Source organism: Urocitellus parryii, assembly GCF_045843805.1.
Source record: "Urocitellus parryii isolate mUroPar1 chromosome 12 unlocalized genomic scaffold, mUroPar1.hap1 SUPER_12_unloc_3, whole genome shotgun sequence".
NCBI classification, from domain to species: Eukaryota; Metazoa; Chordata; class Mammalia; order Rodentia; family Sciuridae; genus Urocitellus; species Urocitellus parryii.
This window is the reverse complement of record NW_027551760.1, coordinates 1,389,890-1,522,072: the sequence shown is the minus strand read 5'-3', so window position 1 is coordinate 1,522,072 and position 132,183 is coordinate 1,389,890. Positions and strand designations below refer to the sequence as shown.

Sequence of the window (132,183 nt, the reverse complement as noted above, 5' to 3'; positions counted from 1 at the left end):
GTTTGTGAGCCCAGACCTCAAGACGGCTCTATTAGTAGAAAAAGTGAGACTGGCAGCAGGGCCCTGGCTTCCAGCCGGGCAGCCAGGCCTCTTTGTGTCCAGCGTCACCCCACTCACCTGCAGCTCCCTGCCCATTCCCCACAGCCACCAGGACACGGACTGATCTCTTCCTTCCCTCTTTGGCTGTCATATTGAAAACATTTCTTACCTAAAAGACAAAATGCTTCATCAATAGGACAGCTGAAGAAAACTCTGAGGTAGAGGACGAGGACCTGCTGGCTCAGCCACACAAGGCTTGTGCAGGACCCAGCACCTCCAGTCTGTAGGCACAAAAGCAAACTTCCCAAACAAACCCTCCCTCTGGAGCATTTCGGGAACACAATGGAAATAAGACTTTCTCTTCCTATTTCATTGGGTTATTAGGAGAGTTAACTAAGATAATCTTTAAAGGAACTTACAACTACACAACTCAATATACCCCATCTTAATAAATGTACACAGGAAAGAAAACACTGTGGATTAAACTTTGAAATAGTTTAATACTGATTTTAAGACAAATTCCAGTATCAAAGGTACTAAAATATCTTAGAAATGATGCAACATAAGGAAAAAACTTCAAAGGACTGGATTGCTATGTTAAGGATCAGGCTTAAACAAGAATACAGAATTTGGAAACACCTATTTATTATAAACTTCAGGAAAATCTCCCATTTTTTCAGCCTATTTTAAAGGACAGGAATTATGAAACTATTAACTAAACTGCTTAAATGACAGTTGTCCCCTTCCTAGGAAGAAGTTTAAGAAAAAGGGAGGCCGAGTCCACACTTTTGAATGATCTTATAGGAAACAACCTACATATGAAAGACTCTTTCAGTGGGATTAACTTTCAAAAGCTATGAACTGGGGTGTGTGTAAGGGCACACGCCTGTAATCCATGTGACTCAGGAGACTGAAGCAGGAAGAAGGCAAGGTCAAGGCCAGCCTGGGCAACTTGGCGAGACCCTTCTCAAAATAAAAAGTAAAATGGGCTGGGGATGTGGTTTAGTGGCAGAGTGCTTGCCTAGCATTTACAAAGCCCTGGGTTCAATCTCTAGAATTGGGGTGGGGGGAATAACACACAATGGGATACCAACATAAAATACTTGTAAACATATTTTAAATTCCATAATATAACTGATATTGAAGAAATAATATACATATTCAGAGAGGCTTTGAAACATTTTGATATATAAATTATTCAACAATTTGGGGAGGTACCGGGAATTGAACTCAGGGGCACTTGACCACTGAGCCGCATCCCCATCCCTTTTTTGTATTTTATTTAGAGACGGGGTCTCACTGAGTTGCTTAGGGCCTTGCTTTTGCTGAGGCTGTTGAACTCACAATCCTACCGCCTTAGCCTCCCAAACCACTGGGATTACAGCTGTGCACCACCGCGCCCGGCTCTGTTCTCCACATTATTAAACACTGATTAAATGCACAGTGCCAGCTCAAAGGAACACTGGCCATTAGAGAACCACCCTGGAAGGGTGGTTCAAGTACACCTGATACAGGATCTGTGAGCAGTCCAGAAACCACTGCCCTAGTCAAACTGGACACTGGCCATAACCTGAGGCTTTCTGCCCCTGCCCCTACTCCTCCCAACCTGTTCTCTGATTGTGTCCTAGATACAACTGGTGTACAGCTCCACAAGAGGCCACCAGATAGCACACTCTAGCTCCAGGAAGAAGGAACTTAACATAATCTCCAAATTCTGCTCCTGAATTTTCCCCTCACAAACCTCAATTTCATAGTCCCCTAAAAACCAAGGCAGCAGTGGGGACCACCAACATGAAGGAACTGAACTTCAAATTGTGTTAAGTCCTCCCTGAACTTGAGTCTGTGTCCGAGAGATCACTGTGACCACAGCTTTGCTCAGCTCCTCCTGCCCACCCCACCCCAGCAACCTCTCCAGAGGACCCTGGGAGTTGAGCTCGGCAGGCCTACCTCGAGTATCCTGGTATCAAAGTCCTCATAGGTCTCTACAAGGAGAGAAGAAAAAGCACACAGATAAGAGCATCCAAGCTGCTCACGTGGGACAGCCTTTCCCAGGTGCCATCAGACTTTTAATGGGAAGCACCTGAGCTCTCTGGTGCCGCTCTCCAGGCTGCGCCCCAGTTCCCATCATCCACGGGGACTGCCTGGCCTGACTTCACGAGCTCAGCCACGGCTCTCTGACCGCAGCCTCCCCCTCTCCAGCTCCCTGCCGCCGGCTCCCGAGGCACAGGTTCCTGGAGCGCCGACACCTCCAGAGCCTTCATCGCTGCTTTCCCATCTGGTCTCCTGGGGTCTTCACAGCCTCTCTCACCAAAGTCCCTCACTCCTCATAGATCTCGCCAACGTCCTCAATCCCTACACTTTTGTCTCTACCGCCCTCTCCAGGCCAGAACCCAGGCAGCTGTCTGGTCACAAGTAGCCTGCTGGTGCTGCCGGGAGAGATCAGAGCCTGGCCTACGCTCACCACTCTCAACTGGCTCACCACTCCCAACTTCGGCTCCTCAGCTTTCAGTTCTCTTAATTCAGCCTCTGCTCACCACCAAAGCTGTTTCAAACACTCCCCAATTCTCTTGCTTTTACTTATTACAGAAAATCTCAATTACATAATAAAATAGGAGAGCAGAATAAAAGCTTCTGTACCCATCAGTCGGCTTTGAAAGCGGTCAGCTCAAGAGTCAATCTTCTTTCCTGGATATTGCCCGGGTCCCACCCACTGGGTGATAGTGAAGCCAGTGCCAAGTGCCACCTTCTCATCAAGAAATATTCTGGTGGCCATGTTCACCAATGCCACTATCTGGCTTGATGACTCCTGACCAAAGCTACCAGATACCAGGTGACCTCCCCGCCTTTCCACCCCCATTGCACAGGTTCACCCAAACCTGCACCCTGCCCCTGCTGGCTAACAGCAGCCTGTCTAAACTCTGGATCTGGTTACTGGGGACTTGGCTCGTGGGCAGGTCCTCTCCCTCCCAGACCTCCACCCTCCTGCACGCTCGCCCCATCCTCTCCAGCCCAACCGTTCCTCTACTTTGAGCCAAACTCCTGTTTGCTTCCTCCTCTCCCACTCGCTGGCAAGAGCAAGATTTTCAGGTGAATTTGCCTTTTGGGGGAGGGGGAGGCTTTGTTTTCTAATTCAGCCTAAGTGTCGTCAGTTTATGTTTCATGTTTGCTTTTACGAAGGCTTAGTGACAGCTCTCTGGGGTCTCTCAACTCTGCTGTTAAACAGCACTCCAAGCCTGAGGCCACGTGTTTGGGAAACACTGTGCCCTACAGATCTATAATACACACCACCATGTCTAAGGCACCTGCTAAGGCACTGGGACCCAGGGCTTTCCATCCTGTTGGAGGAACACTTCCTGGTTACAGGCCTCTAGTGTCCCACAAATGCAACTGGGATAACAATGTGGAAAGTTAGTCAAAGAGGTCAAATTCTTTTTTCAAAAAGGGTAATCTAAACAGACAAGTAAACAATAAAATTATTTTCAGAAACACTGTAGGACGACACGTCCTCTACCCAAAGGCAAGCAAACCAGGCCTCCACTACCTCCATTGGGACCAGGGTCCGGGGGACCGAGACTGAGGCCACCCCACGTGTTCCCGCTCCAGCCTCGCTCCCGCTTCACTTTCATCCTCCGCTTCCGGTCCCACTCTTCCCTCTGCTGGAGCATGTCAGCCGCCACCTGCTCCTGCTCCTCCTTGCTCCTCTGGGCAATGGTCTGCACGGCTCCATTTCTCACGAGAGGGGCATTCAGACCCGGCCACAAGAAGCCGTAGCGCCCTGAAGGGTTAAGATTATAGGTAAGTGACAACTTCTAAAAGGTGCTCACTCTTCATGTTGCTAAGATGCCAGGGAACGCGTGTACAGACACCAGCACAGTATTGTGGAGTTGGAGCTGATGCGATCACTTGGCAGGTGACCTTGCACTGTCACAGTTTTATGCATATCTACCCTACAGGCATGTGACCGCATTTTCACTTTTACCAAGAGAAACACCTGTGCACTCTTAGAAGTGCAGCACAAGGTGCTTCCTTTATTTCGGAAAGGTTGTTAGTATCAAAAGCGATGAGTCTGCACAACAGTAAAAATAAGCCAGTTCAAGTTCATCCATCCTATTTTTGCTTTCAAAAGCACAAGTATAAACAATCACATCAGCACATGAAGGACCAAGGCCAAGTGCGGCCCACCAGCTGATTTGTAAATAAAGTTTTACTGGAACACAGCTGGGCCTGTCCAACCATGCACTGTCCAGGGCAGTTTCTGTGTGACAGCAGCCCAGTTGAGTAGCTGCAACAGGCCCTGCTCTTGGTCACTGTCTTCTCTGGGCAGGGGAAGCCTGCCAGCTCTCTGCGAGCTCCACCTGCCTGCACTGGGCTGTGTGCAGCACAGGACCTATCACAGCTGTGCCCCACGGAGTACGTGACACTCTGGGGCAGCTGCTAAGCCCCCTGGTTGGACTCTAAACCATGGATTCTTATGCACTTAATGAGAATGTTTCCAGTTTGCCAAATATCCATAAAATATGGGGAAAACACTTTAAAAGCACATAGACTCTTTTTAGAACAAAGTTTGCCGTTGGGCCCCCCCAGGCCTCCCTCAGACCCAGCTTGCTGCCTATCTCTCCCCTTCCCAAGATCATCAGTTTCCCACCCCAAGTTCAGGACCAAATCTGAAAACTGTCAAAACAACCAAACAGGTTTACCTTCACCAATGACCTGACCCCTGTTCAGATCCTTCCTTCTCTTTTTTTTGCTTCTTTTGCCTCTTCCTTTTCTTGCCCCAGCACCAGTCTCTGCTAAAGCACCTTTCCAGAGCTCATCTGCTGTCACTGTAAGGAAACGGGGTTTTTAAAAACTCTGTAGTTGTAAAGCAAAGATCTACACTCTCCTAAGAATAAGAAAGGCCAGAAAGCCCAGCTTCACCCATGTCACTGAGGTAATGAAAATAAAATAAAACCATACAGTGAACATAAAACATGATTACATTTGGAAAACACAAGAGGAGACAATTCCACTTTTTTTCCACAAAAGATGGCTAACATTAAATCCCAGTTAGTCCCTGACCAGTAAGTAGACTTGCTTCCCTGATGTCTGCCAATCACCACTCAGGTCTCAGTAGTGTCGTCTCTTGAACTTCTCCAAATGAGATGTCCTAGCAAAGGCCCAGCTAAAAACAGTAAGGGCCTTCTCGGTGTGACTCTAAATCAGCAGGGTATCTGGGGCACAATTCAATACTTTTAGGCCTTGGGTGCCCCAGATGAGGGGCTCGGAGAAACTAGCGCTCTCCAAACACAGCTGTGGCCCATGAGATAATCCTAGTTGGATTTTTAGTTTAATAATCACTAAAATGTTAATTCGTTTATGACAGAAGAAAAATTAAGATAGGAAAGCACCCCTACTTTCCTGTCGCAGGAGGTGGAAGTGTGTGCCAGTCTACGTACATTTAGTGAAGAAGCTGTAGGGTCTGCACTGCTGGCCTGACCGGCTGGTGGGAGGAGAGATACAGCACTGTGTCTGTAGAGCTTGGCTCAAGCTGGTGAAGTGTCGGCTGTCTCTGGTTCCCTGCAGTGACAAAGGGCCTACAGAGAGATGAAACAAAACCAAGTTAGATGCTCCCTGGCTGTGGAGCTGCCAGCACCAAATAACTGTGACTTGATAAAAATAAGTCACTAAACATTCTAATCTTTTAAGAATCATATTTTGAGGACAATTGTTATTTAAAAAATAAAACCAAACTTTTAGGAATGAAAGCCACGTAAATGCCCATCCTAGAGAGGTCATGGTTCATTTGCACAGTAGATATCACAGTCTCAAGAAAGCTCTGTACAGCCAGGGTTTCTGCCCTGCATTACCCAGCCCAAGCTCCTGGGCTGCTCTGGGCAAATGGCGCCCTCTGCTGTATGCAGCTGGGCCGTGGGCAGATGAGGAAAGACCTTCAAGTGAAACTGTTCAGAAGAACAAGACTCAATGTGCAGAGGGTACCCTGCCCTTTATGTTCAAAACTCAGGGAAGCAGGGAAGGCATGTTGTAGACAACTCCAGAAGATCACGCAAGAAACTGAAGAGCGGCTGCCTCTGTGGAAGAAAACAGGGGCATTTAGGGCTGGATGTGAAAGACCCGCGTTTTTGTATTTTGGAGGAATTTTTTTTTTTTTTAACCACATGCATCTATTACTTGAGAAAAGGTTTTAGAACAGCCATGTCTGAGAGGAAGCCATCTGACCAGTCCCAGGGATGGCGGTGTCAGGTGAGGAAGAAGGCAGAGGTGACAGGAACAGGTGGTGATGCAGGAGTGGGACAGTGCTGGCAAGATCAGTGCATGCACAGATTCTAGAGCTCTGTGCTTCACTAGAGAAGTGACAGGGTTAAAACAGCCCTGGAGGGAAAGTGGCCTTTAGGGTATTGGCTTGATAAATAGAAAGCCAAAAAAGAAAGAAAGAAAAAAATGACAACAGCTGTTTTCAAGTCTGAGTGAAGCCATGCAGAGGACAGGAACTGCAGATTCATCAGCAGTACCAACCATGGCTCACAGGGCCAGAGAAAGAAAGCGGGTAAGGACAGGGAGAGCGACATCTAAGGGTAGTAGGAAGCCATCGAAATAGTTCCACTGAATACAGAGACCCAAACACAAAGGGATAATCTTTGATTACTGGACAGCACTTCATACGACCATTTTGTTTCAAATGTAGGCCTATGAGATAGATTTGCCAATGCCACAAGGTACTGGATGACTGGATGAGATTTCAACACTAATTTCAATTCCAGATGATTTGCTCCACTGTGGGGAGGGAGATCGCACCTAGCACACAGATGTCCTCTAGACCTGTAGCCCACCTGATGAACTACCAAATAAAATGTAGCCAGAAAACACTGGGTCTTCATTTTTTTTTAAGTTGTTGATGGATCTTTATTTATTTATATGTGGTGCTGAGGATCAAACCTAGTGCCTCACATGCTAGGCAAGCACTCTGCTACTGAGCTACAACCCCAGCCCTGGGTCTTCATTGTTTAACAAACCAGAACTTTATCATTCCAAATCTCATTCTGCTATACACAGCCTTTCTTGTAAACACCTTCATCTTCAACACATATCTAATATTAAAAAATTTCATCTTGCTCTGTTCAGCATTATAATCTTTAATGTAGTTCAAGAAGTGTAAAAATTATTAACAGATTTTTTTTGAAAGACTGAAACATCACTCATAGCTAATAATGTACCCAGCTAAAAGAAACCAAATGTCAAAAATAAAAAGAAATCAAATTTAGAATTTAGAAATAGCCACTTGTTTTTTGTTTGTTTGTTTTAATGGGAGGCAGGGAAGAACTGGGGATTGAACCCAGGGCTTTGTACACATTAGAAATAGTCACTTTTTCTGGGTGCATGGCACATGGCTGTAATCCCAGTGACTCAGGAGACTGAGGCAAAGGATTGCAAGTTCGAAGCCAGCCTTAGCAACTTAGCAAGAACCTGTTTCAAAATAAAACATAGGTCAGGGGATATAGTTCAGTTGGTAGAGTGCTTGCCTTGCATGCACAAGGCCCTGGATGCAATCCCCAGCACCACTAAACAAATAAACAAAGAAAAAATATATAAAAAGGGCTGGTTATGTGGCTTAGTGATAGGGTGCCGCTCAGTTCAATCCTCAGTACCACCAAAACAACAGTCAATTTTCATGCACACTTGTATAAATGGTTTTGCTTACATTGTGTTACGATTTTTTTTAATATTTTATTTACATTTTAGTTTTCGGCAGACACAACATCTTTGTTTGAATGTGGTGCTGAGGATTGAACCCGGGCCGCACCCATGCCAGGGGAGGGCACTACTGCTTGAGCCACATCCCCAGCCCCGTGTTATGATTTTTTAAAGAAGAAAGTTCAGTAGTTCAGGCTGAGTCACGTTCTGAAGCTCAGTTACAGATCACAATCCACCTCACTTATCAACTCTGTTCTGATCCTTTGAGTTCTTATTAAGTTTAGGTCATGAGACCCCAGACTCAGGAAGCAACAACCCTGCAGCCTAAAGTGGGATAGGCCAGAACCCGTCTGGTGGGGACGGAGAGGCCCCCAGGGTTCTACCTCAGCACACATCACGTTCCACACCAAGAACTCCTTCCTTCTCACTTGGGTCTCTTCTATGAAAACTGGTTGGTGAGAGATTTTAGAAAATTTATTACTATGTTTCTGACTGATTGGTTACAGCATTTAGAAAAATATAGTGATAAGGAAAGCAATCAACTTCTTAAAAGTCAGGCAATTATTAATTTCAGGAAAAAATGTAACAGTAGAATACTACCTAGCTCAGCTCTGAATGTGCACATAATTTAATAACAAAAACAATGCCCAGAGATTCAGTCCAAACTGTGCTTCTACCTATACTGGAAGAAAGTAAGGGTAAGGATAGACTGTTACATCTCCAATTAGCATAACAATGTTGTTTAAAGAGCGGCAGACTCAATGTATTTAGAAATATAACCAGAGGAAGGTGAAAGAATTAGTGTCCCTAGATGATGGGAAGGAGCAGAAAAGGACTAGGAATGAAAGCTCTGAGCCTTTTACGACCTTTTGGAAACTCAATTTTTTTTTTTTTTTTTTACTTCCAGTGTGGTGCTGGGGATTCAATTGCGGGCCTTGGGCACCCTAGGCAAGGCTCAACCTCTGAGCCGCACCCCCAGCCTGAAAGTTAATATTTTAAGGAATAGCACAGCAACCTGCAGTGAGGACAGCTATCCCTATCAGGCCCTACACCGGCTCAGGTCAGGGCAGTGCCTGGCACATGTTAAGGGGTAAATAAACTGTTTATAAATCAGTGAGTGAATCACCCAAGCAACAAATCAAACTGGTTGATTCACAGTGGGTGTGACAGGTCATAGGAAGTCTGCCACTAGGGAGAAAGCCCTGTCAGCTGGACTTCTCCCAGGATCTCCAAGGCATCTCACAGGCGGGTTTCCAAGAGGAAAAGGCAGGAGACCCACAGGGAAGCCCAGCACTCAGGAGTCCCAGAAGCTCAAGGTGAAAGGGCCAGGCTTCCTTGCTCAGCAAGGTTGGCCTGGACTTCCCAGAAGGCAGCTGAAGAGAGGCCCTGCACTATGTCAAGGAAGTCTGTGTCCACAGGAGGGGGCATCACAGCATCCAGAAAGCTCTGGGACCAGCCCTGCTTCACTGGCTGTGTGATTTCTTTCATTCTTTTTTGGGGAAAGGTACTGGGCATTGAATTCAGGGGTATTTAACCACTGAGCCCCATCCCTAGTCCTTTTTATTTTTATTTTAAGACAGAGCTGGCCTTGAACCTGCAACCTCCTGCCTCAGCCTCCGAAGTCACTGGGATTACAGGTGTGCACTACTGTGCCTGGCCTGGCTGTATGATCTTGAACAAGTCACTTGGCTTCTCAGAGATTCACCTTATCATCTCTAAAATGCGAATAAGCTCATGAAAGCCAGTGTGAGGGCTGAACAAGGTGACATGTTTCAAGCCTAGTGCACAATACCTACTCAAAAATGGCAACCATTATTTTTTAAAGCCTTGAACTACAACAACTGCAGTCATAAAAAATTTGAAAAATACTCAAGACTGTACAATACCATCATCAAGGACATGCCTTGTCCATTCACATTTTAAAATCTACAGAAACTCTTATTAAATCTTATGAGAACAGATACTTCCCAAATGAATCTCACCATTGCTGAGAGTGGTCTTCAGCGCCAAAACAGAAGCTGTTGGAAAGGTGTTCAGGGAAAGCTGCCTGCACCAGAAATGACCTGTCAATTAAAAATAAGTAAATAAACATTTTTTGGTTCCAGTGCTGGGGTTGAACCCAGGGCCTGGAGCCTGCAGGCACATGCTTCACCACTGAGCCACATCCCCTCTTCTTTTTTTGAGACAGGGTCTCTCTAAGTTGCCCAGACTGGTTTCCAACTTGCAATTCTCCTGTCTCAGGCTCCCAAGTTGCTGGGATTACAGATGAATGCCTCTGCACTCAGCAAAAAGTGGAGTTGTTTTGTGGTGTGGGCAATAGAACCCAGAGCCTCACATATGCTGGGCAAGTGCTTTACCACTGAGCTATGTCCACAGGCCTGCAACAAGAATAAATAAATAAATAAATTTTAAAGATACATTCCTACATGAAGAGGGACATTTAAAATAATAAGGAGAGCCAGCTACTGTGGCACAAACCCGCAACCCCAGATACCAAGGAGGCTAAGGCAGGGGAAGTATAAATTCAGGTCTCGAGATATAAAGGGCTGAGGATGTGGCTCTGTAAAGCACAATACGGTGCAACGTCTAGTACCCCAAAAATAAATAAAACAGTAACATTCACAGAATAATACCATCCACAGAATTAAAGAACTAAGAGAAGTGGACGAGTGATTTCCAGGCTTAGTGACCACTGGCCAAGTAGCTGCCATCATGCTGCACCTTCTCTTCACCCTCCCATCAACCAGGCATCATGCTTGGCAGTCACCTTAAAAATCCCTCTGCCGTGGGCCACACCTCTGCTGTGGTCCTGCTGCCACTTCTTTGTTCAGGCCTTAGCATCACTCAGACACAGGTTAAAGGTTTCTTAATGGGTCTCCCACCTCTCCCCTTGTATTTACCACCTTTCTACAGTAAGAGGCTTCATCAATTAACAGCCCTGACATGTCCTTCCCTGGCTTCCTGCTGCCAAGTTACAAATTCTGGGCACAGCCTGCAGGACTGCCACATGGCCCCAGGCTTCCACACCAGCCTCCTGCAGCCCCTGCCCCACCCTCCCCATAGCCATCCAAACACACAGTTAGTCTTGAATTCACTCTCATACACTTTTGTATATGAGATCCTGGATCCACCAGATCCTGGAGGCTCAGCAGCTCTTGTGAAACCTCCACCCTCTGGAGCCCCCACAGCACCAGGCTGACTGTACCTCCCTGTGCAACCCTTCATACAGTGTGGTTCTCCAGAACAGACTTAGATAGCATTTATGGGCAACTGGTTTTTGGCAGAGGGACCATGATCATTCAATAGGGAAAAAGGAATGTGTTCAATAAATGGTGTTGGAATAACAGGGTGTCAACCCATAGAAGAATGAAGTTGGAGCCCTATCTTACACCTTATGTACAACTTAATTCAAAATGGACTAAAGACCTGAAGGTAAGAGCTAAAACTATAAAACTCCTAGAAGAAAAACAGAGGTAAATTATCATGACCTCGGGTCTAGCAATGTTTCTTAAACATAACTCCAAAAGTACAAGTGATAAAAAGAAAAAAAAGAAAAAACCCATAAACCAGACTTCACCAAAATTTAAAACCTGTGTTTCGGGGATGGGGATAAAGCTCAGCTCAGCGGTAGAAGAACCAGCATGCCTGGGTTCAGTCTCTAGCACTACAAAAACAAATAAACAAAAACCTTGTATGCCTCAAAAAAACACTATCAAGCCAGGCTTGGTGGTGCACGCCTATATTCCCAGCAGCTCTAGGGGCTGAGGCAGGAGGATTGTTGAGTTCAAAGCCAGCCTAAGCAACTCAGTGAGACCTTGTCTCTAAAAATATATATAAAAAAGGGTTGGGGATGTGTCTCAGTGATTAGGCACCCCTGGGTTCAATCCCCAGTACAAAAAAAAAAAAAAAACCCACAAACTATCAAGAAAGTTAAAAAACAAAATATGGAATAAAATTCTGCAAATCATACATCTGATTAGACACCTATAGACTCCTTACAATTCAATAATAAAATGAAAACCCAATTTTAAAAGAGCCAAAACACTTGAACAGACATTTCTCAAAAAAACATGTAAAAATGGCTAATAAGCACATGAAAATACATTCATTATCCATCAGGGAAATGCAAATCAAAATTTCAAATTAATACCATTTCATACTCACGAGGATGGCTATAATCAAAAGAACAGATAATCAGAAATGTTGCTAAAGAAAAATCAAAACCCTCACTGTACCCTCAGGTACTTCGAAAACATTCTGGCCATCCATCAAGTGTGGAATTACCATTTTATCCAGCAACTCCATTCCCAGGCACATACTCAAGAGAAAAGAAAATAGACACACGTGTAAAAACATGGCATGCTAATGTTTACAGCAACATTAGGCATAATAGCCAAAAGATGGAAAACAACCCAAGTGTCCCTCAACTGATGAGCAGATAAAGTGTGGTGATGGACACATTACAATTTAACCCTAAGAAATTCAGGATGATACATGTTACTATGTGGATGAATCTTGATGACCTTGCACTAAATAAGCCAGCCATGTATGTGGTTCTACTTATATGAAATGTCTAGAACAGGAGAGCTAAGAAGAGTGGAAAATAGATCAGTGGTGGCTACAGCTAAAAAGCTTCCTTCTTGGAGTGATAAAAATGTTCTAATTAGATTATAATGATAAATGCACAGGTTTGTGCAAATATTGTGCACTTCAAATAGATGAACTGGATGGTATGTGAATCATAGTTCAATAAAGCTGAAAAAAAAAACAAAAAAAATAGTTATACACAAGAAGACAAAAAGGGGGGGCGGGGAAACACACTTTGGTGTCAGGAATTTTGGGTGCAAAAACCTTTGTCCCTTGCTCAATCTGTGTGGCTCCCTCCACCACCTGTATAAAGAGTGTAATAACAGAATCTACTCCATAAAGGGATTAGGAAGACAGTGAGGGAAAACGCATGAACAGAGGAAGACAGTGGCTGGCACACAGTTTAGACTCATGAAGGAAGACAGCCTTGAAATAGTAGGAGATGGGGGAAGAAAAATAAAAGGGAAGAGACAATCATAAAGACAAAAGAAAAGAATATTAAGGTCAGATTTTCTGCCAAGATTGCTGGTAAAATTTTTTGCTGCTAAATGAGTTACCAAAAAAAAAAAAAAAAATGAACTTTGAGGGTTTTAGGGGGCTTTGAGTTCCAGAATTAGAAATGCTGAACTGTGGACTCAACAACAAAATAGGGCAGAGAAGGCAGGCGGCGGCCACGCAGCGGCCCTGGAGCCAACCGTACGCAACACAGCAGCAGGGCGCCTTCCTAGGGTGCACACAACCCACCAGGGCCCGGGGGCACAGGAAAGGCGACACTGCGGGCTGACGTCCGAGTCATCCGTCTCTGCACTGAGGCCACCGGCCAGCTGGAATTAAGCTGACGGAGGCCAGTGCTCTCCGACTCCACCTGGAGAACCACCATCACCTACAGAGCCCCGCGGGCGCCTCTCAGCCCCGAACCCGGTGGGCATCACCGTGTGACCCCGGGGGTCGCGCCTGCCCGCCGGGAAAGCAAGGCTCGCCAGTTCCCTCCTCTTCACCGAAATGAACCGCGAAGAACCGACTACGCTTCACGGTCATTTTACAGCCAAGCGCCCCGACGCCCACAGAGGCAAGGAACGCTCGCAAGGTCACCCAGCGGTCCCGGGCTGGATGGGAGAGCCGCGGGACGCTGCTCACTTTCCTCCGCCCGGACTCCCGCAGGCCCTGGAGACCCCCGGCTCCCGCGACCCCTCCCCGCGCTCACCGGTCGACACACCGCACAGCGCAGGCAGACGGCCCGCAGCGCGCACCGCCGCCGCCATGCTGAAGCGCGAGCCGCGCCTCCTCACTCCGGGGCAGCCGGTCCTTCGCCTGCTGCGAGGCTCCTCGTCAAACGGCGGGCCCCAGCCCTCGGCTGGAGGTGCGAGACCCGAGGACCACGCCGTAGCCGATATCGGGTTGGAAGGATTATCCGGATGGGCCACAGGGTAGGTTGGGTCAGGCGTAGCCGCGGACAGCTCCGCGGGGTCCTCGCGCTAGGGCCCGGGGGCGGGGCTGGGGCGGGGCCAGCCCGGGGCGCGGGTCGGCGAGTTGGAGGTGGCTGCTTGTGAGCGCCCGGGAGGTCGGGCTGGCCCAGCGAGCTCTCCAAGGTACCCAGGGCCGGGACGCACGAAGTGTAGGGAGGATCCACAGGGTGGATAAGACAGTGTGGAGAAATTGAAACCCGCTCCAGGAAAGCCCTGGGGTTTTGGAGATGAAGTACTTTGCTCGAGTTTCACAGGCATTTCTGCATTTATTCTGATTCCAACGTGTGGTCGTCACACATGCATATCCCAGGGTTTTCCCGTTCATCTCAGGCTCCGCTTTATGCAGTCTGTTCTTGCACAAATGATGCACAAACCTGCCACAAAGGACGGCAGGAATGTGTTGTAAGAAACGGACTCCTGCTCAGATAGTCTTTAAGGATCGATCGGATCAGGGTTAGAATGTTCAGATATACAGAGAAGTAAAAATCGTGGCAGAGCCTACCAAGACTGACATAGTTGGGTTGGGGTTGCGGCTCAGCGGTAGAGCACATGCAAGGCCCTGGGTTCAATCTTCAGCACCACGTAAAAATGAATAAATAAAACAAAGGTATTGTGCCCAACCACAACTAAAAAATAAATATTTAAAAAAAAAAAAAGTGACACAGTTGTTGTGCACTGCTGACCTTTGTGGCTAAGTGAGACAAAAGCCAGTTCAGTATGGACAGCCCAGGTCAGATCGGTGGCAACTTTCTGGTCTGTGTTGTGGTCAAGCCTTCAAATGCTGTAAGGTCAATAGCAAGTTTGTTTTTTATTTTGGTTGGCATGTTGTTTATACCTAAATAATTATACATTTGAAATAATTATACATTCACAGGAAGTTGCAAAATTAGTACAAAAAGATACCCATGCACCATTCACCCAGTTTCCTGAAATGGTAATATTTTACAGAACTATAATGTGAAAACCAGGAAGTTGGCATTGATGTAACCCACTGAGTTTGTTGAGATTAATCAGTTTTGCATGGACTCATCTGTGAAAGTGTGTGTGTGTGGAGTTCTATGCAATTGTAGCATAAGTAGACTTATGTAACCACCGCCACCATCAATGTACAAAACTTCTATCTCCACAAAGATCCCTCCTTTCACCTGTAGAGACACTCATCCACCCTCCCACCATCTGGAAGATGGCAACCACCAATCTATTCTTCATATCTATAATTTTGTAAACTTGAGAACATTTAGTTATTACCATCCTACTCACAAAAGAAGAAATTCATGTGTTGATATAAGATGAATAAAATTTATTTATAGATACCATTCAAATGTAGAGAGAAGAAATTGAAATAAAATATGTATTTCATTAAAGATTAAACTGAAACAAATACAAAAATAAAAAATAAAAAAAAATAAATGGAGTCACGTAGTGTGTGATGTTTTGAGTTGGCTTTTAGACTGTTCATGTCTATTCAAGTTGGTTTATAGTTTCTTACTTTTATTACTAAGTACTTATTATTACTGCCATTTGTTTAACCATTTGTCCTTTCTAGCATATTTGGCTTGTTCCCCGTTTGGGGCTATTCCAACCAAAGCTATCATAAACACTCATGTACATATTTTAGACATTTAAACTTTTTTAAAAATTGTAGCAAATACATGTAAACTTTACCATCTTAACCATTTTAAGTGTGCAGAACATTGGCATTAAATAAATTCATATTGTTGTGCTATCATAATCACCTTCTGTTCATAGTATTCATTTCCTCTGTGCTGGGTGTGGTGGTGCACACCTGTGATCCCAGCTGCTTAGGAAGCTAAGGCAGGAGCATCACAAATTCAAGGCCAGCCTTAGCAACTTAATGAGACCCCATCTTGAAATAAAAACAATAAAAAGAGCTAGTGATACGGCTCAGTGGTAGATCACCCCTGGATTCAATCCCTAGCACTGGGGGAAAAATTCTTTACTGAAAAAAAAAAACTGAAACTGTACTTACCAAATGTTAACTTCCCCTCCCTGTCTCTCAGCCCTACCTTTCCCCTTTATGTCTCAAGAAGTATGCCTACTCTGAGTACCTCATACAAGTAGAGTCACACAGTATTTCTCCTTTTTCTCGTTGATTTCACTTTAGTAGCATTTGGCAGAATCGTCCTATAGAGATCAATCACATTTGCATGCACATGCGTGTGCACACACATATAACTCCATATATATGTCATGTATACAGCTGTTGCATATATATAACTCCATCCCTGTGGTGTTTATATAGTCACTTGTCAAGGGACAATTGGGTTATTTCCACCTTTTGTCTATTGTGAATAATGCTGCCATGAACATGGGTGTATGAGCATGTCTTTGAGTCCCTGCTTTCAATTCTCTGAAGTGTATACCAACCCCATACCTATTTCTGCATGGGCATAAGATTTCATTTCTCTGGAATATGCCAATCTCTAAGATTCCTAGATGTATGGTTGGTATATGCTCTGTTTTTAAAGAAACTGCCAGCTGGGTGCCGTGACACATGCCTGTTATCCCAGTGGCTTGGGAGGCTGAGGCAGGACGATTATGAGTTCAAAGCCAGCTCAGCAACTTAGCAAGGCCCTAAGCAACTCGGTGAGATCCTATCTCTAAATAAAATGTAAAAAAGGGCTGGGGATATGACTCAGTGGTTAAATACCCATGGGTTCAATCCCTGGTACCAAACAACAAACAAAAAAACTGCCAAACTGTTTTTTCAAAGTGGTCTTAGCATTTTATATTCCCATCAGCAACGTGTAAGAGATAGATGCTCTCTGCATGCTCACTAGCACGTAGTATTATCACCATTTTAAAAGCTGTTCTAACGGGTATAGAGTGACATCTCCTTATGGCTTTAATTTATATTTCCCTAATAGTTAATAACACTGACCTCCTTCCATGTGTGTGTGTGTTTTTCTTAACCATCTATCTGCATATCCTTTTTGGTGAAATGTCTGTTTGTATGTTTTGCTCATTTTCTAGTTGGATTATTTGTTTGTTTTTTTTCTTTCTTTTCCCCCCAGTACTGGGGATTGAACTCAGTACCAAACACATGCTAGGCAAGAGCTTAACCACTAAGCTACAGCTCCAACCCTGATGATTTCTTTTACTGTTCAGTTACTGTTCATTTTTTAATTTATTCTAGGCAATTCCATTTTCAAATAGATAATTTGCGAATATTTTCTCACAATCCACAGTTTGTCCTTTCTTTCTTTTAGCAAGGCCACTTGGCCATTCACCAAGCAACAGGTTTTTATTTTGATAGTCCAGTTTATTAATTTCCCTTCATGCATTGTGCTTCTGGTGTCGTGTCTAAGAACCATATCCCTAATTCATGGTCTAAAGCTTGTCTCCTGTTAATTTATAAAAGTTTTGTAGTTTGGGGCTTTACACTTAAGTCTTTCATCCATTTTATTTTGTTTTGTTTTATTTTTGTAAGATGTGTGAGGTTGAAGTCGGCTTGCAGAAGTGTTCAGACAAGCTAGTCACTTCCTCCCCCAGGAGCCAGGGGTCGCCTTATCCTCATTCTCCAAACTGCCTCCCACAGCCACTGCTAGTCCACTCTGCACCCACGTGCATCCCCATGTTGCCCAGTGGGACATTCTGTGTCTTCCTTTTATAAACTGCTGTTGAGCTCATCTGTCATTGTGTGGTCAGCCATCCACATGGCCCTGGAGCCATTTTTAGTGTATTCCCAGAGCTGTGCAACATCATCACTGTCAATTTTAGATCACATTCATCACTCCAAAGAGAAACCCCCATACCCTCTGCCACTCCCATGATCCCCATCTGCTACCCCAGCCTGAAGCAATAGCTAGTCTACTTTCTATCTCTATAGATTTGCCTCTTCTAGAAAATTCCTATCAATGCAGTCACACATGGTCCATTGTGGCTGGCTTCTTTCACTTAGTATAACATTGTTGCGGTTTACCCATGTTGTCGCAGGTATCTGTACTTCCTTACATTTTATGGCTGAGTAACATTCTGTTTGCCTGGATATACTACATCTTATCCATTCGTCAGTTGATGTACATTTGGGTTACTTTTGCATTTTGTCCATTATAAATAATGCTGCCATAAACATGCATGTACAACTTTTGTGTAAACATGCTTTTGTTCTTTTAGATATGTACCTAAGAGCAGAATTGCTAGGACACATGGTAACTCTGCCAGACTGTTTTTCAAAGTGGCTGCAATATTTTACAGTCCTACCAGCAGTGCTTAGGATTCTGATTTCTTGCCAATAGTTTTGGAGTTCAAGCATTGCTGTTTTAATCTAGTTGTCTTTTATTATCCAGTTTTATTGGTTCTTTGAATATTTTGGATATAAGCCCCTTATTGGTACATGATTTGTAATTATTTTCTTCCATTCTGTAGGTTTTATTTCCATTTCTTAATAAGTATCCTTTGAAGCACAAAGACTTGAGTTTCAATTGTGTTTTTCTATTTTATTGCCATTGCTTATGCATTTGGTGTCATGTCTAAGAATTTACTGTCAAATCTGAGGTCATGAAGATTTGATCCATGTTTTCTTCTAAGAGTTCTTACACTTAGGTCTTTAATCTATTTTGTGTTCATATTGGTGAGATGTGGTCCAACTTTATTCTTGTGCATAGGCCCATCTAATGATGTTACATCATCATTGGTTAAGGGAAGGGAAAAAAGAAAGAAAAAGATAAGGAGAAGAAAGGAAAGACTATTTTTTCCCTATTGAATGGTCTTGTCACACTTGTTGAAAATTAGCCATCCATAGACATGTAGGTTTACTTCTGAGCTCTCGATTCTATTCCATTGATCTACAACATCTGTACCACACTATCTTAACTGCTGTTGCTTTGTAGTACGTTTCAAAGTTGTGAAGTATGGGGTTTTCTACTGTGTTCTTCTTTTTAAAAGTTATTTTGGCTATTCTTGATATCTAGCAATTCCATGTAAATATTAGAATCAACATGTCAATTTCCGCAAATAATACACCTGGGATTCTGATAAGAGTGCTTTTACTGTATAGATCAGTCATCTTGACAATAGCATGTCTTCTGACCATGAACATGGGATGTTTTTCCACTTCTTTTTTATAACTTCTTTAATTTCTTTCAACCAGTGTGTTTAGCTTTCAGAATATAAATGTTGCACTTCCTTTTTTATTTTATTCCTAAGTATTTTGTTCTTTTTGGTGACATTATACATGGAATTGTTTTCTCAATTTCATTTTTGGATTGCCTGTTGTGCATGTACAGAAGTAGTAGTGATTTTTGTATATTGATCTTGATTCTAGCAGTGTTGTGGGACTCTTGTATTCTAATAGGTTTTAGTGGATGCTTAGGATTTTCTGAGTACAAAATCATGTCATCTGTGAACAAAGAGGTTTTCACTTTCAGCTAGCTAATTAGCCTCTTAGGGCATGTGTTGTTCTCTCCCTCTCACATTTCTTTTTACCACTCTAGTGCTCTGGATCCTGACATTCTCTAGCTTTTAACAGAAGGGGACACTCACAGTTGTCTTTCCTTAATCACAGAATCTCTGTAGCTCACTTGGATTTCTTAGAAGTTCCAATTAAGAAACCTGTCTTATTATTTGTTGATGAATCCTCTCAGAACTGAAACTGGAGGTTATCAAGCAGAATACGTGATCACTAATTTGAATTCTCTTTAGAATATAGTCGACCTGAGGGGATGTCAGACCAGATGGCAAAATGTACTGCATTTACTACACAGAGTTTGTCAACTCATGTGCACTGAGAGTAGGTTTGCGTGGCAGCATCATGTGACTTTAGGATGCTTTGAAAACAAGGAGGGTTTCCTAACCTCTGCTAGAACCCCCATAAAAATGAACAAATTAAGGAACATGTAGATGCAGCCTCCTTCCTTCTTAGAGGAGTGGCTATCATATGGGCTGTGGCCCATGCAAAGTCAGAATGAGAAATGGCACCATGGATGTGAAAGGAAATGCTCTAGCAAGCAGTTATGCCAAAGTAGCAGCCTCAGCCAAAGTTATGCTCCTAAATGGACCCCAAAGAGTAAATCTAGAGTCATTCAAAGAGAGTATCACACATTATCAACGTGAAGACCCTGGTTCTGAAAAAAGGATAATATTAAAAATTATAACCTTCACTTCGATAATCTCTAGTGCTCCCAAAATGGCTGCTTTCTGGTATCAGATTATTTCAGATGGATATTATCTAAATTTCTCCATGTAGTTGCCCATCATAATACACACAACTTGGTCACTATCTTAAATTAGTATTGGAGAAGGAACTTTTAAAAGGGAGATTTTTAACAGGTTATTTTCAGATTATGGATCACCTGTCAGCATAATTCTGGAAATCCTGTAAAGGTGGGGCATGGCCAGGAGCCAAAGCCTCCGGGGCCACCCTGCACACCTTCAGGTGGGTCTTACCCAGCTTCCATTCTTAAAGAGTTGGAATATGTATGCATCAATGTATATCTGTTTTCAGGATGAGCTGAAGCATTTCCTTGCTAAACATGCACAGTCCTTACAACCACTAGCAGCTGCTTGGTTTTTTTCCCCCAACCTGAGGCTCCTAACTTTCATATCAAGTGATCAAGGCACATATTTTACAGGAATCATTAGAACTCCATAAGGCATTACCCCATGTTTAAAAATGACACTGTTTTTACCATACATAATCTCCCAGAAAGCTTGAAAGAACCAACATTCTTCTTAAATTAAAATGAGCAAATTTTTCAGAAACCCTTGAACTCCTAGCTAAAGGTTTTACTCACAGAATTCCTTATGGCCATAAGATTCACTCACTTGGGACACATCAATTCTTCCCCTGAGAACTGGTACAGTAAGGCCCACTTACTTAGGGGTTTTGCCTCCAATGATAAATCTACACTGCTATTCTCAGGCATGGAAAAGTACTGCAAAGGACTTGGGTCTAGATCCTTCCCACAGCATCTTCCTAAAGACCCTCTTTGTTACATTAAACCACAAGATTTTGTCTATTAAGAGTCACAGGGGAAAGGTTGAACCTCCTTGCAAAGGACCTTTCAAGGAACCACTAACAAAACTATCACTAACTCTGGAATAAGTTATTGACAGCAGCTCTCCCTGGGATACAGATCTGTGTCTGTGCGTTGGCACAGGAAGTGATGGGCTGCTGCATTGCTCTGGATTTCTCATTGGCTTGACATGGTGGCATCTGCGCTTCTTTCTGAACTTGGATCAATGAACAGGCTAGACGTCACATTAAAGAGAACAATTTGCTCCATTCTTCTGCATGGCTACCATTTCTTATCAGATATTATGAAGATGATATAACAAGATCATGTGCTACGGTGTACATGAACAATGGAACATTCCCCACGTGGTGAAGATAGCATCTCTAGTGGTCCCTGAATTGGCCAGCCTCTCTCCAGCAAGAGAATGAGCAGAAGGGGGATCCATAAGCACACAAGCGGAAGATGGCCACACCACTGAGCCACAGGTCTGGCTCACACTTCTTCAGCAACCATCCTGGAAGCCAGAAGGTGACCTGTGCAGCAGTCATCTCAGACATGGCCTGAACTTGGTCAATCACTGCAGCTCCTCTGTTTTTTGCCCCCACTACCAACTCAGGACCAACCATGGAAAGTCACATATCTCCCTGAAGCAGCCACATGAGATGTCCTGCTCCCAGCTAGGTCAGCCCAGTTTTCCACGCCAACAGCTCTCAACCTGGGTCACACCTGAGCTTCCTTTTATTATTTTTTTCCATTGTAAAGGTGTCTCACTCCCTGCATGCATTTGGATGTCTGCTGCAGGTGGAGGTGGCTGATGACTTGGTTATAGAAACCTCTGAATCATCTCTGACTGCTCTTATTTGAAAGGCCTTTATTTCCACATGGGCAAAGCCCTTCCTCTTCTAGAGAAGAAAACCAAGTCCCAGAGAAGGTCATTGAGGTGACCTCCAAATGTCTTGGAGTATTTGGCACAGATTCCTGTCCCCCTCTTCTTCCTTAGTAATTGTAGCTGAGCTCACTCCTGCTGTGTTAGACAAAGACTTTGGTTTCCAGTCTCCTCAACAGGGAGTCTATAAGCAGGAGTGACACACTGCAGTTGTTTATTGAGGAATGTCTGTAATCTTCATGTTTGTTACATGTTTGTTGGGGACCGCAAATCAAGATGGCGCCTGGCAGTTTGCCAGGAGGAGTGGTTTGTAAGACAACGCCACCAAGTCATTAAGTTGGTGGGGATTCCTTATTGGCTGACTGTTGTATCTAGATAATGCTAATTGAGTCGAGCTGTGTGTAATCAGTTAGGTATATATACCTCTGCTGTTCTGCAATAAAGTGGCTCTTACTACCTTGGGTGCCCACTACCTTGAGTTCCCCATCAGTTCCCGCTTCAACCTTCAAGTTGCTTGTCACCTCCCAGTTATTTGGCCCAGACAGACTGCGGTACATGTTTAATTGAATAATAAGTGAAGAAGGATTTTTTACTGATTTGTTTTAAGGTGGGTGCTATGTAATAAAGTATTTGGCCGATCCTTGTTGCTGCTTCCTTGGAACTTCCTGAGCAACAAGAGAGCCCTTGGACCACGCATGATATGCAGAGTGGCAGCCTGGCCTTGCCAGAATTACCAACCAAATGATTAGAGGGTTGGGGCTTTGAGCCATGTGGTATCAGTCCATCCTCTAGGGAAAGGAAGGGGGCTGGTGACTGGGTTCAACTGAGGGGTCAAGGACAGAATCCACTATATCTGTGTAATGAAAGTCCAATTAAAACCCTGGACACTGATGCCCAGGTGAGCCTCCCTGGTTGGCAGTACTCTGTGTATTGTCACACATGAGTGTGCAGGTAGCCTAATGTGCTCCTGGGAAATGACAGGAGCTTTGCATTTGGAAGTTCCTAGACCTTGCCCAATCTACATCTCTTCCTTAGGCTGGTTCTACTGGGTCTCTTTTAGCTATCATTACATTTATGATGACAATGTAATATTGTATGGTGGTGCATATCCGTGATCCAGTGACTCCAGAGGCTGAGGAAGGAGGTTCTCAAGTTCAAAGGCAGACTCAGCATCTTAGAAAGGCCCTAAGCAGCTTAGAGAGATCCTGTCTCTGATAAAAAATAAAAAAGGGTTGGGTTGGGGATGTGACTCAGTGGTTAAGCACACCTGGGTTCAATCCCTGGTACCAAAAACAAGCAACAAAAACATAGCCCTTTGTCCTGAGTTCTGAGAGTCATTCTAGTGAGTTATCTAACATACAGGGGTAGTGGGGACCCCTGAATTTGTAGCCAGCTTTCAGAAGTGAAGGTGGTCTGGGGACTCCTCAATCTGTGAGGGCAGCCTTGTAAACTACCATGTTTTTAACCCATGAAGTTTATCCCAATTCTGAGCAGTTGGCATCAGAAACTATTACAGTGCAAAATCTAAAAGCACTCAATTTCTATTACACACACACACACAAAAAAACACACCACACTATCCTAAAGATGAGACTATGCTAATCTATTTCTGAATTTGAAAAACAGGAGGCACCATTACATTTTTCTAAGGAAATGTTTAATTGGCAGTTTTCTAGAAGGAAAGCTTTTCAACTAGTACAAAAATATGAAATCAGCCAGGTGCACTGAGAAAACGTGGGAAAGTCAAATTCTTTTTCAAAGTAACTCCCAACTGGTGAGAACCCACTGGAAGCTCCCTTCTCAGAGGAAGCATGAGCCATGACCTTCAGCAACTGATAAGAGTGGTGAGATGATGAACAGAAAATTACTTAAATGGTTATCACAAGACCAGAGACCCTCTGGAAGGTGTGGTCATTCATTGTGGCTCTCCACACTTTAGAGATTTAGTAATTTACCAAAACATTGAATCATCTCCGTAATTCAGTTTTAGAACCGCCCCCCCCCCCCGTCCCCATAACATTGTGGTCACTCTCATTTGCCATTCTCAGGACACCACTAAATCTCATTTGTCTCTGAAAAATGTCCTTTTCTGGACCTTTCCTAAGGATAAAACCATATAATATGGACTCTGATATCTGCTGTCTTTCATTTAGAATAATGTTTTTGAGGTTTTTATTTTTTATGACAGCCATATTTTAGTGGTTTTAATCTTAAAAGAAGATTTCATTCCAAAAATTCCAAATCTAGTAGCATGCAGTTGCAATGGGAATTGCTTCTTGCTCCGATACAGACTACTTGTGGCCTCACAGAGAAGGTAATGTGCTACAGAGAAACAAGGACACAGGGTGTCCTATAGCAAGGGCCTTCAGTCTCATCCCCAAACTACAGCTGAACCCACGGGAGGAGGCCAGCCCAGGAAGGTCTGCAGGGCAATGCTCTCTAAAGATCCATCTCCTTAGCCTAATCATGGCTGGGCTAGGTCACTGATGGCTGTCCACCTGCTCAGCCTTGTCACTCTGGCCCCTGTGAGACCCCTCCCCATGATCCACAGGATGTGGTGACCAAGGACAGGCACAGTTAAACACTGGCCTCCGCAGGTAGAAGGCACCAGGCAGGCCATTTTCAGCTTCCTTTCAGCTCATGTGGTGGATTTCAAATCTGAAAGGAATTTTCCTCACATTCCTTCAGCTCCCAGGGTTTTTCTCTGGGGTGAAGAATTGATGTGTGCCGAGTTCTGAGTTATACTAGTGGGTTTTCTCAGTTTTACCAAATTCAAAGAGTTGCTCTAGAGGTAGGCACAATGGCATGCACCTGTAGTCCCACACACTGAGGCAGGAGGATTGCTGGAATTCAAGACCAGCATGGGCAAAACAGCAGGATCCCATCTCAAAACAAAAATCTTAATAATACTAACTTCTAGCATGGTAGACTAGGAGCTTGATAGACCCACTTGCCTAAAAGGTGACTGTTCTACAAATTATCCAGTATAACAAAGAGCAGAAGAGCCAGCAGAGGCTCCCCACATGGTCCACATTCCAGAGCTGTAACCAGCAGGGGGAGCTCTCCGGCTTCTGAAGGGATGGCTCCACCCCCGACACACACACCCCAAGGTTCTCTCCAGTATGAATTCTCTGATGTGTAATAAGGGGTGAGCCCTGATGACGGCTTGCCACATCCACACCTCCATCTTTCAAGGGTATATGGCTTTGGGATTTTTAATTTATTTGTTTTCATACTGGGGATGGAACCTAGGGCCTCACACATGCTTCATAAACTTTAGGATATTTTAAATATAAGATTTAAAGGGACTTTTTTAGATGGGAATTTTAGATTAGAAATAAAGTACAAGTGTACTTTAGGTTAATGGTTGGTTAGGAGACTTAGAGTCTGGTTACGTAGCTTGGCATTAGTTAATAAGAATATAACATATCTCGGGAAAAATAGTAAATCTTGGGAAAATCTGAAAAATGTAAATTAGTGACGTATTTTATTAATGATTCTGTACTTTTAATAGTTACATAACTGAAGGTCATATCCTGGAAAAATGTAAATTAATGTTACATTTTTTGTACCCCTAATCATGGTTAAGGAAATGTCATGTCTCGGCAAAGTTTTAAATTATATAATCAATGACGTATTCTGAATCTATAATGATGAGAAAAATTGTAATAAAAGATGACCCAGAGAAAGCTGCATCTCTCTCTGGAGATTGCTCCAATGGAACGACTCCTGTCTCATCTTTTCGCCGAAGCCACTCATCCTTCAGGATTCCCTGGACCCCGCTAGGGCAGGACCCCGGCAAGAATGCATTTGGATTCACTGTACACTATTGCAACACAACTTTTCATTTACCTAATTGGACACGATGTAGCATTGCACCCTATGTTACTCATCCATGTACCTGGGGGAATAATGTCCATCTCATTCCACCATCTATCCTACCCCATACGTCCTTCCTTCTCCTCCCTCCCATTTGATCAAAATTTCTCCATTTCTCACATTCCCCCCACTTTGGATCAGCATCTAGTTCTTAAGAGAGAACATTCAGCCTCTGGGTTTATGGGATTGGCTTACTTCACTTAGCATGATAGTCTCCAACTCCATTCATTTACCTGCAAATGGTATCATTATATTTTCTTTTAATGCTGAGCATTAGCCATTGTGTTTATATAGGATAATGTTTTTGTATCCACAGGAGAACATCTAGGTTGCTTCCACAGTTTAGCTATAGTGAACTGAGTTGCTATAAACATTGGTGTGGCTGACTTACTACAGTATGCTGGTATTAAGTCCTTTGGGTATAGACCGAGGAGTTGGGTAGCTGGGCCAAATGGTGGTTCCATTCCAAGTTTTCTAAGGAACAATAGAGTTTTGAACTGGCTGCTGGTCACCTGGTGGTACTCCACGGGGTCCTCCAAGCCTGGCTTGCAGCTGCCTCCCCCCATCCTCTGGGATGAGCCAGATGCTCAGTCGTGTCATCTGCAGTAAATGGCTTTCCTATGTCCTGTCCCTCATCAGCTTGCAGTGCCGGGTCTGCCCCCAAGATGGAGCTGAGCAGTGGATGCACAGCATTGCTCCAATGCCCTGCTACCTCCTGACATGGAAGGAACATCTCTGAGGCTTATTATATCCACCCTCACCCCTGCTTTTCTTTTTAATAACTTGATTTATTTATTTATGTGGTGCTGAGGATTGAACCCAGGGCCTTGCACATGTGAGGCGAGTGCTCTACCTCTGAGCCATAACCCCACCCCCTACCCCTGCTTTTACTCTCTCTCATTGAAGTCTTAAGTGACCTCATTCCACTCATTCTAACAAGACTTTAGACATTTCCCATCTCCAAAACAAGAACTTTTCTCCTCTGATGGATACCCCTCATTCAACACCCACATTTGCAAGTTCCTGCAAAGATAAAAAAATTAGGTGCTATACTAAAATTCTCAGAACAGATGCTCCAGCATTGAAAATGCTGCAGAGACAACTTGGCTACACCACGAACAAGCTCTGCCATTGACTTCAGGTCTTTCCCTGCTAGGAAAGGAGGCCAAGTGTTATCCAGATGCAGCTAATAGAATTATCTCTGTTCTCTGGCTTTGATTCTTCAGAATCAAACACACACACATTCTCTCTCTCTCTCTCTCTCTCTCTCTCTCTCTCTCTCTCTCTCTCTGAAATACAATTTGGACCACGGCACACATATCAATATGGTAAATACTAATTATTTACAGAAGAAGGTTCTAGACCATGTGTTTGCTTGGTGTTATTGTTTTTATTATTTTCTCAAGAGGCTAGGAGCAAAGAGGATCCTGTGGCTGTCCTCCTTAAAGTCTTCCATGGCTCTTCCTTTCTGGCAAGTCTCATGGGTTGTACAGCCAGGAAGAGGAATGAATTTGGAGGCCAGAGCTAAGGATAGCCCAGCCTGTGAAATCAGATTTGATGTTTTCTGGCACAGTTTGGAACACTGACCACCTGAGCCCAAAGATCTGTCCAGAGAGTCAATTTTGAAAACACTTGTCTTTACACATGAAAGGCACATCTTCATGGAAAGATTAAAGGAAGGAAATGTGACTTATAATTACTGCTAAGCATCTGTTAGCTGTTGTGTATACTAATATGGCCCATGAAGAAGGCCAAATTTATGCCCTGTTTCCAAACGTCATACACACACACACACACACACACACACACACACACACAAATTCTAACAATTAAAACATTCATGACACCTATCAAATAATTGTGAAAATGGGTAAAATTATATGTATACAAAAAAATTTCAGAATACACTGCTGTTCAGAGCTTGTCAGAAACGCTGCCACTCAGAGGTGCTGGAGTTTTGCACTGACAGAAGCCACATTTGAAACAAGCCCCGAGGCCATACCTTCACACACCCAAGCTCATGTGCTTGTACTCCACACTGGGTTCCTCACCTTGGCGCCCTTGACCCATCAGGCCACATCCTTCTTAGACTGTAGAGGTCTTCCCCGTGCAGTGTAGACATTCAGCAGCACCCATGGCCTCTACCTGAGTTTTGCACCAGCACCCCTGACTTGTGATAACTCAAAAGGTCTCTAGGCATTGTCAAATGACCCGAGGGGAGGGGGAAAGTCACCTGTGTTGAGGGAGCCCTGCCTGGCCTGGACCAGGCTCTCGATGAACATTAGTGGAGAAAGGCATTGCAGTGCCCATGAGGACATGAGGACAACAGCAGAAGCCTTCTGTCACAGGGGCTTGAATTTGCTGTGGATCCTGTATGTTCTGCAAAGGGACCCCAGCTTCCTAGATCCGATTCTATTAGAAGGTGTCCTTGCAAATGTGGCAACTGAGCAAAAGTGAGCTTCTCCATCCGTGTGGATTAGACAGGACCTCAGGTAGATCTGCGGGCATGCTGTAACCAACAGCCAATCAACATACGCTTAGAAAATCATGGAAAGACTAATGACGGGGGTGGGGTGCTTCACAGATGCCAAACCCACACCTGCCTTCTTAGTCTGTAGAGGTCTTCCCTGTGCAGTGGTAGACATTTAGCAGCACCCATGGCCTCTACTTGAGTTTTGCACCAACACCCCGACTTGCTCTGAGTGGTCTGTCTAGCAGCTGACAGCGCAGGGCCAAGGGGAAGATTGGGAGCAGTTCTGGCTCCACCCTGCCCATCCAGGAGTGCATCCACGCATTCACTGAGTATGGGCCCCATGGTCCACAGCACCCAGCCCACCCAGCACCCCCTGGAACACTGGGGGCACCTCAGCCAGGCCTCCAGGGTCCCAAAGAGAGTCTTACTGGGTGGAGACATGCAGCTCCCCTTTCAAGGGTGGAGAGTTGTGAATTCCCACTCTGTCCCAGGACTTACAGACACTCATCCAGGCTTCTAAAACCAGGGTAAAGATGCAGGCTTGGGTGACTGGATTGCAACTGGGAACTCTTGTCATGGGTGCCTTTTCCAGATGTTTCAGAGCCTTGCTTTGTCAGAGCCATGGCCCGGTGCCCCGCCACACCCTCCAGGGCTGTCACCTTTATGCCATTTCAGTCTGGCCCAAGTGACAAGAAGGCTCATGAGTAAGGGGGTATGTGATTGTGTTTCAGGGATCTGTGACGTTCGAGGACATGGCTGTGATTTTCACAGACGAAGAGTGGAGGCATCTGGTCCCTGTTCAGAGAGCCCTCTATAAGGCGGTGATGCTGGAGAACTATGAGAGCATCGTCTCGCTGGGTAAGGGGAGCTGCCCACGCTGGTGTGGGGCCGAGGAATCAGGGCCTCCCACACCTGCGTTCTGAGTCACTTGAAGAAGATGGAAGAGCTGGAAGAAGATGGATAGGTCTGCTGACAGGAATTGATCCTAGGGAAATAATAGGCTTATGGGTTCGATTATCATCCTGCCCATTCGCACTCTGATATTCCTGTTGGTCCCTGTCCTCTCCACTCGGCTACTCTCCTAGTTATCCTGGCAGTGCTCTCAGTGGACATTGAGAATACCTGCTTCCCCACATTCTGCTTTGCTCCCAGGTGGCTTAGGTGTATGGCAGTAGTGGGCTTCACACTGAGCCCAGCACTGGACAGATGTGCTAGTCAACCACAGGGCCCTTGCTCAGCAACCTGCCCCCACAAAACAGGGAGGGCCAGGGGACAGAGTAGAGTGGGGCAGGGAGCTGGGGACAGGGAGCTGGGGGCAGGGAGCTGGCTCTCCAGAGGGCTGCGTGTAGAAGAGTTACATGTGCCTGAGTCTTCTCCCAGCTTGCCAGCCAGGGGACACCTTCAACTCTGTTTTGAGGACTAAGCGGTAGGGAAAGGACCATCTTGCTAATTGGAGATTTCCCCCCTCACAAAAACCAATGGGAGGAAAAGAAGTGTCTCCCTTCAAAAAGAGGGGATGTAGAGTGAGAACACAGTGGTTGTGTGTCTGTAGGTCACCAGAGATGTGTTTGATTTTGAGCATTTGCCTTGAGCATTGTCTTAGAGATATGCCCATGGGAGGCACTCTGGAATTATAAAGACTTGTGTGACAGGGGCAATTAAAAGCTATTGCTGATGTCAGGTGTTAATGAGAAGTAAAGTGGGGATCCTGTAGATAACGAGAACCTCTTAGCAGTTTCACAAATGTACCGTGTATACTGTGCACAGTGGCACACGTCTGTCATCCTAGCTACTCAAGAGGCTGAGGCAGGAGGATCACTTGAGCCAGAAGTTCAAGACCAGCCTGGACAACATAGCAAGACTCCATCCAAATAAAAAAATAAATAAATAAGATACTGAAAAAGCACACAGCTTTAGAAGCTGACTGAAAATAAGTGCAAGAGGACAGTAAAGGCCTTGCAGATTTCACATAAAGCCGGTCAAAAAGGCAAGCATACACATCCCTCAATTAGCTTCAGCAGGCCATACAGTGTCCCAACAGAATAAGATGTCCAGGAGGTACCAAGGGAGACTGTTGAGTCTCTGCCACAGGCTGTGGCAGGGTGAAGTGTGGAGAGCATAGAATTCCTTAGGTCAGAATCAAGGAGCCACAGAGGTGGGGCATGGCCATGTTGTCAGCAGAGAATCAGCACCTCGCCAGGTAAAGGGTGCCTGGGACCAGTAAGAAAGCACTCTCTTTCCTGTGGTGGGGCCTTCCTGTGCAAGGGAATCTGGAGCTCAAGCCTATTTTCACGAGGGGATCTGTTTGTTTGTTTTAATATAACTAAAAATGGATAGGTCTGCTGGCAGGAATTGATCCTAGGGAAATAATAGGCTTATGGATTCGGTTATCTGCATGCAGGTGTTCATTGTGCCATTGTGTGTTAGTAACAAAACATTAAAACAGTCTGAAATGTCTGTTAGCAGGTGATTCATCAGATAAGTTAGATTAAGCCATACAGTGCAGTATTATAACCATTAAAAGGGCTAATTAAAACCATTTAACCATCAAAATGCTAATTGAAATAATTTCATTATTAAGTGAAAAAAATCCAGTTTACAAATCAGTATTATTTCATTGTCCAATTTTATCTATGGGTATTTTATTTCTCTATGGGTACCTTTCCGAATCAAAATGAATAGGAAGAAAATATGAATACAAAGTATAAAAGGTGATTTTTCTTTTTACTTGTACTTACCTCTGATTTTCCTACAATTAACAATTGTTTTTAAAAAGCATAATAATAAACATAAATAAACAAAACGAGCATCTTCCTTATGCTTTTCTACCCAAGATGATCCTTTTTTATTCTCACCTCCCCAAGCCAAGCACCTTCACCCTACAGTGCCCATGCAGGAAGCTTCCCACCCACTCCACATGAACTCAAGTTGATTGCCAATCCCTCCTTTCTAGAGACTCAGGCCTGACCTCCCCTTAGAGATTCCTCTGCATTGTGCTCTGCCTTCTGGCCTTTTGCATTGTCTCTGTGAAACATCTGGAGGCCAGGAACCAGCTTGGGAGCAGCTGCATGTTCTCATCACATACAACCACCTGGCTTGTTTCTTTCTCCTTGAGCAGGACTTCCAGTTCCTCAACCCGATGTGATTTTTCAGTTGAAGAGAGGGATTGAGCCATGGACAGAGGGTCTTCGTGGATCTGAGGACAGAAAGTGTCCAGAGAATGTCTCTCTAGGTAACTGAGTAGGAACGGGTCAGGGCAGTTTTGTTTTCTGTGTTTGTTATTCAGGTGGGTGGGAGGAACATTGGGTATCATCTTTGCTCCAAGGTCAGGTCTTCTGCTGCAGTGCTTATTTTGTACCACCTGTCTGCTCTCCCTAGTCTCTTCTACACCTTGGTATTATTCATCTGTATTCACCAGTCACTAGTTTTCTCAGCTCTATCACCTTGCCCATTCACACTCTGATATTCCTGTTGGTCCCCGTCCTCTCCACTTGGCCTACTCTCCTAGTTATCCTAGCAGTGCTCTCAGTGGACATTCTCCTATATTCTCAATGCCTCCTTCCCCACATTATGCTTCATTCCCAAGTCTCAGGCCTGAAGCATGAGACTCTTTGTGGGAGCAAGCAATGGTTGCCTATGTGTTACTTTCAGAATCATCAGAGTTCCTCTTCTTTCCCCTGGAGCATTTCCTACCCCAGGGAAGAAACCACATCTGTGTCTTCTCTTTGTTCCAGGCTGGGGGACCAAGCCCAAGATTCAAGATGCTTCAGAAGAAGAGAAACCAGAAGGAACACAGAGGGGAAGCATTGACAGGCAAAGTCCTCTGTGTCCTAAACTTGAAGTTCAAGCACTGGTTGGTAGGTTGGAAGTGGAGAAGGAAAGACCCACAGTAGAACCTTGCAAGAAACTGCTGTCCCGCGATCCAAGCTTGCAGCAAGGGTCAGCCCCACCCAAGAAAGCCCTCACTAGAGAGAGAGACCATGAGTGCAGAGACTGTGGGAAGACCTTCTTCGACCACTCCTCACTTGTGCGCCACCAGAGGATTCACACTGGAGAGAAGCCCTACGACTGTCAGGAGTGTGGGAAAGCCTTCAGTCACAGAAGCAGCCTCAGCAGACACCTGATGTCTCACACCGGGGAGAGCCCCTTCGAGTGCAGTGCATGTGGCAAGGCCTTCTTTGACCGGTCGTCCCTCACCGTGCACCAGCGGATTCACATGGGAGAGAAGCCCTTCAAATGCAGCGAGTGTGGGAAAGCCTTCTTTGACCGCTCGTCCCTCACTCGACACCAGAGAATTCATACTGGAGAAAGTCCTTATGAGTGTCGTCAGTGTGGGAAGGCCTTTAGCCAGAAAAGCATTCTTACTCGCCATCAGCTCATCCACACAGGCAGGAAGCCCTATGAATGTAATGAGTGTGGAAAAGCCTTCTACGGCGTCTCATCCCTGAACAGACATCAAAAAGCTCACGCAGGGGAGCCGCGCTATCAGTGCAGTGAATGTGGGAAAGCCTTCTTTGACCGTTCCTCCCTTACACAACATCAGAAGATCCACACTGGAGACAAGCCATACGAATGCGGTGAGTGTGGGAAAGCCTTCAGCCAGAGGTGCCGGCTCACGCGGCATCAGAGAGTTCACACTGGGGAGAAGCCCTTTGAGTGCAGCGTGTGTGGGAAAGTCTTCAGCTCAAAATCTTCAGTTATTCAGCATCAGCGGCGTTACGCAAAACAGGGATAGATTGAGTTGGGTGGAAGTTTGAGTCTGGCGAAGGAGCACCATAGAAATACAAGATAGGCTTCCCCTGTCACACGCAAACCCACATTCGCTCACTCTGCCCACTCCAGATACTGTTCTTCTGCCCTGCCTCTGCCCCCCCAGTGTTTGAGTAGCACTCTGTGTCTACTGTGGGATAGGACTGATGTGGGATGCAGACATCAGGAAATGATGCTGCAGATTCAAATGATGCTGTAGCTCATTGGTAGAGCACTTGCCTAGCAGGCAGAAGACCAGCCATGGATTTGGATTTGATCTCAGCACTACAAACAAAAAGACTTTAAATACATAGAGGCTGCAACAGGGGTGGAAGGCACAGTTATACCAGAGCAGCACTGTTCTTTCAGAGCAGTTTTTATAGCTGTTAGTCCCTCTCTTAGAGCTTTTTTGGGCCCTGACCTTGTTCTCTTCTGCCCCAGATTTTAGATCTCTCAATACTACTACTTGTAGGTAGCACTTATTGAGCACCTATTATGGGGCAAACACTCAGCTAAGAGTTTTACAAGGATTGGATTGATGGATCCTCTCACAGCTCTGTGAAACAGGTGCTGTTGCTGTGTGCATTTTACAGATGAGCACACTGAAGTTCAGGGAGATTAAATCACATGCCCAAAGTGACACGGCTCCAAAAGGTGAGGCCAGGTCTGCTTTCAGAGTCTGTTTTCTTTACCATTATGCTCTAAGGTTTGTTTTATTATTTATGTACATGTGTTATATCCCCAATTATTTTGTAAGCACTTGGAAATGTGACTTACATGTATTTCATACAGTGCCTTGCAAATAATAGGAGCTCTGTAAGTATTTATCTGAACAAATATCAAATTCTCTCCATTCAAAACTCCTCTTGGATTCATATCCTTTTTCTCAGTTTTCACAGTCCAGCCCATACCTTTATCATCCCAGGCTCCCATGACAACAATAGGCACTTCCTAATTCTAGTTTTTCCCTCTACATGACTGAAGAGGGATATGCTAACCTGTGCTGCAGTAACAAACAACTCCTAAATGAACAAAGATCTGTGTCACATCCAATCTGAAGTGGGTCAGTCGGTCTCATCCCATCCTCATCAATTTAGAATATTCAACCTCCAAAGTCACCATGAAGAGAAGCTAGAAGAACTTAGGAGGTATTTTTAAGCACTAGCATCCAGCACCTGGCAGCTCAGAATGTAAATGGGAATCTTAGTATTTGACTAACTCTAGGGACCACTATCATAATTGCCCATAATTGCCTATTCATGACCTAAAATAGCTCCCTATTTAATGGAAACTTCTTTGAACATTTAAGATCTGCCTTAATTCAGTCCCCATCACCAAACTTCATATACTTACTCCAAAACTCTTCTACTCCCTGGGCCCAGCCCTTTATTTCTGTTTTACTGAAGATCAGGTACTAGGCACACTGGATTTGGGGTATCTGTATTCCCTGTTAGGGAGAAGTCTGGGAAAGGATGTGTTTCTGAAAAGCTGTGGACTCAGATCCTATGAATCCCAGGGAGCAAGGTGGTTTTCCCCAGAAGTGAAAGATTCAGGAAATTGAATTGCCAAACATATCGCTCCCAACCTACTAACACACTAGTTAATGTTGATCCTCCTTAGAGCAGGTAGGTGGCAAGGAAGACTTCATGTGTGGACTTCTGAAACAACTTGAAGAAAAATGTGTCACAGAATCTGTAGATGTGGATAATAGCTGATACAATTTAACAGTGTCAATCAGAAAATAAAAGGAACAATTAACAAACTTGGCATCTGACTGTCTCAGTGTTCTGAGTCTTTCTTTTACTGTCTTATTCAAAACACATTGGAAATCATGGACTTCCCAAGATGTTCTGCCACTATCAACAAGAAGAGATTGGAACAAATTCAGAATTTGTTCTGTACTATGTTTCCCCATTCATAGTACAGACCAGGAACAGAGCCTGGGCTGAGGTGTATGTGGTGTAGACTTACTCCACCTCCTCTTTCTATATAGCCCATGTAAGAATTCAGCCTGTGGAGAGCATCAGGAGGCCTCTCATGACTTTAGAGTGCAGTAATAACTAAAACAGTGGGGCTATAAATTCAGTAGTTTGCCCTGTGTTCCATTTTTATCCACTTTTTTTAATGTGTATCTGGTGTTGGGGATTAGAACCTAGGGCCTTGTGCATGTAGTCTACCAGCTAAGCTATATCCCCAGCTCCCTGTGTTCCATTTTAAATGAGGTGAGGTGCACAGTGTTTTCTAAAATGTGGACTAGTATTCCATCTGTTGCTAAAAATTGAGGAAAGAGCCATTTTGCCTTTCCATTTATATTCCCCAGTATGACTTACAGTGTTGGAGGCCTTACATTTTAGCTTCACCTACTGGCTATTAGTAGAATCAAATCTTGGAATCAGAAATTGATCAATTGGAAGTAGGTCAGCATTCTTAGGTTTTAAAATGAAAAGATTGGGTAATGTTTGTAGGGTTTAAACCTAAGACTTTAAAATGGTTTCAAAAAAAAAATAATTATCTCTGGTACCAAACAGGCCTTTCCTAAATTTTAAGAGGGAACTGAGTACTTTACCAAGTGAAACAGAGGCATTGTATGCATCAGCTCCTCAAATTGAAGGGTTGGCAAAGCTAGAGAAGTTGGAGATGAGATGTGTCACTCAGCTTTCTGTCACTTTAACAAATGCCTGAGCTCACACCTTAGAAAAGGTTTATTTTGTCTCATGGTTTTAGAGGCTTTAGTCTATGATCAATTGGCCCCATCACTTTGGGCCTGTGGCAGGTCAGCACACCAGGGCAGAAGGGCATGGTGGAGCAAAACCACTCACTTCCTGTCTGGGATAAGAGAGAGGGAGGATGGGATCCCACAGTGCCCCTTGAAGGAATGCCCCAATGACCTGAAGACCTTCCACTGGGCCCCACCTCTTGCAATTTCCAGCACCTTCCAACAGGACCAAGCATTTAATACATGAGCTTTTGGGACAACCCAGATTCAAACGGTAGCAGAATATGGTAGATGGAGAAAACCTGGGACCTGCAGCCTGGGACAGGCAATTGGCAGGACCACCAACTGCAGAAATTGATCTGGGGTTCAGGATGACAGGATGATCGGCAAGAGGGTTGGCAGCCCAGACACACCCACCCTCTCATTCTACCTAGGCCTAGGCATCTAAGAATAAGTTAACCCCCTCTGCAAATCTTACATAATAAATAGCACAGAGCTAAAGAAGGCTGCCAGGTACCAGCCATCAGACAATGTCAGTATGTTCATTTTCAATAAGAAGTCAGAACAAAGACTCCCAAGGAAGCCTACGAGATTGACTGCAATGAATGTCAAGGTCCTAAGTGGTTTGTGTTAGTGAGACGAGATTCCTGTGTAAGCAGGTAGAAGTCAAAGTGGAGTGTAATAGGGTAAAAGGGAGCCTCAGGAGAGTTCTAGCATGAAATGTGTTTATAAGAGAGGGAATGTTCTGGGGAGATAGATATCTAGCTCATACAGATGGCAGGAGAATGAAGATCACATGGCACCATGTGGGCAGTTAAGGGCACAGCCCTGGAAAATTAGGCACCCTCACCCTCCAGAACTCAATCCCAGCTCAGTGTGCAGAGACTCAGAGCTCTATTCCCCAGGTTTTAGGTCACTGCTGTCCAATGGTAATAAAGTACTGTCACATTTTACAAAGTGAAGTTGATGATAATCTTATTTATATTTTATTTCATTTGATATTTGAATTCCAGTGAAATTTCAAAAATTTTGATTGCAATTTCAACACGAAATCAATATAAAAATATCTTAGCCTTTTAAAGCCCTTATTTTTAAAAAGAAAATGTAAACCATCTTACCTTTCTTTCCTTCCTTTAAACTGTTCTTGAAATCTGGTGAATATTTTACACTTATAGCCTGTCTCAGATTTGGATTAGCCACATTCCAAATGCTCATTAGCCACACATGGGAAGTGTGGGTTCCATGCAACTTAACATGGGAAGTGGCTACTCTATTGGACAGTACCATTTTGGATAATCTCAGGGAATTTTAGAAGTAAAAGGCAAAGGGGTTATTTTGGCCACTGGAGATGTTAACATGGCAAGCGCTGTGCACCTGCCTGAGGCAGTCTTCTGCTTCCAGGAGGACAAGTGACAGTGGAGTTTAGGCCTGGGAAGCCTGTTGTCACCATCCATCCCTCCTTGTCATCCAGCCACATGCCTGATTCCTTTGTTGTCTCTGAGCTGGATCAGGACTCAAGGGGGAAAGAGATTATACTTAATGAACTTCTGACACCCTAACAGGGATGTGGAGGAGGAAGTCCATACAGTTGCCAGTTGGTGAAAACCAGAAAGATGTCATGTGATCGTTTCACCTTCTTCCAAGCAGGATATTAGGGTCCATTTATGATGATTCCAGGGAGAAGGGAAGACGCTCTATCAGAATGGGCAAATTGTGAAGAGTGAAGAATGCTGGCTAAATGTGCCCAAGGGAAGCCCACAGCTCTCCCAATCCCAGAACTGTAAATATAAATCAGTGAGGATGACTACGGCCATGATGATGGAATTGGAGGGCAGGAGGATGATTTTTCCATGATTTATGATTGCTTGGGTTAGCTAGTCAAAAATCCATATCCTGGAAGTAAAACTACCATAAATATTACATAAAACAAAGGGGTCCATGTAGCTGCTTCTGAGCTTCCCCTTGTTTCTGCCTTGGAAGATCCTCATAAGTGGTTCTTGATGGATGGGCCGTCACTTTTCTAGCCAATACATTCTCTATGCCCCTGCAGTCCATCCACTAGAAGTAGTGTTAATTTAACTTCCCTTATTGTTTTTACTCTTCTGAAACTCAGATTTTTGTATTATATTATAATCTGATAAAGCAAGATTTAAATAATTAAAATACTGATATTGTTCATTACATTAATAAGTTAGTGTCAGTCAAAAAGAGAAGGGAGAAAAAAACAAGCTCACATAGAAGGTTGCCAGGTTGGCCACGGCTGTGGAAAACCAAACCTCTGTCCCACTGGGACCTGGGGAGTCAGGCTAATGAGCCTCAGAATTGTCTGCTTTGATATGGAAGAGGGGGGCATTTGTCTGCCAGCTCCATTCCCCACTTGTCATAAACACCAAGGATTCTGTCACCACTCTTTGCTGAAGAGTTGGAGAAACTCCAGAGCAGAAAGGACTCTAGGGTGCAGCTGAGATGAGGTGTCATCTGACCACACCTGTGCCAGTTGCTTACTTCAGCACATATGGGGTAAAGTTTGGATCAAGAGGATTTGTGCATGCACCATGGTGTCCTATGTGAGGATATAAAGGAAATCTATCTGGATATACTGAGCTCCAGATGCTTGTGAAATGTCAAAGGATATGTGGAGATGCAGAGTGAGCAGACTAAAGATGAGAAGATGACCTGTCTACCTAGATGATGTCTGAAGCCATGTGAGTGTGGGGGAATAGCTTGGGGAAGAGGGGTAATAAGGAAGAGACAAAGGTCTAGGCAGGTCCATGAGCATCACCAAGAGTTAAGAACCACGAAATAAGGAAGAGTCATCAAAGGAGAATGAGTAGGAGACAGGGAGGCAAGAGAAGCACCAAGGGACAGCTCTGTCACAGAAGTCAAAAGAAAAGACTTTTAATAAAAAAAGAGGAACTAGTCAAAAAGCCCTTGATGATGCCAAGAGACTAAAGAGGACGAAGCCCAAGAAGTGTCCACTGGGGTTTATCAGTGACTTGGATGGTGGTGCCAAAGTCGAGTTGGAATGGATTTGGTTCAGAACTGAGTGGGGAGGGACTGGGGCTGTGGCTCTGCAGTAGAGCACTCTCCTAGCATGTGGCGAGGTGAAAGGTTGGATCCTCAGCACCACATAAAAATAAATAAATAAAACAAAGATATTGTGTCCAACTACAACTAAAAAACAAAAAATAATAACTGAGTGGGGAGTGGAAGGTATAAATGGCACATGTCTATGGTACACTGTCTTCTAGTTTTGATGGGAAGGAGAGGTATTTGGAGGGTATGAGACTGAAGGAAGGTTTCCCTAAAAAGTGGAAGAGCTGTGTAGTCCAGTGGAACGTGATAGAGAGCCCAGAAATAAAGCCTCCACACACGGTCAAATATTTTTGACAAAGGCTCCAAAACCATTTAATGGGGGAAAAGACAGTCTTTTCAATACACTATGTTGGGAAAACTGGATATCCACATGTGAAAGAATGACATTGGACCCTTTCTTTATAATTGTATGCAAAAAATAACTCAAAATGGTTGAAAGATCTAAATATAAGAGATAAAACTGTAAATCTCTTAGCAGAAAACAGGAAAAGCTTCATGATGTAGGATTTGGCTATGATTTCTTCAATACGGCACTGAAAGCCCGGGGAACAACAAAAAAGTAAATTGTATTACATCAAAATTATAACTTCCATTCATCAAAGGACACCATCTATACAGTGAAAACCAAACCTCAGAGAAAGTAAAAATAATTGCAAAGTATCTCATAAGGAGTTAATGCACAAAATATGGAAATCTTACAACTCAACAACAAAATAACCCTGGTGGGGGGGGGTTCAAGATGGTGGAATAGAAAGGGTCACCTTCTTGGCTCCTCAGTGGTATGAAACCAAGAAAGCAGACTGGCCGATTCTCAGGAAGGTGGGTCAACAACAACAACAATTTTAAAAAGTCAGAGGACTTTACTGGAATTTAATACTGAACATTCAAAGCAGATTGGGGACCGAGGAGGTCGGATATAATAATATAAGGAAGAGATCTTCATTGCCAGAGCAGTCTCTCCACAGGCAAAGTGCAGGGATAAGGAAATTAAAGGAACCCTCATTTTTAGGAGGCCTAAAACTGTCCGGGTAAGGGGAGTTTAGAGAACAAAAACACTACCTGACTAAACTGAAAGGTGTGCTGCACAACATCCTTGTTTAGGAAGGAAGTCCCCTCTCAGCTGCAGCATGGGAACTGGCAGCTGGGGAGCCAATTCCCAGCTAACTTGAGTTTGGCCTGAAATCCAGGCCTGACAAACCCACACTGCACAACATGCAGTATGCCTAAGTGACCAGGAGGATATCAAATGTGGAGCAAGATTTGCACAGGGGACTACTGGTCATGGAAACCCACCTGGTTTTTCCCCTCCTCCTACAATCTGGCTACTTGCATGACCAGCTGGGACAGATGTGACTGGCTGGGAATTCAAAAGGGTAGGGAAAGGAGAGGTTGAGTTTGGAGACTGACCCCGAGACCAGGAAACATGGAGTTCACAGATGATGTAGTGGGCTAAGAACTGGCTCCTCTACCACAGGAGTGGAACCCAGGGGAGATCTTCCAGTGTGGACCAGCAATTGCTGGGCCTGGAGGTGTGCTGATTTAAAATCTCCAGACCAATTGGCGTTCAGTAAAGAATGTGAAATATACCTAAGCCTAAACCCCACTGCCAGGAGTTCCACCTGCAGGATTACCTCTCTCCCTCCAGCAGCCCCACCCTGACAGTGGAGCAAGCACCACACTCCAGATGACCCCACCTAACACGGGATCAGAAGGGAAGTTGAGAATCTTTTGAATTCTGACGGAAATAATTAACTTCTTTACCTTTTCACCAAGATCTTTTTTTCTCTCTGTTTATTTGTGACCTTAATAGTTCATGGACATTTATACATATTCATATTTTTTCTCATTTTTAGCATTTTGAAGTCATCTATTTTTTATGGCTCAGTATTTTGAGGACTATGATGTTTGATTAGTATATTTCAGTTTTGTATTTTTTTTTTAATTTTTACTTTATTCTCTCACTTATCTGTTTTCCTTGATTCTCTCTCTTTTCTTCTGCTAACAGCAAATCTCTACTGTTCTTTCACTCTTCCTTTAATTTTTTACTTCTATCTTCTCTCCTCCTCTCTCATAATCATCACATCCTATATCACTTCTATTTTCTCTCTGTCCACCATTTGAAATCGTAAACCCTTTTGCACACTTACTTGTAGACAATAATTGATCATATCATTTATGTTTATTGTCACAATTAACATTGTACATGCCATAGTATAAACTATTTGGTTCAATGCTCTATATTGTTTGCATTGGTTGTTGTTATTATTTGTCTCTCCCTAAACAGTGAGGTACTGTAAACCTTCAGGAACACTATTTAAAGTTCACAGAGTAGAACTCTACTGCCTCAGATCCATACAGTTAAATAGGCAGACACACACACAAAAAAAAAAAACATGATAAAGCAAGGGAAAAAATCACCCCAAACAAACCAAGACACTTCAATAACAGAATCCATCAACACCACAGTGGAACCAATATCAGAGAAGGAGTTTAGAATGTACATAAACTGATCTGCAAGGTAAAGGATGATGTAAGGAATGAAATCAGAGAGAAAATACAGGAAGTGAAATACCACCTCAATAAAGAGATAGAGATTCTGAAAAAAAAATCACACAGAAATCCTTAAAATGAAGGAATCAGTAAACCAAATTAAAAAATCAATGGAAAGCATCACCATCAGACTAGACCACTTGGAATACAATTTCAGGCAATGAAGACAAAATATATAATCTTTTTAAAAAAAACTTTTGTAGTTGTAGATGGACAGAATGCCTTTATTTTATTTGTTTATTTTTATGCAGTGTTGAGGATCAAACCCAGAACCTCATGCATGCTAGTCAAGCACTCTGCTGCTGAGCTGCAGCCCCAGCCCCAAAATATATAATCTTGAAAATAAAGTTGACATGGAGAAAGGATGTTAAGAGACCACGAATATAACTTCCAAGCAGTATGAGATAACCTGAAAAGACCAAATTTCAGATTTATCAGGACAGATGAAGGCTCAGAGATACAAATGAAAGGAATGCACAATCTTTTCAATAAGATAATATCAGAAAATTTCCCAAAGAATGAAGTGGAAAATCAAATACAGGAGGCATTATGGACCCCAAATGTACAAAATTACAATAGATCCACACCAAGGCACATTATTATGAAAATGCCTAACATACAGGATAGGGATAGAATTTTAAAGGCTGCCAGAGAAAAACAACTGGTCACATTTAGAGGGTAAGCAATCCAGACCTCAGTTGACTTCTCAACCCAGGCCCTCCAAGCTAGAAGGTCTTGGAATAATATATACCAAGCTCTGAGAGAAAATGGATGCCAACCAAGAATACTATACCCAGCAAAACTAAGCTTCAGAATTAACGATGAAATAAAAACCTTTTATGATAAACAAAAGTTAAAAGAAATCACAATTAGAAAGCCTGCACTAGAAAAACATACTCAATACAATATTTTATGAAGAATAAATGAAAAATAACTAAAAACTAGCAAAGGGAGGAACTATATTAAAAGAATAGTCATCAAAGGAGAAACTAATTCAAGTTAAAAACCAGAAATCAAAATAATGGGGGAGTGGCAAAGGAGGAGGAGGAAGAAGAGGGGAGGTATTATTTTGTTCATCAAAAGACATTAAGAGTGAAAAGGCAAGTGACTTAATTGAGTGTAGTAACTACATAAAGAATGCCTCTAAATCACTAAGAAGGGTGAAAACTCTCACAGAAAAAAGGATCCCCCTCTAAAACCTTGAATATTTATGCACTTCACAAAAGGTAATCCAAATAGTCAACAGATCTGCCCAACCTATTAGTAATCAAGGAAATACAACTTAATGTATTTTCACATTATACAAAAAACAGAACAACTGCTATGTCCGTGAACTATAGAGTGGATAAATAAGGTGAAGTCACACAAGACAATACTATTCAAACAGTAAAAATAAGTGGACACAGTAATATGAATGAATCTCAAAATCATAATGTTGAGTAAAAAAAAAAAAGAAGAAAAGAAAAAGAAACTGGTTCGAATTAGTACTTACTGTATGGTTCCATTTACAGAAAGTTCAAAATCAGACAAGAGAAAATTACATGTTTAGGGATTCATACCAAGTTAATAAACCCATAAAAATCAAAGCAAAAAAAGGTTTGCAAAGAGTCAAGAGAGGCCTTACCTGGTTGGTGAGGAGCCAGGTGTTGGGAGAGATATAGGATTAGTAGATAAAATGTGTTTTCTGGAGCTGCTGCTAATCAATATGTTTACCTGTGGTAATCACACAGCAGTTACACTTTTTTTATAAATGTGTTATAATTCATAATAAAACATTTTAAATTATAAAAAACACCTCAATTTAAAAATTAGTTAAAGCTTGAATAGACATTTCTCCAAAGAACATACACAAATAGCCAATAAGCACATGAACACATGCTCCACATCACTGATCATTAGGGAATGCAGCTCCCCACGATGAGAATCCCCCAAACATATCTTACGATGGCTATCATAAAAAGCAAAACCAAACTAGCTGGTGTTGGTGAGGATGTGGAGAAACTGGAACCCTTGCACAGTGTTGTGGGAATGTGAAATGGAGCAGTGCAAATGGAAAATAGCCCATCAGTTTCTTGATATTAAAGAGACTTACCATAGGATCTAGCAATTCTACTTCTTGGTATTTATCAAAAATCATTGAAAGCAGGGAATTGAACAGACATGTGTACATCCACTTTCAAAGCAGCATTATTCACAATAATCAAAAGGTGAGAGCAACCCAAGAAGCCATTGATAGATGGATGAGTAAACTAAATGTGGCACACACCTACAATCACATAATATCCTGCCTTCAAAAGGATGGAAACTGGGGGGCAAGAGGCTTTACCTCTTGTCCCACTCCACAAAAACCTAGGGAAACAGGTTGGTAAGGAAATGGGTTTATTCTTTTTTAAATATTTTTTAGTTGTATATGGACTCAATGCCTTTATTTGTTTTTATGTGGTGCTAGGATCAAACCCAGTGCCTCACACTTGGGAGGAAAGTGCTCTACCACTGAGCCACAACTCCAGCTTGAAAGTGGGTTTATTCAAAGCCAGTTTTCAGGAAGACAGAAGAGTCCCTTCTGTCTCAAAGTCCATCTTCAGGGACTCAAGGGTGTGGACAGCTTTTTATAAGAGAAGTAGAGCCACTGTGGGACACGAGGTAGGAAATACAGATTTAGCTAGGCTGTGTTTAGTCAGAGAATATGTCAGTCTTCATTTCCTTGATGTCCATCCTCAGAATGAGGAAGTATCAACAGTTATCAGGAAGTTGCATTTGATTTCAAAGGGTGTCTGCCTCAGAAGGAAATTCTGACACCGTTTACAACATAGATGAGCCTTAAAGACGTTATGCCATGTGAAATAAACCAGTCCCAAAAGGAAATTACAGATATATAAGTATACATACTATTATACATGGAAACTTCTGGGGTTAAATTCATGAGAGAAAGGGAGAGTTTGCAGCAACAGGAGAGAAAGGAATAGGAAATTAATGTTTAATGGGCAGAGTTTGAGTTTGGCAAAAGGACAAGCATTCTGGAGATGAGTGGTGGTGATGTTTATACAACAAAGTGAATACACATAATTCACTGGATTGTGAAGTTATCATGGTTAAAATAATGAGTGTTATGTTATCTATACTTCACCAAAATAATTTATAAAAACAGCTATTGGCATTTGTATTCAGACACTTTCACATGCAGGAGACATAAAATGCCACCTCAACTTGCTTAAGCCTAATGGGACTTTCTGACTCATATCATTGCAAATCCCAGTCGAGGGGGAAGGTGAATGAAGTAGCAGGTGCAAGTGACTACAGGGTCTTAAAATATCCTTCAGGAGAACTGGGTCCAAAGCTACCTGGGAAACAGGCATCAGTGGTAGGGTGGTAGGTCCATCTGGGACAGGAGAAGGTGGTTGAGTTGGCATCCACTCCTTGCTCGTGCACTTAAGACTGCAATGCCTTTGCTATAGTTGTGCCATTAGCTCTTAATCCACTCTCCTGGAGCTCTGGTTTTGGTTACACTATGTGCTCTCATTCTTCACTTACACTTTCACTTGGATTCCCTGAATAGTTCTTCTGGTATCCATACCAGATCTCTGGTAGACTAACCCATTGCCCAGTTTTTCTGATTTCTAGGGTAGTGCTTCTTGCTTTTACCTTTGTTCAATCTCACTGATGACCAGGATTTCTTAGTCTGGCTCTGCATTCCATGAACACCCTGATATACCTTCTTTGTTTTCTCATCATCTACTCACCTGTAGCTGTTGAAGGGGGAAAATATCCATACCAGGACTGGGGGCTGTAGCTCAATGGCAGAGCGATTGCCTAATATGTGTGAGGCTCTGGGTATGATCCTCAGCACCACATAAAAATAAATAAATAAAATAAAGGTATTGTTTCCGTCTACAACTCAAAAATTATTTTGAAAATATACATACCAGAGAGTTCAAAGTCCAACTATAACATCCAACTGCAGTTCTAGACTGAAGACATTGGTCATAGTCAGAAATGGGGCACTGTCTAATCTCAGAGAATACGACCATACTGAAGGTAGCTCTCGACATAGTTCACTCATGAGTAGTCATACTTTTTTGTTTTGTTTTGTTTTCTGTAGTGCTGGTGATGAACCCAGGGCCTTGAGTATGCTGTGCAAGTGCTTTACCACTGAGCCACACTGGAACCCTTCAAGTACCAAAGCAAAAGACATGAGGATGACTATAAGCCAGGCCATAAAGTTCTGTTAGACATGGTGTCCTCCTTCTTGCCCTCAAGTCAGTATCTATGAAACCAAGATTCAGACTGTCCTGTAGACACTGTCACCATAGAGGCAAAGATTGGCTTCTTTGCAGCTGTACCTTTGAGAATTCCTGCTGAGCAATGAAGCAATAATTCCAGAGAGTAGCTCAGAGGGCATGAGCACCAGACTGAGGAGGAGGATGGGGTCTTAATGTTTAGGTGTTTTTAAAAATTACAATCATTTTAATTTGGGGGACCAGGTTGGCATTCCTATGGATGAAGGTTAGAGAATTAGCATGGACCTCTTCTTTCATCCTGTTGATGAGCAAGAACCTGGAATGTTAGGCAGGACAAATGGAATAATGGTGAATCTCAGTAGCAGAGACCACAAAAAAGTTCCATGACTATCATGGGTCTGACCCCATGTAAGCGCATGGACTCCTTTCCATCCTGCATATGTAGGAAATCTATGCAAAGTTTGCAAAAGAGGTGAAGCCAAATACCCCAGTGTCAGCAGTCTAGCTCACTGAGCCACTCTGTAGGCCCTCATAAGCAACATGCAGTAGCCAGAATGTTCACATTGAGCATTGAGTAACATTTACTGTGACTGAGGCTGTTATTTGTCTAAACAGAATAATTCCTCACCTCTTCTTTAACAATAGGGACTCTGATTCTGTTCTGCATTTAGTTTAGTAGAGTGCCCAACTATATTTCTTGGCACCTCTTACAGTCAGGTCTAGCTAATCAGGCCAAAGAAATGATATATCAAACATAGGACCAATGTTATCCTGATATAACTGGAATTTGTTGGATGGGGCTTTCGGACAGGAACTTTAAAACAGTGAGAGCTAGGAAACTACTTTTTGGACTGGCTCTTCTCTTTCTACTTTGTATGTGGAGTTAATGGCTGGAATACCAGCAGCTTTTCTTGTGATGCTGAGGATATAAGCCATGCCTCTGGACTGTCAGAGGAAAAATAAATAAATAAATAAAAGAACCCGATTTCCTGGTAATTTTATGGAGTTTTTACACAAGCCCTGACTTCCTGCTTCTGGACTTGGATGTGAGAGAATAAAATCTTATGTAACTAACCTCTGTATTCACAGCCAAAGAAGATTTCCTTGGGACTTTCAAAAGCAGTACCTAGATCCAGCAGAAAAGGGGCCTCAGAGAAAAGGTGAGCAGTACCTCATGGTAAGGCTGCCCTGACCTCAGAAGCTCTAGGTTTTAGCTAATTAACAGGTTGATGGTGACAGAAGAGAAGGAGGTGTGGATCGTCCCCGTACCCATAGGGTAGCATAATTCTTTGCAAATCCTTCAACAGCTACCCTGAGAGGACCCAGCAGTTTTCTATAACTCCCTTGAAAAGCCTTATCAGTACGTCTATTTGACAGAAGCCTAAGTTGAAGTTAAGATGCCCCTCAGTTGAATAAGTAATTTTATGAATTTTATAAAATCATAAGATTCTTTTAGCTCTTGTGAGTGAAAATACCACGTGTAAACTGGCAAGCCAGGGTCAGGCTGAATGGACCCTGAATGTCCCATGTCTGAGCAAAGTTGCTATAGACCACTATGTCACCTGGCTGGATAGAAATGGCTGAGGTAGACCTCCACATCTCAGATACCTTTGCCTTCTTCAGTCTTCACGGTTGCTGTTTCCAAATACTAGATAACGTTTCAGATGGGCATCTATGAGATTCCAGAAATCCACCATGGCTGTTCTTGTGAGGTTGGCAGCCACCTCAACAGCTCTCTGGGCTCTTTTCTGGACTCTATTTGCAATGGCTTCTCTGCCATTAGCATTCTGATGAATGGTAGGAAACTTTACAATTAAATTCCTGCTGCTCTGTATTAGATTTTTTTTAAGGATTTGGCCACAGACTCTTAGGTCCCTTGGGCAATTGCTTCCTTGAAACTCCAGGTGCAAGGTCCAGAGAACCTCTGTCTCTCCCAGTGGCTTGTCTTCAGAGTCTTCTTACCTGATCCAGGCCTGTCCCCTCCTTCATCCCCTGGTCCTAACCACTGCTCCAGGCTTCACTGTGAATCCCTGCTCATGACCATAGTTCTTCCTTGAAACACTGCTGCAACTAGAGGGACCAAGGGTCATAGATGGCCAGGATCCCAGTCTTTGCCTAGATTCCCTAGGAAACAAAGCCTGAGGCAAGAACTGTACCTCCTTCATGAGGGACATACCCAAGGCAGCAAGAGTGAGAAAAAGGAAGTGGAGCAGGAAGAAAGGGAAGAAAAGCAAGTGATCTGTTCCCATTGGCCTCTACTTCACAAGCTGAGGAGCGAGATGAGTCAGAAAGTGCATCCACTTGGTTCCGCAAGAATTCTCCAAATACTGCAGAAACCACATGTGGAGGAATTGGTGGGTGAAGGTGAACAGAAGGAATTTATCTGATCAGCTCCCTCTGTCTTCAGGTTGCATCATTCAGCCACTCCTAAGGAAGCCAGGGCCCGTAGCCCACTGGGTGGCACTTTGACAAGCCTGGAATTGATGTGAGGAGGAGCCAGAAACCTGAGGTCTGCAGCTGTGGCCTGTGGCAAGAGGGAGGGCCCCGCACCCCTGTGCTGGTAGCTGTGCAGCCACAGTTGGTGCAGTCAATGGCTGAGAAAGCTCTGGCCGCTGAGGTAGAGCAGGTGCTTGGCAGCCTAGGGTAATGGGACTAGGCCCAGGATACAGGCCTTGTTAACTCCCTGTGTGATTTGTTCCAAGCCCAACTTTCTGCCGCAAGTCTGACTTTCTCCTCACGGCCTGGGACGTTTAGCACCTCTCTCCTAAACCTTCACCTCCTTGCCACAGAAATCCATCCTTTGTGTTTTTGGTTTTGCCTTCTTCCATGTTAACAGATTCCTCATTCCTTTCTCTTAATATCAACTTTCATATAAAGGTAAATGACCAATCAGATGAACATCGTTACCCTAAGTACATGTATGAAGACACAAATGATGTGACTCTACTTTGTGTACAAGCCGAGACATGAAGAATTGTGCTCTATATGTGTAATGTGAGTTGAATCGCATTCTGTTGTCATATTTAACAAATTGGAATAAATAAAATAAAATTTAAAAAACGTAAGTGACCACTTATAACTTTTTATAGCTTCTTGAGGAAGGAAAGAATTCTTTTCTGATAGGATGTTGTGGCAAATTCAAAGAGACACTAGACCAAAAAAGGAGGCCTTCAATAAATTTAGAAGAACTCAAGGACAATCCACCTGCAACAGGCAAGGGGAACTCACTGGATACCAGTGGCTCTTTATTCCAAAGTGTCCTTCCAACTGTACTCTACTGCCAGGTGACACCAGTTTTTGTGCTTGGGGGACTTCTATTGCTCAGGATCACATTATTCTAAAGTAGAGCCTATATAAACAAAAATAGGGTTATGAGGGAAGTCCAAATTTTTCCAGAAGAACATAAATGAAAGCCAAGAAAACCAACATGGACCATATTAGCTTCAGGCACTTTTGCCTTCTCTACACACTACATAGAAGGGTATGCTCTCAGTTATTGATCATCTACATACCAGTGAATATTCTGAAGATACTCCTTGATCGATGGAGCTTAATCTCTAATGTTTGTATGTTAGGGCTGAAGCCAAGCCCTTGTCCCAGAACTGTGGAATGGTGACCCAGGCAGACTGGAGCACAGGTGGCAAGCTTGGGGCCACAGTCCTGCAGAGCCCACCATGTGGAGGCAAGCCAGGTGCCCTGACCTGTCCTGCCCCAGTAGCCTGACCCAGGGCTGGGTGTGGTCTTCTGCTGCAGAAGCCTGTCCCACACAGTGCTACTGCAGAAACTCACACAGTGCTGCAGCCCAAATCTTGAGATCCAGGATCTCAGGATCTCACTTCCCTCCTGGAATGGCAGAAAAATTGGATTAGGGCAGTCCCAAATGGGATTGCAGGGCTTACTGGGGGCATTAATACTTTTCCAAACTCTGATTAGCATAAGTGTGGACCAATAGCATTCACTCAAGTGCTAATATAAACCCTAGATCAGCACACTCAGACAGCAACCCCTGTCAGGTTCCCATTGCCCACTTGAATAAATCCTACGTTTACACTCACCCTTGTGGATTTCATTCTTTGAATTCATGAGACAAGAACGCCAAAAGAGGAAACTGGTGGTGAGCTGCTGGGGTCTGCTGCAACACTGGAGGGTGTAGCCTGCCATTCAGAGCGGCAACATGTTTCTCAGCTGCAGAGACCTGCAGCGTAAACAGACCCCATGTGCCAGGAGAAGTAGAGAACTCCAGTTTCAGGATCACCTAATAAACAAAATAAACAAGTATATATTAGAAAAAGCAAAATACTGTGGGAAAAAGAAGTGTTGTCAGGGCAGGCTTCAGAGGTAAACAAAGGCTTGGAGGTGAAACAGCAAGGCGTGTAGCCACGAGAGGGAAGGAGACCCAGATGAAACTAACACAGAGGCTGTCCAGTGAAAGCATTCTTCACTTGAATGAAAGGTGAAAAAGAGGACAGTTTATCTGCAGCAGAACAAGTGAGGGCGAATCATAGAAGATGAGTTCAAAGAACTAGTGGGGGTAAATGGTTCAGATTATGAAGGGATGTGGGCCATTGTAAGGACTTTGGCTTTTACCCTGAGATGGAGGAGCCACGGTGCTGAGAATAGAATGTTTAGGGCAAGAGTACAAGTGGGAGTAGTTAGCAGCTGTTTGCAATGATTCTGGCAAAAGATGATGTAGACTTGGATCAGGGTGGTAGTAATGCACTCTGAAACGTGATCAGGTTCTGCATATATTTTAAGAATATAGCCAGAAGGGTCTGCTGAGGAACTGAAAGTAGAGTGTGAGATAAAGAGAAAGACAATGGCTCAGTTCGAACTGAGCAACTGTAAGGATGGAGTTGCCATTTACTGAGGTGGGTAAACTGCAGTGGAAGAGGTATGGTATGGGAGAGACAGAGAAGTTCAGTTTTGAATATGCCACTTTAGACATTTATTAAACATCAACTAAAGAAAGCTGAAGAGATAGCTCAAGTTCAAGGAAGAAACCCAGGCTAGAGATATAAATTGAGAGTTGACCACAACTGAATGGCATTTAGAGCATCTAGGCTGAAAAAGATCACCTAAATGTTGACAGAAAAAGAAAAGACCCAAAGTTTGAGCTCTGGGGCATTTGGACATTTAGTTGATTCCCAGATGTGCAGCTTCAGCTTTACCTAGAAACTTGATGAATATGCAAATTCTCAGGCCGCACACCAGACCAGCTGAATGAAGGTGGTACCCAGCACTGCTTTAAGACTCCAAGTAATTCTGATTATGGCAGTTTGAAAACCACAGGTTCAGAGACTGGGCAGAAGAGGAGGACATAACTAAAAAGACTGAGGAGTGACTAGTCAGGGAGGAAGAAAACCAGACAGTGTTTCCAGGAGCAAGATAGTAGTCAACTTTTCTCATTGTTGTTCATAAGTAAAATGAGATAAGGACTGAGGACTGGTGTAGCAACAACAACAACAACAAAATGAATTTATGTGAAGATATTTAACAAGAAAAAAGGCATTCCCTGGTGTTTTAGACAGGTCAGCTGGGGTGCCCTTCAAATACATTTTCTGAAGGAAACAGCCCATCCCTTATCTCCTGCTGATGGAAAGGGAGAGACCCTCTCCCACTGCTGTTTGAGCTGACAGAGGTCACGCAGGCTCCTTCTTCCTCTGCCTTTAGTTGACTAGACTACACTAAATCCACAGATCAATTAGGAGATAAGTGTGTCCCTGTAGGAGAAATCCTAAATAGCAGTGGCTTATACAAAATATTTTATATCTCTTTCAAGTTATATATATGTATATATATATATATATATATATATATATATATATATACACACACACACACACACACACACACACACATTTTTTTTTCTTTTTGTTGGTGGGGATTGAATCCAGGGGTGCTTAACCACTGAGCCAAACCCGGAGCCCTTTGTTTTTCTCTTACTTTGAAACAAGATCTCACTGAGTTGCTTAGGGCCCCACTAAATTAATTGCTGAGGCTGACTTTGAACTTGTGATCCTCCTGCCTCAGCCTCCTATCAAGGAACTACAAGTGTGTGCAATGATTCCAGGCAAGATCTTTTTTTTATGTATATATATATAAGTTTTAATTAATTTATTTGTTTATTTATTTTTTGTTTTTTTCTCTTTTTTTATTGTTGGTTGTTCAAAACATTACATAGTTCTTGATATATCATATTTCACACTTTGATTCAAGTGGGTTATGAACTCCCATTTTTACCCCTTATACAGATTGCAGAATCACATCAGTTACACTTCCATTGATTCACATATTGCTATACTAGTGTCTGTTGTATTCTGCTGCCTTTCCTATCCTCTACTATCCCCCCTCCCCTCCCCTCCCCTCCCCTCTTCTCTCTCTACCCCCTCTACTATAATTCATTTCTCCCCCTTGTTTTTTTTTTCCCTTTCCCCTCACTTCCTCTTTCAAGTTCTATTTGAACAAGCTGTCTGGGGCTCATTCCTTCTATCTCGTTGGTGTGCCTTTCCTAGGGTGTTAACCTTGTCCACACTGTCCACGAGGACATCTTCAGCCAGCATGGAGAAAAACTCATCTCCTTAAGAAACAATTTTCCTCTCTGTCCCCAGCAAAAGGCAGGAATATTTACCCTGAGGAGGCTTAGTCTAGCTAAAAGTTATGGCACTCTATTAGAGAAAGGACCATTGAACACAGTGCTTGTACACAGAGATCAGCTAAGCAAACTGGATTTTCCTCCTTAGGAAGGAAAATCTGGATAGCAGGCCGGCTACTTAATTACGGGATGATAAAAGAGAGCATGCAGTCGCTGAAGATCCGCTGACTCCGGGAGCTCGAGGGGGTCTAGAAGCTCGTATTTTCGGGCTGGTCTCCCTGAGGTCAGCGGTCCCAGTTACTGGTGGTTCTTGGGAACTCTTTCCGGGTTTTTCCAGGACTGATATTCCATTTCTCCTCATAAAGCAGGGCAGCGTGGACCAGCATCGCCGGTTATTTGAAGTAAACTGAAGCAATCTCTGCTGCAACACAACGGTCCCAATTAACGCAGCCTCCGGGCATTTCCCCTCGGAGGGCTCACAGCCAGGAGACGGGAAGTCTGCGGGGATGAGAAGCACCGCGCTTGCAAGCCACAGCTGCTCGCTGTCAACGTCCCACGCGAGATGGGGCCTGTCGCGCGCAGCATCCCACCCACAGCCCCTGGGGAGCGCTCCTACGCTGCGAGGGGCGAGGCGCCGGGCGCGACGGCAGGCGCGGGGCCCTCTGGGAAGCGCGACGCCACGGCGCCCGCGGAGCATGCTGGGAGTTGTAGTTCCGCCTCGCGGTTGGCCGGCGCCACTTGGCCCAGCTGCTCTTACCTGCCGGATTCCGGCTTCGTCCGTGTCGGGCTAGAGGCCCGACCCAGGCTGGAGGAGGGCTGAGAGCGGGTCCTTCTGAGTCCGCGTGCCCGGAAGGAGGGCAGAGGGAGGCCTGGAGCGGGGGCGGCGGACCCCCGACCCTGCCCCCGACGTGGGCCGCGGGAGGCAGTCGCCATGGAGCCGGAGGGCAGAGGTGAGAATCGAGCGATGCGGGCGCGGTGCCCGCTGGGGACAAGGGACCGGAGAAGGACTGCCCCCCGGCTGGGGCAGGCGGGAGCACGGGGAAGCATCACGTCCTCCCCGGAGCGCCGCTGCCCACCCGCTGGCCTCGTGACGCGGAGCAGGGAGACGGGTTCCCTGGGTTGCCTGCGGGTGTGTAGGGTGTCTCCTGTCCCCAGGTCTGCAGATCCGACTGCACTGTGTGTCTTGACTTTCTTTTGTTCTCGCAGCAGCCCTACAAGGCAGTAGAAAGGAGACGGACTCTTGACAGACGGGGAAAGCGAGGCTGTCGGATAGTCTAGAATCCTGTTCTGTCGTTGTTTTTCCTCGAGTTCCATTGCTTTTCCAAGACAGCCAGGAGTGTATCCGAAAAGCTAGTGTTCAAAAAGAATTAGTTTAGTCTTCATCCATTGAGCCTGGAACACAACAGAGACTTGTCACTGATTGAGGCAGGGATTAACAGTACAAGGACCGAGAGTGTTATTTTAACAACCCAACAGATGAGAGAGAGAAATATGTATTTAGTGTCCACTTCCTCACAGGTGCGTTTACTGGAGCTTAAGATTAGAGAAGGCAGTAGGATCTTGAGGCAGCAGTGGCCCTGTTGTTTGTGTCCAGGGTGTTGTGGGATCTCCTTTGGTTCCCTGTGTTGACTCTTATTGAATTAGCTGCTGCATGGCAGTTTCTGCTACTTCACTGCAAGGCCAGAATAATTGTCATGACTTCTCTCTCCACTTTTAGGGTCATTTTCTGAGAACTCAAACCTTCCCAGTAATGCAAAGCCAAAAGAAAATGGAGTAACTGATATACTGCTGACTCCTGGGTCGCAGGTAAGTTTAGGTTTCTTCTTTTTCCCTTTGTTCTTAACATGGTTATGTTTTCCATTGTTAAGAAGTTGCTCCACTTTGAATCCTAGACCTCTGAATTCCTCCTGGAACGGACGAGTGATGAACTTCACGGGGAATGCTCCTGACCTGCACAAAATTTTCCTTCCCAGTACTGCTTCTTCTCCTCTAAGGGCTTGTTGGCATCTGCTAGCCACTCAGTAGTGTAATTGGCCTTGCAGTGAGATATAAGGTAATAACACACACTTGCCCTACCTTGTGGAGTTTCCTGAGGAGTAAGACATAAATAAGTAAAATAAACAGTGTGAAGGGAAAAAATACACACACACACACACACACATGCACACACGTGGGCTCTCTCTTGTCCAAGGAGGAGGTCCACAGAACAGGGTACAGGAGAGTGTGGCTGCAGAGTCACTAATCAAGACCTCTGGAGACCAAGCAGGAAGCAGGTCTGATTTTATTGTGCAGTTACCATGTGTATATACTCAGGCAGCAGCTAAACAGATGACAGGCAGCCACCAATGAAGTTGCTGGCCAACTGTCCCTGCAGCTACCAATCTAGGGGTGGACCATGGAGCAAGCACAGGGACTACAACACAAGGTCTCACACCCAGGGCTGTACCTATGGCATAAGCGGTTTGCCACTTACATGCCTAGTGCTGGGGAGTGGTTTGCCCCTTAAATGCCCTTAACGTTTGTCATGTATGCAGTACTCCATGCAGTTGACACTCTCTCTCTCTCTCTCTCTCTCTCTCTTACACACACACACACACACACACACACACACACACACACACACATTAAATGTAGAAATGACTGCTGCAAGTCAAACTTGGCCCTGGAACTTTCCCATTATCTACAGTATTTGGAGAAGGTTTGGAATAAAAGCTACACTTTAGAAAGCAAGAGAGTGTGCATAGTTGAAGAGCAGAATAATACAGGAATATTCTAAGAAAAAAAATGTCTTTGGCAAAACAAACCCACACATCAAGTGATGAGAGAGTTGGAGGTCATCAAGAGTTGTCACTGTGGGGGTAAAGGAAATGTGGATGCATTATAGCCAGATCACAAGAAAATCTCTGCTGAGTTTGATTCCAAAGGCAGATAAGCCCGTGGAGGTTTTTAGAGACAAAGCAAAATGAGCCCAGCTCAGCCAGGCGCAGTGGTGCACGCCTGCAATCCCAGGTACTTGGGAGACTGAAGCAGGATAATCCCAAGTTCCAGGCCAGCCTGGGCAATTTAGTGAGATGGTGTCTCAAAATAAAAAATAAAAAAGACTTTGGGGAGAGTTCAATGGTAGAGCACTCCTGAGTTCAATCCCTAGTAAATCCACCGCCCCCACCCAACATACACAGAAAGATGAAACGTAATAACTGAAGAGAGACAATGAGTGAAGGTGCCTCTGTAGAATCTGGCTAGGATACTGGGAGATCTGCAGCCCCTTCAGTACAGAACCTGGGACAACCTGTCTCTATCAAGTCTGGCCTCAGGGCATCCAGGTGGTCGTGATCCATGCACAATGGTGGGAGAAAATGCCAGTACGGATTTTGATCTCTGAGTTTGTAGATCACTTTCAGAAGGAATGGGGTGAGGAGGTCAGCAGTATCTGCTAGGCAGTGTCTGGTTGGGCTGCCTATGAGCCCTAGCACATGCTCTTAAAGGAGTTTGCTTGAGGATGTTTTCTTGGGGAGCTAGGTTAGCATTGGCATTGTTTGTGAAGGAAGAAAACTACAAATTATATTGTTCGTATTGATCACTTCTGAGTAATATTCCCTTAAAAAGTGTAGTGCTTCATACTTCAAGTGTCACAACAAGAGTTTATTTTAGCCAAGTGGTTTTCAAAGTAGGTAATTCTTTTAACTTTATTTCATTTTGTTCATTGCTTTATCAGTTGTTTTTGGAGAGAGAGCTATGTCATACACATTAGAATGCTGAATATAAACAGATATAACTGTTCAGGTGCAGTCATACGCCACATAGGATGTTTCAGTCAGCAACGGGCCACATATTGAGGCCTGCTCTGTAGGATTGTGTCCCCCAGTGTTGGCACAGTTGTCTTAGTGTTCTTTAATTATCCTCTATGATGTTTGTGCCAGTGTGGGATTGCCTCACCACGCATTTCTCAGGCTGTATATCCATTGTGAAAGGTGTGAATGGCAGTTTATGTTCTGGGGCCTGTGGCAAAAGTGGTAGTTCAAAGCGGGGAAAGACTTATTTTGCTAGCAACCCGGGGGCTGGTCTGTCTTATAGTGTATCTCAGGTTAGTGTGTGTAGTTGTATAGAAGTTCCCTTTCTAGATTACAAAAATGATTAGGCATTTGTCTTATTAGCAATAAACAGATTCAAAGGAGCATATTACCTATTTGCTCCCTCGTCCCACACTTTAGTAGACACACTAAACTTGGTGCCTGTCATCTAGATAAAGATTAGGGTAAACATTTCTGCAGCGTTTTCAGTGTTAGATATACTTCTGTTCCCTTCCCTCCTTTGTTCCTATGCACATTTTTATAGAGTACCCTTTTTAAACTTGTTTCTGCTAATTCTTATTCATTTGTTTCTCCCTTCATTCAACTCTTCAACAAATGTTTTTGGAGTTCCTGTTCTGTGACAGGTCCTAGGGCTGTTTTGATAAGCAAAACCAGACCTAGCCTCTGCTCTGTGGAGCTTACGTCTAGTGGGCCAGACAGACGTTAATCACAAAGTCCCTTCAGCACGTGTACCCAAAAGAAAGGAAGGAGCATGGTGCTATAGCCAGAGAGGAGAAGGCTTCCTTGATGAGGTGACCCTGAGCTGAGATCTGAAATGTTGGGATTCAAGTAGCTGAAAAGATGGTGGAGAGGAGAGAACATTCAGAACAGGAAGCATCAGGGAGGGTTAATAGGGACTGGCACACATTTTAGAAAGCTGAAAGGTGGCGTTCAGCTGGAGCACAGAGAGCGTTAGAAGAGCATGAGGAGATAGAGAGCAAGGGGCCTGGCCATCAGGCCCTGTGGGCAATGACAAGACCACCATGGGGACTTCCATAATAATTTGAGCTTGAGTACATCCATATTTGTGGCACATGAAGCAAACATCTTCAATTGGACTGAGTTTATTCTAAAAACTAGAGAGAAAATAGTTTGTGAACTTCTTGTATTTAAAAAGCCATACTATAAATAAAATATTTAATTCATAATTACGTTTTCTTCCCTTACCCTAATAGTAAGGAATTCTCCAGTTCTTAATTTAACTCAATGATAGGGAACTAAGAACTCTGTCCCTCAGGTTTCACACTGAAGGTGCTCTCCTTCCTGCCTGTAGGTGACACGAGGTCTGGTATATGATGGAGACAGTGATTCTGTGGACTGCATGCGTGCCTGAGGACCTTGGTGTTGGAAGGTGTGGCAGAATCGTTTTTCTCGCCTTCCTAGCTTTCCTGTCTCCTCCTCCTGTGCTGTCAGTTTGGGTCCTTCCCAGAAGCTTCTGGAAGGAGGCCCACTGGTAAGCACCAATGTGTTTGTTTTTTTAGGGATCGTTGATGATCAGGGATGTGGCTGAGGCTCTCCACCAGTGGGGACAGCTGAACACTCCTTCAGGAGATAGGCCTGAAAAGCATCGCAATCTGGTCCTGCTGGGTAAGGAGGGCCTCCCAGCCCCTTTTGCATTTAACTCTAGTGCTTGGGCTTCCTTGGTTCCTAGGAGCTTCTTCTTTCTATAAGGCCTGTCTTTTTGGTTTTTTGTTTTCATTTTGTTTCAGGATATAGTTCTAACTCTCCCAGAGTTAGAAATGGGCACCTTCATCATCTGGACCTGTAGCATCCTCCTCTGCTCCTTGACCAAGGATGTCAGGACAGAGTTCTAGTGAAAACTACTCTTAAGATAAAAAACAAGTGACTGGATTGTTCCAAACTTGACCCCCTTCTCAGTCTCTCGACCTTCTGAGCACTGCAGGGAGGAAGTGAGAGCTGACCTCCCGCTCTTGTGCTGTCTTCCCTGAAGACCAAGGAGCTAAGCTGGCCTCCTCACCAGACTCCCCTTCCTTTCCCGTGAACAGGACTTCCAATTTCCAAGCCTGATGTGATCTCTCAGTCGGAGTGTAGGGAGGAGCTGGAGAGAGAAGTCTCAAAAGCAGACAGTCCAGGTGAGTGAGCGTTGGGAACAGTGGAAATAAAACACAGATGGTTGTGGAAAGGCCTGTGGAAGAGCCATCGAGTTTCCCTCCACCCACGGAGGTGCTCAAGTGGAGTCCTGGCCTCTCCTGGGCCACATCCCAGCTCTGAGGGTGGTGGTCAGTTGATAAAGTCTGAATTTGAATAAATTTGAGTAAATCTTTTTCACCCTTTCAGACTAATTATTTTCCCCAAATATGGTGATTGTAATGTTTGCTAATAACTTCCTTGAATTTGCTTGGAGAGGCTCTAAGTCAGGATTCTTCGTACTTGTTTTTTCTCTGCAGGATGCTGCTGCTTTTTTTCAGTCTAGGCCAATGTCTAAATTGATCTCTGGCTTTTCCTTTGCCTTTCCCTTGTCCAGGCAGAGGCAGCCTAACATGGTGGGCAGGAGTGCAGACTTCAGAACCAGTCTTCTGGGTTCAAAGCCCATCGTAGCTACTCAGTGCTCTGTGATCTTTGACAAGTGATTTATCCTCTCTGTAAAATGGAGGTTGTCATGGCACTTAACTAGGATTGTGGCAAGGGGAAAATGAAGTCATCCAAGAAAAATGTTTAGAACAAACCGGGCACAGTGATGCCTGCTTATAATCCCAGCAGCTCCGGAGGCTGAGGCAGGTGGATTGCAAGTTCAAAGCAACTTAGTGAGACCCTGTCTCTATTTTTTTCCCATATTTTTTTAAATTATTTGTTCTTTTTAGTTATTTTGTCTTTAAATAAAATATTAAATTAAAAAGGGCTGGGGATGTGACTGCATGGTTAAAAACTCCTAGTTCAATCCCCAGTACTAAAAATAAAAATGTTTAGGAGTTGGCTGTATGCTAAGCAAGTGAACACTCTTGCTCCCTGTCCTGCCTTCTGGTGCTGAGGATTGAACCCAGGGCCTTGCACCTGCTAGGCAAGCACTCTGCAACTGAACTGAACCCCCAATCCCAAGTGAATGTCACTGATTATATACTGGTGACTTTTTTTTAAGATGTCATGGATTTAACCCTATTATCGCTCTCAAACTAGATCATTGCAATAGCCTATCAGCTAATTGTAGTTTCTTTAATCTTATCCTATGTACTTGAGGAAGCATATCATTGCTAGATTTCCCAAGCGGATTACTTACCGTGCCAGTGCTGTATTCCTCTACCCATTTTCAAGGCCTTTGTTAGTCCACCTGCCTAAATTATTTGCCTTCTCTATTCTCCAGCTTGAATCTTTAATACCACTAAGAAAGTTCCTCAGCATCCTCCACTCCACATATGTTCTCCACAGATATTTGGGGTTTAAATTTTTCCACTTTGCTTAGCTTAAAGTCCATTTGTCTAAACTTTTTCTTCCATTTATTCTTTAAAATACCAAGCATTTCCCTGAGTATAATATGAAGTTAATAATATTGTGTTGCATTGATTGATTTCATTTAGAAACATGGATGGATAGTAAAAACCATCCATATTAGTTCATTTTGTGTTACCACAACAAAGTACCTGAGGCTGGGTACTTTATAAAGAAATGTGGTTCTTTTAGTTCATAGTTCTAGAGATTTGAGAGCATGGCATTAATGTATGCTCCACCCTGGCAAGGGCCCCCTTGGCTGCATTATAACATGGTAGAGAGATGGAAAGGATCAAAGCTTGTGCTTCACTTTATAACAACCAGCACCGGCAGTTATACGTGAATTCCTGATACCAGCATTAATCCCCTTTTGAGGGAGGTGCCTGTGATCTGTTTACCTTCCATCAGGCCCCACCTCTTAGGCGTTCCACCACCTCAACACTGCTGTGTTGGGAACCAGGCTTCCAGCATGTGAACCCTTGGGGACCCTCACAGCATATCTAAAGAGTAGCACCACCTAAGCCTGGAAGGCTTTAAACATTTTCAACAGTGAAGATTTTACTCTTACTTGGAAGCCCAGGACCTTGGGGCACGTAACCCGACAGGTCAGGGGCCAATCTGAGCACAGGGGCTTTGACCTCCTCTCCACACCCTGCTCTTTTGTGGCTCCCTCTCTCCCTCCCATCCCCTACCTCTCCTCCCATCCCCTACCTCTCCTCTTCTTTCCCAGCCACCTGTTCCTCCTGTCCTCGAGATCGGAAGGCTTCTTTTAGAGCTTTGAAGTTCATTTGTTTCCTGAAAGCATTGTTTGTTGGTTTTATTATTTTTTGACCATAGCAGGTATTTTTCTCAGAATAGGAAATGATGCCTATATAATTTTACTTCTTTCAGACTGGGAGACGATACCAGAAAGCAAGGAACTAACTCCAGAGAAGGACTTTGCTGCAGAGGAATCAGTCCCTGGAGTGTTAATAGAAAGATTTCCAAAGGAAGGTTCTAGTGAATGTGAAGACTCTTTAGAGAGTCAGCAGGAGAATCACGAGAAACATTCAATTCAAGAAGTCGCCACCCAGAAGATACTTTCTGGGGAGAGAAGTTACCAGTGTGATGAATTTAGAAGAAATCTGAGCCGGCGGTCATTACTGGTCCAACAACAAGGAGAGAGACTTCATAACTTTGATTCGTTTAAAAAGAACTTGAAACAAAATTCAAATATAATCAAGCATGAGAGGATGTGTGCAGGGAAGAAACCGTGGAAGTGCGACGAGTGTGACAAAGCCTTCAGTTACTACTCGGCTTTTGTCCTGCATCAGAGAATTCACACGGGAGAAAAGCCTTACGAGTGTAAGGACTGTGGCAAAGCCTTCAGCCAGAGCATTCACCTCACTCTGCACCAGAGAGTCCACACTGGAGAGAAGCCCTACGCCTCCCATGAGTGTGGGAAGGCCTTCAGCCACCGCTCCGCCCTCATCCGCCATCACATCATCCACACCGGGGAGAGGCCCTATGAGTGCAGTGAGTGCGGCAAGGCCTTCAACCAGAGCTCCTATCTCACCCAGCACCAGCGCATCCACACTGGGGAGAGGCCCTACGAGTGCAGCCAGTGTGGCAAGGCCTTTAGTCAGAGCACCTTCCTCACCCAGCACCAGGTCATCCACACAGGGGAAAAGCCCTACAAGTGCAACGAGTGCGGCAAGGCCTTCAGTGACCGTTCAGGCCTGATCCAGCACCAGAGGACTCACACCGGGGAGAGGCCCTATGAGTGCAGCCAGTGCGGCAAGGCCTTTGGCTACTGTTCTGCCCTGACCCAGCACCAGAGGACTCACACTGGGGAGAAGCCCTACAAATGCACCGACTGCGCCAAAGCCTTCAGTGACCGCTCAGCGCTCATTCGTCATCAGAGGACACACACTGGAGAGAAACCCTACAAGTGTAAGGACTGCGGGAAGGCCTTCAGCCAGAGCTCATCTCTCACAAAACATCAGAAAACACACACTGGAGAACGACCCTACAAGTGCCAGGCCTGTGGGAAGGCCTTCAGCCAGAGTTCCTCCCTTTCTCAGCACCAAAAAACACACGGGGGAGGGAAAACCAAGGAACACGCAGTGGCCCTTAATGAGCATCCAGCCTTTGGCCAACAGAGAGGATCCATACTGGGTGAATGCACATAAGGGTGTATTTACTGGGTTTACCAGACATGCTGTGAGGACCATAAAGAATAAAAAAGTCGTCGTTGATGTGGCTGTAGCTTACCTAGACTGCTAAAGAGAGGTTTTACATGTTTTAAGGTGTCCTAATGGAGGGCACTGTGACTTCCCCTGGGGAAAGAGGAAATTTATTATATTTCTCGTGTATGTAAACTACCAGATCCTTGAGGGAGAAATAGGGTATGCCACGGGGAAAGGGGGCATCTGGCTGGGTTGTCTCATAAGGCTAAAGAGATCAGTGGTGAGCTGCAGGGGTAGAAATTAGAGATGGGAATTCACAGTTTGTCCAGGGTCAGGATGGTGGAGGAACAGAAGTTGTCCTTCAGCCTGAAGTTCAAGGATACAAAGAAGGGAGATGGAAAAAAAGAGAGAAAGACCTGGGGTAGAGCCCAAGCAGTACTGATGGAGACAACGGCTCAACTAAGTGTTCACAGCCAGGAACACCATTGCCCCTGCTTGTTGGTGGGTCCCAGAGTTTCTGTGAGGGCACCTTTACCCTGAAACTAAGGAATTCTGGCCTGGGGGCCCTGCAGCTCCATCTGTCCTTTAGACCTTACTTATTGAGATGTCCCCTACTGAGAATCAAGTTCACTCCAAGAATCATGGCCTATAGCTCGAAAGGGAGAGAACAGAAGAGACCTTTGATGTGTTCAGTCTGTTTTAACATATCTGAGTTACCTGAGAATGTTTGTTTATGAAGATTTACCTCAGTTGTTGGTAGTGTGTACCTTAGATTTTTTTTTATACCGTAGTAAAGCTTAATTGTAAACTTGCACTGACATTGCATATTAGATTGTGAAAACTTGAGAAGACTATGAAATACTTGTCCTTTACTGTTTTTCTCTTGATTAGAGCCAAATGACATCTTTGTGTAAAACATTTAATTGAAATTTTGAAGGTTATTATTGAAAACATTTTGAGACCAGTGTCTTTAATTTCTAGAAGCTTCATCGTGTTGTGGTTTTGGTGTGGTTTTTTTGAGTGGACCTTTGGAGTTTGTTGTGCTGCTTTAATGTGTATGTTTATGTTTTTTGCAAAATTTAGGGAATTTTCAGCCATCATTTCTTCAGAATACATTTTCAGACCACTGCCCCGCCTCTTCTCTTTTCTGGTCTCTTGATAACAGAACTATTAGATCTTTGGTTGCAATCCCACAGTTTCAGAGTTCTGAGCTCAGTTCTTTTTCTTTTTCCTTTTTAAATATATTTTTGCCTCAGTCTGCCATAACAAAACTCCGCCAACTGGGCGGCTCAAGAAGTTTATTTCCTGCAGTTTTGCATGTTGGGGAGTCTCCATCAGGGTGCCATGTGACTCTGCTGCTAGCTGGGGTTCTCTTTCTAGCTTAAAGGTGGATGCCTCTGTGTTCTGTCTTTACATGAACTTTCTTCAGTGCGTGGACTGGGAGAGAGAGTCTCTTCCTCTTCTTATAAGGCTTCCAGTTCCCTTAGGTTAGGACCCCATATTTAGGTCCTCACCTAGTCATAATTACCTCCCAAAGCCCTCTCCAATTACAGTCACGCTGGGAGTAAGGACTTTAACAAATGGATTCTAGGGAAGACACAGCTTAGTCTATAGCACCCCCACACACACACACACACAGAGTTCTTGTCCATGAATGAAAAATACACCCCAAATTTTAACTCATTCTGTCAACCTTAAAATCTAAAATTCAAACTTTAATCTAAATATCACCTAAGTCAGGTATGAGTGAGATTTGAGATTCATCCTCAGGCAAAATTCCTCCCCAGCTGTGAACCTATGAAACCAAATAAGCTACTGCTTCCAAAATACAACTGTGGGCTGGGCATAGAGGCACCATTTCTGTACCAAAGGGAAGAAACGGAAGAGGGAATGGGTAATGGACTCCAAGCAAGTCCTAAACCTAGCAAGGCAAACCCCATTAGATCCTTAGACTTGAAGATAGTCCTCTGTTGGCTTAATGCACTGTCTCTGGACCCACTGAAGTGTCAGTCCTGCCCCTGCAGCTCTGCCAGATGGCCGCACCCCCAAGGCTCTGCAGGGCAGTCTTGCCTCAGGCTTCAGCTAAAGATGTCTGCCTGTTGAAACCAAGAGGAATTCTGTCAAGTGGTTGTTCAGCCACATCCTTGGTACTTCTTCCTAACAAACTTTCTCGTTCTTTGCTGTATGAATACAATTTTGCAAACTTTCAAGTTCAGATTCCTTTTTGCTTAGCATTTCATTCTTCAATTCATCTTTCCTGTTACTTCTTCCTAGAAGCAGCAAGGACTTAAGCTGTACCTTCAATACTTTGCTTAGGAATCTGCTAAATATCTAATTTCATCACTCCCAAATTTTGCCTCCCACAAAACACTAACATACAGTTCAAATAAGTTATTTGCAACTTTATAACAAGGATCATCTTTCCTCTAGTTCTGTTAACACGTTCCATCACCGTCTAACCATTGAGCCACACCAGCACAGCCTTTAAATCCCATGCATCTAGGATGTACCTCAAAATTCTTCCAGTCTCTACCCAGCTCCCAGTTCTAAAGCCACCTCCACATTTTTAGGTATTTGTTAGTAGCATCCCACTTTGGGGTACCAAAATCAGTCTGCTCAAGTGGCCATAGACTGGTTGGCCCAAATGAGAGATGTATTGTGGTTCTGGAGGCTGGAAGTTCAAAAGCAAGGCCCAGCAGGGTTTGGTTCCCTGTGAGGGCTCTCTTCCTTGTTTGAAGATGGGGCCTTTTCACTGTGTGCTCATGTAGCCTTACCTCAGTACATGTGTGTGGAGAGAGAAAGCCGTCCCTTCCTCTCATAAGGCCGCCAAAACTATTGGACCAGGACCCCACATATGGCCTCTTTTAACCTTGGTTACCTCCTGAGAGCCTCTGTCCATATACAGTCACCTTGGAGATGGGGTCTCAGTGTAATGAACTGTGGCGGCGGGGAGTGCACAGTTCAGTCCCAGTAATTCTGTCTATTGTTAACATTGGACGTTTTTCTGTTCTTCAAGTCCACAGAGGGTTCTTCCATTGTGCTTTAGAGCCTATCACTGAATTTTATTTCAGTGTATTTTTTCAGTTTCATTTTATTATTGACTTTCTTTCTTGAAACTTTTTTTTTTTTTTTAATTTGAGCCCTAAAATCTGGGCCAGGCAATTCTAACACCTGTGTCATCTCTTTGTGTTGGCATCTGTGGACAATTTTTCCACTCAAATCGGGATTTGGGGAGGCCATGGATGCTTAGGTCTGTCCCCTGTGGGGCGGGGTGGGGTGAGCTCCTCACTGCTGGGCGCTGGCCTAAGTCCTGACTTCACTAGGCCCACTGACACCAGCAAGGACAAGGAGAGGCATCTTGTCCTGGGGTAGAGATGGAAGCCTTGTCTCTCCATGTGGTCTCCACTGAGACTGCAAGTGTGAGGATGGACAGAAAACATGTCCCCTTGACCTTTCCCATCACCACCCCAGAGTGGGACGGAGGGTTGGGGAGCTTGTTAAAGCGTGGAGAGGCTGGAGGGCATGCTCCCACTCAGTCTGTTGGTGGGGATAGGGCTTCAGATGTCTCCCGTGTACTTTAAGAATAGGGCCTCAAAGTCTTCTGTCTTGCTGGGCTGCTCCTTTTGCTAGAAAGGGTAGACTTTTCTTGGTCTTTATCAAAGCCATACCTGTTGGCATTCCTGGTTTGCCAGCTTCTCCACAATGCAATTTGGCAAAGAAGAGATGTGAAGAGTCCCAAGAGCTCACTGCTGTGGTGTCCTTGGGCTCCTGGTCCCTAGCCAGTCCATTCTTGTTCCCTTTTTAGAAACTTCTTGTGTTTGTTTTGTATGGAATATCCAGGATATTTGGCTGTGTTCAGGGAGAGGGCGAGGGAGAAGAACCACTCCATCTTTCCCTCGCAGCCTTGCAGGGGACACTGAAATGGCATGTCAGGTTGTGTCGAGTGCAACCCAAAAGTCCAGGGCACACAGAGGCCATGCACAGAGAATTAGAGATGAACCTCGAGAGCAGTGCTCCCCAATTCTCCACGACCAGCCGCCCACTGGGAAGATGGAAACAGGCTGCGTCATCTGCCCTGGGGGCAGACATGCTTTTGAGTTGGGGAAACCAGTGTTTAATTGTAGATGACAAGTTTGAGAAGGAAAAATAGATATGGCTAAGAATATTCACCACTGTGGTGTTCAAATTTTTCATTTGTATCTTTGTCCTAAGAGCATGTGAGAATCACTGGAAAACTGAGTTAACAATTTTGGACTTTTCCCCATTATGTATTACCTATATGTGGCTATCTTTATTTTAATTTGATACATGGTGTCATAGAGAACCAACAAAAGAATGAAAGTAACTGAGATTTGAGTCAAGTCACTTCACCCTTTGAGATCTGACTCATATATGTGTGTGTGTTAATGTAGCCACCTGAGAGTGGTTAGAATTAGGTAGGAAATGGATACAAAAGGATTTGTAAGCTATCAAGTGCTGCATAACTTATTATTGATGTCATTATTTATATCATGTGTGCTTTTTGATGGTGTAGCGCAATAAAAATGACTACAGATACAATGGAATGGGTCTTCTTATATCTTAGTAAAATAAGTTTTCTTAAACAGTAGTAAAATCTGCATCTTTGTCTTTCTCTACTACCATGATAAGTTACCTTGACATCTTTTTTCAGTGTTGAAGAATCATGCATTCCTCAGACTCCCTCACATAGTCTTCCCCACCCCTGGAGGAGTTTGTATTCCTTGAATGTTTGGTGGCATTCCCCTGCTAAAATGGAATCTTTGTGTTTACAGGGTGTTTCAGCTGTCTTTAGGAGCTCGTCAGATTTTCTATTCTTCTTGAATGTTTCATTAGCTGTTCCTAAAAGCATATCCTTTGTCACTAAGTCCGTTGTGCCTTGACTTTCGATTTTGTTGTTCTGTCTGCTGTGTTCCTTTGTTTGTTCCTGGTGTGGTGGTTCACATCCTTTTAAACTTGACTCTGCTTGCAGATGTTTGTCAGTTTTACTAGTCTTTTTTTAAAAAATTATTTATTTATTTATTTTTTATTATTTCTTACATACATGACAATAGTGGAGTGCATTACATTCATAATTTTTTTACATTACAATTCTTTTTTTAATTGGTTATTCAAAACATTACAAAGATTGCAGAATCACATCGGTTACACATCCACATTTTTACATAATGCCAAAACATAATAGTTGTTTTGGCTTTTGCAGACTCATCTTTAACGACGTATACTTACAGCACGTGCACGGGCCCTCACCCAAAGTTTCTGAGCCTAATTCTGAGAATGGTGGACGAAGCGGAGTCACAGCACCTGGTGGCCGCTGAACAGCAGGAAGGGCAGCTCACTGCACAGGTGCTTCACTTCATGGAGCTGGGTTGGGATAAATGTGTGCAAAAGCCCTGGGATCGCCTAACTCTCCATTTGAAAACTGTCTCTCCAGCTGTGGGGACCACTTCATTGACACTTCATTGTCACCATTTGGTTTGCCCAGACTGTACAGAAAGGAGGGCAATAGGCCACCCCCTGAGCAAATGACAAAAGCAGTGAAGGACTTGTTGTTAAGCAGACTGAAGCGCAGGTCGGGGAAGAATTGTCAACCCATTGTCAGTCAGCATCAGGCTATTACCAAGTTTGCTGGTGTTAAGAAGTAACAGATCAAATGTTCCAAAAGTGAAATTTTATTTATTTTGGAATTCACAAATTCCAGGTTGTATCACAGCAGTTATCCCATAAACATGAATTCTCAAACAAGCAAAGTAGACATACAATAAACTCCCGCTTCGTGTTCAGCGAGCGCACAAAGCGGATGCCTGTGCACCCACCCCTGCGGTCTGGCCTGATAGCTGCTGCTTCTCTCCTCTTCCTCCTCTTCCTCCTCTTCCTCCTTTCTCTTCTCTCTACATCTCTGTAGTTTTTCTGTGTCACTGTGAACAAAATACCTAACAAGAACAACTTAGAGGAGAAAAGATTTATTTTGGCTCCTGGTTTCAGAAGTTTCAGTCCATGGGTGGCTGATCTGGTGCTTTGGACCTTTCTTTATCCACTCACCTGTCAATGGCCATTTGCGTTCTTCTATCTCTTGGCTACTTAAACAATGAATACGGATGGGCTAATGTCTCTTTGAGATCCTGTTTTCCATTCTTTTAGATACATAATTGTGTCAGCTTTCTCTTACTATAACAAAGTGCCAGGGATAATCAACTTAAGAAGAAGAAAGGCTTACTTTGGCTCATAGATTTGGAGATTTCAGTCCATGGTTGATTGTCCTCATTGCTTTTGGGCCTGTGGCCAGGCAGTATATTTGGTGTGAGCACCTAGTAGAGGAAGCACATTCATCTCGTGGCCAGGAATGAAAGAGGAAGGGGCTAGGGTCCCAGGCACACCCCTAAGGAGCAGGAGACCTCCCACTTGGTACCACCTCCCAGTAAGGCCACAGGCTTGGAACCAAGCCTTTGGGGGACACTTACCCAAGCCATAGCAATCCCCAAAGAGGATCTGCAGATTATGTGATAATTCTATTTTTAATTTTTTGAGGAATCTCTATGATGTTTTATTGTTCCTTTGCACATGGCCTTATCAGCAGGTGTCTTTTAGGAGAGTGAATACTGTCTTCCACATTACCTGCTATACCTGACCTGAGAAAGCTAATGCTGATACAAGAATACTACCTGACCTACTCAGTTTTAATCATCCACAGTGATCCCCAGATGCCATTGCAGTTCCCTGTCCAGTTGCCAATCAATGGTGACATGCTGCACTTAGTAGTCCTGCCTCTTCAGTCCCCTTCAGTGAAGAATGATCTGTCTGCCAGGTGCAGAGGAGCCCATCAGTGGCTTGGGAGGCTGAGGTGGAAGGATCACAAGTTCAAGGCCAGCCTCAGCAACTTAGTGAGGCCCTGAGCAACTTAGCGAGACCCTGACTCTAAATAAAATATAAAAAAGGGCTGGGGGGCTGGGAATGTGGCTCAGTCGGTAGCGCGCTCGCCTGGCATGCGTGCGGCGGCCGGGGTTCGATCCTCAGCACCACATACCAACAAAGATGTTGTGTCCGCCGAGAACTAAAAAATAAATGTTAAAAATTCTCTCTCTCTCTCTCTCTCTCTCTCTCTCACTCTCTCTTAAAAAAAAAAAGGGCTGGGGATGGGGCTCAGTGGGTAAGGGCCCCTAGGCTCATCCCCAATACTAAAAATATAAATAATAATAATAATAATAATAATAATAAATAATAATCTTTCCACCTTGTTTTGTCTTTCATGACACAAATATTTTGGGGAGTCCAGGGCAGTTATTTTGTAGAAAAAAAAAGATAATCAACATTAACATAAATAATATTATCAACAGTGTTATTACACTGTGTTTTTTTGTCCTTTCTTGTGATTAGGTCCAGATTAAGCATTTTTGGCAAAAAAAAAAAAAAATCTACACAGCTGTTATATGACCCTCATTAAATCTCACCAAGAGGGCTGGGGCTGTGGCTCAGAGGGCTGAGCCCCCCTCTAGCACGTGCGAGGGTTCAATCCTCAGCACCACATAAAATAAGTAAATCAAATAAGGGTATTGTGTCCAACTACCACTAAAAATATAATTTTTTTTTTTTAAATCTCACCAAAGGCTCCAGATACCAGCTGGTCCTGTTCCTAAGGCTGAATGTGACCACTGCACTGACAGCTGCCCAAGTTCCCCCCCTTCATACTTAATAAGCAGCCTAAGGAAATCTTGGTGGCAGCCTCGGTTCACCTGGTGTCTGTGGTCACCGCTGATCACCCTTGCCTGAGCTGGCCATTGCCTCAGTGCTTGTCAGTGGGGTTCCCAGTTCCCTTATTCCTTCCACACGCAGTAGCTGCTATTCTTAGGAAAGAGCTTTCCATCTGCACCTCCTGCCCTTGCTTCAGTATCACTAAGCGTTCATGGATTCTTTTAAAAATATGCTTTAATTGAGGCTGAACATTCCTAACAGGACAGAGCTTCAGCATCCAGCCTGGTAAATCCTTTTGTATGCAGAAGCCTGGGAGCCATCCCCAGCTTTAGGTCAAGACAGGCCATTGCTTCTCATCTCCCAAATGATAATCATTTTTAAAATGCTTATTGGGTGTTTGGATAGCTTCAGTTTCAAAGTGGCTCTCTAAATCTTTGGGTTGGGTGAGTCTGCTTCAGATTGAACCCAGGGCCTTATACATGCCAAGCCCACACTGTACTCTCAGCCTCTGCTGGAGTCTTTCATCCATTTCTTTAAATTATATTTTTATTACTTTGTGAAAGTTCTGTATGTATATTCTTGACACAAGTCCTTTGTTCCAACACAATAGTCCTTATTTATCCAAAACTCCCAGTAGATGCTTGAAACCCAAAGTAGTGCCGAAGTCTCTCTCTATTATTTTTTTAAAGCTTTTGTTTGGCATATCTGAATTCCTGGCATCACTGCTTTTGCACTGTAGAGTCACTGTTAAATAAAATAAGGGTTATTTGAGCACAAGTACTGTGATACCTCAACAGTCACTCTGATAACCATGACAGCTACTAACTGACAGGTGACTACAGTGTGGATGAACTGGACAAAGGGAAGATGCATATTCTCCAGTAGATAAAGAACGATGCTACTCAGATAGGAGCAAAATTTTAAAAGTATGAATTGTTTATTTCCAGAATTTTCCATCTAACAATTCCAGATTGTAGTTGTCTATGTAATATAAACTGCCACAGAAAGTAGAACTGTGGATAGGGGGGTTACTGTATCTGTCCTGGAACTATTACCTCCGCCATTCAACTGTAACAAAGTGTGCAAGGTGGGAGCCCTTCCTGCTGGCTCTGGGCTTTTCTTTGGACATCTCCTTATTTCCTGATACAATGGAAAGTCTCTTTGTCCATTCCTTGTACCAAATCTGGGATCCCCATCCTCCAAGAATCCCCCGGGCCTTTTAGTGAGGAATGACCTTGTTTTGTTTTGACCTCTGGGGGTAACTCTTATGACTTCTTGAGCTGGTTTATTACGTTTCCACCCACCCAGCATGCCCACTTCAAAGTGTGAAGAGTTTTACAGAATACTTCACCCAACACTGTTGATAACATTGTTTATGTTAATGTTTTTTTTTTTTTTGCTCATGTAGAATTAGATTCTTCCCAACGTTCAAAATGAAAGGAATCTCTGCTGGTGGGAAGGTAAAAAAGTTCCTGCCACTTTAGAAAACAGCTTGGCAGTGTCTTATAAAGTTACCCATTGACCAGGAGTCTGAGTCCTGGAAGTTTGTTCAAAAGAAATGAAAACATGTCCACATAAAGACTTGGGCAAGCGTGTTCCTAGCTGTGCCATTCATAGTCGCCCAAACCGGAAATATCCTGACACACATGTCCCCCAGCAGTATAATAGAAAAACAAATTGCAGTATGTTTGCACAATGACCTGCCACTCAACAAGAGAAAGAAGGTGCTACCCGTACATGGGAGGTCACAAAACATGATGTTGGGTGCGAGAAGTCAGAAAGCTATGGTACGACATCATGTGATTCCTTTTATGTGAAGCTCTAAAAAAATCAAGAGTAAGACAGAGTGACATAAAGTCAGAGGGTCATCACCTCACAGGGGAGGGCTGCCTGGGAAGGGCATAGGGGTCTTTCTAGGGTGATGACAGTGTTTTTTGTTTTGTTTTGTTTTGTTTTTGTCTTGCTTGGGATTACACAAGTGTGAATGTTCATCAAAAATGTACAGTGAAGACTTGTGCATGCAATGTATATGAAAATGTCCTAACGTCTGCATAAATATATGTGAAAGTGCATGTCACATCTCTGAGTTTTAAAAGAAATTAAAAAGGATGAAATTACTGATTCCTAGCAAAAGATTAGAGTTAGCTGAGTAGATCGAATGAATTTAATTTCAAAAGGTACCCTTGAAAAGGTTCAGGGGAACCCTTTGGCCAAGAGGAGAACTAGGAGCTCTTTGCCCTTTACAGATTCCAGGGCTGCTGTCCTGAGACTTGGCTTTGATTTTTGCTTTTTTTTTTTTTAGGGGTTCATTTACCTATCACGAGCTGCTCTGTAATTTCCACCATCGTCACCAGGGGGCAGTGTTCACACGTCAGTCTGGAGCCCGCGGGAGGGGGCGGGGGGTCAGATGCTTCCCAAGAAGAGGTCAGTCACCTTTGAGTGGAGAGTGTCACCACGATTTCCTACTTCATGTACCAGGGGGTGGAAACAACTCTTACCTGTTTCCAAAAATGGTATCTAGGGAGCAGATATGTGCCACTGTCGCAGATGTCCATGGCCTGTAGTCCCAATAGCTGCTGAATGTCACTTCTCCCCGAGGCGCGTGAACTGGGAGCTGCAGCAGGCTCGGGGCCGCCCAGCGGAGGCGTTTGGAAAGGTCGGCGGCTCCTCCCCAGAAGCTGCCTTCTCGCCTTCTGCCCCGGCTTCACGGAGAACGCCTCCCCTGCGATGCCCACCCGCGCACCGTTTCCATTTCTGCGCTAAGAAAATGTTTCTTTTTCAGGAAAACAAAAAGACAGCAAGGGGCTCCGAGAGGAGGCAGCTGGCCTTGACCTGGCAGTGGACTTCAGGCAGAAGTCCAGGGGCTCTCCTCGCCCAGGACCGAGCAAAACGATGGCTGTTGCTTTCCCTCCGCCCCACGTTCATCTCCCTTAGACGTTCGGTGTCCTTGCTCCCGTGTGAGCCTGGACTTCCAGCCTACCTGCTGCTGCTGGCCTCGTCTAGGAGGGAAACGTGGGGAGGTGGTCCCAACCCCTGCTTGTCAAAGGGAGGAGAGACCAGCGCCCAGGAGATAGGAAGACCAGAGACCCCTGGATCAGAGGCTTTGTGTGAGGGTGAGACCTTACACCTCTTGCCTGGAAATGAACTGAGAGAGTTCAGATCTTGAATGTCATCCAGAGGTCCACGTGCTGGCAGCTTGGTCCCCAGCCCTTGGAGCCAGTAGGAGGTGGGGGAACCTTCAGGAGCCGAGTACTAGTGAGAGGACGTTGGCAACGGGGCCCTTGGAGGGGATATTGGATCCTGGCACCTCCTCTGCCCCCTCCCTTTGCTTTCCGGCCACCATGAGGTGAGCAGCTTCCTCTGCCACATGTTCCTGCCGGGATATGCTCCTTCACCACAGCCCCGAAGCAACAGGCCCAACCGGTCCTGCACTGAAACCCACAAAATTGAGCCCAAATGAACCTTTTCTCTTATAAGTTGGCTTAGCTCTGGGATTTGTTATAGTAGCAGAAAGCTGACTAACACCTACATGTTCCCTCCAGGTGGTCCTGCTCCAAGTGAGGCCTTCATAGGGGAAAACTGTCCAGAGCCACATCCGGTCCAGCCTGCTCCAAGTGCTTCCAGTGACGCAGGCTCATTGTTCAGAAACACATGGTCAAGTGGATGGCACTACCAGAGGAGGGGTGCAGCCAAGGAGATAGGTATTCAGGCCCTCTGGGCCCCCCATCTGATGTGTGGCACTGGGTAGTCCTGAGGCATTTTAGTGGGGAGGGAGTATGAGCATATGGCTTTCAGTGGGCCATTCTTCACGATGGCACAGGAAGAACATGAATGTTTGTGTTACAGAAGAGGCAGGTCACTGCCTTTGGCTGCCTTGGAAGTGCTCTTCCACCCAGGGTCTTCCTGGAGAGAGAGAGAGAGAGAGAGAGAGAGAGAGAGAGAGAGAGAGAAACCAAGACACTGGCTTCAAGGTCAGGGCTTGGTGGGGGCACCTGTGAGTCTTCAGTGGGTGAGACTCCCTGTGAGCTGGTGGAATAGATCGCCCCAGGTACCAGGAACCCACTTGCTGAGGGAAGGCTGGACCTTGATAAGCAGGTCAGCAAGGCGGGTACTGTGGGGAGTGTGCTGAGTCCGGGGACTCAGAGAGAGTCATAAGAGGGGGTTCCAGCCATGTCCCTCCCCTATGTGAAACCAAGGCATCTGCCAGGAGCCCCTGGGGAGCCCAACAGGCACCCAGCAGCAGCAGCAGCATTGGACCCCGGTTTGATGGCCTGATCCATACTTTGGTAGATCTAGAATCCTCCAGCTGATTCTGGAAGCTTCTGCCTCCCTGGTAATGCCCAGCTCCGGGGTCCCAGCATCACACAGAGCTGCGCCTCCCACCGGCTGCCCTGGCTCTGCCTGGCTGCCCTGCCTCTGGGCCTGCCGAGGTGTTCCAGGGGGCCTGCTTGTCTAGATCCTTCTCTGGTCAGCCGGCTGCTGACTTTGAAATGACGTGTGTCTCTGTGTGTTTTTCCTCACTGTGACGGGAAGACCCAACAGACAAACAACTTAGAGGAGGGAAATCTTATTTTGGCTCCTGGTTTCCGAGGTTCAGCCCGTGGCTCAGCTTCTGTGGCTCTGAGTCTGAGATGAGGCAGAACGGCAGGGTGGATGGGTGTGGCGGAGGAGAGCAGCTCAGTCCAGGAACCAGGAAGCAGAACCAGCGCCACTCACCAGGGACAAAATACGAACCCTGAGGGCAGAGACCTGCTTCCTCCAGCCACACCCACCTGCCTACAGCCACCACCCAGCTAATCGGTATCAGGGATCAATCTGCTGATTAGAATGTCACTCTCTAATCCGTTCACCTCTGGACCTTCTTGGTGGCCTCACACCTGAGCTTTGGAGGACACCACAAGAGCCTGAGTGCTGAGTGCCCAGCCACTCCCTGGCAGACCCTCAGCCACCCCTCCAGGCCCTGCTGACACCCACAAGCCCCACTTACCGAGTGTCAGCTGACCAAGGCCCGCACCTCCCCAGCCAAGGGCCTTCCTGGCCAACCTGGGACAATCTGCTTCCCCACACCAGGCCACATCCAGTCACACCCACTGAGGACTCACAGGTCCCCCACTGAGCACGGGCCTCTACCCTGAAGTCAGTGTCTCATCTCTCCTCTCCCCTCTGTCTCTCCCTCTGTGGGAGCAAAGGGCCCACCTCATCTCCTCCATCCCTGGCAACCCAGGGCCCGTCTCACGCCTCTCCAGTGCAGGAAACTGCCTTTCTTCTTTATTTTTATTGATTTTTAAAAAACACATGACAGTGGAATGCATTACAATTCCTTTTCCACATATAGAGCACCATTTTTCATATCTCTGGTTGTATATAAAACAGATTCACACCAATTCGTGTCTTCATACTTGTACTTTGGATAATGATGTCCATCACATTCCACCATCCTTGCTACCCCCCTCCCACCCCTCTGCCCTATCTAGAGTTCATCTAATCCTCCCATGCTCCCTCTCCCTACCCCACTATGAGTCAACCTGCTTATATCAGAGAAAACATTTGGCATTTGTTTTTTGGGGATTGGCTAATTTGACTTAGCATTACCTTCTCCAACGCCATCCATTTACCTACAAATGACTTTATTCTTTTAATGCTGAGTAATATTCCATTGTGTATGTATACCACACTTTTTTTTATTAGCCATTCATCCACTGAAGGGCATCTAGGTTGGCTCCACAGTTCAGCTATTGTGAATTGTGCTGCTATAAACATCCATGTGGATGCGTCCCTGTAGTATGCTGATTTTTTTTAAGAGAGAGAGAGAGAGAGAGAGGAGAGGGAATTTTTTTAATATTTATTTTTCAGTTTTCGGTGGACACAACATCTTTATTTTATTTTTACATGGTGCTGAGGATCGAATTCAGCACCCCACGCATGCCAGGCGAGTGCGCTACCGCTTGAGCCACGTCCCCAGCCCTAGTATGCTGTTTTTAAGTCCTTTGGGTATAGACCGAGGAGAGGAATTACGGAGTCAAATGGTGGATCCATTCCCAGATTTCCAAGGAATCTCCGTACTGCTTTCCAGATTGGCTGCACCAATTTACAGTCCCACCAGCAACGTACGAGTGTACCTTTTCCCCCCACATCCTCACCAACACTTACTGTTGTTTGTCTTCATAAGTGCTGCCATTCTGACTGGAGTGAGATGAAATCTTAGAGTGGTTTTGATTTGCATTTCTCTAACGGCTAGAGATGACGGACATATTTTTCATGTATCTGTTGGTAGATTGTCTATCCGGAATCTGGCCTTTCTGCTCAGTCAAGGACACTGGCTTGTGTGGGGTCAGCAGGAAAAGAGGGCTCACAGATGGACAGAGCCTGGGGACACTCCCCTCTGCAGAGCACTGTGACGGGGTTTGAAGAACAAGGTGATGGGCATTTGATTTGAAGCCCCTTCCTCCCTCTGTGGCAACGACCTTCCCTTGCCCCTGACCATGCGTCAGAGACCCTTCCAGGTTCCTCCAGTGGAGACTGGAGCATGAAGGATCAGGATGGCCCCAGCCACAGGCCAGGAGGTGGGGGTGGTGACAGAGGTGGCATTGAGCTGTTGACAGGGACACAGAAGCAAAGGAGCTGGGGGCCTCCAGGCAGAAATGCCTGGAATTGCTGCTGTGGGTTGGCTGACCGGTCCTGCTCCAGGGACACCCAGGGAATGGCAGGTGGCAGTGGCCCATTGCAGTTACAGGGAGGTGACACGCCTGCTCCACCACACGCCACACCAATGCTCCGTGATTTGCTGTTAGGACCCTTTCAGTCACTGGGGATGAGGAGAGCAAGACACAGACCTGCGGGCGGCCAGAATGTGACACACACGCAACCCGCGGCCCGCTGTCCTGCCTGGGAAGGGACAGATGACTTTGTCCCTGTGCTCAGAGGGACAAGCACCTCCTCTGGGAACAAAGGCAGCTGCAGTCAGATACGCTTGGGACTCCCAGGGTGGCCTCCCGGGCTCGGCCACACCATGTCCGTGCTGCCCTCCTCCGGGGGCCTGGAACAGTGCCTGTATTGCAGGCAGCAGACTACCCAGCTCAGAGGCAGTGCTTCCCAGACCACATGAAACCCTGTTAACACCAAGTTCTGGCCAAGGAGACAAAAGCTCAAGGTCTGGGCTGACTGCTGGGAAGGCTGTTTCAAGAAAGATACCTCGGCCTGGAGGTATAGCAGCCCAGCATGGAATGTAGATGTGACAGCTGGACTCTCAGCAGCCATTTTCCTCCTTGAATCCATCTCAAGTTAGAAACTGCTTTAGGATGATAGACTAGAAAGAGAAGGTCACAGGTAGGTCATGATGCTTTCTGGTATTGTCAAGTCAGTCTTAGAGGACCAACCTCCAGTCTCGTTCTGTGTGAGAGTGAATGAATACGTTTCTGTTTTGTTTTACCCAGTGTTGAATTTTGAGTTTTCTGGCATGTTCAACTGAACCTAATTCTAAGAGACACCTGACAAGGGGAAATCACCTCTCGGGGAGTCAGAGTTCACATTAGCAAAGGACCGGCGAGACCGGCGAGAAGCTTCACAATAGAGACACACTTCATAGGCAGAACTCTGAGGATGTCCCTTAAAGATTCCTATCCCTTGGTTATTCAAACTTTATTCCATCTACTTACTATGCTGGAGCTTTGAGGATATAATGAAATTTCCTCACTGTCAGACTTTCAGATAGTACCACGGTTTGGATATGGTTTAATGGTGACCCCCACCAAAGGTTGGACGTGTTGGGTGCTTGGGCCCCAGGATGGTGGTATTGAGACGTGGAGCCTTTAAGAGGTGGGGCCTAATGGGAGGTCCCTAGGTCCATGGGGGTGTGCCCTCAGAAGGGATATGGGACCCCCCCTTTTCTCGGGCTTCCTGTTTTGAGATGCACTCTCTCACACACAGGCACACCCACCATGATGTGACAAGGCCAAGAAGGCCCTCGCTAGAGTTGTAATGTCAGTGTCATGCCTTCCCCTTAACTGGTACTGGGGTCGAACCCAGCGATGCTTTACCCCGAGCTGTATCACTGGACTTTTTTATTTTGAGATAGGGTCTCTCTAAGATGTTGAGGCTGTCCTCAAAGTCGTGATCATCCTGCCTCAGCCTCCTGAGTCTGGGATGACAGACGTGCACCACCATGCCCATCTACATCATGCCCTGAATCACTGAACTGTAACCTAAGTAAACCTTTTTTCTTTATAAGGCCAGTCTGCCTTGAGTATTTCATTATAGTAATGAAAAAAGGGCCAATACAGACAGGGATCCCATCCTGGAATACCGAAATGGGTCCATGGTTCCTCCTTAAATACAGACTAGGAATCAGAGATGAGGGTGGAAGAGGAAAAAAAAATACTAAACATCTAAGAGATTCCAAGGGCAAGAAGGACCTGGCGCTCCACTGCTGGTTATGAGAGGCAGGGGCCTCCTTGCAGGGACCAGAGGACTGCAGGAACTGAGGGCAGCTCAGGATTGACAGACCACAGGGAAACAGGGACAGCCAAGGAGCAGGACACTCCCGACAGCCTGGAGGAGCCTGAAGGCGGTTCTGCCTGACCCACAGGGTGGTGTCCTAAGAAATTGTTTTGTGTGAGGACATAAAGCTTGTGGTCATTTGTTTCAGCAACAATAAAAAATTGTTACTGAGACCTGATTCTTTTCACTCAAAATATTAAATGATTGGCAAAATATCCCGTGCATATGGTTAAAGATAAAACAGCAGGAAAGTAATGATCCTGACAGTGAGCAAACCCCGCCCCACCCTCCCTGCCCACAACCAACTTCCTTCTCTTGATTATTTGCTCATATTTTCTATGCATTTCTTTTTCTTTTTTCTTTCTTTTTGGTACCAAGCATTGAACCCAGGGGCACTTAACCACTGAGCCACATTCCCAGCCCTTTTTGTATTTTATTTAGAGACAGGATCTCACTGAGTTCCCTAAGGCCTCACTGAGTTGCCTCGGGCCTCACTAAGTTGCTGAGGCTGGCTTTGAAGCTCTATCCTCCTGCCTCAGCCTCCTGAGGCACTCTGTATTTCAAAGTACTACGCTTACGTTGCTGGACCACATGCTGAACGTGGATGTTGCTTATTCACTTTCTGAGAGATTAAAATGCAGGTCTTTTCTCATCAAACCAAAAGAGCTCACAGTGAGTGACTTCCACCCTCAGGAATGATGTCCCTGGGAGCGGAAGCTTGCATCACATTTCCCCATTCCCGTGTGTCCTGGGGACTGAACCCAGAGGGGCTTCACCTCTGAGCCACACCCCCAGTCGTTTTTATTTCCTATTTTGAGACAGGGTCTTGCTAAGTTGCTGAGGCTGGCTTCAAACTTGTATGTCACCACTCCACTGTCCCATGACTGAAGTCCTTCCACCACTGTCCTCTGCGCTGGGCATAACCATTGGCCGAAGCAGGAGGCCCTCACTGCAGTGAACCACTTGGGTCAGTGACCTGGCCTGTTCCCTGCTGGCACGTGAGCCCCTCCCTAGGAGCTCCATGGTGTGTCACTGGCCCTCAGCGGTCCCCCAGAGCACCACAGGCCACCCAGAAGCAGGCAGGGAGTTTTCTGCATCTACACCCCTGCAGGGGACAACGGGTGTCCCCAGGGCCCAGCTGGCCCAAAGCTCACCGAAGGCTTCCCGAGAAGAGCTGGGGCCACCACAGCCAGCCTGCTCCTGGCCACCCAGCTGCCCCGGCCCCTCGCTGCCTGCTGTGGGGGCTGGGAAGGTGGGGTACAGATGGCCACAGGCCTGAGGGAGGTGAGTGGGCCTAGCTCTCCGGGGCTGTTCCTGTGACAGGGACCTGGGGTGCCCGGCCCTCGGTCCTCCTGGCCCACCTGAACCCCCACAGAGCTCACAACCCACAAATGCCCGGGCCCCACCCTGAAGGTTTCCTGCGGGGACTCTGGGATGCCACCTGCATCTTGAGGTGGTTCAAGGGCAGCAGGCTGGGAGCCCTGGGCCCCTTCCCCGGCCTCTGCTCTGCTCTTGCCCTGTCCTACCCTGCTGGCCTGTGGCAATGTCCTGCTCTGGGGACCTTTCCCTTGCGTCTCTGCAACCCCAAAAGATCATCCCCAAAGTGAAGCCACAGGGGACTTGCATGTCACCAGGAAGAGGAGTCCCCAGGGGCACAAGTAGCTGTGCCCTCACCCCGTCCTTGACAGCTGGCCTGCCTTTGGAGGAGGCCATGAGATCCAGCAGCCCCTCACCATTTTATGTCACTCCCTTGGGTTTGGGGGACACCGCACACTCACACACCGTTGCTTGTAGGGGACATGTCCACAGTTTACATTTTGTGATGTTTGTACTTAAATGAGCAGGAATGCCTGGCCCCTGGCTCCGGTGTCACTTTCCTACCGTCCCGGTGACCCAGGCACTTGCAGCCCCACCCTCAGCCTGCAGGGGGCACCAGAGGCATGGGAGAGGGGAGGCCGTGGGGAGAGGACCCTGAGAGGGCTGGGTGTGTCCTGTCCTGCTCTGGCCATGAGCCAGGCTCAGGAGGCCAGTTCTGTACAGGGACAGAGAACAGAAGGAGGAGACAGGGGGGGACAAGTCTCCCGGCTCCCTCTAGTGTGGGAGACCAGATCACGTCGGCTGTTTCCCCCACCTACCTGTTCCCCTGCTGGCCCTGGGTGGCCCCTCAAGGCCGGGCACCCTTGGTCCTGCCTGGAGGCCCCCTGCCCTGCCCCAGCTGGCCGAGGCTTCTCTGGAGAGAGCCCACTGTGGTCAGCAGGGCAGGGTCTGCCACCAGACCTCCGACCTCTCGGCCGCCTGGCATTACCAAGCGCCTTAGGGGTCTGCACTAGTGACTGGCGTCACCTGTGGTCGGCTCACCCGTGACAGTCTCTTTGCTTCCACGAGCGGTTATGAACCCGCAGTCCCTGAACTGGCTGCCACCTTCTGGGGCCACCTGCCCCAGTTGTGGTCTGGGCCCAGCCTTCTGGTCGGTCAGGATTTTTTCTGCCACAGGACCTCGCGCCCTTCCACCCGGTTCCATGTAGTTGGCCGTTCTGATGAGATGATTCCTGGGTGCTGAGCAGAAACGGGCTCCAACCCAGAGCAGGTGGCGCCACCAGAAGCTTCCGCCAGACTCCAGATCTCGCCTGGCCAGCCCGCTGCCCTGCTCGCCCAGTCTCCTAAGGCTGGATGGGCCGCCTTCAGGCCTAGCCCCCCCCCCAGCCACTGTTGCCACGTCCTGTGTCCTCCAGGACACGCCAAGACTCGGGAGTGGACTACTTCCTCCTGGCCGCCTGGTAAGAGCTGTCTTTCTGACACTTGGTGGGGAGCTCCTGGGCACCAGGGTGTCAGGGTCACACAGAGCTCGAGGGCCTGGGAGGTGCCTGCTGCCATGAGCCCCACCTCAAAAGGGGGCCACCAACCACTTTCCTGGCCCTAACAGCAGGGGAAGAGACTGGGTCAGAGACGCGGCTCTGGTTTGGAAGGCTTGAGTGAACCCTAGGGGTTCATGGGCGCTTGGTGCCCAGCATGGTGATGTCATAGGGGAAGAAGGGTTAAGAGGTGACTAGTGGAAAGTGACTAGGTCGTTGGGGACATGGCCCTCGGAAGCATTTAATGCTGGTCTGGTGGAGGAAGTTAGTTGAGGGCATGTTGTTATAAAGGAGCAAGACCAGCCCCCTCCCGCTCTCTGGCTTCTTGTCTCGACATACAATCCCTTACGCACACACGCCCACCATTGTGGCTTCATCCACCGTGAGAAGCCGGTACCATGCTCTTGGACCTAAATAAACTTCTTTTCTTTATAAATTATCCAGCCTCAGGTAATTCATTACACCAACTGAAATGGAACTGAGACGATATTAGAAGAGCACCGAGGACATGACTCATCTTCAACAGGTGTCCATTATCTGTCTAAGTCAGATTCCCGGAGGGAGTCCCCACAATGCTTCTGGGAAGTTTGAGGTTCTGCAAACCAGGTTACCTGGCTCTGGCCAGAAAATGCTGTCCTCCCGTTCGACACAGAGACAAGCAAGTCTTGTGGACATGGAGACTATCTGGTCCCTAGGGACTCGCCAGGCTACACAGAGGGTGCAGGGCCCACCCAGTAGGCTGGGCTGTGAGACCTGAAGCTTCCTACAGCAAGTCTTTCTGGAGGATCTCTCTAGTTGGTGCTAGGCTGCTGCTTCGAGAAGCTCAGGCTGCCCCAGGGAACCAGAGCACAGTCATCTCTGTCTGCCTAGGTCCTGCCTCCCAACTCCGACCACTTCTCTGCTGCCTGAGGTCCCTGGACCACACCCTGAACCACACCCAGCAGCCCGGCGGAGCCTCTTGGGGCCTGCAGTGGTTGGCACAGGAACTCTCAGCACTTTGCTGGAAACCTCACGGGCTGGATGTGGCCTCTCTTTGGGCCTCGCCCCATCCTTACTGCTTGGTGAGCTCAGGAGGACATTCCCAGGGACAGGCCACTCACTGAAGAGTCTTTTCCCTTTCCATCCCACCCGAGGCCACCCGTTCCTCACCCAGCTCACCCAGCATGCACAGAACTTTCGTTTGGGGACTTTCCTATCTATTCTTGACCTACATGCACTTCTCCATTCTCCAACCAGGATAAAATATCTCTGTGCAGATGGTCTCGTACTTACAGTGGCCAGACTTAATGGACTTAATGGTTTTCCAATTTCACGGCGATGTGCAAGTATACCTAGGACACCGTGGTATAGATTCCAAGAAATTGCTGGAAACTTCCAACACTGTTATAAGATAGGCTTTTGTTGGATGGTCTTTGTTCAACTTCAGGCTAATGTAACATTCAATTATAGCAGCCTCACCATCGTTGGGCCTGAGCCCACCTGCTCTCCCAGGCTGGGGATGGAGGAGGCGGGGCTGACCAGTGAATCTGATGATGGGTTGTTCCATCAGGATCCAGCTCAAGAAGGAGACCTAGGGCGTTGACTCCTGGCCTGGCCCCTGACTCAGGAAAACCTCTTTATCCAGGCCTCAATTTCTCCACCTGTCAAACAGGTGAATTTGGTGTCTTCATCAACCTTAGTGCCCCCAGGCCGGGGAAGAGGCTTGGCGTGATTGTGATTCTTCTTTGGGCAATCTTACCTTCCAAGTACAATTAGAGACATTCTATGAAAAACAGTAGCAACAGCCGGTGACAGGGTTAATTATAATAATAAGGGGAGACGGTAAATAGTGAGGATCTGCTTATTTCCCAGGTCCTTGAGGATTTTGGTCCTCCCCCCGATTTTGGTCCTCTGGGCCACGAGTGTGCAGAAAGTACAGAGAGCCTCAATGGCAGTTACTAATTTCCCCATAGGTGGATTATATCCAGCCGGGCAGGAGCTATTTCCATCCTGCTGGTGACGGGGCTAAAGTTAGAAAGTGATCGCCAGGGAGACATTCTTTCTAACTGATTGAACTGGAGCGGGAGGGAGTCAGGAGGAGCAGACCGGCCCTGGAGAGGCCGGGCAGCCTCCGCGAGGCAGGAGCCCCAGCACAGATGCTGTGAGTCTTGGGAGAAGGCTGCGGGGCAGGGGCAAGGTGGCTAGGGCCTCCCTCTACCCACCAGGGTGAGGTCTGCAGGGGAAGAGTCGGGACAGGAACCTCCCCAGCCCACAGCCTGCTCCCACTCCACCAGGTGCCAGGGCACCCCAGTGTGTGACCCCAGAGCTGATCCTCATCTCTGAATCACCCTTTGATGAGGTCCCATTTCCCATCTGCACCCCGTTATTAAGTGGACTCCATGCCTGGTCACCCTTGTTCCCCAGCTCTGAGAAAACTGCGATGGGAAGCAACAGCAAGGCTCCAGAACTCAAAGCCGGCCCAGCCCTACACCAAACTTAAGTCCCCTCTTCGTCACTAGCTCCATCAAGGGCGGTCCCCAGTCCCCATGCCTCTTACCCACCTCATTGAACAGTACTGAGCTACTGCCCTGGACTGAACTTGGGGGTGGGGGGTCCCAAGTTCACCCAAACCACCAAGCCATCCCCTCCCCCCAGGGCTCCTGACAGGGGGGGACTTGCATGGAACCTCACAAACCCCTATTACTTCTCTAAACACAAGTCACATGCATTCAGTGCACAGAAATGAGGACACACGGATGAGCAAGACTCGCTCGTGATTCTCCCAGAGACGATCATGTTCTGTGGCCCTGTGCCCTGTCCTGTTCCGGAACCTGCTATTTGTTATGTATTAACGCTTCGAGTTTCGTGTCAACAGGGACATCTGCACGTGATTGACTCTGAAGAGTGCCCAGTGTGTCGTGGGAGATGCTCCTCTTGTCAGCTCCTCAGGGTGGCCTTTGGGACTGATTCTGGTGTGAACATTGCCACCAGGACATCCTCCATCCATTCAGCAAGATTTCCCCAGGACCTGATCAGCCACCGGCAACTTTGTGGGCACCAGGCATAAGCCGTGTACAAAACCGAGACCTGTGGAGACACATCCCTGGGCATCTCCCGGATCAGTTCTTTCTGTGACTGGGTGGGGCAAGGCTGGGCAGAGGGCACACCCTTACTAGGTTTGCCCCCCCCCACACACACACACACTCAGGGACTACCCTGCCTGTCAGGTGCCCCTCTGTTCCAGGTTGGCCTGGCAGTGATGTCTGGGCATGACCCCTGCGGACAGAACAGGCCCCAGGGGAATCAGGGAAAGTGAGCCGGTTCCCTGGCCTGTGCGCCTGGTCTTGTGACCCCCTGGGGCAGGCTGCACTGGGTGGCTGTGTTTTACCAGATTGAAATTGGGCCACCCCAGAGAGTCCAGAGGCACCCACCTGCCGCCTGAACCTGCTCCCACGGAACCCTGGCCTAGCATCTGAGGAGGGAGGGGAACCCAGGTTTCCCTCCCACCGCCCAAGGCGTCAGGCTCAGGCCCTGCCCCCTACCCCCGGCCTCCGCCCCTGCCGTCCTACGCTCCAGCTCCGGGTGCCCAGGTTGCTCCGGAGCCCAAACCTGTCGGGCCGGTTTGAGAGCTGCAGGGACAGAGGGAGCAAGGCTGCCGAAGGATGCACAGCCTGCCCCGGGGTCGCCTGCACACTCCGCCGCTTGAGACGGACCTGCCTACCCCGCTGCCCGCCTGCCCGACCCCACGATGCGCGCGCTAGGCCTCCTGGCGCCCCTGCTGGGGCTGGGCCTGGGGCTGGCGCTGAGTCTGCCGCCCCCGGCGGCCACGGACTGCACCTCGCTCGGCCCCTCGGAGCGCCTGGCATTCTCCCCAGCGGCCAGGACCCGTTGGCTGGCCCCCCGAGTCAGGGCGCCGGGGCCCCTGGACCCCCTTTACGGCATGGTGCGCCGCTTCCTGTCCGTGGTGCAGCTCAACCCGTTCCCTTCGGGTGAGTGCGCTCCTCCCCTCCCCTCCCCTGGCGCACCTCTGGCCGCTGGTCCCCCGCAGCCTCCCTGTCCATGGGCACATGGAGGGGAGGGCAGGGTCCCCAGCATCCCGTCAGCTTTCTTCCTCCCAGAAGTCCTGGGGGGGGTGCGGGGTACCCTAGGAAAAAGTTCCAGAACCTTCTGGTGTGACCTTGGGCCAGCCCCTTTCCCTCTCCAAGCCTGTTTCTCCTCTAACTGGAGGACCTTGAGTTAGAAGCACATGACATTAGCCTGGCACATTCTCTGAGTCTGGGGGCACCTGGGGTTGAGAGGGCCAGGGGTGGGGTGGGACCTGGAGGGGAGGGCTGCTAGGCCAGGCCCCTCCAGGTCCAGAACCTGCCTGGAGGGACTCCCCTGGGGCAGCGCTGAGGCCCAGCAGGATGGCCTCAAAGATCCCACTGGGCCTGGCAGTGGGGAGGGGTGACGCAGGGCCAGGGCAGTGGCTGTCCCCGAACTTTCAGCTTGGCTCTTTCCCCACAGAGTTGGTAAAGGCCCTGCTCAACGAGCCGTCCTCCTTGAAGGTGGATGAGGTGAGAACCGAGGCGGACCTGCTGGAGTGGGGCCTGGGGCTGAGCAGGAGGGGTCGTGTGGCAGCTCAGTCCCCTCTGCCCGGTGCTGGCCAAGGTGGGGTCTCGGTCATCCCTCCCCCTCTCCAGGGCTCCTGCAGTGGCAGGCCTGGGTTCCAGCCGCAGCTCTGCAGTGAGACAGAACCTCCCTGAACTTCAGTTTTCTCCTCTGTAAGATGGTAGCCGGGAAGGACACCGTGTCCTCCTTGCATTGACCACCAAGAAGAGAGGCACGCCCTCCACCCTCGCTTCCCTCTGCATCGGGGGAAGCCAGGCTGGGAGAGGGGTCGGGACCGCCTGACGCGTTGCCGCCCTGCCAGGTGGTGCGGTACGAGGCGGGCTACGTGGTGTGCGCAGTGACCGCGGGCCTCTACCTCGTGGCAGTGCCCACGACCGGCCTCTGCTTCTGCTGTTGCCGCTGTCGCCGGCGCTGTGGTGGCCGCGTGAAAACTGAGCACAAGGCCATGGCCTGTGAGCGTGGCACACTCATGGCCTTCCTGCTGCTGACCACCATCATACTGCTGTGAGGAGCGGCCCTGGCTGGGCGGGAGGGAGGGCCGGCCGTGGCCCAGACCCCCGGACGCCCCGCCAACCTTTCCTCCTCGCCTTCCTCCCACAGGGCTGGTGTGGTCTGTGCTTTTGTCACCAACCAACGCACACATGAGCAGATGGGACCCAGTGTTGAAGCTGTGCCCGAGACACTGCGCAGCCTCCGGGGCCTGGTCTCCGATGTTCCCGGGGTGAGCACCAAGTCATGCCCCTGTCCCCAGGTGCCTCCTGAGCACCAGGCCCAGGCAGGACAGAGCAGAGGGGGGGGCCCTGTGTTCATAGCCTGCAAAGGGGAAAAGGTGCCCTTCCTTGGCACACGTGGCCACCCCCTGCTGGGGAGTCGCTGACATGAGTAACTGCCCCGGTGCTGTCCCCAGGAGAGAAGGGGCTGCCAAGGGACAGGAAAGGTGGCTTACAGCCTTGTGTTTGTCTAGGAGCTCGAGACCGTGGCTAAGCAGTTCTCTGTGCCCCAGGAGCAAGTCTTGAAGGAGCTGGACGGTGAGAGTGGCGTCAGCTGGCCCCAGGGCCCTAATCTTGGCCTTCTCCTGGTACACCCTGTCACAGCGGGATGGCCCAGCTGGCTTCCCAGCACAGCAGGCCCCCTGCTGTGGGGTGGAGAAGCCAGCAGCACCCTGCAGAGCCAGGGCTGGGACCTGGGGAGCAGGATTGGGGTGGGGGTAGGGTCACCCTCAGCTCCTGGGGGCCAGCTCTGAGAATGCCCCATGCCCTGTGTTCCCCAGGGATTGGTGAGAGCATCGGCCCCACCATTCACAGCCAGCTCAGGAGCACCATGTACTCGGTACTGGCCTCAGTACACAGCCTGGGTCAAGGTGAGCTGGGCCAGTGTCTTGCATGGGGTGGGGCCCAGCAGATGACCACCTGGGCTGGACCACCCTCACCCGGCCCTGGATTTCCAGCTGCCTACCCCACCCGTGATGTCCCCATCCCATCATCCCAGATCCCCGTGTCCTCGGGCATCTCTGCCCACTTCCTGGTTTAACGGGCCCTGGGGCAGTTTCCACTGTGACCTGACAGGTCAATGACCACAGGTCCCTTTGGCCAGAGGGGAGGACTGTCCTTCCTCTTGCAGAGCTGCTGTGGAGGCCAGGAGCTGTGGCGTCAGCTCAGGCCAGGTACGGGTCTCAGCCCTGCAGGTCTCCATGGACCGGCTCCGGGCCCTGAACAGCACCTTGGTGGAGCTGCAGGAGGGACAGCAGCAGCTGGTGCTGGCTCTTGAGAAGCACCGAGACCGCCTGCTCACCCTGCTGCAGCAGCCTGGGTGCAGGAAGGACTGCACAGACACCCAGGACCGGGCCCGAGCCCTGGAGCTGGCCGCTGACTTCACCCAGGTGCAGGCCAGGGGCAGAGGCTTGGCTCTCTGAAGGGACCCTCCAGCATCCTCATGGCCTGGGGTTTCCTGAGGCCCACTGCCCTGGTCCCCTCCCAGGCTGCTCCTTCCCCTCCTGAGCACTAGAGCCCAAGGCCAATGACCTTCACCTTGGCAGCGAGTCAGAGCTCTCCCCAGGACACACGTGGTGCCTTGGACTTCACGCACACTGGCTCTGGCAGCTGGGCTGAAGCAGTCCCCACTTGACACCTGAGGGCTCAGAAAGGCACCCACCCCTTCCTCCTGCTGTTCCCTAGACATCTCGCCCCTTTGCAGGTGCCCCCTGTGGACAATGTCTTGCATCGCCTGAAGGGTGTCCCCGAGGCCAACTTCTCCAACATGGTCCAGGAGGTGAGCGCCCACTTGGGCCCCCTGACTCCTCTTCCTGCCTGGGCACTCACAAACGGGGACCTCAGTTTACCTGTTTTGAAGTGGGAATCCAGTGGAACCTAAGACTTGAGGCCACACCCGTCACCTTGGGCTGGGGGCTCATGACGCCGGTCCTTGGCGGAGGCAGGCCTGGGGTGGGGTGGGCTGGGGGTCAGTGAGCGAGCCCCTGGCTGAGCTCTGCCAGGCAGGCGGGCTCTCCTGGGTGGAGACCGCCCTGGGGGAGGGTGCCGGTGAGTCAGCACCTGTGACCTAGAACCTGGAGTTGGGGAAACAGTGAGTCAGCCATACAGGTGGCTGGAGCGGGAGGTTCTGGGAAGAAGGAAGTGGGAGCTGAGGTGGAATGGCAGATGGGAGCTGAACTTCTGGAGACAGGGCTGGCAGTCCTGTGCAGGATGGACGGGACAGGAGGGGATAGCTGAGGTGACCTGTTGTCTGGGAAGGGACTGGGAGTGGAAGGACAGGGTCTCAGACTGGGCTTTGCAAGACGAAAGCAGAGACCAAGAGAACCAAGGGACTGTGACCCGAGCAGAGAGCAGCCAGGAGGGATGCCCGCCCTCTGAGGCCTGGTGGCTTGGGACCCCCAAGCTGGGACACCAGCTGGAGGGTCGGAGGCACAACCCCCCTGGTTCCTGCAGGAGAACACTACCTTCAACAGCCTCCCGTTCCTGGTGGCCATGCAGATGGAGCTGGTGATCAAAGGTGAGCCCCTGGGAGCCAGGCTCTTCCAGGGGAGAGGAGTGGGGCAGTGGTGACCAGGGCTGTCCTCCCTGGCGGGCCCTCGGTAGGTCCCAGGGGTTCTTCCCTGGCCCCTGGGTGCCCTCTGCATCCCCTGAGACCTGTGGCTTCGGGCAGATCTGAAGGAGGCGGTGGCCCAGAAGCCAGAAGGCATGGGGACACTGGCTGAAGCGTTCCCCGAATTGGAAGCAGCTCCCCGCTGGAGCCGGGCCCTGGAGGAGTTGGAAGAAAACAGCCGTCCCTACCTGCAGGAGGCGCAGAGATACGAGACCTACAGGTACCCAGGGCCCTGGGGCCGGGCAGGGTGGGTGTCCGGCCTCTCTGTGGCTGGAGCCCCACCTCTAGCCCCCGCCACCCCTGACTGCCCTGCACCTCTGCCTGTTTTAAGTCAGGACCCCTGATTCGTCTCTACCCCGCTGTGTGCCGGGACCTGAGTAGCAGGGCTTCGGGAAGCGTCCACACCCGCTCCTCTACACTCTAGCCTTGGGTCCCGCACCAGCCCCTCCAGAGCTCCAACCCCTCTGTGACAGGTGGGCAGTGGGCTGCGTGCTGTGCTCTGCGGTCCTGCTCGTGGTGGCCTGTAACCTGCTGGGCCTCAGCCTGGGCATCTGGGGACTGTCTGCCAGAGAGGACCCCAGCCAATCGGAAGCCAAGGGCGAGGCCGGAGCCCGCTTCCTCATGGTGTAAGAAGCCCCTACTTCCTGGGAGACCCTGGGCAAAGGCCAGCCATGGGCCTCGGTGTCCTCATCTGCATCAGGGGGTTGGACCAGAGCAGGAAGGATGGACAGAAAACTTCCCCGCGCACACACACCAGGGACAACTGTGGTCCTCAGGGGGCGTGCTTCCCACTGGGTTCAGACCAGCGCCTCGGGATCCAGGCAGCAGCACCGGCACCAGAAGGCAGAGTCCTATTTCTCCACCTTCCCTACACTAGCTGTTGTCTAATAGGGTGCTGCTGCATGCAGTCGGGCAGGCTGTTCACTGCACAAGGGTGACAGCCCTTGGGAGCATGTTTCATTCTCTGAGCCTTAGAGCCTGGATGGGGCTGTGGCAGTCTCACAAAAGAGCCTACAAGTCAGTGGCACCTGGCCTCAGGTCCTTACTGCCCATTGGGGTGCTGCTCCTGCTGGCCAGCCATGCCTGGTGACCCCTTTGGAAGGCTGGGTTCTGGATCGGGCCACCTCCACAGGCACTAGGTGCCAGGCAGACCTGGCTCTCTGCACACAACAGCTGCCCCTTCTCTAGGCTGCCAGGGCCAGCAGGACCCCAACAACAAGGTGGGGTGAAGTGGGACCAGGAGGGACCTCCCAGGAGGCCCAGTCCCCCATCCCACTCCCCACCAGGCTCTGCCCTGCAGTCCACTCAGACCATGCTGGCCCTGGGGTGTGGCTGGGGACGGAGGGCTGGCCTGGGCAGCCGCCCTGCCCCCCTCAGCCTGCCTCTCGCCCTCCCCAGGGGGGTGGGCTTCAGCTTCGTCTTCGCCGCGCCCCTCATCCTCCTGGTCTTCCTCACCTTCCTGGTGGGCGGCAACGTGCAGACCCTGGTGTGCCGCAGCTGGGAGAGCGGGGAGCTCTACCAGGTGGGCCTGCCACCGCTCCGGGGACCCAGAGCCGGCGGAGGGAGGCGTGGGCAGAGAAGAAGGGGCGAGAGGGAGAGAGGGGGGCAGAGTGGGCACAGAGACAGGAAGGCCCAGGGGACAGGACAGGGGAGAACCCGTGCGCCTCCAGACAAGGACCTCGTGGTTCCACTCACACCTGGCCCCTCCCTCCTCCCACTCTGAGCCCGGGGCCTGGGGCCCTGGGTGCGTTCTGGTGGTGAGCTGGGAGCTGGCCTGGGCTCTCTCCGAGGGTCAGGCTGACCCACCACCCTCCCAGAGAGTCATGGGAATCGCCCCAGCCAGGAGGGGCCCGGGGCTCATTCAGGTTACAGGCAAGCTCTGGGTCTGGAGATGCTTCCCCCGGCCTGCTCTGCCAGGGTGGGCTCAGGGGAGCGGGCAGCCTGGCCATCACGCTCACCCCCGTCTCTCCCTGTCCATGCCCAGTTTGCAGACACCCCGGGGAACCTGCCCCCGTCCCTGAACCTGTCCCACCTTCTCGGCATGAGGAAGAATGTCAGCGTCCTCCTGACCTATCAGTGAGTGGGAGCCTGGGCTGGGGGCAGGGGGGCCTGCGGGGAGGGCAGAGTGGCTGTCCCCTTAGGGTGATGCGGGCCACCAGCCCCCTTCCTCTGTGTTCACCCTCCCCCCAGGCAGTGCAGGGAAGGGGCTGCCCTCTGGAAGGTCCTGCAGCTGGATGACTCCTACAACCTCGAGAAGCACCTGGATCTCAGCCAGGTAGGAGAACATTCCAGAAGGCTGTGAGGACCTCTCCTGCAGATACTCCTCCTCAGGTCCTGCTTCTGTGGAGGCGCCGATTCTGGGAACCCAGGGAGTCTGGTTGAGGTGCTCGGGGCCTGGCCCAGGACTAGAGCCGGGCCCCTGCCCAGCACCCAAGGCCAGCCTGACCCCCAGGACTCTCCCTGTGCCTCCTGGAACTTGGGGCATTCGCCTGCCAGAGGTCACACAGGAAGTTGGTGGAGATGCTGGCCCATGCTGGCCAGGGGCAGCTCTAGAACAAACCAAGATGCCACCTCACGAGAGAGGGGCGGACTTTGAGAACATGGCTCTAAATGTGTGGAGGCTGTGAACCTCCCCTCCTGCCTCCCTGGTGCCTAGTTGAGGTGGGAGGTGGAGCCATTTCTGAGCGTGTCCTGGGAAACCCACACCCCTCCCTGGCCTGCCCCCGCTGCCCTGGGAAGCAGCAGGCTGACTTCTGATTCTGCTTCCTCCCGAGTTCGCCCCCAACTCCTCTCAGGTCCACCCCGGTTCTTGGTCCACGGGGCCCAGTCCCAACTCCAAGCCTTAAGCTGTGTGACCTGGGACAGCTGGCGTCAGACCTCAGCTCACTCCTGTCCGCTTCTTGACCCAGAAAGGAGGTCCACTGAGCTGGCGTACCCTAGGGAGAGGCCAGGGACACTGCCCCAGGGTGAAGGCTGCTGGCTGGGGGTCCCGGCTCCAGGGAGAGAGGTCTCAGGCCTGGTCCTGGGAAGGGAAAGGGTCCAGCTCAGGGAAGAGTCTGGACAGATAGAACTTAAGGTCCTCAGAGTCCATCCGGCAACTGACCCGGGGGACCTTAGAAATTTCATCCTCAAGTCAGAAAGCCACAGCTGATTATGCAGGGATCAGTGAGGCAGGCGAGCCTTCTGGGGCCCGCTGCGTTGACCCCCCCATACTGAGACCCCCTCCTAGGAGGCGAGGGCTTTTCCGTCACAGTGGTGGAGCGGGGAAGCAGCCTGGGGGAATAGTGAGCGGAGATGGGCTGCATTTTCTAATTTGCTGTGCATCGTCCAGGAGATGAACCCCCTGTCTGGTTTCAGTTTCTCTCTGGTAAACTCTGAGACTGAACTTTCATGAGCCCTAAATCTCTTGCCGTGATGGTAGGACAATGCCAAGGATCTTTCCTGGAAATGCAATTGTGTCCCTCCCTCCCTCCCTCCCTCCCTCCCTCCCTCCCTCCCTCCCTCCCTTCCTTCCTTCCTTCCTTCCTTCCTTCCTTCCTTCCTTCCTTCCTTCCTGTAGTCCACAAACTTGGGCCTCAGCCACTACGTGGGAGTCTTTGCTCTAATGCCCGGGGCTGGTGTCTAGAGTAGGTAGACGAGGTCCCACGGTCACGGGGGCTGATGGCAGTTGACAAGTAGACAAATGAAAAAAAGATGATCTCAGAACCTGGGGCCCTGGAAAGACCTCAACTCTGCGGATGTGAAAAAGAGGGGCCAGAGGACAGGGAGGCCCGTGCTGGCAGCCTGGTGGCCAGTAGATGCAGCGCAGAGGCCGGGTCCTGGAGGGTGTGCAAGGAGGCTGGCAGGGGGTGGGGTGCGTCTGGGTGGTCCTGCCTACCCAGCACGGAGGTCCTGAGGGCTGGTGACCGCTGACCGCCGGCCTGGGGAGCGTCTGGGACCCTGGCTTGCCACCTGGGCGTGCTCCCCATCCTCCCCCTCCTCCCCCAGTACACCCACAACCTGCAGCAGAACTTGCAGAACTTCAAACCGAATGTGCAGAATCTGGAGCTGTTGAGCCCCGAGGCCCACCGGGACCTGGAGGCGCTGCAGAGCAGTGGGCTGGAGAAAGTCAACTACCAGGCCTTCCGCGTGCAGGTGGACATGGCCCCTCAGGTCCCCGCAGGGTGGAGGGGCCTCAGAGAGGCTCTCACCTCCCAACCCTCCCAGCCGCTCCGAGGTCCTCCCTGCTGGGAGCCGCCACGCCCTCGGCCCACCCCCAGCGCTGTTCCTGGTGCTGAGCCCCCTGCAGCCCGCGCTGGGCAGCTCCGCCTGGGCTCCACCAGAGGGCACCTCCTTTTGTGGTTGTCTTGGGAAATGTCTGAAACGTGGCCAGGGGCCTCAGCACTCACCCCTGGTGGCCTCTCCCGTCTGCCCTCAGATCCAGAGCCCTGTGGTGAAGACTGACCTGGAGCAGCTGGCCCAGGAGCTGCAGGGGCTGGCCCAGGCCCAGGTGAGAAGCCGGCAGAGGAGGCCCGGGGGTGCGGGAGGCCAGGATGCTTGCATGGGAGAGGGGATGAGGGCAGAGGCAGGGGACCGAGGGTCCCCTCACCAGTGACAGCTGAGGCTCTTCGTCCCCAAACTGGGCTGCAGGCTTTGCACCATCTGTTCCAACTCAAGCTCCGCCACCAATGGGCTGTGTGGCCTGGGATGAGTCGTTCAGCCTCTCTGAGCCTCAGTCTCTTTATCCATAAAAAGGACTGACAGTCACCTCAGATCAGATGAGGTAACTGGCCTGATATCGTGTGTCTCCTATGCACATGCCCGTCATGGACATGCAGGGACAGGGGTCGCGGGGACCCCAGGACAGCCCTCCAGGGGAAGGAATGGCATTTTGTAATCACAGATATTTAGAGTTTGGGACGTTCTCTCTGACATCTCTGAGACCCTGCAGCCACCTAGCTTGGTGGGCAGGCAAGGAGCATCCCTTGGTGTCTGCAGATGCTACCGTAGCTGATAAGGGTCCCGTGGCTGACTAGGGGCAGACCTAAAACTCGGGCACAGGTCTCCCTGGAGCTGAGAAGTCTCCTCTGCTGCCTCTGATCCTAGCCTCCCACCTCCCCTCCGTGGAGAGTCTGGGTCAAGGATTCTTAGGCAGAGCCTGTCTCGCGGGGCGTGGGGGACATTCTGGTCTCTGTCCACTCTCAGGGCAATTCTTCGTTGGGGCAGCAGCTGAGAATGGAGGCCCATGGGCTTAGAGATCTCTATCAGGAGAAGGTTGTCCCCCGGCAGAACCTGGTGGTGAGTCCTGAGGCCCAGGCGCCTGCGGCCTGCCGGGGAGAGGGCAGCGAGGAGCAGGAGGCCCGGGGGCCACATGCACCCCTCGCACCCTCCCCCACCAGCATGGTCTCTCCCCACAGGCACAGCTCAACCTCAGTGTCAGGGCCCTGGAATCCGCTGCCCCTCGTCTTCAGGTGGCCGCAGGGGGTGGGCATGGGCTGCAGACGGAGGGAGGGCCACGGTGAGGTGGGAAGGAGGAGGGGTGGGGGGCCTTGGTGACCACCACTCAGTCTCAGGGCCCTCGGCGCTGACCCTACCCTGCTCAGGTGAGCGGTGACTGTGGGGAGTGGCTGGCTGCTGTCCTGCTCCCTGAGGGGGACAGAGCCGAGGCTCCTCTCCCTCCAGCTGCAGACCGCGGGCGTCCTGAGCCACGTCGCTGACCTCGAGAGGGAGCTGCCTGCCAGGGCCGCCCGCATCCTGATGAACGTGAGTGGGGCTGGGGACTGGGCTCCACCCCAGCCTCTCCTTGAACCCTGACCCTCAAGGTGGCTCCCAGGGAGGCCCATCCTGCCCTGAGGGTGTCAGGCCTGGGGTAGGGGCCTCCTGGCCTCCTGGCCTCCTGGCCTCCTGCCAGCCTGGGCCTCCTCTTTCTTGCAGGAGAGTGCCTGCTTCCTGAGCCGGGAGTTGAGCTACTTCTCGCAGTACTTGGCCTGGGTGAGAGAGGAGGTGCGTGGGGGCTTGGACCTTGTCTGGCCTCAGAGCAGCTGAGGGTCACCCACGCCCAGGGGAGCAGCTGGTCACCCTGTCCTTTGGAGGTGCCTCAGGCTTTCAGGGTTGAACCCAAACTCCCGAACCTGGCATCGGCACCCCTGGTTTTGCTGGCTGATCTCTGCCCGCCCACCTCTGCCCAGCGCCAGTGTGAGCTGGGAGGGCCCTGGCCGTCTAGAACGTGCCGTCCACGCCGTGCCCCTGCCCTTCCGTGGTCACAGCCCACCTCCTCTTCCAGGCGCCCGCTGGCCAAACCTCTGAGAGCTGTCCTGGCTCTGCACTGGCCACAGGGGGCTGGCCTGGCCTGAGTGTGTCTGTGCACATGCGTGTGTGTACAAGCACATAAGGCCACGTGGGCAAGCACGTGCACATGTATGTGTTGCTGTCCAGTGAGGGCCACTCAGAGCTCAGTGCTGGGCACAGGGTGGGTCTAGCTCGGGCCGAGCCACCAAGGGCAGGAGCTGAGCAGGAGCAGGAGCGTCTCCATCTCTGGGCCTGCACCCTGTGCCTGCCCAGGGCCGCTGCCCGCATCTGTGTAAGGTGTGCAGGGCTCCAGCCATGTCCCTGGACCTCTGTGTGTCCCTGTCCACCTCTTGCTGAATGTGAGGTGCACACCTGAGGGGCAGGGGTCTCCCCATGTGCCCACCTCCTTTCCATCACAGGTGACTCAGCGCATCGCCACCTGCCAGCCCCTCTCCGCAGCCCTGGACAATGGCCGTGTGATCCTGTGTGACATGGTGGCCGACCCCTGGGTGAGTGCCCCGGCTCATCAGGGCCCGTGGACATGGAGGCCCATGGATGGGCAGTGTGAGCAGGCCATGCGGCGCCCCCAGCCCGGGGCCTGCTCCCAGCCCTCCCAGCGCTGGTCACAGCTGTCCCCGTCCCTCGCTGGGCCAGTGCGGAGGCTGCAGAGCAGCAGGGAAGGCCGCCCGGCCAGCTGACTGACCTCACACCCCTTCCAGAACGCCTTCTGGTTCTGCCTGGCCTGGTGCACCTTCTTCCTCATCCCCAGTGTCGTCTTTGCTGTGAAGACCTCCAAATACTTCCGTCCTATCCGGAAACGCCTCAGGTGAGGGGCTGCCAGGATCTCAGGGGACAGGGGGGCCACTGGAGGCCCAGGAAGGAGTCTTTATAGACACTGGACCTCATCCCCTGCCCTACCTACTCCTGAAACCTGGCAGAGAAGAATCATAGTCTAGGCCTGAAGAGACACATGCACTAAGGAGTTCCATGGCCTGGAAGTCCTCCCCTATGTCTGCCCCACATCCTTCTTACTGTAACACATCCACCGAAGCATAGCATCTTAAAACTCTTCCTCTCTCCTGGAGGGCCTCAGAGGCAGGAACATCAGGACTTGGGTTTGTCCCTGTGTGGGAGCTGGGGTTCTGTTCTGGGGACACTTTTCTTTTGCTGTGCTGCAGCTCTACCAGCTCTGAGGAGACTCAGCTCTTCCACATCCCCCGGGTCACCTCCCTGAAGCTGTAGGATGCAGCAGGTAAGAGCTGCTCCACCCCTCAGTTCCTCCATGCTGGGGGCTCAGGGTGGGGAGCAGAGGGGCTGGGACCAGGGGTCTCCAAGAGGGCAGGGAGGCTTGGGGACCTGGTGGCGTCTGGGCCCGGCTGTGGCCATTCGGCAGCGGATCTGACAGGCGGGAGCCCTGGTCCCCGCCCCCCAGCACTCTCTCCTTCCTAACAGGGCAAGGTGCCCCCTGGGACTGCCTGTCCCCACTTTGATTCAGCCTGGACTAGAGGACTTCTGTAGCTCTTGCCCTAGAGCCCAACCTGGCCCCAGATCTGGGCTGTCTCCCAATTCCACCTTCCCTGGCCCCATCCTACCTGTTCCCCTTCCACCCTTCTCTGCTCATAACCCCCTTCATTCACCTCCCAAATCATACAGCGCCTGCAGGTTCCTCCAGGTGTCTCGCCCTTATCCTCCTTGCTGCAATACATCAGCACCAAGAAGCACCTGTTCTTCACCTACTGGAACCCCGTCCCCAGCCCCTTGGGTGGGACAGAAGCCCTGCCCAGCCCTGCCCTGTCCCCACCTGGGGCCCCCTCTGTTCCTCTCCAAGCTCCTGCCTCTTGCCCTCACCTCCCATCAGCCCAGATTCCCTCCTGCTCCCTCCCCAGCCCTCTCCTTCCTCCTCCAGGGAAGTCCTTCTCTCCCTTTGTCCCCTCTTTATCTTGTCCCCACTATTATCTTGCTGGCCCCAGGGACTCCTCTACTCAACCAAACTAATCAGGCCACCACGACCCAGGTCTGGGCTTGGGCTCTGCCTGGTGGCCCCTGAGCCCTCCACTGCCCTGGGCCCCAGCCTGGACTTAAGGGACCTCAGTGGGGTGAGTGGCCTCTACGGCCCGAGCCTCTGCCTGCACCGGGTTAGGAGTCCTTGTGTCAGCCCTACCCCTCCCTGCGTCCCCTCCCTGCGTCCCCTCCCTGCGTCCCCTCCCTGCTTCTCAGGAGGCAGTGTCTTCCCCAGCAGCTTTCCCAGGAGGGCCCCTGTGTACATGGCTGAGGCCATCCCAGCCCGTGCCCGTCATCACCGCCAAGCTGAACCGAGTTCCACAAGGGAGAGAAGAGATGGCAGCTCTCCGTTCCCTGGAAGCCTCGGCTTGGGGTCCCAGAAGCCAGGTCTCTCAGGCTGGGTCCCTGAACACAGCTGGGGTTTAATGAGGGTTGTGGAGACAAGAGTGCCGAGGCCTCTTCTGGCTTCAGGCATCCAGGGGTGATTCCAGCCACCAGCAGGGGAGCAGCACCCATCTGGGGGCCTGCCCAGGAGCAGCCAGACCTGGCCCCCAGCCTGGCTCTGGTGCTGGCTGGCTGGGCACCAGGAACATGCACTGCAGGTCCCTCACCTCGGTGTCTCCTTTCATAGCATGGAGGCACCCTAGCCCCATGGAGGGTCGTGACAATTAAACGTGATCTGTGGAATGCCCTTGGCCGAGGGCTGCTGTTTTCCATCACGACTTAGCTGGACCAAAGGCAGAGCCAGGGTCTGGGTGGGCACAAGGGAAAGGGGAGATGGGTCCGTGTTCGAAGGCCAAAGCCCATGACAGCGGTGGTCTCCTGAATTTCAGGATGTGTCTGTGTTTAATTGCGTCTTACAAACCAGCAACAGATTTTCCACTGGGAGTCAGGGTGGTGCCTATGTGACATCTCCAACAAGCATCCTCACATTCAGCACAGTCGCTCTTCTTGGCTTTCCCCAGAGGGTTTTATTTGTTTGTTTTGATGTTTGCTCGCAGGCCGGCTTGTGCAGAGGAAGTGGCACCCTGCCTATTAAACATGCCATGGGTGCCATGGCACACACCTGTACTCCCAGCAACTCAAGAGGCTGAGGAAGGAGGGTCACAGGTTCAAGGCCAGCCTCAACAACTTAGTGAGACCCTAAGCAATTTAGCAAGACTCTGTCTCCAAATAAAAATAGAAAAGGTCTGGGGATGTAGCTCAGTGGTAGAGCTCTCCAGTACCATAAAAAAAAAAAAATGAAGTAGAAATAATGTAAAAGTCATGTCTAGTTCTCTATTATAATTGCCTCTTGTCATCAATATATTTAAGCATAGTTTTGCCTTTTTGTTTTGTTTGTGGTGAGAGGGATTGAGCACAGGGCCTCGTGCGTGCTAGGCAAGCTCTCTACCGCTGAGCTCCATCCCAGCAGCAGAGTTATTTAAAGTTGAGCAATTCCTTTGTAGGGAGACCCATGGGTCTGTTTCTAGTGGCTGTTTTTCCCCTGGGTTTTGTTTGATTTCTCGTATCCCTCTTTGGGGACTTGGTGGATTTTGACTGACTTGGGTACTCACTGTATCTGAAACCAGTAGGAGGCCTAGGATGAAGTTCTCTTCCTCCAAGAAACCTATGTTTACATCTGCAGGTGTCTGGGGACCTGGCAAACCAGGTTGCTTGAGTCCACTTGCGGGAAAGAGATGATTTTTCCGTCCCTAGGCGGAATTCTTCATTTCCACTTGACTCATTCCTAGCCTGAGGGTCTCTGGGGTCCCAGCCCAGAGTACAACAGACGTGCCGGGCACACTCTTCTCGTGGGCCTGGTCTGTCGCCCCAGAAGTTGTTCAAAACTCTGCACCTTTGCGGTATCTTCTGGAATCAGCAGACCCTCTAGGGAGAAAGCAGCCGCGGTGCTGGGCGCCGGTCTCTGGATGTCCTCCTTTCCCAGGTCTTGGCACTGTGATCCGTGGCTGTCTGGTTAGCTTCCTGGTGCCCTCAATCACCCTTAAATAGACCTACATAAGTATACATTGTAAATATTAAATGTATACATTATGTATATTAAATAAATCAGTAGGTTAAAAAGCTGCTGGCTGCTGTGCAGGTGCTTCTGTGTGTGTGCACGGGGGTGTGTACATGTATACGTGCAGCCACATGTCTACATGCAGTCATCTGAGCAACTTTTAAAGTTGTCCTCAGCTGGGAATTTGGAACAAATCACCTTTCCACCATGATCAGAAGTCATGGTCCTAAAAGTCGATTTTGATATTCCTCCTGAGAACTGGCCAGTGGCCGCCTCACTTCAAATCTAGTATCCAGAAGTCCAGCCCAGCCCCGCCGAATGCTGGTTTTGCACCGGAGCTTGTTCAGAGAGCACCAGTCGTTCAGGGCTGGGGATGGCACTCAGCAGTTGACAAAGAGGTGGAAATGATGTGGGAAGGCCGCCTCATGACCTGGTTTTAGAATGTTGGGATTCTGCCAGGCAAATTCTGCTTCACAGGTGAAACAAAGTCCCCATGATCACAGTCTGGTCTGTCATTCCAACAGGAGCAGATGTCAGGGGTCCTGAAGGGGGCGGTTGACATGTGTGCTTGAGCAGACGAAGCTCCATGATGTTTCTATCTGGTTCAAGTTCACAGAAGTTGGACTCAGGTTCTCTGGAGCTGAGCCTGGGGGTTTCCTGTTGGATGAGCCGCTGCTTCCATTCCCTGCGGGAGCACGGGAAGGAGGCTGTGTCTCCAGGGAGATCTGATTCAGATGTCCTTGATGTCCCTGTGGCACAAGAGATGACAGATTGGGGGCCCTGGGAGTTCTGCCAGGTGCTCCACCTGGCTGCCCAGCACAAAGCCCTGTGGCAGATTTTGCCCAAGAAACGCCACATGGGCCAGGACATCTGAGGTCCCTAGCAGTGGCTGGGTGTGCAGAAGGAGGGCCACGTGATGGGGCTGGGACAATGTGACTTCACCTGTATTCACTGAGCTGAGTATCCGTCAGGGAGTGTGCTGCACACTTACCTGAACTAATGACCAGGTGGCCAGCGCTACTCAGCTACTTGGTTGGGAAAACCAGAGCATGGACACTGAACAGGGGCTGAGTACCAAGGGCGCCACCTATCCAAGGGGACCCACGGTGATGGCGGCCTTCGGAATCCTCCGCGCCCAGCCTGACAGTCTGTGGCCCTGCTCAGAATGACAGTGTCCCCGTTCCCACCTGCTAGAGCCAGGGCCCTCTGCTTAGCGCCTTGGGCCTGCCTCTCCCTGGGCCCTGCCTCTCCAGGCTGGAATGCCAGGGACTGATCCAGGAGGCGGTGGCCAGCCTGCTCCCCACACCATGTGCTGCTGGAACCAAGCCCCTTCGGAGGTCCCCAGTCCTCCCTTGGCTGTCCTGGAGTGCCATCCTGGAGCACCTCACAGTCCTCTATCCTACACGTGGTGACTGAGCTTCAGAGCGCTGGGTGGGGAGGGAGGTGGGGTATGCCCGGGGCGGAGACCCCCACCCAGCCTTGACCTGCGCCTGAGTGACACAGGTGGGAGGGGGTATGGGGGGGTCATGGGGTCCTGCCCACACGGAGGGGGCTGGCAACCAGGGGCTGGGGTTAGAGGAGGGGTACTAGAGGGTGTGAACTGGGCCCTGGGGGACGGTGAGGAGTGCCCTTCAAGCCACAAGGAAGGTGGGCCTGAGAGCAGTTTAACCAATCCAGTGGCTGATGTGTCAAGGCCCTTCCCCTGCACAGTCCAGCAGGTGGGAGATGAGCTGGTGGCTGGTGGCTGGTGGCAGAGCTACAGAAAGGACGGGTGGCCTCCATGAAGGCCCTTATGACAGTCGGCACGGGGTCTTTTAGCTCAGTCCCAGGAAGCCACGGGGAGAAGGGACAGAACTTCGCCAAGAGAAGGCAAGTCTGCCACTGGGCACTGCGGGCTCCTTGGTCCCTGAGAATCCAGGCGGGGGCCGGGCTCTGGAGACCCTTGGATGCGCCCCCAAAGAGACAGAGGTGGAGTCTGCGACCTCGCCAAGCTGAGGTCAGCTGGAGGCTGAGCACAGCCCTGGGCAGTGCACCTCCCACCACTCCCACCCTGGACAGGAGAGTGGACGGGAGGGGCCGAGCTGTGTGATGTGACGCGAGAGACGGCCATTTGTATCTCCCTACCAAGAAGTGCCCTCGGCCCCAACTGTCCCTAGGGCTCTGGGAGGGCAGTGGGCAGAGGAGGTTTCAAGGAGATACCGCTAAGGTGCTTCTGGTAGGTTCCAAAGCCGCAGCTGCACCAGCTCAAGTCATGTGACACTCCTGGGCCTTTGGGGGCCTCAGGCATTCTCAGTGCTCCCGTAAAGAGGGGCTCCATGTGCACGGTGAGCCCCCTCCAGCCCCTGGGCCTTGCTGACAGGCAGGGTCTTCCGGGGAGGAGCCGCCCCCTGTGACCCAGCACTTCTCTCTTTCCTCCTCCTCGGCCAGGAGAAGCAAGGGCTGAGGAAAGGACAGGGGCAGGGGGCTCCACAGGTCAGGGGTCCTGGGGACGAGGGGCTTGAACTTGGGCCTAAGGCAGAGGGGTTATGGACAGACATTGAGGAAGGGCCAGAAGACCCCAAGACTTGTGGGCAGGGGTAGGGAAGTCCCTCACCTGGACAGGGCTGATGCGGCCACTCTGAGAGTCTGGGGGGGAGTCTGTGGGGCCCAGGTGGGGAGCCCCACTTTGGTCTTTTCTCGTTCTTATTCTCCAGAGGCCCAGCAGAGAGACCCCGGGGGCAGTGCCTGGAGACCATGGGGGCCAGAGGAGGAAGAGAGTGTGGTGACACCAGGACCCTGGCAAGGGCACATGCACCCACTTCTGTGTCCCATGGGGGACGCCCACCTCAGGGGGCTGCAGGGCAAGTTCCCAGAGCACTGCCACCTGCACCACCCCCATCCCCCTGCCCCTGCCCCATGGCCCAGCGGAGAGAGGGGAGTCCCCGCCTGTTCTGTGCAGGTCGCCAATCCCCAGGAAGGGCCTCTGAGCAGGGGAAGTTCAGTGACTTGGGGACTGCAGAGGGCCGGGGACGGCGGCTGTGGCCCTGGTTCTGCAGCCTGTGTGTAGGTGAGGAAGTGTCCAGGCGGATGGTGGGACTTGGCTCCTGGCGGGCCAGGCAGGTCTTGCCCACCGCGCTCCGTGGGGAAAGGAGTAGCCTTTACTCACTGGCCCCGCCACTGACCAGCCCGGGACTGGCCGACCTTTTAACTCTTCCGGGTCTTCCTGTCATTATCATAGAGTGGGACCAAGACACTTTTCTCCCAAGGCCCCCACAAAGACAACATGCTCATCAGCCCCAGCTTCCGGAAGTTGGCTAGGAGGAGTGGCAGGGCTGTCCCTGTCCCTGAGGCAGGGAGCTTGGTCCCCACCCCAGCTGCCGAGGGGCTCCCCTTTGTCAGGCAGTGCTGCTCTGGGACTAGAAGCTTCTGGCAGACACCTGGACTGTCATCCCCCCTCTGGGGACAGTCCTCCTGGCCTCAGTGGGTCAACAGCTCCAGGCTGTTTTCTCCCCTGGAGCATCTGAACACTGAAGCTAATTGGCTGGCTCAAAAAGGGGGGTGGGGAGGGCTGCGAGCTCCTGAGCACACTGCAGAGGAGGGGGCGGCCAGGGCTCTGTTGCCATGGGAACCACAGGCACCGCACAGGCGGGCTCCTCCGGGCACCCAGAGGGGAAAGTTGGCAGAGCTTTCAGGCACCCGGCTCCTGGGTGCTTTCCCAGGGCTGAGAAGAAGCTAGGGAGCCCGCCCCCCCAAACGGCAGTAAGACCCCCTCTCCCAGGGATCCCCGGGGCCCTCACCTCTCCTCTGCCGCTGCCCTCCTCCCAGAGCATCTGGTGAGGTCCCGCTGCTGCCCTGAATGCTCTCCGACCCTCAGAGCCAGGCAGCCAGGACAATGGTATTTGGGAAATAGGAAAAGTCCACGCTCCGGGGAGACTCCCACTCTGCAAGGATTACCAGGGTGACAGGGAGGTGATTCAGGGTCCTGAGGGACAGAGGAAAGAGATGGAAGGACCCCTGAGTGTCACCCTGATGATTTTGCCCCGGGCTGTTAATCTGTCCTGGTGGCCAGCCCCCCTACAGAGCCACAGCAGCCAGGGCCAGCTTCTCCACATTTGTGTCCCAGGGGAGGGGCGCAGGACAGGAAGGGGCCGGCCTGGAAAATGCCACCAAGAGGCTCCTAGAGCTCCCCTGGCAGGACAGGACCCCTGCCCCGGGAACAGCTCCCACCAGTTGCTGCTCCCTGACCCAGGGCACCCCCTGCACCCTCTGCACCCCCAGTTGCAACCTCCCCTGGTAACAAAGAAGAGGGGTGATGAGAGAGAGAGAGAGAGAGAGAGTGAGTCAGGGACAGACACCTGAGGGGACATGACCTGGAGGACAGGACAAGGGGCCAGGATTTGAAGCCATGTACAGAGAGAGCCTGGGAGGGGACCAGAAAGATGCAAGACAGACTCGTGCATATGTGCATGAGAGGGAGAGCGAGGGAGGGGGAGAGGGAGAGGGAGGGGGAGCAGGAGGGCGGAGCGCTGGGAGGCAGGGAGGGAGGGTGGGGTAGGGGTGTGGGCAGGGGGCGGGGGCAGGGGGGGAGAAGCCACCGATGACAATTACGTCTGGGTCCAAGCAAACATGAGGCAGCTGCCAGCCGCGCCGCTGGGCAGTCCTGGTTGCCTGGGCTGGGGAGCGGGGCAGCCAGCAGCAGTGCCCGCCAGCACCCGGGATGCAGCGGGACAAGGTAGGCGCTGGCCGGCGAGGGCTCGCCTGGGATGTGGAGGGGACGTGGGGCTTCTGGGGACTGCTCGGGACCAGGGATCCTCTTAGAGGTTCCTTCTATGACCCCATCCTCTGCTGTCCCCTTTAAGGTGACGTTGAGACCAGGACTGGAGGGCAGCCCTATGGCTGGTCCTGCCCAGTTAGGTCCCAGGGACAGGGGTCAGGCGGCCGGGAGCTGGCTTCCACTGTCCTGAGGGTCAGGGGAGGCAGGACACAGGAGGGGTGTCTGGTGCTTGGAGGAGGGCCAAGGAGTGCGAGTTCCGGTTCACTGCTCAGTAGCTAGCGAGTGCCCTCTTCTACCAAGGACCCAGAGCAGCTGTCCGCTCTGGTGGGGCTGCTGGTAGGTTGGAGAGGAGGTGAGGGAAACACCTGACACAGGGGTCGAGAAATAAAGGTAGAGGGGGGCAAGGAGGAAGAACTAACTGTAGGCAAGGAAAGTGAGCCAGCCCCCAGCCCAGAGTTCACCCTCAGAAAATGCCGTCCAGTGCCCTGCAGCTGCTGAAAGGTGCGGGACAGTTTTGCTCTGCAGGAAAGAAGAAGCACCAGAATTAGGTCTGGCTGCTCAGATCACCCCCAAATAACAGTGGTTGGAAAAAGGTCGATGGCGATTTTTCTCATGCAGATGTCGAGAGGGAGGTGATACAGGGCTGACACAGACCGACCCCCCACCCATCAGCAGGGACCCAGGCTCCATCTGTCTCCCTGCCCAACATGGCTGCTGGCGCTCCAGCCAGCACATGCAGGTAGAAGTAAGGATAAAGAAGGCAGGACCAAAGGACCCAAATAAAATCAAGGTCTTGTGAGTAAGAAAGAATGAATACTGGGCTGGCATCTCTTAATCTCGCCTCCCGAGAGAGGGCTTCCTGCCTTTCCCACCCATGAGGACAAGCAGCCCAGAGAGGGCTCGAGGCTGGCTTCAGATCACACTGTCCCAAAGCCCAGGCTGCCCCGGCCCTGTCCAGGCTGTTTCTCAGGGACACCAGGAGGATCAGCAGAGGTGATGACACGAAGCTTTTGAGCATGGTGACAATGAACGTTGAAAAGTTGCTTTCTCTCCTGTCACCTCAAGTGTCCCCAGTATCTGCCAGGAGGGCAGAGCAGACGCGGAGAAACCTCATGCTCTACTGAGGCTCCCTGTCCACCAGTGCTGTGGGTAGCCCAGGCCGTGTGACCCGCGGTTGGCGTGAAGGCTGGCCTGGTGCGTACTACAGCCTCACCAGCACACGCTCCCGCAGCCCCAGGACAGTCCCCGGGAGATCATGCAACGCAGCGTCCACAGGCAGGGACTCCTACCATCCAGCGGCACCCAGATGTGCGTTCCAGCTCTGTCCACCCAGAGGATGGTCCCCCTCCCCTTGCCTCTACTGCTGGAGATCACCCCTGGAGCGTGGCCACCACTGTCCCCGCTACATGGGCAGAGTGAGTGCCCCGAGTCCTGCAGGTGCATCTGGCCCTTCTCCTGGCCATTGTGGCCCCCTCTCCGGCCCTACACCCGCCCCACAACCAGCTCCTGTGGGTCTCACTGTCCTTCTGCCCACCAGAGGCCTTCCTGTGGAGGCCTGGCCAGGGACAGGAGTGGAGCCCACACCCCTGGGTGCTGGGCCAGGCAGGGGCAGTGGTTCCCGGGGAAGCCACCGCTGGAGATGGGGAGCCACACCTTCCTCTCCAGGGGCGGCGGGGTCTGCCGTCAGCACCCGCAGGGGATTGGCTCCTCTGGTCACTCTCGCCAGCCCCTGCCCCCAGCCCTGCCCTGCCCTGCTCCCTGCTCTCCCCAGCTGCCCGTTCACGAACCCTGGCTCAGCCTTGGGGTGGGCACTGCCGCTCCCAGCCCACAGACACTGAGGCCCAGAAGGGGGTCCTATGTCGCAGCACCAGGTCCCCAGGAGCATCAACTCCACCAGCTCTTAGGAGAAGGCAGGGAGCCTGGGCTGGGCTCACCGCGATGGGCGCGGGCGCCGTCCTGGGGCTCTGGGGGGCTGTGTCCTGGAGGCCCAGCTCAGCCCGGGAACCTCTCCTGCCCGGCTGCAGCCGTCTTGCACGAACTTGTGCAAAATGGGTCCTAAACTGCTCCCTGGTTTCCAAAGCCCCTGAGAGCGCAGGTCAGGAAGTGGCCCTGCTGTCCAGGTGGCGTGGAGGAGAAGGCCAGGGTCGAGGGTCAGGAGCCCTGAAGTTCCCCCTCCCTTCTCCTCCCGTTTCACAGATGAGGAAGCAGGAAGCTGGCTGGCAAGCGCCGTGGTCGCTGGGATTTGAGCCCCGCTCTGCCTCATTCTCAGGCTTGGGCCCCAGGGCTCCGGCTCCAGGGGAAGACTCCAGGGGGCCAGGGCATGCCCCTACCCAGGTGACCGGGAAGCTGCCCGCTCCCAGTCCTGAGGCCTGGCTCCTGCCTCCCCTTTCCGGGCTGAGGGTGCAGGAGTGTGGCGGAGAGGACCCCAGGGTTTTACACCCCACCGCCCCTTGCTCTCCAAAGCCTTCCACCAGAGTGGAGGGCTGCCTTTCTGACTCCAAGGCCGAGGCTGGAGCCCCCTGCTCCCGCGGACCACCACCAGGCTTCCCTGGGGGTTCCAGAAATGGCCTCTTGGGGGGGGAAGGACACCCCTGCCTTCCAAAGCAGAGAAAGAAGGGACCAGAGAGGCTGGGCACAGCCCCTTTCCTGGTGGCCCAGCCCCCGGGCAGGAGGGAGGCACCTGACTCACTGTGGTGCCCACCCCCGCCCCAGCAAGCTGATGTTCCCGAGAACAGGTGCGTCTGTCAGCTGTGCTCAGCCCACGTCCTAGAGCCCACAGAGCCACGTGACAGGGAGGAACCCAGGGGACCCGCAGGTGCCAGCTTGGTGGGGGGGACAGAGCTCAGCTGAGACAGGAGGACATCAGAAGGGGCCCTGTCCCTCCCCTCGGTTGGCTCGGTCTCCCCTCTTGGATCTGCGGCCTCAGCTCTCTGCCCAGCTGTCCCCTCTGCCAGAGGGGACGAAGCACTGCTGGCCTGGTCTCCAGCTCTGCCTGTCACCCTTGCCTCCAGCAATGGGCAGTGGGTGGCCACCAGAGTAGATCCAAGTCCCTCTGCCACGGATGGCACACCCCACGCTCAGCGCTGTTGGACGGGCACTCAGGGCAGCCAGATGCTAGCCAAGACTCTGCCCCTGTTTCTCTGGACTCAGCCCTGCTCCCTACGCTCTTTAGCTGTGTGTCCACAGACAAGTTGCTCAGCTTCTCTGTGCCAAGCGCTTTTGATTTTCCTGAGGAGATATCACCCACCTGGATGAAGGAGATCATCTGCCAGCTGGCTCCGCTGAGGGCTGCGTAGAGGGGGGGTGTTGACGCCATGGCTTTCTGGTGGCTGGGTACCGCCTGGGAAGGCCAGCCAGCCCCGCTGGTCAACTCTGGGTCAATGCGATGCCCCCTTCTCAGGGTGAGGGAGCCTGCGCCTTGGGGAAGTTGGCCGCCGTCAGTCTCAGGCCAGGACGGCAGGTCTGGCCTCTCCTGCTCCAGCGCTCTGAGAGGCCGAGGCCAGGGGCGTGCGGCACGTGGGTGGGTGTGCAAATGTGCCTGTGGCTGTGGGGACCCGGCCGTCTCAGCCCCCTGCTGGCCCACACCTGTCTGTGCCCAGGGTGGGTGACGAGCTGGGCTCCCAAAGCCTCCCCATCCCAAACCTGGGAGCCCGCACGACACAACGCCCACCACTGCTTCCCGCCATCTGTCCCGCAAGATGGAAGTAGAGCCAACCGCAGCGGGCGCCGGGCGAGACGGCCGCGCAGCTGCCGCCCCTGAGGACAGGGGACGGGTGGGCAGGCCCAGGTCCCGGCCTCGGGCAGCAGCCCGGGAGGAAGTGGGTTGAGACCTTGGACCTCCTTCCCCCATGGGCAGGAGCAGGATTCTCTGTGTGTAGGAGAAGCCCTGGAAACCTCAGCTGCACTTCCAAATAGGATGAAGAGCTTCACAGAGTGGCCCAGGCTCCCCTGAATCTGACCACGGAGCCCCCGAAGGGGTGGAAATCTCCCAGCAGATCCCAGCAAGCACCTGCCGAGGGCGGCAAGTCTGTTACTGGCCATGCACTTGACCTCTCCCCCTTGTCCTGGGCAGCGGCCTGACGCAGGACCAGAGGGTGGAGACCCGTGGTGGTCTCCCTCTGGGGCTCTGTGTTCACGCCTCACCTAACCACTCAGAAACCAGCCAGGGTGTACTAGGGAGGCCCTGAGCAGTCGGACTCTTTGTCCAGGCAACCGAGCTGGGTCGTGAGGGTCCCAGGTTCCAGGCCCCCTGAGGTCAGCCCTCCAGTCTGACTGACCACAGACCTCTTCCCTCTGCGCTCAGTGGTCTGACACTATGCCAACTGGCCTGAAGCCCACCCCCAGCCAGGTTAATTAACTGGAAACCAGTGTAAACACTGTCTTTTCAAAAGGTAATCTCTATAAATATTATTAATGAGCTATTTTTGCTTCCGGTACACAAATATTTGAAACCCAGAGTGTGTTTACACAGAATATCACTTCTCAGTTTGGACTAGGTCCACACCACCTGTTCAATAATCCTATGTGGCTGTGGCCACTGTGTGGGGTAGCTCAGACCTTCAGGCGTCACTGCTGGGCCAGGTTCGGCTGGGATGAGAAACACAAGCTTCTTAGCCTGTTTGTCCTCCCCTGTGATAGTCCATTTTCACTTACTATTACAAAATACCTCAGGCAGGCTGCCTTTTTAAGACAAGAGGTTCACTTAGCTCACAGTTTTGGAGCTGGAAGTCAGAGAAGCAGGGTGCAGGCTCTGACGAGGGTTCCTTAGGCTGCATCACACCATGGAGGAAGTGCATGTGTTTTTCTGAGTCTGGGGTCTCTCCCTGTCCTTATAAAGCCACAACAATTCAATCATATGCCCACACCACTGACCTCATCTAACCTAACCATTTGTCAAAGGCCCCACCTCTAAACACACGCAGTCCTGTTAAGTGCCCACCCTTCACTAACGTCAGGCTCTGGGGACTCAACTGCTCCATGGGTTTGGGGATGAATCATAGTCAAGCCACAACATCTGCCTTTGCTGTTTGTGCCTTGCATGCTTCACCAGGTGCGAGTTATTTTTTCTTAATTAACTGGCATTTCAAATTCTGATACACTCCCGGGAAGGGGCATTTTCTTTTTTCATACCAGGGATGGAACCCAGTGGTACTTGACCACTGAGCCACGGTCCCCAGCCTTTTTTTAGTTTTATTTTGAGACAGAACTTTGCTCAATTGCTGAAGCTGGCCTGGAACTTGCAATCCCCGTGCCCCAGCCTCCCCAGCTGGGTGGGTACCTCTGTGCCCAGCTGAAGGGGCATCTTTCAGTCAGTACTGTCAAGGGAAAGCTGACAGCCGTCATGGAAGTAGGGGACCCAGCAATGCCACAAAAACACATCCACTGCGTCCCATTTCCACCTGCGCGGCCTGATGGGGCCAGGCCCCCTCTTTGTACAGAGGTGGTGAGGGGAGCTGGAGGGGTACTAAGTCACCTCTCATGCCATGCAGGGGCATCTCCCGGGAGCCTGTGACCTCGGGGCAACCCCAGTCTGGACATTAAACAGGTGGGGGGTGCTCCTGTCAAGCCAGGGAGAGCGCACACCTGGGGTCCTGGTGGCCTGGTAAGAGGGTGTGCAGAGGAGCCTTTGCAGGATTTGGGCTTCGGGCGGGGACTGGGGTAATTCTGAGGAACCTCTCTGTGTTGGTGTGAGCTTTCAGTGAGTGACCTCTCCTGACACGTAACCCCGTACCAGCACACAGCAGTGTGTCACCCTGCTCTGGGGAGCCCAGGTCCCTCCCCCACCCCCACAGGCCAGGGGGACTTGGAAGGAAGCCTAGACTTGCCCCTGGCCTACCTGTGAGTCTTGGCTCTGGGGCGACCGGCAGAGAGTTGCCCAGCTACCTGCAGCCTCTACCTTTGACGAAAGTTATTTATTTATCTATTTGTATCAGGGATTGAACCCAGGGGCACTTAACCACTGAGCCATATCCTTAGCTCTTTTTGGTATTGTATTTAGAGACAGGGTCTCACTGAGGTGCTTAGGGCCTGGCTAAGTTGCTGAGGCTGGCTTTGAACTTGCAATCCTCCTGCCTCAGCCTCCTGAGCCCTTGGGATGACAGGTGTGTGCCACCTTGAGGGAATCTTGTAAGCCTTGCTGGGCACTGTCTCTGGGACATGGTCTTGAACACTTATGTCACCAGGGACTCTGTGGATCCCCTGGACCCAGGTCTTCTGGCTTCATCAATCTCTGCCACCCTGCCCTGGCCATCCTGGGGCCTGTGGACAATGACAACTCTGTTACCAGTTAAAATGAGGCAGAATCAGGCAGGAGCCAATGGAGTGAAGGTCACTCCAGTGGATTCAGGAGAACATCAGGGTCATCACCTTGCCGTTCATGGGTATTTATCAAAGGCCTTATTTCTGTTTGTATTTTTAGTACTCTTTTTTTATGAGAGTATTTGCAATTTGAATTTTTTATTGATCTGATTGTGGTAAGAAATAAACAGAGTCCTGCAACCTCTTTACCTGATTTCCATCTTACAAAGCTAGTACAATATGGCAGCTGGAGTATCCACGGGGATGCAGTCCCAGATCTTATTCAGATTCCCCCGGTTTTGCATGTACTCATTTGTGTGTGTGTGTGTGTGTGTGTGTGTGTGTGTGTGTGTGTGCGCGCGCGCGCACGCACTGCACAGGTTCCCAAGTCTGAGACACAGTCAAGGAACACAGTGTTGCCCCCCAGGACCCCTCCTCTTGCCCTCTGACAGCCACCCTTTCTCCCGCCTGCCTCTCCCTGTCCCCAACCCCTGGCCTTCTAATCGGTTCCCCATTTCTAAAATGTCATTTCAAAATGTCACATAACTAGGATCACACAGCACGTGACCTTCAGGATTGGCCTCCTTCATCCAGCCTGGCAACCTAGAGATTCACCCAGGCTGTTTGCTCTCATGCGGAGCCAGTGACATGGACGCACCACTGTGTATTTAACCTTCCCCCACGGAAGGACACCCGGGAGGGTTCCAGTTCAGGGCTCTTACAGATAAAACTGCTGCAAACTCTCGTGTGTAAGTGCTGGAGCACGTATTTCCAGCTGTCTTGGACCAGTGCCCTGGAGTGTGATGGGCGGGTTGGGCGGTCGATGGGTCTTCAGTTTTCTAAGAATCTGCAGAGCCGTTGTTCAGAGGAGCCACAGGGTCCTGCCTGCCACCAGCGAGGAAGGAGTGGTCCAGGGTCCCTGCATCCGCCTTGACCTTCGATGCTGTCACTATTTTTTATCTTGGCCATTGAGAGGAGATGGTTCTCTGGGTGGCTCTGCTCACAGATCCCAGAGTCTAATGGAGCTGCCCATGTGGTCAGGGGCTCATCGCCATGTCCGTGTCCCCTTCCACTGGAGGGCTGCCTGCATGCCTTTTACCCACGTTCTTGCTGGATGGATAGGTTTTTTCCTGTGGAGTTTGGGGGGTGAGGGTCTCATGGGTGCCAGGGTCTGTGACACGAGGAGCTGTGGACACATAGCAGGACCCACCTCTTTTGGAAGAAGAAAATAAATGCACCTGAAAACAGAAAAAAAAAAAATAGGATAAGTTCCAAGAGGACAAGGTTCCCAAGTCCAAGACACAGCAGTGCTGGGACGGGGACCCAGGGGTTCTCCTAGGCTGAGGGGGTGCTCCCAGAACCAGACTCCTGAGCCAGCCCCTGAGCATCCACAGGACAAGTGTCCAGTGCAGGGGCATCAGTGCCCCCTCAGTGGAGGGACAAGCCCAGCGCAGGAGGAGCAGAGGAGGCAGGTGGGGCAGGCCGGGTGGCCTTTGTTGAAACTCCGCAGGAAGCCAAGGGGGGAGGGGATGTGACTTATGGGCTCCTCCTGCCCCAGCTCTCCTCTGGTCACCTCTCAGCACTGGGCAAGGAGCAACGGGGTGGCCTCCCAGGGCTCCCGCTCTTCAGAGCCCGCAGCCTCCGCGGCCAAGAGGAGGGGTGCCAGGGCGGCTGTTGAACACTCCTGACAGCTCCACCAGACCCTCTCCCAGACAGACAAGTGTCAAATATTCATGAGAGTGACCTGGTGGTCACTCCCCGGCCTCCTCCCCTTCTCCCACAGCCTGACGGGCCTAGTCCCAGGCCTTGGCTCCTCTCTGAGGCTAAGTGGATAGCTGGGCCTCCCCCTCCAGCCTCCTAGGAACCTACTCCTACCTCACAAGGAGGCGGTCACAGGCCCTGCCTTGGGGCTCACAGGTGGGGCCCCGGCCCCTCAGGCAGGCAGCCCAACCTCCCAGCCCCGCCCAGGCCTCCCAATACCACCCCTCCTGGGCTCCCCACCAGGGCCCCTTACCCCGGGACATGAAAGACTGTTGACTTGGTTGCGGGGGGCTGGGGAACCCCAAAACTTCTGTGAGCTCTCCAGGGTCCTGGCCCTATGACCAGTCACTCTGGCCAAGCCTGTGGCCAAGGCCACCTGAACTTTGGCATCAGAAGGCCTTGGCATTGCCAGTGTAGTCCCGGGACGTCCCAAATTGTCCCGGGGTGTCATTTCCTGGTCTGTATAATTGGGTGGTGTTCCCGCCCTGTAGGTGGCAAGGAGACGACTTGAGGCTCAGAACAGACATGCACCAGGGGGCTCGGCCTGCCCGTGGGCCTCCCAACCTTCCCAGGTGGATAGAACCACCATGGGGTGGAAGCCAGGGACACCACAGGCCTCTCCCAGCCTGGCCCCCGCGAGACAGAATCCCTGTGACCGAGCTGCGCCTGGCCAGGGTGGCCCTCGCCTGCCCTCACCAGCGCTGTCCTGGGGTGTGAACTCACAGAGGTGACCTGAGGACCACCTTGGCCTCTCCTTCCCACGCGCCCACCAACCCGGGCGCAGATCCTTCAGCAAGGAACCTGGGAGCTGAGAGGCAGCAGCTGCCCGCCTCCCTGCCCGCTCCTTGGCTGAAGCGAAGCCTTTATTCATGGAGGCCATTTCTCTCCTGAATAAGATCTTTAATCATGGAGAAGGTGCCTCTCCCACCAGCCAGGGTAGGGTCCCTGTGTGTGTGCCTCCCTGGGCACCCCTGGGCCCTCTACCCGCCTCTCGCCCCCTTTCTGCCCATCAGCACCGTCGGCCCTACCCAGGCTGCAGCTCTGGGCACCACTGATGCCCCTCACAGTGGGGCCAGGCATGGAGAAAGGGGGCCTGTGGGGTATTGCTGAGGAGGTGTGTTGGGGAGGTGGGGACAGCTGTGGACAGGGGAACTGACAGCTGGGACCTGGCTGAGGGGGCCTGAGAGCCAGCATCAGGGGTTTGCACACTGGCCGGCCAAGGGGTCACTTCATCCAAATCTGACCCGGAGTCACTGTGGGGCCATGAGCCATGAAGCCACTGGAGGGTTGTCCTCTACCTGGAGCCTCCAGAACGCAGCAAGCCCCTCAGCAATTCAGGGGTCATGGCTGGGCCTCTTCCCGTGTTCAGACGGTTCCTACAGAATGCGAACAAGACAGAATGGAGGCCAGGGGCTTGCTTCCTGTGTCCGGCAGCCAGGGAGTGGGTCTCCAGCCAGGGCTTTGGCTTTGACCCCGGAGCCAGTGTCTGCACTGAGCTGGCCCGGCATAGCCTCTGGTTCCAGGGGCAGCAAGGCCAGGAGGTCACTGAGGGTCCCAGGCCTGGTGCCCTTGGGACAGGGGCCAGCATCACCCAGCCTCACAGAGAGGCCTCACTGGCCTCTGGCTGTCCTGATCCGACTCCTAAGCCTGGCTTCCTGTCCCTCCGTGGAGACGGTGACAGGACTGGCTCCCTGCCTCCCTCCCCCACCCGACTGCACATCTGCCTGTCACTCACGCTAAGCCACAAAAGGCTTTTCAGAACTGTGTGAAGGTAACACCCGTAAAGCCTCCGCAGACACCTCAACGGCCCTGGCTCTGAATGGCTGACAACCTGGCCATTCAGAACAGTCCCGTGAGCCCCAAGACTAGCACATGGATACCATGAGCCCAGGGCTGCTTGGGGGCCGTGACCCAATCACAGGGGCCGAACCTGTCCCATGGCCACAGGTACCAAACACAAAGGCACAGCAATGCCCAGAGGGACCACTGCGGCTGACTGCAGCTGGCCAGAAGGGGCCACGCGGCTGCCCCTGGGGAACTGAAGACCCGGGTGGTCTGGAAACCAGGATGATGGAGGGGCCTCAAATATTGTTACAGGAAATCAAGTCCCACTGCTCTGGGGCTGCCCTTTCTCAGTTCACACCGACTCCGATTCAGGCCCCTCCGTCTCTTAACCACCCACTCTCTCCTCCGGGATCCCTCCCGTTAGCCATCTGAGTTGCTTCTTCAGGTCACTGCACAGCTGGGCGGTGGGATCCATCCGTGTGCCCCTCCTGTGGTGACCATCAGCCACTCACCCATCCTCAGCTTGCCATAGGTAAAAAAAAAAGGCAGGCAGAGCAAAGGCTCCGGGGCACAGGGACGCCCACTGCTGTCCGCGGGCTTTAGTGAGAGAGAGGGGCTTGGACTGGGACCTCTGAGTGACCACCAGCTCTGGCAATCTGGTCTTTTCTCAGGCGGGGGCTTCAGTCAGCGGGTCTAGGCTCACCCTCATTCCCCTCCCACCCCGGAATCCTCACCACCTTCTTTTGGGGGGCCCCATCGTACGCTAGAGCAGGGTGCAGAGAGGAAGAAACCTTAGAGATGGGGCAGAGAAGACATGGAAGGGGCCACGGAGGCCCGTGGGGCAGCAGAGCTTGGGGCCTCTCCAAGCCCTGGGTGAGGTGAAGACGGACCTCACCCGATGTCAGGTGGCCCAGCAATGTCCCCGAGGCCCCTCTGGGATCAGCGGCTCAGGATGCTCTGCCTGTTCTGCTGCAGGAGGCCATGAAGGCGTCGGACGGCAGTCTCCTGGGGGACCCTGGGCGCACACCGCTGAGCAAGAAGGAGAGTGTCAAGTGGCAGCGGCCGCGGCTCACCCGCCAGGCCCTGATGCGGTGCTGCTTGGTCAAGTGGATTCTGTCCAGCGCAGCCCCGCAGGGCTCAGGTAGGGCCGGGGCTGAGGGCAGGGGATCTGCTTGGAGCTCTGTCCTTTCTGAGGCCTCAGCCTCGCCCCCGGGTCTCATCAGAGCAGTGAGCTCCGGGCAGGACTCAGGGAGCGTGGGGACACAGGGCTGAGGCCATGCTGGGAGTGGGTGGCTGCGAGGACGGAGCCGCGGTCTCAGAAGCCAGGTTCCTCCCGACCCAGCACTCACCTGCCAGGTCTCCTTGGGCATCTCTCTGTCCTTTCCAAGTCCTCTGTAAAAAGAGGGTCTGGTACCCCTGACACAAGGCGCATATGTGGATGGGCATGAGGGCCTGGAGAGGGGAGGCTTGCCCTCAGCCCTCCAGTGTGCCCCAGTGTGCCCCAGTGTGCAGAGCTGGCATCCTAGGGGTTCACAGAGGAACTAGCAGAAATGGCCGTCCTGTGCTTGCTGGCGGCCATATTTGGTGTTTGGTGAGTGTGACAGAGAGGGAGAGGCAGAGGCAGCCCCCACCATCTCACACACATGCACACACCTCACTTAACCTGTGCACGCATGCCCGTGTTCCCCACACACAGGTGGGCACAACCACCTTGCACACATGGGCACACAGCCCTCACGCCTGCAGGCCATGCACAGTTGCCCTTCCCACGCACACACTCCGCACACTCGTGATGTCACACACGGGTGAGAGTCTGCCTCTGAGGTACACACTTGTCCTTCAGACCTGCGCCTTGCTCACTGTCTTGGATGTCCTCTAGCTGTGTGATTTCCAGGGAGTTGAGGGAGCCCCCTGAGGGGCCTAGGCTAGGCAGCAAACATAGCGACAAGCAGCCACTCCCAGTGTCCTGAGTGTGCATGAGGGGACAGGGCTGCTACCCCTCCAAGTCCCCATCCTGCCTGCACCATTCCAGCCCACAGGAGCCCTTGCCCATCTGTGCTGCTGTCACCCTTAGCTGGCATTTGTCCCCCAGCCTCTCCCGTGGAAGTGCTGGCGCACTTGAATGCAAATGCACTCTTAGGTCCCTTGTGCACCCCATATTTATTGTGGGGGAGGATAGGTTTTGCAGGTGGTAGAAACGGGCTGATCACATCTTCACCGAGCTGCGTGTCCTGCAGCAAGATAAAAACACTCTATTTTCCGTCTGCTAGGGAAGGGAGAGCAGGGGGGCAGGTGCAGCCTCTGTATATCCAGGGGACTCTGGGTCTCTTTAACAGGCACGGCTCTGTACCCCTGAAACCCAGAGTCCCTCCTGGCCTCTGAATCTCCGAGTCTTCCTGGTGGATCCAAGGCGGGTGACGGAGCTGAGGCTTTCTTCTCCTCCTGCCTCTGCGTCTCCCGCTGGCAGGCAGTGGTGGCTCAGGATGGGGCTGAGGCTGGTGTGTCCTTGGCCAAGCAGCAGCCCCGCAGAGTGCGGAAGATGGGAGAGAAGGTGGGAAATGGAAGAGATGGGAAAGCCACGGCCACGCCCAACTCAGGGCGCTTCCTAATGGGCGGGGCCTCTTGCCTGTGGCTCTTGACAAGGCCCAAGTGGCTCCCCTCCTTTGGTGCACTTCCCTAGGAGGACACATTTACTGGACCCCACACCAGGCAGTGAGAAGAGATACGAAAGCAAAAAATGAGATTCTATGTAATTATGGAAGCAGGCATTTCAAATCTGTCACCCTCCTTTACATAAAAGTCCATGGGTGCTTGGAGTGGTCACATGGCTCAGCAGGTCACCGGCATTGGGGCCCTGGGAAGTGTGGAACCTGGAGCACCTTGGCGTGCTCTGAGCAGGGTGCCCACCCTGACATGGGTCTCCTGGGGACCCCACAGACTGAGGAACCCAGACCTTGATAAGCCCGCATTCCCCAGTCCAAACAGATCTTGTGCATCCTTGTGTCCTCAAGGACGACTCCACGATGTGGCCACATCAGGGGCTTTGTGCACATGTGTGCAGGTGAAGTGCCTCTGCTCCCTGTGGGCTCTGGGTACGGAGGACAATAGGTGCCTTTCAGTGCTGTCTGTCCATGTGCTCAGAGAGGCCGGGCACGCAGTCCTGAGCACTCCAGGGTCTGTGGAAGTCGGGCGGCCCAGACACTTGGCCCTCCTGGCCGGGTTTTTCCACTCTGCAGGCGCAGGGCCAGAGAGATGGGGCCTGGAGTGGCTGAGAGCAGAAGCCCAGGTCCAGTGCGGTGTCCTAGGGCTCCGGTTGGTTGGGACCTTGCCAAAGAGTGAGAGGGACTGAGGGACCTGGAGAAGAAAGGACAAGGGTTGGACCAGCTTCAGCTGTGCCCTGGGCAGTCACTCTTGGGCTGAAGACCCCAGAGTTGCAGCTGGGAGGTGGGCAAAGGTGGTGGCCTCTGTGGCAGCGGGGTGGGGCCTCAGCCAGCAGAAGCACCCCAGCCTCAGCCCAGAAGCTCCAGGGAGCCCTTCTTGATAACCCAGAAGCTGGGACCGACCTGCTGTGTGTCCTCCCCAGCAAGGTCCTTCCTAAGGTTCTTCCTGGCAGGACACCTCTCAGAGCGTGGCTGAGGCAGCCAACCCGACAAACCTGCTTCTCAAGTCTGACTCCTCGCCAGGGCTGTGGGCCTTCGGTTTCTTGTATTGTTTAGCCAGAATAATACCCGCTTAACCTGGGTCTTGACTGTGGACAGCCGGATCCAGGCTGTTAAGCAGGGCAGTGCGGGCTCCAGGCCTGGACAGGTTTGTAGAAATTCTGGAGGGTCAACGAACAAGGATGTGACTAAGCGCTGCCACTGTGGGAAGCGTCTCCCCCCACCCCTTGGGCTATTCCTGAAGCAGCCCTGGAGCACCAGCCACGTGCTTCTGTGTGACAGTGCGACTGCTGACCAAAGGACATAGCCCCACCCCTCCCAGAGTGGAGCCCTGCAGTCTCCTCAGCCCCTGAGCCCCTCTGTGTCTGGGACCTACTCCTCCCAGGCTCCCATCATAGCTGCAGGCAAAACCAGGAGACCACCACCAGCATCCTCCTGGAAAGGGGACGGCAGAGAGATCTGGAAACAGAAAGTCAAATTAACTTGCCTCTAAACTGTGAGAATATATCGATATACACTGCCAGCATTTTACTGTGTCTGAAGCACCAAGATTCAACTGATATTATATTTCCAAATGAAATATCAGATTGGATGCAGATTTTTCTGGAAACTGGTTCCGTGATTTGGGAAGCTGCCATCTTCACCAAAAGTAGAGGCAGGAGGTCAGGTGGAGCCAGGGGAGAGGTGATTTGTGAGGAGGATCTCTACACAGAGGGGAGTTGTTTGAGCCCACCACCCTCGAAGTTGAGGGGCAAGTTTGGGTTTCTTCTTGTTACTTAACAACATACTCTATAGTGTCTTAAAGGAACAACTATTTTGTTTCTCTCTCTCCTGTGGGTCAGGAATTTGGGCAGGGCTCCTCCTAGATGGTTCTTCTACTTGGCATGTTACCAGTTGTGATAATTTGCCTTTTGCTGGTGGCTGGGATGGGCGTGAAGCTCCTGGGAATTGCCTTGTGGTGCCTCAGTGTGGGTCTTTGTCCACGTGGCTGCTTGGGCTTCCTCACAGCATGGCAGCCTCAGGGTAAGCCAGCTTCTTACTTGGTAGACACTTCCATCAGGGAAGTTAAGGGAAAAAATCAATCAAGATAAGTGCAGGGGTAGCCCAGATTCAAGGGGAGAACAAACAGGTTCTGCCTCTGTGTAGAGCTGTGGTACGAAACTTTGGCCATCTTTAACCCACCACAGGGGCCTCAGCTAAGAGTCCCCCGTGGAGAGATCCAAATCCCTCCCCCCTTAGAGATCTGAGCCCTCTGTGGTCCACCTCTGAGGGATTGCTATGAGCCCCACTGTTTTATTTATTTTATTTTCTTGAGACAGGGACTTATTTGGTTGTCTGGGCTACCATCAAACTTGCAATCCTTTTGCCTCAGCCTCCCGCATAGTGGGCAGCATAACAGGTGTGTGCCACTGTGCCCACCTGACACTAACCTTAATCACTGTGTCTGGCACTGTCCCAGGGTTCCCTGGAGAACTTGCTAGATGTCGTCTGGGTCCTATGGATCCCTCGCTGTGTAGCTGCAGCGTCTTCATCCCTTGACCATCAGGCCCGTCCACCTAGCCAACGCTCTGTTACATCCATTAGTCTAAGTGGTACAAGGAGCCCATGATGGCCAGGTGGCTTCTCAGCCTGTGCTTCCGCAGAGCTATGGCATCTCACCTTCAGAGATGGCTTCTTCCTTTGGAATCTGATATCTCTGATCCAGAGCCCAGAGCCCTGGAGACACGGGCCAAATGCTGGGCATGGGGTGGGGACAGCCTCACCTCATCCCTTGGTTCCTGGACCGTCCTTTGGGCAGGAAAAGCTGCATGTCCAGCATCTAACAGGACGGTCTCAACCTCGCAGCAGTAGACCTCTCCACCTCTGGGCAAGGCCATCCAGGGGTGGGACATGTAAGGACAGTGGGGTTTGAAAGCACTTTGTTGCAGTGAGCCCCTTGGTCAGTAACAATGACATGTGGGACCCCAGCAGCAGGACAGCCATACAGGCAGGTCCATGTCTAGATATGTGTGAGGGGAGGCCGGGAGGGGAATGGTGGCCCTTTCTGTGATGCGTGGCATACACTTGGCTGACCTGCCACCTGGTGGCTGGCTGGGCACTCAGCAGCCAGGCCAGACAGCGGGAGGGATTCTTGTGCTGAACCAGTGGAACCTTAGGCAACTACGAGAAGGGCACCTTGTTTCTGAGCAGGCACTCAAGTGGGCAGGGGAGGCCCCACTGCACAGAGCAGGTCCTCGGGTCTCCCTGGGTCCCAGGCCCCTGCCCATCCCTGGGCACCTTTCCAAGAGTTCACCCAGGACTCTGATAGCCTCACTCTGGCTTCTTCCCCAGACTTCCTTGTCACCACTGCCCCAATCCTGTCCCCTCCGCCTCCCTGAGCCCTGAACAAATGGTTAGCACCTTTCCATGGTCAAGGTAAATCTGTGCCTCGGCCATCTCTCCTTCCAGACAACAGGGGTAAGTAGATGTCCACAAAGTTCTGCCCCCCGGGAACACGTCCCCTTTTTCCTATCCCCAAGTGGGCCCTAATATCTGCTTGGACTTGGTGCTAACAGTTCCTCCAGTTCTGTCTGCAAATCAGATGTGAATTTTGTCCTCCTTGAGAAGTCTTAGGGACTTACCAGGTGTGGGTTCAGGGGACGGTGGCCATGTAGCAGACACACCACAAGAGTACAAGCCACCTGCTTGCACAACCGGCCTGTGCCCTCAGTCCCCACGCTGCCTGGGCTCTGAACTCGTGTTGCAGCACCTTTACATCATTGTGGAGCGTTACACACCAGATCCTGCAAGCTGGGGGAGAGGGCGAGGTGGAGGGCAGCTCAGGACTCAGGCAACCTGGTGTCCCATCAGCCCTTTCACCTCTGGCACAGCCCAGCAGCAAGCAATGGCTGCTTGCTTAGAAGGAGAGGAGATTTTTGGGGTGACTGAGTTACACTCCCCAGCTGGGTGCTGAGGCACTTAGTCACAGAAATGGGTGTGTCTTGCTACAGCCCCATGGGTGAAGCTATGCTCACCTGTTCCTTTGTAATATAACCCCTTGCCCTGTTTAGGATAGAATCTTCCATGGAAGTGCCTAGTGTGTGTCCCCTCCTCTTACTGTGCCCTTGGGTATGGCCTACCCAGGTGTCAGTCAACCTGCTGACAGTGGACATCATGAAGATACTCATCTCCCTGAAACCTGACCCCTTGCCTCACTTGAATAGCTTCTCCTCAATAAAAGGCGTCAGCACGGGCTCTCTGTCTCTCTCTCTTTCTGCAGACCCTTAAGGTCAGAGGAGCCATCACAGCAACCCCAAAGAAATAGATATTTGTGTCTCTTGTGTGGTTATTTCATGCAGCCCAGTAAGCCCAGTTTAACTAGAGTGACCCCTGAGCCTTTTAGTCATGAGAACCAAGTGGCTATGCTGAGGGACACGAGGTGTTTGTCCTAATGCCTGTTTGCAGTCACTCACTCACTCACCCTTCTTGCCAGAGTGGCCGGTGCCCTCCACCTGTGGCTGCTGTCTGTATGGGATGCGCACTGTACGGGCACTGCCCCAGCTTCTCTGGGTGGTCTTTCCATGTGGAAATGTGGGATCGATCGTCCTCCTGGAGACACTGCAGTGTGAGATGGAGTCCAAGGAAGGACAGTGGGAGGGTAGCGCCTAAGCATGAGTTCAGGCGTGGAGGTGGGGCCCGTGGAGGGCAGTGGACAAGGAATCCCATCTGTTTTTTCCAGAGAAAGTTGTTCCTGGAGGGAAAGCCAGGGAGAGAAAGCTGGAGAGAGGGGATTGTGGGGCCCCTAAAGGCCAAGCCAAGGATTTCCCACTTGGTTATCTGGGCAAAGGAGAGTAGCTCTAAGGGAAGAGAAGTCACTGGCAGCTTTCGCACAGGGGGCCCTGGGAAATGGGGGCCTGCTCTGTTTATCCACGTGCAGGATGAGTTTATGGCAGGAGTGGAGTCAGGCAAGACGGGGCAAGACTGTTTGTAGTGACAGACCGAGTGTTGGCAATGGGAGGAAAAACCCGAGTGGAAGAATGTAAGTTAAGACGTGTGGGGACTTCTCTTGACCTTGAGATAGGGCTAGTTTTGCTGATTTTCTTATCTATATCATCAAGACATGTTAGTGTGTTTTCAAAGCACTTCCATCAGCAGCTTCCGATTCCCGGCTCCTGTCGCCTGCCTGCCTGAGGGAATCTGGGGCTCGCGGTGGTCACTCCTAAGGCAGGGGAGACTGAAGAGGGTGTCTGCTGGGCGTTTGGAAGGAACGTCCTTGCTCTCCCCTGAGAACCTCTGGAGTCATCTGTCCCTCCTTTCTGTGCTCTCCCCTCCCTTCTAAGGCTTACAAAGTTGGGTCAGGAGGGGAGGGAGGAAACACAACTGTTTAAAATCCAGTTTTCAATCTCGAGGAGAAGAGGAAACCTCACAGCTATGAGAAGAGGAGACAAGGGAGTCGGGGAGGTGCATCCCTCACGGTGCAGTGAGAACTGACCTCAGGAGGGAAGCTGCAGGGAAAGGCCAGTGTAGACCCTGCTTCCCACTGTCACTGGACCCTCAAGTCACATTTGAAGTTTAAAAAGCGGATCCCAGGTCCCGCCTCCTGTGGGTTCTGACATGGCTGGTGTGGGGTGTTCTTGGCACCAGGGTCGTTGAAAGCTCCCCAGGGAGTTGACCCCTGCCATGGGGACTGAGAACCCCTGTGTCCACCAGGGCCCTCTGTGGGCTGGTGCAGCCTGTATGAGGTGCCTCCAGGGGAGCATCTGTATTTGGTGGTTGCCATTTTCATGGTAGATACTGACAGTGGTTCCCAAAGGCTATCATTCGGATCAATAATGTTCCCCAAAGTCCCATATATTAAAGGCTCCATCCTCAGCCTGTGACTCTCTTGGGAGGTAGTGGAATGTTTAAGAGGTGGGCTCCAGTGGGGGATCTTAGGTCATTGAGGGTGTGCCTTTGAAGGGCATATTGGGACCCTGGTCCCTTCCTGGCTTTCTCTTTCTACTTCCCAGCTGCTGTGAGGTGAGTGGGTAGCTCTGCCATGCACTGCCTGCCATATTGTGCTGCCTCACTACAGGTCTAAAGCAACAGGGTCAATCAAATGTGAACTGGATATGGAAACTGTGAGCCAAATAAACATTTTCTCTTTATAAATGAGCAATGTCAGGTCTTACAGTGGCAGAAAGCCAACTAATATACCATATGAACTTAAAAAGTATAAAGTGTTAGAATGGGGTGTTTAAGATAGGTCACATTCTTGGGTTGGATGAAAGAATTTGTTTTATGGGAAGACACAAATGGCTTTAGTGCAAGTAAGTGTGCTTACTACAGTTTATCTGCTGAGAACAACATTTCCCAAGTGAAATGGGCAGGAGAAAGAAGTCGCACAGTAACGGGAAGGAGGGAAGTAGGCCCAGAAGGCAAAGTAGAGGAGATTGCAAGTGGAGACAGGTGTCAGAAATGTGCCTCCTCTTAAGGCAGGGAAAGCCTCGAGAGCACTTCTGTGGGCTGTCCTGGAGCAGGCTTGGTGTTACAGAGCCTGAGCAGATCTTGACAACCAGGGGTGTCCGGATGGCCAGGGGCCCTGGAGGAAAACCTGTGCTGGTCTCATTAAGGTCTATGGTCTGGATGATGTCTCAGGGAGATAACCCCCTGGCCTGGCTCCCCGGGATGGTGGGAGTGGTTTTCCCCATCCTCCCTCTGGAGGGCCTGTGAATGGTCTGCCTCAAGCTTGTGAGTGTCAAAGGTCTCCTGTCTCAGGCTCCAGTCATAAGAATGTTAATAGCTTCATTTTTTAAATTTCTTTTCCTGGGTGTCAATCAAATCCAGGCTTTGTACATGCTGAGCCCACACTCTACACCAAACCCTGCGTCATCTTCTCAAACCAGGAACAGCAGCAACTTTAAAAAGATATTGCTGTAAATACTTTTTGAAAAAGTCAGAATTCTTTGCTGCCCCAGTATGATCTTTCTGAGGTTTAATAGGCCTTTATTTTTTTAAACATGTATTTATTTTTTTCTTTTTCTTTTTTAGGCATAAAAGACAGTAGAATCTATTTTAACATTTATATAAGGTAAAGAATTTTCTTAAAGTTGATGTGCATGCACTGAAAAAAGCTAGAAACAAATCAACTCTTATTGATACAAGTTGTTTTTACCTAAAACAGAATTCTAAGAGTATACTGGGAAACTCTTTATTGCTCAATATTAAAGATGCTTGATGGAAAAATAATATTTTATTAAATATGTTAAAGAAAAATGTATAATGTGTCAAAAACATATATAGTGCATCTTAGGTTTTGGTAATGTGCCCTGGTGAAGTGTCCTCCTGCCCTGGAATGCGTGAGACTCCAAAAGCGATCCATTCTTACAGCAGTGAATCCATCTCTATGGATATTGTTCTGCATCAACTTTTAATTCAAGCATTTCTTTTCTGTTTGGATAATTTTTAACAGCTTTATAGAACTATGATTGACCATCTGCATACAGTTGGGAATCTTTTGACCCTATGAATACGTGATGCATTTTGATGAACTTGCCTGACCAGTAAGAGACACCCATTCAAAACAGGCAGGAAAATGGCTTCTGTTTACACCGGATAGCTCAGGCAGTCAATTAGCTTATCAGACTATTTTTCTTTCTGAAGTCTATGGAAAGGGCTAAATAGCTGGTCAGTGTGTGTATGTTCTTATCTCATCGATGCAGAATCAGAATGTGAATCATCACACAGGGAGGCAGCAGTCCTGGTCCTAAGGAAAGGCAAACAAAGTCTCTAGAAGCCCCTTTGGCTGGTCGGTATTAGACACTGTTTAAAATCACATCACCCTTAGTGACAAGCAGGAGAATGTGCACGCACGTGAGTATGTGTTTGGGCACGCGTGCATGCGCATGCTTACCTGCACATGTCTTCTTTCCCATACCATTTGGAAGCCTGTGGGATATCTATGTCTTCTTTCATCAAGAAGTAATGCACTTTTTTAATCCTACAAAAACACTCATAGGGCCCCAAGATATTTATGTGTGCACGTGTGATATTCTTGTGTGTTGTGTGTGTGTGTGTGTGTGTGTGTATAATATACAAAAGAATGTTGAGCTGAGCACATTGGCACACTCCTGTAATCCCAGCACTTGGAGGCTGGGGTAGGAGGATTGCAAGTTCAAAGCCAGCCTCAGCAACTTATCAAGCCCCTGTCTCATGGCCAGGTGGGGGGGGGGGCGGAGACTGGGGATGTTGCTGAGTGGTTAAGCTCCCTGAGTTCCGTCGTACCCACCCCCATAAGAATATGTAATGCAACTATGTTTGAATAGAAAAAAAATGAGTACTATCAGAATGATAAGTTGCTTGTTAAGAAGAATACAACTCTGTGTCCTGACAGGGGGATAAAGTCCAGAATATATTGGCTGAAAAGTGTCCACCATGAGTTACATGAAAGCCTTGTGACTGGTTTTCAGTTCCATGTATGAATAGAGATCTACCTTAAGTAGATTTGGAAGACATGGATAATTCACTTGTCAGATTTCGCCTCAAAAATCCCTTCAATCACCCACCAAGTGGCTTAAATATAATTTGGGGTTTCTATACTTGGGTTTGTGTGCATATACTCATATGTATATTTGGACAGACGCAACCTTTATTTATGTGTAAATATGCCACGTAAGCCATGTACATATTCTGTTCAGTGCTTTCTTATTTTCCTTCCTCAAATGAGAACCTGTATTTGAGTTCTAGAAAATGCAGTGTGCACGTGGCCAGCTCTGCTGCAGGATCCTTGGTCCCAGGGGACCCACCAGGAAAGGCACCTATGGTTCTGCTGATGGTGGCAACCACTAGGGAGCCAGGCTGGAGGTGGAGGGGCAGGGCTCCCCTCCGTGCCTGATGCATTCCCACAAGGAAAAAGCAGTTTAGTTCCTGTGCTGACGTTTTCTCCCTTCCAGAACCTTCTCTTGGAGCTGCCTATGTTTCTGATGCCCAGTACAACAGGAATGTTCCATTCCAAACTTCCCCTCAGGCTATCAGGTAATTTAATCATCCAGCTGTCCCACTTGTCCACCTTAAGTTCTAGAGGTTGAGACAAACCTGGAGGCATTCTTTCTACAGAAACTTTTCAGAGGGGTCTAGGTACTGCACATAATTTAGGTAAAACCCAAGAGTGTTTTGTTATGCAGTGCTGTGAGCCGACCAAGAGACGGGCCTGTGCTAGGCAAGCGCTCCACCACGGAGCTGCAGCCCAGCCCCTGAGCCTGGTGGTTTGGGTTAAATTCTAAGAGCACAGTGTCCCACGTGCAGGGAGCATCCGGTCAGTTAAGAGCAGATCGGGGGTAATGGACACCACCAAGGCCAGGAGATGGAGTGCCCAAGCTGGACGCACATGGCCACCTTTCTTTCTAGCCAGCGTTACCTGGAGTGCAAAAGAGGGCTTCTCTTTTCCCTTCTGTCACCTCCTAATGCTACCCACACATTCACTCCTTTCCTGGGAATCCAGCCTTTTCTATCTCCTCCTAAAGTTTCAACTAAGACCAAGCCCTTGGCTAGAGTAAGGAAAAACCCTCTCTTACATCAGCGCTCAGTGTCAGTGTCTCCAAAAGCAACAAACACCTCATATGCCCAGACTGCCAAGCAGGAGTGGGGGACTGTCCCACCCTGCAGGGATCTGGCGTGTGGCAGCCACTTCTGTCCTGAGTATACCGCGTTGAGACGGGCTGTGCACATTTTCACATTGGACTCAGCTACGCCCACATGGCATTAGGTCACTTTAACTGAGGGTTCACCTTGTCAGTCTCTGGTTCAGAGTGTTCTCTTATTACTGTCACAACAACCCCGTGAAGAAGGTGCTAAAGCTGGCTCGAGACTGTCCACCAAGTGTGCTTTGAGATATGATCATCGTCTTGATGTTTTCTGTTAGTGTTTTATAGTTTGAGCTCAAGTAATATCACCCCTGCTCCTGAGAACCTAAAGGGCATGTGACCCATCACGAGTCTTATTTATTTATTTGTTTATTTACCCGTTTATTTGGCAGTGCTGGGGATGGAACCCAGGACCTGGTGCGTGCTGGGTACTGCTCTACCACTGAGCTGCCGTCCCAGCCCCGGCCCCTGTTCGTCTTAGCACAGAAGTTGAGTGTTATAGAACTCCTGCTCAGTGGTTATAACCACCTTTACTGTTTTTCCTCTGCAGACTTTACTATTTTTATAATCACTGGGCCATGCGGATGGCCACGGACTTCTTCATCTGTGTCGACCTCTCTCTTGCCCTGTTTGAGGAACCGGTGCTGTTTCTGCTACCGTTCTTGGTAAGCATTAGACAAAAGATGTTCAATCAGACCTTGTCACCAATGAGTGGGGCCCCTTGCTTCTCCCTTGTTTTCCTCAAATGTCAACAAATAGGAATTTGACTTTATTATTTTCTTGCTGGGGCTTCAGAGAATTCTGCTTGTTGGCTAATGTGCCAATCATAAGGGATTTTGAGGGCAATGGAACTTCAGAATAAGCTGCTGAATTTGTAAAATGAATCAATTTTTAAAACCCGTCAATATGGGCTGGGGATGTGGCTCAAGCGGTAGCGCGCTCGCCTGGCATGCGTGCGACCCGGGTTCGATCCTCAGCACCACATACCAACAAAGATGTTGTGTCCGCCGAGAACTAGAAAAATAAATATTAAAAAAAAAATTCTCTCTCTCTCTCTCCTCTCTCACTCTCTCTTTAAAAAAAAAAAAAACCCGTCAATATGATGTCTCAGGGTAAGCTACAACAAATATATGTTTATTCAGTGCAACGTGTTTGTTTCCTTCAAGAAAATGTTTCCTGATACACATAGGCCAGGAGCCAAAACCTGGAGACTTTCTCAGTTGAGAGAAGCTGGGAACTTTGTGTTTCATTGGAGAGTTTCTGCCTAAATCTCAGAAGCTGGACCTCAATGACACGATCTGATAGTGGGTTTATTGGAGAATGTCCCCCATTCCTAAAATGATAGTATGGACCATATCCCGCTGGCCAAGGGTACTTTTGGCTTCTGCCTTCTATTTGATGCCATTTTCCCCTCTCTGCTCCCCCGCACCCCAGCTCACTCTTGAAAGGCCTTCTGTTCTGCCAGCCATAGTGACATCTGTTGGCTGACATGGGAAGTCACAAATCTGGGGGACCCTCTCAACCAAACCTTGTTAATGCTGCCATTTATCACAGAGGCAAGGGTGCGGGCTCTGGAGGGCTGGGCGTCCTGTCATTTCTCCCATACCCTCTCCCAAGAGAGCAACCATGTCTCAAGCAGCCAGTTCCCACCTTCCATTCGCAGAACTGAAAGTCAGGCAGATGCAAACCCCAATGCTAGCGTGGGCCCTGGAAAAGAAGCCACCATTCCAGGTGACAGTAGACTTGACTGGATGCTTGGGGACTGAAGCAAGGCAGTTCTCACCCACCTCTGCACCCTCCTCATTTTCAGCAGGCCTCTGCCTGCGGCTAGGAGAGGAGTGGAGCTGTGTCCCCCACCTGGCCCTGCTGTCTCAGCGCTGCTTTAAGGGCAAACGTGCAACTAGGTGAGTCCAAAGAGGATTTTTCCAACTCAGAGTTTCTTTCCTTCTGAACCAATGCAGGAGATGTCTACTTTGCATTTCTGAGAAGTTCATGGTGTCCTAAGAACTCCACTTCACTTTGGCTACTCAAAGTGGGGTCACTTGGTCAGCAGCACCAGCATCCCTGCTCAGAGCTTGTCAGATACGCTGCCACTCAGAGGTGCTGGAATTTTGCACTGACAGAAGCCATGTTTGAAACAAGCCCTGAGGCCATACCTTCACACACCCAAGTTCATGTGCTTGTACTCCACACTGGGTTCCTCACCTTGGCGCCCTTGGCCCATCAGGCCATATCCTTCTTAGTCTGTAGAGGTCTTCCCCATGCAGTGTAGACATTCAGCAGCACCCATGGCCTCTACCTGAGTTTTGCACCAGCACCCCTGACTTGTGATAACACAAAAGGTCTCCAGGCATTGTCAAATGACCCAAGGGGAGGGGGAAAGTCACCTGTGTTGAGACCCATCACCTTCAGGGTCACCTGAGACCTTGTTACAAACACACATTCTCAGACCCCACCCCAGATTGGCAAAACCAGGAACTCCAGTGGGGCCCAGGAAACTGGTTAACTCTCTGTGAGACACAGGCACTCTGAGGTGGAAGAGGACTTGGGAAAGGCCCTGCAGTGAATCACTATTTGGTGACAGACAAGTCACAGGGGCCACAGCATGACCAAGAGGTTGCAGGTCATGGGGGATAAAGAGCCCCAAGCTGGAGCCACATGGGAGGGTTTGCAGCCAACACTTCCCCCGTGCTATCTCCATGACCTTGGCCAAGTGACCTGATCTTTCAGTGCCTCAGTTGTCACCTATGGAAAATGGGGACAACCAAAGCACTGTTCCTCCTGCAACTATTGAGGGATGAGGAAGCTTTTATGATAAGGTGCTTAGAAGAGTGCTTGGCTCCAAGACCTTCGGACAAGTCAACTAACTGGTATTGTCTTCACCATCACTGGCCTGTCTTGCCCCTGATTGTTGAGTCCCCTACAAGCCAGCCAGGCATGTGCTTCATTCTCTGCCACATCCTCAGCAGGGAGCCCTGGCCTGGCCTGGACCAGGCTCTCAATGAACATCGGTGGAGAAAGGCATTGCAGTGCCCATGAGGACATGAGGACACCAGCAGAAGCCCTCTGTCTCAGGGGCTTGAACTTTGCTGTGGATCCTGTATGTTCTGCAAAGGGACCCCAGCTTCCTAGATCCGATTCTATTAGAAGCTGTCTTTGCAAATGTGGCAACTGGGCAAAAGGGAGCTTCTCCATCTGTGTGGATTAGACGGGATGTCAGGTAGATCTACAGGCATGCTCTAACCAACAGTCAATCAACACACGCTTAGAAAATCATGGAAAGACTAAAGATGGGGGCGGGGTGCTTCACAGATGCTGTGTGTTTTCTTCCTCTAGTTCTAGGATTCTCTCTACCCACCTCCTGAAGTCAGTCATACAACTATCCCCATTTCAGATATGCAAACACTGAGGTCCCAAGAGGTTACAGAACATGCCCAAGCTCATTGTCTAGTAAGCAGTGAAAGTGTTCTTCTCATGCTGGTCTCTGATTCCAAACCCACACCTGCCTTTCTTCCCAGGGCACTTCCTGGTCTGCACACAGGGATGACATGCCTTAAGATTGGGAGGACAATCCTAATTTCAAACCTTCTACCTCACGTTATGCTGAAGACAATCCTAAGCAGCAGAGCACGTGTCTTATTTGGCTTAAAAACTCCTTCTCTGGTAGTAATGAGATCTCTCTGCCACAGCCCTGCCAGACAGCCATTTGGGACCACAGGAGTGTGGAGAAAGAGTGACCACAGGAGTGTGGAGAAAGAGGACATAATTCAGGAAGGCGAAATACAAAGAAGCAAGAGCTGAATATACTAGAACAGACAGGACCAGCAGAGAGAGCCCAGCTGAGGGAGGCCTGGAGCAGGGCTGGGGTGAGCCAGCACATTCCACGGGCATTGATGAAGTTCTGCTGTGTGCCTGGCACTATGCTGAGAAGTAGACGCTGCATTGAGTACAGTCTCTAACCTTGCCCTGCTAAAGATCCCAGTCTGGGGATTCAAAGCTGGATGACATTGTCCAGCACTATGCCATTTCTTCACACCCCAGCTGACCTCCAGCCCCCAGCACCATGGCCCATTTGCCTACAGTGAAGGCCAGCAGCAGAATCCTGCCATGGCTGGCAGGAGTGGGTGGAGAACCCCCAGCTCTCTCACCCTGTAGGAAGGCTTCTATTAGTAGCATGATCTACATGGACCCCCAGCACTCCTTATCAGAACTGTGCTTAGTCACTCAGTGACAACAACTGGCTGGTAACCCTGTCTTCCAGTTCCTAATCATTTCCTGTTCCCACCTGGAGTTTTCTAGCATCGCCTTCCAAGAAAACTACTTTCTAACAAATCTGGATCCCAGAGTCCCCACACTTTACCTCAGGGAAGCCAGAGCATGAAAGAAGGTTCTAGAAAGATGTACAGTGATCCCAGTCTATCTGGCCATTTTATGCCTAAATTTATAGTACTCCTTGGCTGCTCTGACTGCCCTGATAGGTTTAGGAGAAAAGACAAGCCATATTTTGGCATGTAAAATGCATTCAGGCCGAGTCACTTTCACACAACCTACCAAGTAGGGGTAGAATCTCATGAAATTTTAAGTACAACAGAATGCCAAATGACTACTCATTCCAGTGAAGACGTGCTGCAAATAAGACTTAGAAAAGTGCCCTCAGAGAAGATTCTATCATTCTGCATTTGCTTCTGAAAGTTGAAGCACACAGTTCTAATGAGCCCAGGAAGACAAGGTTGGTACCCAGTTGAGTTGGCATATGATGTGCCAGAGCTCAGGACTTCAGGGCTGCTGTCAGGTGGTTCCCGGGCTCGTCTGGTCCTCACTTTCACTCAGTGTCTTTTTGTTGGTGATGTCGTTCAGCAATGGATTACTGGCCCAGAAACTTGTTCAGTATTGCTCAGCAGTAGCAAAACACTGTCACCAGTTGTAGGTAGCCAACTCCAGGTGAGAAACTTGATAGATGTTAATGCTCACGGCTTCAAACCGGCAAGCTGCCCCTCAGTGATCATGCTCTCTAAAATATACACCATGCTAAATTGTATGGGAAGAATTCTACGTCTAGCCAAACCACAGGAGCTCTCAAAAGCTATCCCAATAACATTTAGAGGATTCACTCTGCAAAGCAAGCTTGCCAATGCCTGAGTGCCCACACATTCTATTGCCGCCAACCTCACCTCCTTTTAGAATGCACACATCCACCAAGATATCACTGCCTGTGGTGGTTGAGCGGCCTTTCCAATGGACAAGGTAGATGTGAATGTATCACATGAATAAATCAGCATTTACCAACAACTGGAAGAAAAAAATTCACTCTCTAAGATATGATGACAGAGCGGCTCTGTGATCTAGACCATCCCCCTCTCCTGCATCCTCTCTGTTTGCCTCTGCCTGGATGGACCTGCAACTCAGCACAGAAGGATGTGTCCTTTCTAGTCAGAAGCCCTGTCATGGCTTCCAATTCCAGGCCCTGATTCCTGGTTAACGCAGCCAGAGCTCGCTTTCAAGGTAGTCTCTTCAGATCCCTTCCCTACCCTAACCACAGTGTGGGCTCTGGCCCCACCCTTACTCTCTACACCACCATTCCATATTATTGTCTTCTTCTCCCTCATTGTGACCCAGGACTACCCATGACCATGACCAACTGCTGAACCAGGTGCCTCAGAGGGTAGAAATGACCAGAGATTGCTAACTTGAAGATTTCACAGATAGTTAATGAGACATCCTGACTAGTCAAATGACATAAGAGGAAGTCAATGAATTCTAACCTCAAGGGCAAATCCTACAGTACACTGGCTGTCAAATTCAGCTACACACTGGAGTCACCTGGGAGCTGTGCATAGTACTGACCGCTGGACCACCCACTGGCCCTGGGCTGATGGAATGGCTCTGGGCTAAGATGGGACACTGGGGTTTGTAAATTGCCAGTTGAGTATAATATAAAGCAAACTTTGAGAACACTGCTTTTTCCCCACATGAAGAACTGTGTGCATACAGATGCAGAAGTACACAAATCTGCAGCATAAGGCTCCTTGAGATCCATAGATTAAATGCACTGCAGTCACCAGCATCCTGGCTAGGAACACCACCAGCCTCCTATTTCCACCTTCCCAGGTGATCACAGCCCTGCCATCCAAGCATGGAGGAGTCCTCCCTGCTGAGAGATTTCAGTGTGGAGAATGGAGAGCCCCTCTCTCCTCAGAGTCCCTGCTTTGACAACAAGTGCACTGGAGGTTTGAATCAAGTGGGAGGCACATGGGCAGGCTCCCTAGATGAGGCCCTATCGAAGGGAATCTACATTTCCAATGGAACAGATGCTTCAGAGAGAAACTGAGAGTGCCGGCTCTGAGAAGCGGTTCCACTTCATGCAGCTTCAACCAGAAACAAACCTCAATGTGCTTACAGGGAACAAGACCGTTCCTTCAATTGGAAGCTGCCTGCACAAAATGCTTCTGTTCTGCACTTCCAAGCTTTTCTCAGCCAGCACGTTCAGATGACGTTTACACCCAAAGTGCAAATTGTGCTACCCAGAGATCCCTTGGGACATCACCAATATTCACATGGAACATTGGACGGTTGACAACATAAATGGCCCAGAGTTTCATTGAAATATTTTTCTCAAATTTTTTGAAAACTCACTGGAAACGAAGGTACCCATGAGCAACAAACTCTGCTTTATACAAGACACAGAAACTTCTAAGTAAAGCCCGTAACTGCTGGCTCTAAGAAGGATTCCAATTCCTACTAGTTCAACCAAGCCCAAATCCCAATATGCTCTCTAGAAACACTCTTACATCCTGCAATTGAAGCTGTTTGTACACCCTGCTTCTCTTCTGCACTTCACACTCTTCTCATTGAGCACATTCAGAGAACAGTTCAGGCTCAATATCCAAAGTGTGTTAGCAGGAGAGCCCTTGTAC

General features: G+C 49.9%; 4 protein-coding genes and 1 non-coding gene across 17 annotated transcripts in view; 3 read left to right on the top strand and 2 right to left on the bottom strand.

The window, feature by feature from the left end:
• Positions 1-13,722, bottom strand: part of Mrps5 (mitochondrial ribosomal protein S5) — a 19,903-nt gene extending 6,181 nt beyond the window's left edge. Inside the window, exons 1-7 of the mRNA XM_077794309.1 lie at positions 13,520-13,722; positions 9,711-9,791; positions 5,475-5,612; positions 4,737-4,862; positions 3,581-3,814; positions 1,987-2,021; positions 118-208 (exon numbers count right to left, since the gene is read on the bottom strand). Of these exons, the coding sequence (XP_077650435.1) occupies positions 118-208; positions 1,987-2,021; positions 3,581-3,814; positions 4,737-4,862; positions 5,475-5,612; positions 9,711-9,791; positions 13,520-13,577 (763 nt within the window). The 5' untranslated portion in view covers positions 13,578-13,722. The remainder of the gene's footprint in view (positions 1-117; positions 209-1,986; positions 2,022-3,580; positions 3,815-4,736; positions 4,863-5,474; positions 5,613-9,710; positions 9,792-13,519) is intronic.
• Positions 13,723-28,736: 15,014 nt separating this feature from the next.
• Positions 28,737-34,491, top strand: LOC113178549 (uncharacterized). The gene is made up of 3 exons (XM_077794318.1): positions 28,737-28,854; positions 31,115-31,228; positions 31,731-34,491. The coding sequence occupies exons 1-3, from the start codon at positions 28,749-28,751 to the stop codon at positions 32,729-32,731; spliced, it is 1,221 nt and encodes a 406-aa protein (XP_077650444.1). The 5' UTR covers positions 28,737-28,748; the 3' UTR covers positions 32,732-34,491.
• Positions 34,492-34,646: 155 nt separating this feature from the next.
• LOC144251282 (small nucleolar RNA SNORA51) lies at positions 34,647-34,778 on the bottom strand. The gene has a single exon (XR_013342668.1). It is a non-coding gene; the product is annotated as a small nucleolar RNA SNORA51 (small nucleolar RNA).
• Positions 34,779-52,660: 17,882 nt separating this feature from the next.
• Positions 52,661-62,353, top strand: LOC144251275 (uncharacterized). 3 transcript variants are annotated; one of them, XM_077794317.1, is made up of 6 exons: positions 53,656-53,743; positions 53,830-53,990; positions 57,062-57,139; positions 57,270-57,375; positions 57,795-57,881; positions 60,124-62,353. In XM_077794317.1, the coding sequence occupies exons 4-6, from the start codon at positions 57,279-57,281 to the stop codon at positions 61,401-61,403; spliced, it is 1,464 nt and encodes a 487-aa protein (XP_077650443.1). In that variant the 5' UTR covers positions 53,656-53,743; positions 53,830-53,990; positions 57,062-57,139; positions 57,270-57,278; the 3' UTR covers positions 61,404-62,353. The 3 variants fall into 3 exon arrangements, with proteins under 3 accessions (XP_077650441.1, XP_077650443.1, XP_077650442.1); XM_077794315.1 differs by lacking the exons at positions 53,830-53,990; positions 57,062-57,139 and adding an exon at positions 52,661-52,887 and having other exon boundaries at positions 53,655-53,743; XM_077794316.1 differs by lacking the exon at positions 57,062-57,139.
• Positions 62,354-82,515: 20,162 nt separating this feature from the next.
• Prom2 (prominin 2) lies at positions 82,516-98,478 on the top strand. 11 transcript variants are annotated; one of them, XR_013342658.1, is made up of 26 exons: positions 82,516-82,595; positions 83,310-84,423; positions 84,941-84,990; positions 85,347-85,549; positions 85,646-85,766; positions 86,010-86,073; positions 86,316-86,405; positions 86,722-86,924; positions 87,239-87,313; positions 87,988-88,051; positions 88,205-88,364; positions 88,618-88,770; positions 89,543-89,666; positions 90,129-90,220; positions 90,335-90,419; positions 92,132-92,278; positions 92,562-92,633; positions 93,329-93,421; positions 93,541-93,594; positions 93,806-93,886; positions 94,058-94,126; positions 94,831-94,920; positions 95,131-95,237; positions 95,590-95,663; positions 95,864-96,799; positions 98,040-98,478. XR_013342658.1 is itself a non-coding variant. In XM_077794295.1 (25 exons), the coding sequence occupies exons 2-24, from the start codon at positions 84,183-84,185 to the stop codon at positions 95,651-95,653; spliced, it is 2,502 nt and encodes an 833-aa protein (XP_077650421.1). In that variant the 5' UTR covers positions 82,516-82,595; positions 83,310-84,182; the 3' UTR covers positions 95,654-95,663; positions 98,040-98,478. The 11 variants fall into 11 exon arrangements, 8 of the variants coding, with proteins under 8 accessions (XP_077650421.1, XP_077650420.1, XP_077650422.1 ...); XR_013342659.1 differs by lacking the exon at positions 98,040-98,478 and adding an exon at positions 97,414-98,033; XR_013342660.1 differs by lacking the exon at positions 98,040-98,478 and having other exon boundaries at positions 95,864-96,507; positions 96,651-97,103.
• The last annotated feature ends 33,705 nt before the right edge of the window (positions 98,479-132,183 follow it).

Coding starts and splice junctions, on each gene's coding strand:
- LOC113178549 (XM_077794318.1), top strand. CDS start 28,749: ATGGCTGTGATTTTCACAGACGAAGAGTGGAGGCATCTGGTCCCTGTT. Junction 28,855..31,114: donor TGAGAGCATCGTCTCGCTGG/GTAAGGGGAGCT, acceptor CTCCTTGAGCAG/GACTTCCAGTTCCTCAACCC. Junction 31,229..31,730: donor TCCAGAGAATGTCTCTCTAG/GTAACTGAGTAG, acceptor TCTTTGTTCCAG/GCTGGGGGACCAAGCCCAAG.
- LOC144251275 (XM_077794315.1), top strand. Junction 53,744..57,269: donor TGCTGACTCCTGGGTCGCAG/GTAAGTTTAGGT, acceptor TTGTTTTTTTAG/GGATCGTTGATGATCAGGGA. Junction 57,882..60,123: donor CTCAAAAGCAGACAGTCCAG/GTGAGTGAGCGT, acceptor TACTTCTTTCAG/ACTGGGAGACGATACCAGAA.
- Prom2 (XM_077794295.1), top strand. CDS start 84,183: ATGCGCGCGCTAGGCCTCCTGGCGCCCCTGCTGGGGCTGGGCCTGGGG. Junction 90,420..92,131: donor AGCACCTGGATCTCAGCCAG/GTAGGAGAACAT, acceptor CTCCTCCCCCAG/TACACCCACAACCTGCAGCA. Junction 92,634..93,328: donor AGGGGCTGGCCCAGGCCCAG/GTGAGAAGCCGG, acceptor GTCCACTCTCAG/GGCAATTCTTCGTTGGGGCA.